Source organism: Curcuma longa, chromosome 3, assembly GCF_044706935.1.
Source record: "Curcuma longa cultivar G26 ecotype Majalengka, Jawa Barat chromosome 3, ITB_CL_G26_1.1, whole genome shotgun sequence".
NCBI lineage: Eukaryota > Viridiplantae > Streptophyta > Magnoliopsida > Zingiberales > Zingiberaceae > Curcuma > Curcuma longa.
This window is the reverse complement of record NC_133863.1, coordinates 4,707,995-4,829,890: the sequence shown is the minus strand read 5'-3', so window position 1 is coordinate 4,829,890 and position 121,896 is coordinate 4,707,995. Positions and strand designations below refer to the sequence as shown.

The following is a 121,896-nucleotide window of genomic DNA, read 5'->3' as shown; positions in this document are numbered from 1 at the left end:
AGCCTAAGTAATGAATTAGTAAGTCATTAATTACTTCATTGCTTGTATAAGAAGAAGAAACACATGATGCAATAATTGGGATATCGTACGATGTTAGATGCGTGAATTTGACATGTGCACATCATCCATGACATCCATTCGTCGTTGCTCCTCGATTATCATGCATGACGATCCACCCGAACTTAACTTGTAGGTGCCCTTTCGATACGTTTGACCGAAAAACTAAGCCAGGTCAGATGACTGTACACGTGATCGAAACATGCATGATTAAAAAGGCGAATTCCCTGAAATGTTCAAATGTGTGACGTGGTCAACAGTGTTCCACGCTGCAGTTACGTACTCATGCAGTCATTCCCTAATTTGCATGTCTGTTCTATTCCTTCACTTCTGGCGCAACGTGTCTAATTTTGACCAATAATTTACCAGGTTTGAACACGTTCGCCGTCTCTATCCAATTCAAATCGGAACCTCCTCACGGATGCCGCGTCCATCGCCGCCGAGGCCACGTGTCGGGCTTGCTGACTGCCAACGCGGCAACCGGAGGTTCCCGTGCCGTCGCCGCCCGCTTCAATCTCCCGGCCCGCTGCACGAGCGGCTGCTCCCGCGCGGGCCAATATCCGCGTCTATCGGAAAATGATTACGTAAGCCGTGACAGCATCGGTGTCCTTTTCGGCGGTGACCTACGTTTCGTGTATTCGACGCCGGGTATCCGCAATGACTCTGTCAACGAGTCCAGTCGGCATGCTCACGCGTGCGGCCTTGGAAGACCGCCTAACTGGCCTCCACGTCGCCTTCAGCTCCTCCTCTGTTTTTATAAACAGAGGAGGGTGGAGGTCGAGGCAGAGAAGACGACAACTACGAGGAAGAAGAAGTGAGAGCGCGAGAAGACAACAGGAAGAGCGATTAACAGAGGAAGAATGAACGGAGCAGATCTGTCGCTTCCTCCAGGATTCCGGTTCCATCCCACTGACGAGGAGCTGGTGACGAACTACCTATGCCGGCGATCCGCCGGGCTGCCCATCTGCGTTCCCATTATCGCGGAGCTGGACCTGTATAAGTACGACCCGTGGCAGCTGCCGGGAAAAGCGTGGTACGGGGAGAAGGAATGGTACTTCTTCTCGCCGCGTGACCGGAAGTATCCCAACGGGTCGCGGCCGAACCGGGCTGCCAGGTCGGGCTACTGGAAGGCGACGGGGGTCGACAAGCCGGTGGGGTCGCCGCGGCTGGTGGCGATCAAGAAGGCGCTGGTGTTCTACTCTGGGAAGGCGCCCAAGGGGGTGAAGACGGATTGGATCATGCACGAGTACCGCCTCGCCCATGTCGACCATTCCGACGCCAAGAAGAAGCATTCCCGTCGGGTTCGTATATCTATGCCAATACAAAATTTTGATTGGATCGGGCTAGAAAATTAGCTGATCGATTTGAGTGTCATTCATTATATTATACAGTTGGACGATTGGGTGCTGTGCCGGATCTACCACAAGAAAAGGGAGGCCATTCCGGAGTGGAGGAGCTCTGCGGCGGTGGTGGAGGCGAACGGGGAGGCTCCGACGGCGTCGACGACAACGGACTTGCTCTATCTGGATGCGGCGAAGCCGATACCGCTGCTGGTGAGGGAGTATTCGAGCGGGTCGGAGCACGCGGCAAAGATGAAGTGCGAGCGCGCGGTGCAGAGCCTGCCACCGTGGAGCGAGGCGGACTGGGAGACAGTCCTCGCCTCTGGAGCTAATTACGAGTATGGAAATCCTCTGCTGCTCCAAGAAGAAGACATTTTCTCGTACACGCAGAATCCCTTCTAATTTATCTGGATCTGCCACGTGTGCTGCCAGCCGGCGAACTACAGTGGCGATGGAATCGGGATTGCATGAAAGATAATTGAATTGACGTTGAGATAGAGAAAGATTAATGGACTTGAATAAATGTTTGGTTGACTTCTGTATAATTAATTTGACTTTCACACAGGTCATAGGTCTTTGGGTTTAGATTTTAAATTAAAATAGGGCATCAATGATTTTTGTGTGTGTGTGTGTGGTCTGTATAATAGATTGTTGTCTGTTTTTCTGGAAAAAAATAACAGAAAAAAAAAACAATATATGACTAGTGTAAATGAGGACTACTCAAACAAGAGCTAATTTAATATCCTAAATGCAATGATACATGTCTTTTTGAACAAACGATTCAACAGTAGTGCTGCCTTATGCTTAATTAACGAACGAAAATTTACCTGTGCACAAGTGAAGAATCCTCGTAGCATCAGAAACCAGAGTAAACAAAAATTACATACGATGTGATCAGGACGTTGCTGATATATCGCAGCAACTATTCCCACCTTCTGGAGCTTTAACTTGTTTAAATAAATGTTTACTCCTTTTCATCATTGATCATGCACGAGCTAATTAAATTGGTTCTTGCATATTTAATTATTGTGACAAAATTATAGAACATGCAGGATTAGGCAAACTCTTGTAACCTCCTTTTCTTTTCTCATAGAGTTCGCATCATAATGGGTTATTTAAGTAGTGCTATATATTATTTCACAAAGTTGATTTGCTTGTGGATTCATAATGCATGCAGCAAATGCATTTCTTCTATAGTTTGTGGAATAGCTAGCTAGCTTTATTTATAGGATCCAAGATTAATTGCACTATTGATAATACTTGACCTTTATAATTATTGTTTCTTACATATTGAACTAATTATACGAACTCAATCATACATATATAAATATGACAAATTAAATGATGGCAGAACTAGATAAGCATGGATGAATGCCTCCAACTTCACCGGCCGGTTTAAGGCTGCAAGGAAAACTGCAGAAAGCCCATGATTATTTATCTGCTGAAGCTTTAGTGCGCACTAGCTGCCATGTGTTGAACCAGTCATGTCATCGAATCAGATTGATTAAAGATCACCACTGTCTTCCTTGTGATGCTATATACGTACGTATATATCTGCAGAATCCATTGCGTGCTAATCATTTATATATGTAGTCTTATCTTCATTTTCAGCTCATTTAACCAGGAAAATTAAGGAATGAATCCCTGCAAAAATACAGGAGGGACGTAGTCTTGTGCTGATTATGGGATCTTGGTTCAGAGACTGAGAGCACCTGTTGCATGCATGCAGTGGCATGTGTGTGTGCAGCATCAACTAGTGGAAGAACTGAAGACGATGATACACCCCATAAATTAAAGCAAAGGGATGCTCATGCACAACTCATTCACTTTTTTCTTTTCTTTCACAGTTTCGATCACAATGACACAGTTTTCTTTTTCTCTTTCGGTTGCATCTTTTTGTGCTGTATTATTTGATGGTCAATAAAGTTTTAATTTGCATCCAAGGTTGAAAATTTGCAGCTAATGCATGGTGTTATCAGTGTCATGAGTTGCATGCTGTCTTAATTTTAGGACTGCAGAAGAACCGTCTAAACTTTGCCGACGATCCCATCAACTGTATCCAATAAATTAAAGGCATGCCACAGCTACTTTACATAAAAGTGACGAATTATTGAATAAAAATCAGTATTACAAAATAATTTAATATTGTATAAAAATTAAAAAGGTTTATTTATTCACCATGCGTGCAATACACAAGCTACCTTCTATTCTGTCGCTAAGCATACCTAGCTATCTTTCCTCAGTGGCCAAAAGCCAAAGCATTTTGGCAAAAAAAGAAAGACATCAATCTAAATATAACGTGTCTTCTTCTCTCCCCTCCCTCTTTCCTACTACCTACAATCCCTAGATATGTAATAGGAGACTTCATTTGAAAATGAGAAGTAACCACTTGATTCATCCCTCTTAAATTTCAACTCTTCATCATATTGCAACTAATTAATACAAATTTAAACAGTATTAATAATTTGCGTCCCTACGTCGTCACTGAGCTCAGCGAGAGATTTAACGCAATTAAGTTAGTGACTTAGTGGGAGAATTAGTGATCGAACAGTGAGTTGGTTCCACCTCAACTATGGCACCATGGATGAACTCCATGGCCTGCAAGCCACACGTGGCCTCTCGTCACAAGTCATGGGGAGGGTCACTTGTATACTCTCGATCGTACGTCACAAGGCATTTTGTAGTTGTTCAAATAGCTCTTAAAGTTAAAGGTGTTGGGAAATTACTATTTAGTTTCCAATACGAGAGGGAGTAGTGAGAGGAATTCGAGACACATGTCCCAGTTTTTTTTTCTTTTCCCAATTTGCCAGGAAAGGACGAAGCAAATTAAACCGTGCTATTTTCCTTCTCCATATCAGACATGCACCTTACAAGAGCTTATCCACACCTAAAGCCAAAAAAGACTAATTAATATCTAAAGGTCTTTCCCGTACGTTCGCGAGTACTAATTAATGTCTTATTATTGACAGTCGATTCACATCGCATCGAGTATTATATTCGAGAGTATTGTGAAAATGTTCATAATTAAGTCTCAATTACAAATTATAGCAAAACTAAAATGTGGGAGCACGTATCCTTTTGTTTGCTCATCAACTCATTTATGAACTGACACTACTGCTCGAAGACTTAATTAGGCAACCATGTACAACGAGCTAGCACGATCAAGATGACAAGTAAGACCCTGGACCTGCTCGATCGATCGTCCAAAGGTTTTTACTTCATAGTGGGGCGGTATACTACGTGTTGCATGCATGAAAATACATTCGACGCACTTGCCATTCATGACCTCTGTACGTGAAGAATATGAAATGATCATTGTCTGTCTGAGATAAAACTTTTATACCTATACTTTCAAAGTGGACGATGGCCATTGCTAGGGCATCATTCATCTTGTCAAGGTGTCAGGAAATAGTACATATATAGATATATATATATACATACTTTCAATCGATCATGCACGTAAGAGGCATCAGATTAAACAAGTATCCAAATGTCAGCAGCTGGATAGACCCATTAGTTTACTACATATCCATCAAACATACTTTTGGCAAAGAAATAGGGAGTACAATAATTCAAAACGAGTGTAGGAGAGGTGGCTTGAGCTAGCTAGCTGCAATATGGCATTTTGTATGTTGTGTCGGTGAAGTAGCTTAGTTGTTTAGTATTTATGATCATTTTGACTACAGCTTTACATTTTTGTAATGTTTTCTCCGATCCTTTTGATTTCGCGTTGATTAATCCACGTCTCCAACGATTAGATGGTGAGAGACAAGGGTACGTAAGTTAAAGGACCTAGATATGTCTATCTCTGTATATATGTTTCTAAATATTAATATTATCTTATGAATATTCTTGGTGGCTAAGTGTCGTATCGATGTTGATGGTGATAGGCAAACCTATAGTATGAACCGAACCTAGGAAATTATATAGAGTTGTTAGTAGCTCGCCATGCATTATTGTTCTATAATGTAGGCAATCATGAGATCGATCAAGGAGAATCTCACACATCCTATTGTAATTAATAGATGAAGGACTTAGATGAAATAATGCACTATGTTTATCAAGGAGCTAGCTATTTATTGGAATTAAGAGAGTAATGATTTTGAAAAACTCATTTATTATCTTCCTCGCTGTTGGTTAATTACTTAAGAACTCACTCATGAAGCATCGATCATTGGAGATGGTCAATCAGAGAGAATATGAAGGTTATACAAATTTGACTTTAATTTGAATGAAATATCAGGCAAGGATTACTTTATCCAACTTTCTCTTCAAAATTAAGGATATTTTAAAAGAAAAAGTCAGGCTGAAATGTAATATGATTCGATTACAAGTGGGAATGAAATACGTGATTAAGTAAAACACTCTTTAATCAGACTGATTGACTTTCAATGCATAAATAAATTCACACGATCGATATCTATCATTCAACGCCATTAGCTTACCATCGTTGACTCTTCCACAATTTACATGCCAAACCACGAATTAATATGCTCCAGCAAATCCATGCTGATCATTACTTCCAGTTAAAAGCAGAACATTGAAATCCATATAACAACAATATACTAAAGAAATTTAATCTACGCGATCAAATTAAGATTGAAAAACAGTTGGAGAATTTAATAGGCTTAGTTATGGAATCTGGTACCTCATCTCTCTTTCAGCATTTTATTTTATTTCCTTTCAGTCACAGATCTACTGATATAAACATGGGACTTCACTGTTCCCTTATTCCTCCTATAATGCTAGCTAGCTTCAGACGATCGAGTTGAGCCAAAAGGATAGGATCAAGGGAAGTGTTGGATATTCTTCGTTAAGCATCGATGCCATTGAAGGCGATCTGACACGCACCTTCGATGCCATGCATGATTCCAATTCCCAAGCCTCCCGCTTGGCCGCCGCTTGGCCGTGGAATTACAGCTACAACGTACTCATTGATCCCATTGTCAATATCAGTGTGTGAGCACCTAACACCCCCTCCTTTTCTATTCAGCTTCTTAGCCTCTGTATGCACCTTTGAATCGAAGCGAAGAGACTCTTTGTTTGGTCATCCGCACTTCCGTAGGGTTCACTGTATCAGGTCTGCATAAGAGGACACAGGACAGGACAACCAAGGGAGGAAGAAGACAAAGTTGCGGGAACTGTTTCATTTCCTTCTTATTTTCTTAAATATAAAAAATCGTCTTTTATTTTTAGTATCGTTAAACAATTGCTCTAGCTTTCAAAAATATTAAAATAATATGTCATTACTCTTATTTTAACGTAATTATAGCACTCTATTTTATTTTTCATTTTAAAATTACCTTATTCTATATTTTAGTAATTTTAGTCAAAAATACTAAAATATAAATAAAATTATTTTTACTTTATCAATACGCATAACAACTTTGGCTAAATATTCAAATCGTTCTATAGAATTTTTGAATAAAATTGCTATATTTATAATAATTTTGAACAAGCTACTACCTAAGTTAACAATAATACTAAAGTAATGAATTTTTTTTTCAAATTTTCTTTTTAATATATCCTTTTAATTTTTACCTTGTTTGGTAATTTATTAAAAAATATAACTCTCACACCGACCATTTTTTACTAGTGAGCTCGAAAGTTTGATCGTACGACCCGAGAAGAGCATATCTGTATATGCCTCTACCTTCATATACACCAAGTGGTATACATATAAATATAACAACTAAATTGTAAAATAATTCCTTTTGCTCTTCTTTATTATCCGTTCTCCATAATTAATACTTTTGATTTCTCATCCTTCTCCAGTCTTCTTCAGTACAAAAATATAATTTACCATCTCAACGATCTTACAGTCGATCTTATTTATGAATAAATAAATCAAAAAATTATAATTAACCACTACAAAAAAATGACATTACAAAAGACTCTTGATTTCTTCATACACATTGTCATTCCTTCAACAAGTGCTCAATATTCTTCCGAGATCAAAAGAATATTGAGGCAATATTAAAGACTTTGATGAACTTGCCGTTGACAAGTTGACTTTTGATGGGTTAACTTGGGCGAAGTCGATCTTCAACGAGGACAGACTTCAATAAAATCGACTTTCAGAGAGGTCAGTTTCTAGTGGGGTCAATCTTCAATAAAATCTATTTCTGACAAAGTTGAGTGAGGTTGGTTTTTAACAAGGTCAACTTCCTTAAGAGGGATTAATAAGAAGTTCGAAGGGAGTCAAAGCGCACTTGTCATGACTATTTTGATGCATAAGTCAATATCGGACGGATAAAGAATTATTAAAAGAAAAATATAAAGTATAAGGTAGAAGAGTGATGGTATAATATCTCTTTTAATCTTTCTCCTATTGTTTATACCATCACCTTATGTAAGGGTGAAGGGATGACTTTGTTGGGTTCTTTTAGGAAGACGATTGACAATCTATTATAACAGCCATATCCATTTAAAAAAATGACAGACAACTTACACATTCTAATTGTCACATTCTTTTAGAAAGATGATCGACAACTTGCTATAATAAACATGCATTTTTAGAAAGGTGATTGATAGTTAGCTTACTATAACGATCACATTTATTTAGGAAGGCGACTCACAACCTACTTATACTTATAGTAGATCCGAGTTCAAGTATTAATCGACTAATTTTATCCAAATCTCATTTCGGATGAGACGGAGACTATGTTGACTTGAAGAAGACTGTATTGTGTTGACCCATCTATGGACCATGCCACGTTTTTTCTACCGCATCAATATTTATCATCTTATTCCTTCTCTTTTATTGATTGGTGACAGCTGTCCCCCCTGAATAACGCACAGCCTTCCACGTACCAGCCCGCTTGTGGCCTCCCTTCCAACTTCGACGTGGCTTCCACCTCCATTTCCTACTTAAATACCGCCCCATTCTCGCCCCTCTCCGCTCCTCTCCTTGTATCACTGCCGCTGCCTTGTTCACTCTCCCTCTCCTCTGTTCTATTCTATTACGGTTGCCGCTGTCGCTCTCTCATCGTCAGACAAATGCCTTCTGATCGAGAACATGAACCAAGTGGAGTCGACGTCACAAGAACGGACTCCGTTCTCTCTCGCTCTTGCTTCCCTCTTACTCTCCAAGTACCATGCACTTCAAGCTCGATTTCTCTGCTTTTAATTTGTTGTTCGTTTGATCGCTGATTAATCTTTCTAATTTCTTGTCGTGATATGTGTCCATGTTGTTGTAGTTTATTGATATATCGTACCGTGTCAAGCTCGATCCTCTGGCGGCCACCGGCGTCAAAGGGCTCAAGTGCATGTTGACTACCGGCGGCAGCGGAGGAAGCTCTGCCTCTGACGAGAAAGTTATACTTAACGGCGTGAGCGGCATGGTGTCTCCCGGCGAGTTGCTTGCTGTTCTTGGTCCCTCCGGGAGCGGAAAGTCCACTCTGTTGAGCTTCCTCGCTGGACGGCGCCTGCAGGGGGATATGCACTCCGGCGTGGTGCTTGTCAACGGTCGTCGGCTTGCGCGGCCGGCCCTGCGGCGGATTGGTTTCGTGGCGCAGGACGACGTGCTGTACCCGCATTTGACGGTGCGGGAGACGCTGCTCTTCTGCGCGATGCTCCGGCTTCCACGGACGCTAGCGAAGGCAGAGAAGGCGGCTGCGGTGGAGGAGGTGTTGGCGGAGCTGGGATTGTGCAAGTGCGCCGACACGGCCGTGGGCGGGACCTTCGTGCGGGGGATCTCCGGCGGGGAGCGAAAGAGAGTCTGCATCGGGCACGAGATGCTGGTAAATCCGAGCCTGCTGGTGCTCGACGAGCCCACCTCGGGACTCGACTCCACGGCGGCCAGCCGGCTGGTGGCCACCCTCGCCGGGCTGGCCAGGAAGGGGAGGACGGTGGTCACGTCGATCCACCAGCCGGCGAGCCGCGTCTACCAGATGTTCGACTCGGTGCTCCTCCTCTCGGAGGGCAATTGCTTGTACTTCGGCAAGGCCAAAGATGCCATGGACTACTTCGCCGCCGTCGGCTTTCCTCCAAATTTCCACGTCAACCCCGCCGATTTCATGCTCGATTTGGCCAACGGTTAGCACATATTTCTACTCGATCAGTCCTCTCTAATAATATTGCACCTTGCAAGTTTTTTAACATGCCAACTTTTTATGAAAATATAAACAATAATTAGGATATGAGATAAAATGTTCGATGTCACAGTCATAGAGGAAAGTGGAAACTAGCCAGTATTAGTGGAGAAAGCAACACCATGAGAGCTGCAAGAAACAGAGAGATGTATCATTGGATTCACAACAATCTGACCGTCCATTCTTTCTCTATTCTATAACGTACCTTATCGTCCTCATTCTCCTCTCAGATTAGGCACTTGCGCAGTCAAAGAGACAATCGATTTCTACAGTGGTCCTAGATTTGGTCTTTAGATCACGTATTGAATGCTTAATTGTCAAAAGGCTGATGTAGAGACTCTCTGCTGCATTACTGGTCCCTGTTGAAAAATAGACATTGTTATCAAGCGAGGAAGCATGGCTCTCTGCTGCTATTCTCCTTCAGTATCGATCGCTTTGAGGGCTCTGTTTGGTCCCTCTTCTTCTCTCGATGCGTTTGGTTATTCATTTCTTTTCGCTTTGTTTTTGTTCGATGGCTTTTGTTCAGTGCCGGTTAGTGGACACGTAGCGAGGGAATAATGGTGCTCTCACTAAATTGTACAGGTGTCCGGTGAACAGGAAAGGGCAGTGTGTTGGGAGTTACTTTTTCATTCTTTTTGGCTTCACTTTTATCAGATTTGACATGCATCGGGTCCCTTAATTTTGACTTTGGAACTGCATGTGAAATACAGCATGAGGTTCTCAATTATTTGGATTTTTTTCTTCCTGCAATTCAAAGTTTAGCACCTTATCTTCTACTCCAGGGTTAAGTCAAACAGAGTGAAACAAAAGTCAACAGTCAAGCAATCTCTAATCTCATCTTACAACCAAGTGTTGGCGCCGAAAGTCAACGGAAGGTTGAGTGGTGTGGCTAGCAAACCAGAGCGGTAAGCGTCTGAAAAACTAAAAAAAATTGTTTAGTTCTTCGAAGATTTGCTGATTGTTTGACTTTTGTTGTCGTGAAACAGGTAGAGAATTGTTCGCCGAGAAGGAGAAGAGAGACAAGAGCAGCGTCAGCTGGTTCAGCCAGTTCTCCGTCCTCTTGAGCCGGAGCCTCAAGGAGCGACGCCACGAGTCGTTTAACTCCCTCCGAGTCTTCCAGGTCATGGTGGCCGCTGTGCTCTCCGGCTCGATGTGGTGGCGCTCGAGCCTCGGGGACGTTCAGGACCGCCTCGGCCTCCTCTTCTTCATCACCATCTTCTGGGGCGTCTTCGCCTCCTTCAACTCGGTCTTCACTTTCCCCCAGGAGCGCGCCGTCTTCCTCAAGGAACGCGCATCGGGAATGTACAGCCTCTCCTCCTACTTCATGGCGCGCACTGCAGGCGATCTGCCCATGGAGCTCGTCCTCCCCACCGTCTTCACCTTGATACTGTACTGGATGGCCGGGCTGAGGACGGAGCCGGGGGCGTTCCTTCTGACTCTCGCCGTCATCCTCGGCTACGTGCTGGTGGCGCAGGGGCTGGGGCTGGCGCTGGGGGCGGCGATCATGGACGCGAAGCAGGCCTCGACGATATCGACGGTCACCATGCTGGCGTTCCTGCTCACCGGCGGCTTCTACGTGCAGCACATACCCAACTGCCTGGAGTGGATCAAGTACGTCTCCTTCACCTTCTACTGCTACAGACTCCTCATCAACATCCAGTACAGCGGCAAAGAAATGGACTACTTCCTCGGATCGTCGTCGCACTACGGGACAAGAATCGATTCCTCTGTCTGCATTGTGGCACTGTTCGTCATGCTCCTCGGGTACCGAGCCTTGGCCTACATAGCTCTCCGGCGCCTCAAGGTCGCTTGACGGAGAAGCAGAGCAGGGATTGATGACTTGATCTAACATTCTCTCTTCGTCAGTGCCTTTAATCTTCTACTTCAATAAATTGAGAAGTGCAAGTGTTTAATTACTTGTCGTTCAACGCTAACAAGCACAGACATAATCTGATCTGCAAGGAAGCACAAACAATAATAATAATAATAATAAAAGATTGTTCATGTTGGAAAATTTGCAATATGAAAGAGCAAAACATGTCAAAGGATATCCTTCCAAGTAGACAACCCTAAGCCCTGTTGGTAGAATCCTTAATTTTTTGTTCTTTGTTCCCCTCTCATGCCATTTGGCTCTTTCCATCATGCACAGTCTCCTTGAACTATCATGGCCCAATCATGGAGAATAAGTTGCTATCAGCAAGATATTTTGTTAGTTTTCTGTGGATTTGGAAAAAGAGTGCAGCCAAAAGAGGCGAGGTTGCAAGGGTTCCTTTTGCACCAGCAACGCAATTATTCTCTTGTTGCTGCGTAATGTACAATGATGTCTATTGCATCATGGAGTTCATCTCCTTTATTCGCGTGACAATTCATTTATTCCCATATTTTATATATTTAATATTTAATGGGAAGAGAGCGACCTGAAGAAAATGACTGCATCTACATGATCAACTGAATTATGGCAATTAAATCTCATCGAAGGCATCTTAATTATCCTAATGGAAAAGTGGCCTGTTCATTGATCACATCAAGATCGATCTCTTTTCCACAAAAAGATATTAAAAGAGGTTCTATATATAATTATGCCAAGATCTTCCCCAAGTTAAGCTGATTTGTTAAACAATATTAGCTCTTTAACTGAGACAAGTATCCAACAAATATCTACTACAATCTCGAGGTTGGTGCTAAAAGTTTGTGAAAGTGTGGATTGGACCGATTTTGGTTGGATCCAACTCAACTTACCACTCTCCTTACAAATTTAACTAAGATATAAAGAATAAGTTTTAGTATATATGATTTTTTTTAAAGTGTAATTAATAATCACTTATGTTGGATTACACCATATTTACACATGACGCAAAGGATAATGTGTCTCTTTCATGATGAGATAGAGGAGAATATATATAATATCGACTTGATCCCTCAAGAAAATTTTGATATCAATGGAGATGAAAAGGAAAGAAGAGTAATGATCTGAAAGTTGAAGTAGAGGTTGAATTTATTAGTCCCTACCATTGAAAAAGAGTGCATTGCTTAAAGCAAACTCCACGGCAATCCGAGAGAAATTTGATTCTCTGTGATGATGTGAAAGTATATTGAAAGGATCAAAGCAATTCATTGCATATTTGCATGTAAATTTATTCACAAAGTTAAATTAATTTTCCTTTTTTTTTTACTTTTAGGTGTTGATATATTCTTAGTTTGAAAAAAAATTCTTTTTCTTATTTTTCAGAAAGATGAAAGCTTTTTTTAAAATGACATTAAATATTTTATTTTGTATTTACTTTGCAATTTTTCCTAAAAGAATCGAAAATAGAAATCCAGGATAAATTCTTGTGAACGAAACACATATCTAGCTAGCGGCTCAACATGATAAATAATCGTTACAAAAAACAAATTAAAATAAGCTACGAGCTCTATCAAGTATCAAGAGAACACAAACACGAGGAACAAAAAACACAAAAAAAAACCACGTAATTAAATACATGTGGAAGGTTTAATTTAGAGTCTTTTGCCGTTTATTTTGACATCAAACTAGACATCATGACATTGTTTACTTCTTCAACGATTTAATTGATCAGAAAGTAGACACGATGAAGAAATAAGCAATGGGAGGAGACGTTGACTTTTTTAGTGGCATTCGCACCGGACGACCACCGCCACTCGAGAGGCGAACATGGGTCGACGGTGGGCGTTGTCGTTGCCGCCGGCGATAGGACGCAGCGGCGTCGAGGGGCCGAGGAGGGTGTGCTTGACGCTGATCCTGGTTTGTTGCTCGCCGGTGCTCGTCCCCCTCGCTTGCCTCTTTTTTCCCTTGCTCTGCATCGCCGGCCTCTGCCTCCGGGTCGGGCGGCGATGTAGGCGTGGGAAAACTCTGGGCTCCAAGGAAGGTAACGTTCAGGAGCCGCTGCCGGTTGCGGAAGGACGACTGCTGCACCGCTACTTGGAGGACCAACTGCGACTGGTTTCAGATGTTCATGTGGTCGACGGCGGCGGCGACACCGCTGGAGATTAAGGCTGTTTAAGGTCGCCAAACTGCCTATCTAGTCCTCTTTGTCCGTTTACGAGGAATCGGATTGGGGCTTTAAACTGTAATCCACATCGATTTTTTGTGTTTTTCTCATCGAATTGTAACTTTTTTCAGAAAGAAAATCGAGGAAAGGGTAAACAGTGTTTGCCCGAATGCATTAAAGAAAATCGCAATGTCTGAACAACACGCATCATGGCAAGAGCAAAAGGTTTGATCGATTTTTTTTCTTGTGCTTCGATGTTCTTCTCTCACATCGACGAAGAGCAAGTGACCAAATTGCATCATGCAGACAAAAAGCTTTCACATCGACGAAGAAGCACTACTATTGAATTGATCAATGGATACTTCAGCACTAGTTTATTCTGTCAACTTAGATGTGACACAAATCAGGATGCACTTGATCAAACCGTATCCTAACATAGTCGAGAAGATAAGAGGTTTTTTTTTACACTTGTTTGCAATCGGAAATAATATGAGAACTTTGTTACAATTTTCATAACTAGAAATAAAATTTTTGCTATTCATCAAAAGGGTCTATAGCTCAGTGGTAGAGCAATTGACTGCAGATCAATAGGTCACCGGTTCGAACCCGGTTGGGCCCTTTTTTAATTACGATTTTAAAAATGAATTAAACAAATGTATAATTTTTATAAATATCTTTCTTCCTTTAATTCTCTAGTCCTCTTTTGAAAGAAATAACATTCTTTTTCTAAAATGCGATTAAAGAGAGACAATGAAAAAATGATTTCAAAAAAATCACGCTACAATAAACTAATTAAGATTTAATAAGAAATTCTACTTAATGGATTCAAGCATCAACATTCGCACACAAATTTTATTAATTAGAATCATCAAACGGATTATCCCTCAATTATGATATCGTATATTATGCAAGCTAAGCTTATAAGAAAATTATTATATTTTTGGTTGCAAAGTAATAATTTTAATAGAGTTTAATAAGTTACTGATAGTACTATATATTAATGTCAAGTAAAAGAAAATTTACATGTAAAATGATCTTTTGCAAACTGACAGTTCGAAGGACAAAAAAATATATATATGGTCCTGAAGAGACAGCAAAAATGCACTCCTATTAATCACCTTCTCGTTCCCACTAATTAACATTGCAATGATTCACTTATGCAATTACTTAAGTAAATTTTACAGTTAATTATCTTCAGACAGATGAACAGTACGTAGTTCTTTCAAATAGTGAAATCTAATTCTTCAAGAGAGCCTTAATGTTGGCTTTTCAACCCTTGGCAGAGAGAATTATAGTGCATGCTTAGTCTGTTCTCTTATCAAGAAGACACACGAAAGAAGTGTAGACAGAAGTGCACCAGAACAATTACACAAACGGCATTTGTAATTGATTCTTATCCAATCGTGAACACGATTCAAATCTATACAGATATTGAAGAAGAATCAATATATGAATTTGTATCAATTGAGATTTAAATTCTGAAAAGAAAAAGGAAATTCAACGAACCCCCATGATCGAGGAAGAAAGAAATGCACTATCCGATTCTGACCCAGACGCCCTTGCTCGGCACACCCTCGTGCACCACGAACCAGAGATAGTATCCCGGCGGCGACACCGCTGGCGAGGGAGGCGTCATCACCTCCGTCTCGTACCCCCCTGAGTGTCCCAGCGTCCGGGACGTCTCCAGCACGACCACCCGCTGGTTCATCCCCACCGAGTGCGTCTGGAACGCCGGCGACACGGCCACCACCTCCACGTCCTCCAGCTCCTGCAGCCACGGTCGGTGGAAGTGTTCCGCCAACAAGAACCTTACCGCCACCCTCTCTCCGTAGCCCACCTCAGCAGGCGCGGCCAACACGCGAGGCCGGTCTTCGGCGGCCGTCAGTAGGTACGGCGGGTAGAAAGCCTCGAGGCTCAGCTCGGTCGGGAACATCACATCGGTGAACTTGTAGCTACTGTGAGGGTTGCTGCCCCCAACGAGCACCCTCCCGTGGGTGTCCAGCACTGCCGTCGAGTGGTACATCCGCGGGATTTGCGACTCGCGCAGGACGGAGAATCGGGTCCCCTCCGGCAGGTCCGGCTGGTAGAGGACCGGATACAACACGGGTTCTCGCGCGAGCTCCCAACCAGCGGTGCCGGCCGCGGCGCCATTGACGATGATGACGTGGCAGGTAGGGAGGAGGACCATGTCGCCCATAACGCGAGCGAGTGGCATGTCCTCCATTGACCAGGACGGCTCGGGGTCCGAAGGCTTGATCCGAGCGCACGAGCTGAGAGCCGGGAGGAAGGTTCCATTGAGCGCGGCCTGGTAGGATCCCAAGGGCGCGCCGCCGCACACAAGAACCTCCGCTGCGGCGCCCGGGCGGAGGGGCAGGAGAACAGAGGAGGCCGTGCTGGGATAACTGCGTGGGCCATCAAGGATGGCCGGCAACCTGCGGATCGCGCGCTTGCTGGCCACGTCGAGGACGATGGCCCGGTCATTGGCGAATACGAAGAGCGTGCCGTCAGGGAGGAGGTGGAGGAACGGGTACAGGTTGCCCTCCGACTCGCGGTCGTATGTCTCAACCAAGAAAGGGAGTTGGAAGACAGGGGAGGCAGAGTACTGGTCTCGGGGGAAGAACTCGCCGGAGAACTGGCGGCGGCCGCCAATGATGATGACTCGGCCGTCGGGGAGGATCTGGTTGGAGGCGTACCAGCGGCGTACGGCCAGGTAGGAGGGCAGCTCCACCCAATCAGAGTGGGGTGAGGGAGAAAAGAAACGGATCACGCGGTCGCCGTCCTTGAAACCCCCTGTCTGGAGGAGGGTGCCGTTGGCGAGGAGAGTGCCGGAGGAGCACCAGGTGTCGGTGAGGACGGTGAGAGGGCGGACGGAGGAGGAGTACAGGTGGAAAAGGACGGAATGGGCAGTGCAATCGGTGGTGCAACGGCTACCGTCGGGGAGCGAGATGTTGGAGCGTCCAGTGTCGGTGCGGTCGAACATAACCACCGTGTCGTCCGGCAGCAGCTGCATGTGCATTGCGGAGATCCCGACGCTTTTGCTGAGGAGCTTCCACCACCCGCCGCCGTCCGCCGTGGAGAACGGCCTCTGCGGCGCGGAAATTCCCGACGCAAGAGCGTGAAGCAAATGAGAAAGGAAGAAGAAGAAGAAGATACCGGTGGTGGCCGCGCTTCTTGTTCTTGATCTTGGAGTCGCGGAGGCCATCGTCACTGCTTCTCTTCTCGTCAGCAATCTGTGGATAGCATGGATCATTGCATGCGATACGAAGCTCGATACTTATAGATCGTTTGTGGCGGCGTCGCCATGTTCGCGGGTCGGGTCAGGCGAGGATGGTTCGGCCCGCCATTAAAGCTCACTCGACTGTAGACGATCTACTGATGCTATCGGATCGCTTTCCTACATTTTTGAATCCTGATCCGCGTCCGATCCGTTTCAAAGCCTGCCCTCTTCCTTCTTCCTTCAACGCCGAGGCAAGCAGAGAGAAATATTTCTCGTCGGATTCTTTCCTTGAAATGCAAAAAACATCAAAGAAGAAATATTTGTCTTTTCCTTTTCTTCTCATTTATTAATGCTCGATCACTCACAGAAGTTAGAGACTGGATGTTCATCTCATTTGAACAATCTTGATAAACTGAAAACGGACATAGTGCGATAAGTACAGATGACCTTCTCTGAAGCTCATCCAAAACGATTCTTGGAGTCTGATAAACTCATTAGAGATTGTGATATAAAGAAACTAGTTCTCAGTCACTAAACCTTGTATAATGGCAATCTCACACTAAACAGTTACACTCTAATTAAGTAGTCTTGAAGACATCGCCCAGATTCAGATTAAAGTTAATGCTGTTTCTCATGGTCCTCCTTCCAAAACCTCCGTTTCCAATTCCTGCATTGCCTTTTCTCATCATCGCTGCGAATTCACTGTAATCTATTTGCCCATCCTACAAAGCAAGCAATAATAAACTGAATTATTATTGTACAGGCCAGCGATGTGCAACAACAGCAAAAGGCAACAATGATCTATAAAAGACTCACATTATCTTGATCAACTTCCTTGATCATCTCATCGAGGTGAACATCGTCGAGACCAAATTCTTTACATGCTTGTGAAAGTTCATCGATTGTTATATAACCACTTCCGTCTTTATCGAAATATGAGAATGCTGATTTCAGGTTTTCTTCTCTCTCCAACTTGTTCATGTGAACTGTTGCTGCGAGAAATTCACCATAGTCTATTGTGCCATTTTTGTCGATATCAGCCTGCAATTTTGAAATTATCAAGGAAATTAAAATCATAAAGCTCTTATGCAGAAAGAGAGCAATACAATGACAATGACAGCCTTAGTTGGCCGATCGATCATACCGCATCCATGAGTGCGTGTATCTCGCTTTCCATAAGTTCGGATCCCACTCTTTTTAAACCCTCTTTCAGTTCATCAAATGTTATGGTTCCACTGTTGTCTGTATCGATCATCTTGAACAACTCTTTTAGACCACCAATCTCTTCTTCAGAGAGGCTTTCAGCAATAACCTGCAAAACGAAGAAACGCATAGTTGAAGAAACAGTATGTTTAGGAAAATAAGCATGAGGCATTAAGACAATTCAGCTTCGTCCATAAAAGCTTGTGTATAAAATTGTCTAAATCAAAGCTTAAAATATAGACAAAAGAGGACAAAATCAAAAACATCGATCTGTGTCAATAGACAATTGGCCTGAAGAAGATAAGAGAAGGAAAACCTCATCTTGTGGAACTAATAATTCCCAAGAAAATGCAGCAAACCTCAGCTTCTAAAAATGATAATACTGCCTTAGTATTCATCATCTTTTAATGCAGAAGTAGAGTTTCAACCATTGCAAGTTAAGGGCACACTAAGGCTGCGTTTGGAAACGGAGACAGATACAGAAATACAGAGACAATTTAGTTTTTTTGTCTCTGTCCCCGTTTGTTTTTAGGAGACAGATACAGAAAAATAGATTTGTGTCTCTGTCTCGGTGGCCAATCCAGTAAAGTTTGTGTCCACGCGAAAAACGGAGACAGCGCGACAATCGCGGAGACAGAAGAAGGAAACCCAAAAAAACCCTCGGCTGCCGCTTCATTCCTCACGCGCCGCACCCTCCGCGAGCTTCACCGCACCCTGCGCCTTCCTCAAGCCTCCGCTTCATTCCTCACGCGGCGCACTTCGCACCCTCCGCGAGCTTCACCGCACCCTCCGCGAGCTTCACCGCACCCTCCGCCTTCCTCAAGCCTCCACCTGACGCGCCGGCGTTCGCAGCCTCCACCTGACGCGCCGGCGTTCGCAGCCTCCACCTGACGCGCCGGCGTTCGCAGCCTCCCTCCACCTGACGCGCCGGATGGACTGGCAAGGGCGACGCCTTGTCGCTTCCCACAGCGGCGACAGCGGTCGGGGGCGATGCTTGAGGTCGCGATCCAACCTAGAAGGCAGTGCGGAGGTCACGATCGAAAGGGGGCCGGGGGCGGTGCGAAGGGGGCGGTGCGAAGGAGGCGATCGAATCAGCGACTGTGTGCGGACGGAAGAAATCTGTGCGAAGGAGGCGATCGAAACAGGTATAGGTTTGTCCGTAAAACATAAGGGTAATTTAGTCTTTTTAATCTGTGATTCTGTTTTTATATTTTGTATTACCAAACAGGAGACAGATACAATTAATATTCTGTCCACTGTCTCTACTGTCTCTGTATTTCTGTATTTCTGTCTCTGTATTTCTGTATTTCTTAAACCAAACGCAGCCTAATATACAGGCATAATTTTGCTTTCACCGATAAAAATGAAAAATGGCTATCATCCATCCCAATACATCTCTCTCTCCACATATAGAAGCATCTACAAGAAAAAAGGTTCTAAGCAGTGAAAAACAAGTGAATTCACAGGTATATATACAACCTTCTACACCTAAGATAATAACATTACTGCTTCCCCATGTTTTTATGGAGACTGGTAGACACTCTGGTAACTATTAACATAACATATGGTGTGCAGCATGCCAACTGAAAATATTTTAATTAGCTGGAAAAAATGCAAAGCTTATCAATATAATTACATAATAGAAGATTACCCGGAGAGCCATCTTCTTGAGCTTGTTCATAGCAGAGAACTGCTTAAGACGTGAAAGCACGGCAGAGTCCAAGGGTCTATCAGGTGCAACTTTGTCATCAACGATCCACGGGTGACCTGGAAGAAGAAACTTCATACCAATAGAGAAACTAAAGACGTTCCTGAAAGTGTACATCCATAGAAAAAAACCAGGATTAAAATACTAACAAAGAACTTGATGTGCTGTAAATCTCTTCCTTGGGTCTCTGTTAAGCATATTTCTTATTAAATCCTTTGCGCTATCAGAAATACCCGGCCATGGTTGAGATTCAAAATCCAAACGACCTTGTAATATTTGTCTGAAAATCCCTGCTTCAGTTTCTGAGAGTGACAAGAAGTGCAAATAAAGCAATTTATTATCGACAATAAGAGAAGTAGACTTTCGGAAGTTAGCTTGATAGAACTAAAAATCAGCATCAATAATTACACACCAGCCCAGAAAGGTGGCACCCCACTCAACAAAATGTACAAGATGACACCTGCACTCCACACATCTGCTTCTGGTCCGTAAAGCTTACTCAATACCTCAGGTGCAACATAATATGGGCTTCCAACAACATCAGAGAAGGTATCACCTGCAGAGTTCCAAAACAATCAGATTATTAAAAACATTTTATTCGAGAGGCCAAATTTGATAATACAACAATTTATGATGATAATAGCTATGGACTTTATGGTCTAATATACCATCCTCAAGTTTAGCAGAGTACTAATTAAATATAAGCTGAATTCCCTTGCTTTGTCTAGCTACCAATTAATCCTTTGTGCTTTCTGTATTTACCATTAAATGGCATTTGTCATATACCAGCAGCGTTCATAAAATCTGCAGTTTGCCTAACCAGTCTGGATTCTATTTCACATTTCAACTAGTTTGGTCCAAAACAGGCTTCAATAAACATACACACAGACACTAGTGTATCAAACAAAATAGAAACAAGATTTTCTAGCTGGCAAGTTAACATCCTATATATGCTTTCTCTAATTAAGGAGACAAAGAAAAGAAAAGGAGAGTTGGAGAAAGAGATACAAAAAGTGAAAGAAGAAAAAAAAGAAGAAAGTGATAAGTAGAGGATTGGAAGAGAGAAAGTAATGGTAAACGACAAAGCAAGAGATGATCATGCCACCCCATTTTTTTGCATGAACTGCTTTTATGTGACTGTGACTTCAATCTCCACCTCCTCAGCTGTTGTCTCTGCACTTCAGCCTCTTCAGTTATCAGTCTCAATTCCCCTTCCTCCTGTGGTTCCTATGAGAACCAGCCCATACCATGTGTCACTCTGGGTAATGATAGTGGTAATCAATTTGAATGATTGTCATCCAATACATGTACTAAACCAGCAATTCAGACAACAGTGTCAGTATGCACCAATATATATTTTTAGTCATTGAAATTTAATATCAATGATTTTTACCTAATCACCTAAGCTGGATTTTGATTTATGAGAAAGAATAATAAGAACTTACATGTTATCTGAAAGTAGACTTGTTCTATGATTTGCCTAGCTCTGTCTCACCATAAAAGAACTACAGAAATTTTGACAAGAGAAATGGCCAAGTTTCTTACTGATGCAAAATTTCCATATCGCTCCATTTGGCTTTTACATGTCAATCAGACAGTATTCTGAGTTATATCAAACTATACCAAAAGGAGATTTGACAAGTATCATAAAAGAGAGTTCCCTAAGACATACTAAGAAGTATGAAGTTTGACGGACACATCAATCTAAAGCAAGCAAAGTAATTATGTTAGTCTGCGTAATGAAGCAAAGCATCTGATAATCCATACTTCTGTATTTAATAAAAACACACTAAGAACTGTTTTGTCCATAGGAAATTAACAATTCAAATTGATAAATTTGCCAAACTGTTGCTATTAAGAAAATGAATTTGCTTGGCGACATTTAATATAATGGAACACGGATTAACAAATCTTCTACATAGATATGAAAATAGTTCTTGTTAAAATCAGCCAACAATCAATTGATCACTCTGCACGTGTATATTATGTACATGTGAAAGGAAAACTAGCAAGAAAGTGGATGATTAACCTTGTATTAAAATTTTGAATTTGGATGTCAGTTTTTCCTAATAAAATTCAGTCCAAAAGAAAATTCAATCTCCACACATATTCACCATTTGTCAGTACACTTCACTACTATATAAAACCATCTCAACGAGATATTCCTACTTCACCATATTTTTATTTTGTAATTTGCACTCATAAAAAAAACATAAAATCCAAAATCTCACATATCTAGTTAGAAGTTTTGCTTGTCTTGTTTTCCCCTCATACATGGATGTATTAGAGCATCAATGCAGTAAATGCTGTGTATTTGTGTTATTTCTTCTATTTTAATCTTGGTATCCTAGCTTATGTGACAAGAAGACGTTCCAGCTGTAATGAGTGAAGCAGGAAGATGTGGATAATAAGAATCTTATAGCGTCCCCTTTGATTGTACATAGGAAGACAATATTCATATGTGAGACTTATGAAGGATAATTCCAGAACTATTAACCAAGAAAAACAGACCATATGATAGCAAAAGATTATCACTAATATGGCAAAAAGAGCAGTCAAATGACCATGGATGGTAATAGTTCAATGACAAATAAGCACGACCATTGGAAATTCATAACCATCTCTTAATGAAAAAATGAAAAATGTGCCTGAAAAGGATCTTACAACCGCCTGTCCATATATGACCATCTGATATCTTATGAGAGTAACAGCAAGCTTCTTCAGAAACATAAACTAGTGCAAATTTCTCATGTTCCAGAGAAAAAGGAAAAAGAAAGAAACAGGTACCAACAGGGTTGAACAACGTGAAACGATAGTTGTGTGCTAGAAAGATGCAATAAAATGCACATCAAACCATTAACAAGAGTAAGGAGCTAAAGAAAGAGAAGTACTATCTCGAAGAAGAACAGACCTGGCTTATAGAACACGGATAAGCCAAAATCCGTCGCTTTAAGTGCCGCATCCTCATCGGTGCTGGCAAACAGGAAGTTCTCCGGTTTGAGATCGCGATGCATTACGCCGAGCGAGTGGCATGCCTCGACGACTCCTACGATGGTCTTCATCAGCAGCGCTGCTTTCCTCTCGCTGTAATGCCCTTTTTGGATGATCCTGTCGAAGAGCTCCCCGCCAGCGCACAGCTCCATCACCAGGTGCACGAAGAGCGCGTCCTCGTAGGTACCCTTGATCCTGACCACATTGGCGTGCTCCGAGAGATGGTGCATGATCTGGATCTCGCGCCACACGTCCTCGAAGTCCTCGCGGCAGAGAAGCTTGCGCTTAGGGATGGACTTGCACGCGTACTGCTTGCCATCATTCTTGTCGACGCACAGGTACGTGGTGCCGAACTGCCCCTGCCCTAGCTTCTTGCCGATGCGGTAATGGTCCCTCAGATTGGCGGTCTTGTACGGGAGGACGGAGGCGGGCTTGGAGGAGCGATGGGGAGGAGGATTGACCGACGGCTGGCTCATCGGTGGTGGTAGCGGTTGCAAAGTCCAAATCTTGGGGCCTGAAGGATGATTCCTACACAGAAAGATTATATTTTTACAGGGTTTGCATCAGCAAAATTCCATCTTAGTCAATTTTCGCCAGGAGCCCTGGCGATTGTGAGCAATTCCTAGAAGAATTTAAACCGTCCTCAGATAAATCAAAGAGAAACAGGAAGGAAAGGGGGAGGTAGGGACGAAGGAAGGGCAGAGTTGAAGGAGAGCGAAAGCCGAGTCAACGAAAGAACAGAGAGACAGGGATCATCCTCGCTGCTCCAATTGGCGACGAGAACATGGAAACCTTCCATTTATTGCTTTTAAATGGCCTCTCTTTTTCCGCTTTCCTTCTTCCTTCAACCTTCAAAACCATAGAATGGAAAGGATCAGCAAAAACTCTTTTTAAAATGAAATAGAAAATAGGCAGAAAAATCCATAATCATATTTTGCCCAGTTGGTTTGTGTTCCATCACATGATTTCTCTCTCTTTGTTTCTTTGGTTTATCGATACACGACGATGACTCACAGCTGACGGTGAACCAAATTCCCAACCTGTGCCTTTGCTGATTCCATTTCCTACGTGGCCTGTGGATGGGAAGAGGGAGAGATATTGGAAAGATTAAGTGATTTTTAAGTATTCATTTTCATTTTTTTATTTCATTTTGACGCCGATGATTTTTATTTTTATTTCTTATTTAGCATTACTTTTCTTCATCTTAAATTTGGAAGGAATTAAACATATCCCAATGTACGCGGTTACAACTTAAAAAGACATTCCTTTTATTATTTTCATCAAAAAAATATTTTTAAAAAATAAAATAAAATAAAATACTACCTCATTATATTTTTCATCCAAACTTATATTAAAATATTCTTTATTAGAGTCTTCACAACCCACCCTCCTTATAACACCTTCCATTTCATTAATAAACATGAGATCCACGACTACATACTCGTTATAACAACATATCTCTTTCATTTATATTCCTTTTTAAAATTTATAATTTTTTAATAAAAGTTAAAATTAATCGTTAATAAAATTTTATTTAATTTTAAAATAGTAATTAAAACTAACTATTTTAATAAATATAATTAAAAATAAAAAATATACGTGAGGTGAGTCAGCCTCCTGACCTAATTCATTCCACTTTTAATTGAACTCGTTCAATTGGAGGGGTGTTAACATCCCTCCACAATGGTGTTTAATATCAATGGGATGTTATAACACCCTATTAGAGCATCCATTGTGGATGCTCCTAATTTAATCAAAATTATTTTAATTTGATTAAAATAACTTTAATAATATTCTAAGTCATAATTGTTATACTATTTTAATTAAATTAAAGTAATTTTAATAAAATTAATAAAAAAATATTTAATAGAATACTATTTTATATATAATAATAATTTTTTATTAAATTGGATAAAAAAGTTAAACTATTTTATTTTAATATATTATAGCAGTAACAATAGTATTAGAATACAAATATTTTCAAGATAAAAATAAAATAGGATGCTATTTTCTTATTATTTAAAAAAATAAAGTATCTTTTCAATGAAAATAAAAAGTTTTTTTTTATTTGTGCCCAATGTGTATCATCTTTTACCAAAAATAAAATAGATTGTAGGTTAAAATCTTATTTTATATGAGAAACACATTAATTAATATTTTAAATTGGAAAGAATTTTAAATATTTAGCGATTGACAAGTTGATTTATTTGCAAGGTTAAATCTTAAATTTATGCAAATTAAAAGGCGAGAAACTCCTAATGGTAAATCCACTAGAATCAACAAACCAAATAAACATTTAAAGCTCGTATTGCAAGTGTGAAATCATCACCAATTAGAGATTCCCATCGATAATAACATTTAAAAAATATTTCTAAATCAAAGAATAACGTAATTCGATAGCGCTATAACGCTCGAGTTTCACTGATTATACGAGCAAAATAAAGAAGTTGAATCAAAATTAAAGTTGGGCCATGTTAAACACATCCTCATGGCATTCTGCAATGTACATGATCTGGCTGTTCATTCCTATCGAGCCTTTGCCCATGTTTACAAAACAAAGTATGGATCGAACTCCAGCCAGCTTCTATTCCACCTAGAATTCAATCTTCAGTAGCAATTATAAATCCAAGAACCATTGCTGAAAAGTTCATCCGAATGATCAAAACCGCTATATGACTGATGCATCAGCACTACATGAAACATTGAAAAAAGAATCCATACTGTAAGAGATGCTATTGTGTTTCCATTTGTCCTCAAAGAAAAAGTAATCAAATTATAAGAACTCCGTTTTTTTAGGTGGATCTGTACTGAACATAAGAGACTTATAATGACAATATGAGATGCCTTAGGCAGCTTGTATGTGATGATGTACTTACAATTTTTGCCTAGTTGGCTGCACCAAGTTTATATCATCAGCATGTGGTTTGCCAGCATAAGGATTACTAACACTCCAGCATGATGGATTGCTCTTATTATAAAAGTTGTCATAGATAGCCGCGATTGAAATATAATTGTCTTTGTATAAATGATGACAGAATACCCATTTATGCTCAGAATGTCACTTATGCAGGGTACCAGTGGTAGACTATCTAGTGCAGGAGAAAGTAAATAATCTTGCACTATCTCTTCCTGTATGATCCCCTCTTTTTCATCTCATTCTTTTCCTTTCACTTCTCCGGGGTCATTAGAACCACTGATTCACAAACCTAATCCAACTTTCCTCCTCTATGCTAATCTAATTTCTCATACAGTATATTATCTTTCAACCAACATTTCTTCCTATTTCGCCATCTGCTATCCTTTTCATGCTCCTTAAAATACTACATCTTCTCTAATCTACAATATAAAATTTACAAATACAGTTCCTTCAAGTGCTATTTGTTCTTCAACATATAAAGTAACCACATAGCAAAATATTCTTAAAATGTTATCAATGATGTTATAATCAGCTTTACATGAATATAATTAGGATAGGATCCATGTCATGACCCAAGTAGCCATCAGCATTGAACAAACTACATCGTACAAGGCGTATTCGACCCAACTATTGCGAGTTAGCCACATTGATTTTACCCAGCATTGAACTCTATGTATTTGGAAAATACATAGAATATGGGAACACAGTCAACAATTTGTAGGGCCTATAGCATTGATTATGGGTTATCAATTTTTATGTCAGTGTGAACTATCTGGTTTGATGGTAGCTCACTAGTTTTTAGTTTGTTAAAGCAGGTATCCCGATCCTAAATATGAACTGCAAATGTATCATCCAAAAAGAGACTAGGGTAACAATAGATAGCAATAACAATCTGGCTAGGTTGATAGGTTCTTAATACTGAAAAAAATCCATGTAATGAGCGCATGTTATCCACTGAAGCCATCAGACAGAAGGCAGTATTAGTTATTTTATTAGGTTTCTGAAATTTTGGAACTAAGCATTTTAGAGCAATGTATATTGATCCAAGATGGTATAAATATGAATATCTAAAGGCTACCAATCATAGAGTAAACTAAGTTAGATGGTATTGAATATGATTTAAATATTTTTATGGGCATCAAGAAAATTTCTATCTATGATCTCAGATTGTGCTCGATTGAGAAAAGGATGGAACACAAGATAGAAAACTATCCATATGAGATTAGTGCAATATGTCTTCAGAACTCTAGATGCATGAAAAGAGAAGAGGATCATTTTAAGTTTGTAGTAGAGTTTTGATCATTAAGGGAAAGAGATGATAAACATGAAGAGATCAACTTGTGTATGGTTTATGGACTTTTCCTTGAGGTTTATTTGGCACAATCCACAAATGGACTTCAGCATCAAGTTTATTACACAGATGGACTTCAGGTTAAGGTTACTCAGGTATCTGTAAAAATAAAAACGCAATATCCAACTTAAGAAAAACAACTAATCAGGCTGAACTCAAGATTTATCAGGGGCAAAATTACGACTACTCCAAATGAGCTACTGCTACCTATACTGACTCAGTAAGTGACAAACCTAAACCACTTGCCTAAATGTTTAAGCCAACTCGATGGCAGTTCCATCGTTTCAGTATTATCAATTCTCTCATTAGCCCTACAATTTCCTAGATGGATCCGATCTAGGTAACACAATCTCCTCCCTTAAGGATTCGGACCTCAATCAAGACCCAAAATAAAACTCATGGTCCAAAACCAATGTTGGCTCCACCAAAACAATAACCCTTTTCATTTGGAATATTCCACCATTCTTGGTACTAGGTCTAGTTGCTACCAATATAACAACTTGCAAAACTATATATCTTATCAGTAGCCTTCAACTTGTTAGGATAAGTCAAAGGTATTTACATCCTATATATCTTATCAGTGACCTTCAACTTTCATGCGCAACAACTTGGCAGAGACTAACAAAAAAGGAAGCAGTTTTTCCTAGCAGAATACTGTGATGATAATAATGATAAAACTCATTAAATATTCTAGTTTCCACAATGAACTTAGATTACAAAATGTTCCATCATATTAGTTCAACCACTTCACAATAGCCTAACAGAACAAATTAGCAGTATAATGGAACAAGAAATAACATTCTAAAACAAGAAAACAATTTTGAAAAAATCGCCATACCTAACTTATCAGATACGAGTACATGAGGGATCAAAGTCATCAGGTGCAACCTGAGCAATCCAATTGCTGAGAGTCTTCTTGACATCTCCGTGGTTGACGTATGCTAGTTCATACATGCTGCAAAGATTCACGACCAATGTTTCATTCAAAGCTGCAGTTGGAACCCTCTCCAAAGCCCCCTCTAGCACCTTGATCGAATCGGACAGGTCTCTCGAGTACATCAAGCATAGAGCTTTATTGTTCAGTGCCACTACATCGGCAGGATCCCGTTCAATGCACTCCTCGTATTCTCTCACAGCTGCAGGATAATCCTTGGCGACGATGAACTCCAGCGCCTTGTTCCTCCCGACAAGGTTTTCCAACTCCACTGTTCGCTCCCCCGACGGATGAAGGTTCTCCAACCTCGCAAACGACGCCTTAGCACCAGTCAGGTCACCGATCTGGAGTTGGACATACCCGAGTCGGGAGAGGAGCAAAGGATTGGATGGATCCCGCTCAAGAAGTAGCCTAACCAGCGCCAGAGCCGCCTCGAACTCCCGGTGGACGAAATGGTTGCAACAGAGGGAAGCTATCACGAATACCTCCCTGCGTCGCCACAGGTCGGCAGATGCGGTGGTGGTCTCCTCCAGGATCTTGGATTGGACGAGGTCGAGGAGCGCGTAGAGGCGATCGACGGTGACGGATCTGGTACCGAGCCGCTGGGGAAGGTCAGCGTGGAGGAACCTGAGGGCGAAGGGGACCATGGAACCGGAACGTCCAGGGTAGGAAGACGGGTAGGATTCGAAGCGGAAGCGAGGGGAATCCAAAGGGGCGTCGAGGGCGTCGATCTCGGCAGCGGCGTCGGAGAACCGACGCAGCTTAGAGAGGGCGAGGGAGGACACAGCGAGACAAACGAGGTGGTGATGCGGAAGGAGGCCATGGCTGCGGCGGGCCACGGCCACGGCGTCGAGGACGGCACGCCACTGCCCGCGGCGGGAGAGGGCGAGGAGGGACGGCACGTCGAAAGGGAGATCGAGGGGCGAGGTCGGAGGCGACAGGAGAGGATCGGCGATGGCCACGCTTGGGGGCTCCCTCCCGGCTTCGGGTTCTTCTCCAGTCATCGCTCCAGAAGGCGAAGCGGTCGGAAATAGATAGGTTGAAAATTGCGGGCGTCGTTATAATCGCATTGAAATTATTTAAATAAAAATAAAAATAAAAATAAAAATAAAAATTTAACAAATAATTTAAAATAATAAAATAGATGATTAATGAGACTTGTGAATTGTATTTGGAATAAACTCAAACTATTAATAAGGATAGAAGCTTTTCACGCAGTCCATGAAGCTGACCTCTTCATCAAGGGCTTCTTCCCCTTCTCCTCTTCAAGGGAGATCATTCCAAGGTGAGAAGGGTCTTCAAGCATCATTTTTGCCACCAAGTAGCCGGCGATAGACCATGTCTGATACTTCCTTGCTTGCTTGCCGATGTATCTTCCGAGCTTTCCGTCGTAGTATTCCGGCCAGCCATCTTTTGACAACCTGCTCTCTGCGAGGTCAATGGCTTTCCTTGCAATCTGTGGCCTTCCGGTCTTGATACAGGCCGCAGTGAGTAGCCATAGAAGCACTGCAATAAACATCACAACATGAAAAACAAATACAAACATCACAGAAAACAGCATGACAGTAGTTGATTCTGTTCCATGTAAGTGCAGAGAGAAAATCAATAAAATCATTTAAGTAAAAGATACAAGATCACTGTTTGTGATAAACCTTGGATTTTTAGTCATCTTATAAAAACTTAAGCAAATTACTCGATAATATCATACTTTTGGTGAACTGATGGATTTTTCTTATATACAGTTTTTATAGCTGCAGCGAAAAAAAAAAAGTTTCTTCAGACTTTTTTCAATAAGGAATCATGCTGTCCGAGAAAATGAGGAAAATGATTTCAATTAACCTGGCCAAGATCCACCATTATGATTACTCCATCTCGTGTTTTTAGGATCACACCCTGTCACAATTCTCCATTCATGACCTTCTAAAGCAGGATAAGATATCTTTAAGGGCATTTCACCAACCAGTTCCTCCCATCTCTCTTCGATGAGATCCATAATAGCAACTGATTGCTCTGGTGTAGCAAGGGATGATAATATGGCAATGCAGTTACCAAGGGCAAACCATCGGAAGTCCATTCTTGCAGGGCTAACATTTCCAACAAAGTAACCGCCGCGGGAAGGCATGAAATCAAATATCCAATCTGGGATTGAATCAGGAATGACATTGAACTTATTGACAGCCGTATGAGAGTATTCTTCAGTCTTGTAGCAGTATATATCATTTAACTGTTGGAAGTCCAGCCAAAAATAACTTCTCATGTGATAACCTAAGGCGTGCAGACGCTGTACTATTCTCTCTATAAATTCCTTGCCTTCTGCATCAGGTTTGAGCATTCCTAGTGCACATCTCAGTGCCATGAAAAAGAGGGATTGGATTTCTATGGGATAACCATATACACCCTAAATTTCCCCAAGAAGGAAAGCAATGTTAAGATGATTCAAAAAGTTATTATCTTTATCAATAGTTGAATATATACATCAATCAATCAGAACAGGAATAATTATATGATTTAGACAAAAAAAAATGCAATTGAAACTTTGCAACATTATAAAAAAAAACTGTACAATCAACTTCAGTAATTAAACTATATGATAGAAACTTGAAGTCTTGAACTTCTACATGAGCACATCTTTAACACAACAATTCTCTTTCCATATACTTGATATCAAACTGATAGTTAACATCATTCTGCATTACCATAAAAAAAACATGCTAATATCACAATCTGATTCTGTGACATATTAGTACAGAAATGGTTTTATTAAGAGTTTATGAACTTCAAGACCAAGCATATCACTGGATGACATTGAATCCGCCTACCAGTATTGGAACAATTGACTATCAAATCCATTTTGGTCCATTTTAGTCAATTGTTAGATGAAAGATGAAACCAGACACCACAGTTCATACTTTTTTACTGCTGCTTAACAGTTGGAATCCGCTTACCAGTATTGGAACAAAGTCTATTGCTCCGTCTAAATGACAAGCAATAGGAAAATATGATCAAATATTAGAAAAGAAACTTGAAGTAGCATAAATTGTTCACTAAAAGTAATGCCATCAGTTTTAACTCATGCAACTAATAAAGTCTGGCCTTGCAACAGATGCGTATTATAGGTTGATTCAGCATGAGTGTGCATATATATAATCTATCAGTTGAACTTTGCACAACGCACAAGTTATTGCTGCATACATAATGAAGATATATTAAGAGTTGTAGTTTCAGTATTTGTTGAACTTACCATCCTTCGATCTATCATTGAGCACCCATCGGCACATAATAAGGTAGGGAATGTGTCAAACCCCTCAGAGAGACATAAAGATAAAATAAGCCTCATCCCTCTCTGGCATTCTGGTGTTTCTGCTAAAGATAAATCTCCAGTAGATTTTGTATAGGCTCGAAGAAGAATAATCCACCAAAATCCAGAATCAACAGGTGCAACCCTACCAATTGTACTCTCACCAAAATCTGCTATTAGAGTCTCACTTTTCCTAGCAGGGTCATGGTTCACCTTGAAGCTTGCTGGTAAGACCCCTTCCCCAAGTTTGAAGCGATCAATTTTCTTTTCCCAACTCTGGAGGAGGAGCGTCTTCAACAGAAAGTTTTTAACTATATCGGGTTCACCATTCATTAGAAAAGCCAAAGCACTTGGCACAAAATCACGCACAAAGACCTAAATACAAGATTAACAGACATGGAACCAAGGATTATTATATGAAGCTTTGATATAAACCGACAAAATATTCATTTAACAAATAAGTGAATAAACAGGGATCAACTGATAGGATCCTCATAGAAAATCAAACGGAATCCTAAAGATTAAGTTCAAGAAGATTCTACCAAGTTGGCATTTTAGGAAGGTAAGGTGAAATCATTTGTTAACTTAGTTCAAGTAACAGACCAAGGTTAACAATTGAACAGTATATTAATTTATTAAGACGTCTGATAAGCAAGGACTCACCAAAGAAGCGAGATGCAGTCGAAATCAATAGAACAAAGTCAAATACGGAATCTTTTCAGGATCTAATTGGATATCTGTTCAACCATGTACCTGGTCATAGTTAAGGACTTCCTCCGAGGCGTGTTCAATGGCAGTTATGGTCCCAACAGGCTGCCGACGGAAGAGGACAATGGACCTTCGGAGAGCATCCCATGCCTCTGCGATCATCGGATCTGGTTCAAACCAATATCGAGCCGATGAGGCTGGTGTGTCCAAGACTGACCTTCCAGCAGCAGGGGAATACATGTCATCAACCAGCCGAAGATTGCCCGAGAGCTCGCTCAACGACCGCTCGTCGAATGACAGCTTGCGCTCTATCTTAATCCTCGGCCGGTCAAGCAACCGGGACAGGTGCTCGAAGTCGTCGACCTCCGCGACGGAGCAGAGTGGCTCCACTGGCCAGAGACCCTCCTCGTGGGTCTCCTCCATTCCCTCGATCATTCTCACAGAAAATCCTTGTCAAATGCATACAAAACTCACTTTTATTCCCTCAAACTTCCATTTAAGCAGAGTAAAACTTTACACAGCAGTTCAAATGAAGGAAACACATAAACACTTTAGCTCCAAAAGATTTGGAAATATAAAACAAAAATTGAATTTTTTTGCGAATAAAAGGACACACATTCTTACAGATTGCATCAAAAACTCGCATTTTTTTCCATTTCCAGAGGATGCCAAAACTTCATTCGAGCAGATTAAAGAGACGTAATAGCATAGATATCCAGAAAAGAAGCAAAATTTGATCGAAAAATCGGTAACAGATCTACTAACAAAAACACAACTAGGATTAAGCACCAAGCATAGAAAAGAAACTGAACCAAGCATCAAAAGTTGGAAAAGAAACGGAAAAATCAGCAAAGGATGAAAAAGAGGAGTCACCTGCGTGGATCTGGTATGTCGAGAAGGTAAATGAGATCGAAGGGAGAAGAATCAGAGGGCTGCGCGGGCGCGGCGCAGCGGAGGCAATGGGGGCGCGGCGGAGGAAAAAAAGAGCTGATGCAGGAGTAGGTTGGTACTTATAGCCGAGGAGGAGCGAAATGGTCGCCATCTTCCTCCTCCGTCTTCGAGGGCGACCGGCTGCAGCCGGTAGGTGCCCTGCCGTGGCGTGCGAGGAAACCGAGTGGTGAGTTGCCGGTGCGCCGTTCGTCTCACACACCGTACCTGTTTAATTATCTCAAGAGAAATTTTAATTTTGCCCCTGATCACTTTTTAAAAAATTCCCAAGACATTTCATATTATAATATTACTCACTAAACTTTATTTTCTGTCCGCACATAAAACGCATTTGACTGAAAGTTGATTTTAAAATCAACTTGGCAAAACCCCAAATCGGTCCCTAAAAATTCAAATATTTCAGAGAGGCCCTATATTAAAAAATTGTTCGCAATTAAATTCCGTCCTATCTCATTAAAATCGAAAGACTGCAATAGAATTAATGACCGGCGCGAAGGGGAAGCCGAAACTGACGTGGCCAGTGGAGGCGGTTCCGGGCGGGTCCACCCGGCGGCAGCCCCACCTACGTCGCCGTCGTCGTTCGCTGCGCGATATTAAATATTCCATTAGATTTGGCGGTGTTGACCAGAGTGGGCTTGATCGAACGGTCAGAGTTTGGCAGCGTCGACGAAGGGCACCTTACGTGAACACAAGGAGCACGTGCGCACGTCGCCCAGCTCCCACGAGCCACGTGGGGCGGACTATTGTCGTCCTCTTGCGGGAGGAAATCTCCACTGGTTGATTCCGTGGAGATTGAAATCATTAATGAAGAAAAAAAAAAAGGATGATAATAGCCGCAGCAAACAGCTACACAACAATAACAACAATTTCTTTTTCTCAATTCCAGAGAAAGAAGACAGCATCGCAGTAGCTTCTTTTCTCTTCGCAGGAGTAAGTTTTCTTCATTATCACAGCCATCAGGGAAGATTGTCTTTCCTTTTACTTCCCTCCTTTATGTCTGGAATTTCGTCTTTAAATTTTGGAAAAGTCTGCAACAGTGCAAATCACTCCATAAATTTAGTTCGGAATACTCTTATCTATAGAATCTTCTACTGTGGGATGATACCTTGACACTAAAGCACATGTCAGGTCAGATTTCAGATACGGTACAGGTAGTGAATGATTTATGTTTGCAAATTGCTAATTATGAAAACACATATAATTTATCTTTTATGTTCCTTCTCTTATTAAAAATTTATTATTTACATGTCCATTTAGTATTGGTAACAATATCTTCTTTAAATTTCATTCTAATCCGTGCCTTTTAAAAAATAAAACAACATGCATTACTCTATTGCAAAGTTAAAAATGATCTCTACTCTTTTTAATGTCCTTCTGTTAAAACTTTTATTAGTGAACGCATAAATAAATCAATTTGGCATGCTGGATTTAATCATCATTCTCTTCGTATTATTCAAAGAATCATAACTCAATTTGGTTTATCTACTTCATATATATTATTACCTAATTTTTTATAAGACATGCTTGAATGCTAAAAGTCATGAGTTATCTTTTTCTCATTTAATCATTGTTCCGGTCAAAAACCGACGACAGTCAACCCTCCAATCAAGGATATGCCACCTCAACCTGTGCGGGCCCGAAGAAGAGAGGGACCTGCAAGATCACTGAAGAACGAACGGATTAGCGGGCGCCGGGAGGTCCCGGCAGGCCACTCCGACGCTCAAGTTAGGTTTCCGGCGGAGGAAAATAGTAGTAGAATGAAGAGAACAGTAGTGAGTATGCCAGAGATTCGATGCCTTGTCCATACCTGCGTGAGAACTGATATACCTGTGAAGGGAACCTTCCATCTGCCAACGATGCAGGCTTTGGTGGTATCCGGGGGGACAGTACCTGAGGCTGCCTGACACCCGTGCCAGAAGGATGGTATCAAGGGAACAGAGGCGACATGTCTGTAACCGTCTTCCAGTGTGGCGGTGTACCTTACTCTTGTCGTTTTGCCAAAATGGGAAAATGGCAGCCACGGAGGGGAGGATCGTGGGGACACGAGTATAACCTTCTCCCTGCATACCAGTTCACACGCTCCTTTGTCAGTGAGGTTAACCGGACTTGAGCTTAACCAGACTTGAGCTAGGATTGCTGTCGAAGTGGGGAGATACCCGGGACTAGCCACGATTGGGTTTACCCGGGACCAGTTGTGGTGCGTGTTGCCCGGGCGAACTATGCACCATGGGTGAGTAGCCGGGCAACTTGCCAAGCCGTACTACGATGAGCAGGCAAACCCAGTCGAGGTTGGTTGAGTGGTGGGAGTCCCGGGAAATGCACTCGAGTGGTAAGTTAAGCTCGGGACTGGTCATGCTTAATATTGGCCGGGCAAGCCATGTGCCGCGGAGGGATGGTCGGGCAAATAAGCAGTATGGATACAGCGAGCAAATTACACGAGGCATATCCCGGGAAGTAAGCCTAGGAGGCGGGAGATGCTTGAGAATGATCATTCTTCATGTTAGCGGGACGACCTGTGTGATATGGGATGATGGCCGGGATATAAGACGGGGGTCTGGCAAGGTATCTCCCGGGAGATGATCCAGCAGTGCAGCTGACACCCGGGAGACACCATAGATGATGACAGCCGGGTGAACCTCATCCCGTATAGGGATGGCCGGGCAACGGAATGCTAGCCGGGTCAGCCTGAACCGGTTGAGCGTGCTCCTGGAAGATGATCTATCCAGTCACCTTGGCTGAGGGTGTCAATAATTCGACCGTGGGCCCCAGAGCTTGCCACGTTAGCTAATCTATTGACTTTTGAGTCATGCGTGACAGGGCAAGACTACCTTGACCGTGGGCCCCGAAGCTGGCCAGGTTGGACGATCTATTGACCGACTGCACCACCTCAGGCCAAACAAGACTTACCACATCAATCATGTTTTTAATTTTTTACTTAAATAATTAATTCTGATATTTGAGATCCTGACCATCTATCTAATCAAAGTTTTTTTTATATATTATGCCACTTTTATTTACCATTTTAGCAAATTCACTCGGTTCTATCTGATGAAATGAAAATCTAATTTACTTGATATATTTTATCATTTTTGAAACCAAATTGAACGTTATTTTGGTTACACAATGCCCATCAGCAGCTACTCGATATCCCAGAACCTCTAGTGGTCTCTTCAAAATGTATTGAATCAACATGCTTTACATAGGCTGTTAAGGATCCAAGTTGGTGGGCTGCTATGGCTACAAAATTTTATGCTCTACTTTGCAATGAGACATGGTGCTTAGTTCCTCACACTATCTCCATAAACGTTGTGAGTTCTAAATGAGTATTCCAACTCAAGTATCATCTGATGGCTCTCTTAGCTTGAACAATATAAAGATCATCTTGTGGCAAAAGGATTCAGTCAACAATCAGATACTGACTTTAATGACACATCCAGTTTGGTTATTAAAATTACAATCTTCAGATTATTACTATTTATAGTTGTTAGCTGCAATTGATCGATACGATAATTAGATGTTTCTAATGCCTTTCTTCATGATCAACTTAAGGAAACAGTGTTTATGGAGCAACTACTTGGTTCATTCATTTACAACTTCCAACACATGTTTACCTGTTGAAGAAATTTATATATGATTTTCGATAAATCTTTTGTACATGATTTTATTGTCTCTCTACTTGGCTACATGCTTAAAGATTTCGTTTTCTTAATCAAAAATTCCCTATTTAAGACCTTGGTACGACTTTTTTTTCTTAGTATTATGCTTTTTTTTTTTTCAAATTGTCACCTCTCACAAAACACATGCATTACTAGGATTGTCTGACGGACTAAAATGGATGATGTATGTCTTCTTTTTACACTGATTGTTATATATAGGTAACTTTTCAGCACCTTCATTATCTTCTGCTATAGTTGATTCTCGAATATATTGGAGCATTATCGGAGCCTTACATTATGTCACTATCATACGACTTAACATCACTTTTGTTGTCAATAGAGTTTGTTAATTTATGCATTCTCTTATTAAAGAATATTGGGAAGGTGTTAAGAGTATCTTTTGCTATCTCAAATGCATGCAGTAATATTCTTCATGGTCTCTTTTTATACCATGGTTACTCACGAGTTAAATGCGTATGGTAATGCATATTGGGTCGACTCTTCTGAAGCTAGACGAACCACTGATGGATTTGTAATAGTTTCTGTTCCGGTTGAGAACTGCTCCTGGACATGTCACCGGACCTTAGCTCGCCGTGGGCTGGAACAGCAGAAAAACTCGTAGATGGCTCTGAACAGTGGCCGATGGTGGAGGCGATGAGAGCTTCACGATCACCGGAGACCTCGCCGGAGTCGATGATGAACGGCAGCAACCTCAAGGATGGCCTGCGATCACAGAGATCGTCAGTAGGAAGGCCAGGGGGTGCCCTGGCGCGACCACTCCGACGCTCAAGTCAGGGACAGCAGAGGAAGAAGATGAACAGTGGAGCTTGAGCGTGTAAAGAGAGTAAGAGAGTTCGGAGAGGAGGAGACTTTTACCTACCGCGGGAGTGGTCTTTTAAGGAGAGATGAGCGTGTACATGTCACGTCACCATTAAGAGGGTGTCCCATCATGATTAATGAGGTGTCAGGAACACTCGAGCATAATAGTCAAGAGTTCCATCTCTGGTAGGTAGCCGTCATGTCATTGCCCACGTGGGTGTTAGAGAAGGCGGCGATAATAAATGAAGGGCGTGGGCCAGTCAGAGAACATGATGGGACATGCCAGGGCTCTGTAAGGCGAGTCTGCTGAGAACTCGGATTCGGCCTAGTGAGGAGTCTGCTGAGGACTCGGATTCGGCCTATGAACATGGCCGATTGGGTATCCGGCTGCGATACGGCCGAACGAGGATTCGACACAAGAGTGTGGCCGAATGAGGATTCGACTTAGGAGCATGGCCAAATGGGTATTCGGCTATGATACGGCCGAATGAGGATTCGGAAAAGGATTAGGGCCGAATGAGGATTCGGCGAGGACCGTGGCCGAATGGGGATTCGGTGAGTGTGGCCGAGTGGGGATTCGGCTAAGGCTACTGCCGCATAGGAGGATTCGGCGTTGATAGGACTCGGCCAAGCTCCTGTCGGATGGAAGGATCCGACTTCAGTATTCTGCCGGATGGAAGGATTCGGCCAGCGAGCGGGGCCTCCTAAGGAAGGGACCAACTCGAGACTCAAGTCTGATCGTGGTTATCCCCTTGATTTATCTCCGGAACAGTTTCTTGGATAAAATCTTATCTCATGACATTCTAAAAAGCAACCTATAGTTTCTCGATTAAGTACTGAATCTGAATACCAAGTTAATTATCAATGTAATATCTGAAATCATTTAGCTCCATTTCCTTTTTCAAAATTGCATCTTTCTACTAGTGTTACACCTAAAATATGATGTCATAACATTAGAGTAACATATTTTATTACAAATTTAATTTTTCATGAAAATATATATGTAGAGATATATTTTCACTTTGTCGAGGAATTGAATGTGCAACTGCTGAACAATTATTAATCTTTTACTTCTTTAGAGAGGATTCATCTTCACCAAATCATTATCCAAACAGTGAATTTAGATTTAATAGAATGACAATCAAACTCAACGTTTTACCCATCCCGTTGAATTTATCAGAGAGTAATGAATACAAAAATAAAAATCCAAGATATATAATAATAATAAATTAATTTCAATCGTGAAAGAGTTAATTAGGTAAAAATGCACTAATATTCTTCATGATCTCTTTTTATATCATCGTTCCTCACATGAGTTAAATGCATATAGTAATGCAGATTTGGTCGACTCTTCTAAAGAGCAACGCACTACTGATGAATTTATAATATTTTCTTGGATAAAATATTATCTCATGACATTCTAAAAAGTAACCTATAGTTTCTCGATCAGCATTGAATCCGAAAACAAAGTTATTATCAATGTAACGTTTGAAATCATTTTGGCTTCATTCCCTTTTTTTCAAAATTGCATCTTTCTACTAGTGTTACACCTAAAATATGGTGTGATAACATTAAAGTAACATATCTTATTACAAATTTAATTTTTCATGCTCTCACAAAATATGTAAAGATATATTTTCACTTTGTAGAGGAACGTGCAACTGCTGAACAATTATTAATCTTTTACTTCTTTGGAGAGGATACATCTTCACCAAATCATTATCCAAAAAGTGAATTTAGATTTAATAGAATGACAATCAAACTCAATGTTTTACCCATCCCGTTGAATTTATCAGAGAGTAATGAATACAAAAATAAAAATCCAAGATATATAATAATAATAAATTAATTTCAATCGTGAAAGAGTTAATTACCTTATTCAACGTTGCAGCCGTACGTACATCATAATTATTATTATTATATTTATCATATTACTTAAATTGTATAAATATAATTGTTAGCGAAGTAATTATTTCCTCTTTACTTTTCAATCTATTCTTTGGCCTTATGTTTCAACAATCACAAAGAACATGAACATCTCAGACGTCTCTCTTCCAGACCACCAGTAATGATCAGCAGCATTTGGCGTGAATGTAAGAGAAAGTGCCCAAATGAAGTTGGTGGATATTACGTGAACAAGGCCGATAAAAGAGTACTCCGTACGTAGATATCAAAGAAGCGGCGAGAAGGCGGGAGGAAGCGACCAAGGAGATCGCCAGCACTGTGCGCGAGAAGGCGACGGAGATGGGCAAGGCGGCGCCGTTTAAGTGCGCGAAAAGAATGCAACGGAGACCGTGGAGGAAGGGCCGGAGCAAGGTAAAGAATGCGCGGCAAACGGGGTAGGAGACGTGGGCGGCGTTTTAATCAACTCCCTTTTCAAGATAATAGAAATTTTTAGTCCATATATAATAATATTTTCATAGCATAGATGTCTGATATGTAAACTGTAACAAGGATGTGGCATATACAGACAATCACACTATTGCGATCCTTTATTCATATTTATCTGATTACGAGCAATAGTGGAAGCCTGATCAGGGCGTCAGAGCATCAACAGCGATCTCTGCCCCAGCGACGGCGGTCAGGGGCGCAGCGGATGGCGGCTGCGGTTGAGCGGGCGTGGTAGGGACGGTATCGGCGTCGCAGTAGCCTCGCAGGATGTCGCTCTCCTGGACGGTGAAGCCGAGGTTGGTGAACATGGAAGTCCAGCAGTGGTGGGTGATGACGCGGATGGCGCGGCAGCAGTCGAGGCTGAGGTACGACTCCCCGTTCAGGAAGAAGAGCACGATCTCGTTGGTGCACGACCGCAGCTCCAGCAGCGAATTCCAGCACTCAACCAGCCCGCCGCCTTCGGCCAGCCCCGCAGCAAGTCGCGCCTCCAGGTCGGCGGCCTGGTGGAGCTCCACCGGCGAGAGCTCGCGGCCGCTGCCCGCCGCGACCAGGAAGGCGAAGGCGAGCGCAAGGACTGCCAGATTCTGAATGGAATCCATGGTGCTGCTTCTGGCTTTGAGAGAGGATCAGATGGAGATGGAAACTGGAAGTTGCATGAGAATTTATAGTGCTTTAAAAGGTCGAACGCACGGTGGAAGCTGAAGAGAGCAGGAGGCGAAGTGTCGATCGACGTCAACGCAGAGGAAGCTACTTAAATAGTTTCTTAGTGACTAATAATTACAAAGAATAATGCAAATCGAAATGTAACGTGCGACGCATAATTTTGACGCGCTTCGGATTGAAGCTGCAGATTCATCCTGGCGATTCCTGTTCTTGTGAGTCGCTGAAGATCGAACCACCACGGAGCGAGCGCGGAGGGAGAATTAAGGAACTTTCAGATTGCATGAAGATTGAAACATTTCCCTTTCAGAATTTAGCTTCGATCATCGATTATATTGTTAATTAACAGCCAAATAAAATCCCAACTGAATCAGATTAATTTGGACTTCATAGAAAATCAGATCACTGCGGGGAACTTACATTGAGAAAGAAGCTTGACCAGAATTAATTGTAATGAATTCTCCCATGCTACGTACGTACGTACGTTCGTCGATGCATTGACAAAGCTGTTGGTCGACTCTACTTTCTCCGACCTCGACTCACGAGGCCTGCCGCGGCCAGATTTAATATTTTGCACGAGAAAAGGCACCTCGAACTCACCGCGTCGCACTTGGAAATCGATTCCAGCTTCGCTCCATGGACCAAACTCCACAGGAACACAAACAAATAGCCTATCACACTTTGTCTCTGCAGTTGCAGTAGAAGGGGAGCTCTCAGAACAAAGAGACTGATTAAAGTAATCATTGCGCAATTAGCTAGTCTTGTCCCTTTTGGCCTTTTGCAGGTCTCTCTCTCTCGTTTGAGATTCTTCATAGAGCAGCTCGGCAATCGAAGCCTCCTCTCTGCTGTCCTGGTTCCCCACTGAAGTCTCACTGTAAAGCCTGATGCTGCTAAAGCGTTGCTCTCGCTTGGAAAGAAGCTTACTCTTTCTCTTTCGCGCAGTCTACGGAATGGAGCTCTTTGCCACCGTCGGCTGCCTTCTCTTCCTCCTCTTTCAAGCCTCTCAAGCCATGGATTCTCCGGAGCTCCCTGCGTTCCCTGCTCCGGCGCCCACTTCCGGAGCCGACTTCGTGGCGTCTCCGATATCAAGAACTCCGCCTGCCTCCGGTCCTGCTCCGGCGCCGCGGGTGGACTCGAGGCCTCTGGAGCCCAAGGAAAAATCGACTCCGGAAAGCTCGATCCCGTTCGTCAGCAGCAGCCCCGCGGTGCCGCTCCCGGTGGGAGAGACCGACACGGCCACCATCCTGCCATTTCCGACGCCGGGGTCGGACAACCGGGTGCGTATGCTTTTCCTACTTTGCTGTTTCTTTTTCGATAAAGTAAAGGAAGATGACGATGACAGAGAAGTGAAATCACTTTGGGCAGGTGGTGGGAATGGCGTCGTCGTGCGACGCGGTGCGCGTGTCGCTGCTGATGCTGCTCATCGTGCTCGCCTCTGCTTTGCTCTCGACTCGTGTAGTTTCTTTTCTTTGATTTCCCTTTTTGTTCTTCTTCTTTTTGTTGCATGCTTTATTCTCACCGCTTCCCGCTTTGGGGGGGATTCAAATCTACTCGTGCTTCAGTAGTTCTTCCTACAGAGTGGGATTAATTAGATGCTTGTTGGGATTTCTCCTCGACGCAGCTTCATGCTCGACGGCGCCGTCACAGAAATTGCTAAAGATGAATGTGACATTTCCCCCTGGATACAAGAAATCTATTTCAGGAAAAAGTAATAAAGCTAAATTTTCTTCCCACTATTTCTAACAACAACCAATTAAAATTTTCTTCCCACTGTTAGTTCATGGGAATGGAATTAATAAAATTTTTATATTTAATAATAAAAATATTTTAAAATCAAATGTTTCTTTATTTGGGCGTCATTTTGGAATAGGAACAACATGACTGGCTTATTGCGATAGTTGCTCTTATTTATTATCCCCATCCATGATCGTCGAAGCTGTCTCGGGTAAACTTACTTGTTTTACATTTATTGCTTTGGAAATCAGACTGATTAATTAGCTAATTAGTTTTTCGATTTTGGCGTTAACCTAAAATGATTCCACCTTTTACAGAGAAATTAAAGACGAAGTAGACGATGGCCAATTGACTACAATAAATTAGATATGCGCAGCAGACGTTCTATTAATAAAACAAAGAGATGGCAGGAAAGGCAATGTTGCCGAAAGCAAAAAATCATATAAATTCCAAACACAATCTGCTCAATCAAATTAATTGACCTCATGTAGCCACGTTGGCTTATTAGATTGATGCTATTACAAATTTGACATTATTTAACTAGCACAAAGCATTTTTTTGAATCCTAATAAAACAAAAGTACATAATTCGCTTAATGCCCCCTCTACTAGTTTCTCAATGAGCTCATACTTTGGTTCATATTATTTTCTTTCTTCAACAAGCCATACCATACAAGAAAAATTCAGTATCAAGAAGCTGCATTGTGTGCCGGTTACTGAAGTTGCAACGGTGCGAGTCCAAGCAAAATGCTCAGCATGGAGCTAATTTGTGAACACTGGATGTTTGATCTTTGTGCAGTGTGTAGATGAACCTTCTTTAACTGTAAAACTTTGAATTTCCAGCTTTCTTCAGACTACTAATATGCTATCGGCCAACAAAATTATATCTTGTATGAAATCGTAATTTTGGCTTAATATCGACCAAGATCTCAGGTTTATTCTTAGAGCAATCCACGAGACCATCAGGAACCTCAGCTTGTTCCACTTCGCAACCATCTTTGATACTTTTTTTCAGACCGCCTTCCTGAGTATCCATAGCTTGCTCCTTGTGGCTGCCTTCTTTGCTACCCTGAGCTTGTGGCTACTCGCCACCTTCGTTGCTACCATACCAGGAATCAAGAATTTGAATAAGAGAGAGCTTTCTTCAAGATTTCCCTACTACATCCTGCAATGGGGGAGTATCGCTCTCAATCAGACAATTCATCAGCTGAAAGAGACTCGTCATAGGTTACTTCTCTATCCTTAATTGGGGCAGCCATAACATCCTCACACGCAACTGTTTCATGCACAGGGCCTACCTCCTCCCATTCCTCCCATGCACAATCTTCAGAAGCACTTTCACGGCCAGTGTTGTTACCAGCATTGCCTTTATCATCTAGTGAAGTGAGATCAAGTGTTCCATTTGTTGGTTGATTAGTAGAACGAGAATTTGAGCAGAAATTTTCAGCAGGGATCACAAAACTGGACTCTATCCTCGCCCCAGACATTATCTCTAACAATGAAGCAAGCTTGGGATAGCCAAGGGTTGACACTCCAAAACATAACCATGCTTCTGTAGAAAAACTAGTTTGAATATGCTCATGTTGAAACCATCACGATATTCTTCAAAAAGATCAACCGAGAGCTTTTGGCAATCAGATAATATCTTTTCTCCGCTAGGACATGATTTTCATTTTTTATTCTCATAACTGTCATCATTTGCACAAACTTCAATCAAGCTTTGTAGATCCGGATAGTCATAGGAGGAAGAAATATATAATCCTTATAAATGGTCTTAAAAGGCAGTTTGTTTAATTATATAAGCTTTCTGAAACCAAATTGAATGCCATCATATTTTCCCCTGAATTAAAAAATAGCACAATAAATTTTTTTTACAGGAAACTAATGCAAAAGATAAAATATGTGTCTTGCTCAGACTGCCTGTGTGTTAGCACTTGAAATCATAGATCAGCACCAGATTTCAAATAAACCATTTGAGAATTAGTACAAATACAATGTGAACATCAGTTGTTTGCTCTAGTGCCTAAGGGAAGTCTGGAAGATCCATTCTTCTATCATTTTACAAGAGATAATGTCAAATTTACCAGCTCAAAAAGTTGGGCTTTTGAAAGATCTTTAAGGACCCAAGGACCTCCCTTCTGTAACCCATGCACCAGTTGTTCCCTAATGCAAACAATAATACCATAGCTCTATAATTCAATATGACAGATATTCATTTACAAAATTTCATCCAGAAGAAATATATAATCCTTATAAATTGGTAAAAAAAGGCAGTTTGTTAGAATTATACCCAAGTTCTGTTCCAAATTGAATGCCATCATATATCTTTCCCTAAATTAAAAAATAGCACAATCATTTTTTTTTTGTGAAACTAATGCACAAGATAAAATATGTGTGTTGGATGGGCGAAGCACTAAAAATCATAGATCAGCACCAGATTTCAAAATAATGGATTTGAGAATAGTACAAATACCAGTAATCATCAGTTGTTTGCTCTAGTGTTAAGCAAGCAAGATCCAGAGGACATTTTACAAGAGATAATGTCTGAAATCCATATTGTAGTATCAAACTTGAAGAATGTCACATCGTTTTCTTGGAGTAGAAATTATCTATAGGTCTAAAAGTCAACAAGTGAAACAACCTACGTATTCTGATGGAGACTTGATAACTGTGAAGTAGCAACATTTGCAAAGAATTGCCTTCAGACATCATAATGGAAAAAAATAAGAAATATCAGATTTGAATACATTAATAGCCCATGAATGTGTTTGTATAAGAGAAAATGTCGTAGACAAAAGACATTTACCTTGTTCTCAATTTCGAGATAAGCTCAACTCCTTAGAAGTGAGCAAAAATGACTCTAGAGCATCCAAAAAGTATCCTTTTGAGAAAACATCAATAGTTACCCTTAGTGCTAACCTCCTTTCCAGGTTCACAAACACCTTCCTGGTCGTTCTCGGATTTCTTGGACCACCAATCTGCAATTCTCTTGAAGAAGCTCTGTTTCTTATCTGGAGGACCTGTAAGCTTATTCTTCCAGTTTATCTTCTTATCTTTGCATTTTAACTTCACAAGAGAAATGCAAACACAAGAACAGGCGGACCAAAGGGATTGCGCCGGTCTGAACCTCTTCCTCTTCGCTGTCACTTCTTTTTCATCGGATCCAGCAATTACCAAAGCTATTGTATGAGAGCCGATGGAAAAAGTGACGACGAAGAGGAAAGGGATTGCCGGTCCAAACCCTAATGAACAGGCGAAGAAAAAGTGACGGCGAAGAGGAAAGGGATTGCGCTGGTGTGAACCTCTTCTTCTTCGATGTCATCTTTCGGATCGGATCCAAAAAATGCCAAAGTTATTGGATCAGAGCCGATCCCAAAAAGACGACATCAAAGAGAAAGGGCTCTAACCCTAATGAACAGGCGAAGAAAAAGTGGCGGCGAAGAGAAAAAGGTTGCTCCAGTCAAAACCCTAATGAACAGCCGAAGAAGCGGAGAGTCAGAAAGGAGCCTACCCTTTTCTAATGCCCTGTCGACTTTCGAGGGCGGATTTAAAATTTAGGAAAGTTTTTTTCCCCCCATTTAGTAAGGATGAGTTATTTATTTTTTCCACTGTTATTTATTATCAAATAAAGGACGGATTGATTTATGAGAATTTTTTTTATGCGTCATTTTTTTTTTTGATTTTTTTGTCCGTCTAAATAGAACGAAAAACCTTTTTCTTTCTTTTCTCTTCACTAGTCAACTTCGGACAAACTCTTTTTCCTTTTCTTATACGGTGAAATTTATCATCCTAGCTATTTCATACACTTCACGACCATCTACAAAAAAATAAATTAAAAAATTATAATTAATCCTGATAGAAAAAAACATTACTCAATTTTATCCAAATTTGAATTCTTACCCTCTTATGTAAATAACTACTGACAAACTCCTATACAGTGACATAATAGAAAGTTTTCCACGCATCACCTGTCTCTTCCTTTCTGTTCCTCTATCACATCTTCCCTCGTCGGCCATAGACAACTGGACTCTATCCTCACCCCAGGCATTATCTCCAACAAAGAACCTTGCCTCTGATATCTTTTTCTCTGCTAGGAGATGATTTTCTTTTTTTATTCTCATAACTGTCATCATTTGCACAAACTTCAATCGAGCTTTGTAGATCCGGATAGCCATAGGAGGAAGGAACAAGTTTTATGCTGAACATGCTCTCAAACATCTTTTCTAAATGTTCAGGTTGTACATCCTCTTTACGTGTATAGGCTTTCTGAAACCAAGATTTGAACTCCAAAAAGTTTTGGGGTTGATTAACAAAATTAGCCACAGTAAATGAACTCCCCAGGAAACCAGACTTTGATCATATGTTTCCTGCTCAGGCTCTGTGTGTGTTAGATTTTGATATTTTGCCAGCAAAAAGTGAACTTAAACCATTGGAATTATAGGAATGTGATGTGACACACTTTTGTTTGGCAAGAGTAAGCCTAAAAGGGAACATCTGGAAAATTGATTCTTGTATCCATTTCTTTTCTACAATCATCAAATTTACCAGCTCAAAAAGTTGGGCTTTTGAAAGATCTTTAAGGATGCAAGGACCTCCCTTCTGTAACCCATGCACCAGTTGTTCCCTGAAGCAAACAATAATACCATAGTTCAATATGACAGATTTTAATTTACAAGATTTCATCCAAAAGAAATATATAACCGTTATAAGATTGGTAAAAAAAGGCAGTTTGTTAGAATTATTCCCAAGTTCTGTTCCAAAATGAATGCCATGATGTATCTTCCCCTAAATTAAAAAATAGCAGAATCATTTTTTTCTGAAACTAATGCAAAAGATAAAATGTGTGTGTTGGGTGGGTGAAGCACTAAAAACATAGATCAGCACCATGTTTCTGGAATTGCAAAATAATGGATTAGAGAATAGTACAGATACAAGAGCAAACTAGATCCAGAGGGCATTTTACAAAAGAATGAGTTTTTTTTTTTTTTTTCAAATTATAACCTTTTTGGGAAGGTTTACATCAAACAACCTTGAAATTATGATGCTTAGGGGAAGACTAAACTATCCAAAAATAAAAAAACATAGTTAATGCACTCAAACACAAACCTCAATTGTGGTGTCAGAAAATGTTGTCAAATAATTACTCATATTAGTGCAAGGTGCAAACTACATCAGTGAAGATTATTTAGTATTTGTTTGAAATAATATTGGAATAAATTTTTGCATTTTATATAGATGATACTCATTTATAGGCAGTAATATGCAAAGTACCCCAAGAGTTACATGATGTCTGAAATCCATATTTGTAGTATCAAACTTGAAGAAAGCCACACTGTTTTCTTGGAGTAGAAATTATTTATAGCTCTAAAAGTCAAGAAGTGAAACAACCTATGTATTCTGAAGGAGATTTGATAACTGTGAAGGAGCAAAATTTGCAAAGAATTACCTTCAGACATCATAATGGAAAAATAAGAAATATCAGATTTGAGTACATTAATAGCCCATGAATGTGTTTTTATGAGAGAAAATGTCGTAGACAAAAGACATTTACCTCGTTCTCGATTTCGAGATAAGCTCAGCTCCTTTAGAAGTGAGCAAAAATGACTCTAAAGCATCCCAAAAGTATGCTTTTGAGAAAACATCAATAGTTTCTGCCTGATGGACAAAATTATCCTCAGTGGTAACCTCCTTTCCGGGTTCACAAACACCTTCCTGGTCCTCGGATTTCTTGGACCACCAACCTGCAATACTCTTGAAGAAGCTCTGTTTTGTATCTGGAGGACCAGTATGCATGTCAGGATGCCTAGTGGTCTTATCAGTTGCAGGTGACTCACCGAATTCTCTAAAACTTTTGCTAGGACTAAACTTATTCTTCCAGTTTGTCTTCTTGTCTTTGCATTTTAACTTCTCAGTTGGCTGGTAGGTTGATTTTGCCTCAACAGAATCCTTATTAGATGTAGAATCCAGACCAGAAATGCTATCAATTCCCCCAACTGGCAGATCAGCACTAGGATGATTCATACCTTCCCAGATCCTTTGTAGAAATCCTCTTTTGACTATAAATTTTTTTCTTTTCTTGGAAGTGGAACCATCATGATTAGACTCCATGTCATTCCCTTTAGTTGTCAAAGGAGACGCCTCCATGAGGTGCTGAAACCTGAAAAAATATCTCTTAAATATCTGAAATGCTCCCCCCTCATTCACATCGTACTGTGTGCTAGTATGAGAGGATGGGTGCTTATCAAGTGTAGTGGGTGTAAGACCCACAACATTATTTGGAGTCACTGAGAGTGGTTTTCCATCCTGTTTCGGTGTACGGCTCATCCCTCCATCACTGGAATCAAAATCCTGAATAGTTTTAGATCTTAATGGAGATGAATCTGCTGTTCTTAAATGCTTCCCAACCACAAGCAGTTGACCGTCAAGACCTGGACTGGTTATGAGCTTCAATATGTTTGGCATTGATGCAAGAAGGTGGGAGAAGTTCTTATACCCGAAGAAATCCTTATCTACACTCATATTGATCCGTTTGAGCTCATTTTGTAAGTCTGACATATTGATCCCTTCAGGATATGAGTGCAGAATTTGTCGGATGGCATTGACTAAAGCTCTGGGAACTAGACGAGGCTTACTTTCAGAACTCAGTTCCACATAATCCTCGCCTTTTACGTTAGCTTGCTTCAAATCAGAGAAAGGATCATCCAAGACAGCTTTATATTGTCCATACCAAGAACCATAAAAACCATCTGGTGGGTGGTTAAAATGCTTGGCAGAGGCATTGTCGCTCTTAACCAAACAAGTCCAGGACCACATAAGTGTGGCAGAACTGCAGAGTATGCCTGGAGTAAATTCCCTACTGGCAAGTAGTATGTTATAGTTGTTCATCCTTAAACGATGAAGGATGTTTGCAAAGTCCTTGTCCCCAGATATCAAAAAGAAATGGACAGGAGGGGGATTTTGTGAAACCCAATAGATAAGATCGGCCATAAAGCAGCTTTGAAAACTCATTTTCCCACCTATAACATAAAAGGTTCCAAGATCTTTAACGACCCAGTTAAGATTTATTTGTTAAATCCGGTAAAGAAGGTTGACCAAAAAAACTATCTGAGGCTCTGAGCTAGATCAACTTCACTAATGCTCTAAAGATATTAGACAAATCCTACAACAAAATTAGATGAAATTCAAAGCTGACAATTTCTGCAGAGAAAAACAAAGAAAGCAAAACAATATAAGCTCTTTTAGAATGCTACTAACTGAATACATTTCATCCTATGTAGTGACCAAGTGATTTTAATTTTTATATTCTAAAATCATAAACTTGGAACGAGAAGGGGAACAAATGTACTTGAAAGAGCCACTTAAGTTTTTAAAATTAGTAAAATGTTCAAGTAATTGAATATAAGTTTAATTGGAATAGCGTTCACATGCTTAACTGTAGTTTCTTGTACCATTTGTGCTCTAAAACATTATATCCTTAAACCAATAACCTGAAAGTAAAGAACTACAATAAGACCTACCAAATGAATCATTCATCCTTCAACAATATTAATAACTCTTTCTATGGAAATCAGAACCAACGCTAAGACAACTTGCAAAGTATTGACAAAGAGAAAGCTCGATTACACAAATGTCAAATTTGCAGAAGACAGTAATGAGAAAAGCATAAACGAGCGAAGAGTATGAACCAACCATGTGGTACATGGTTGAGACAGATTCCGGTGGAGGTGAGAGCCTCCCGAGCAGTCCGCGAGAGCTGCTCTACGTCGCCGAATCCAGTAATAGTGACCGGGCCCTTGATTCCATTGGAACGCAAGGCCGACGTGATCCGTTGGGCCACCAGGAAAACATTGACCCCAGCGGGTATGCCGCAGTTTTCGAAGTCCCACCAAACCGCGACCTTCACGTCCCTGCACTCCTCGTAATGCTTCTTCGAGGAAGACGAACTAGAGGCTCTAGGGATCCGTGGAGCTGGATCCGGCCTCCGCGGTAGCGCTGCATCATCGGCGACCGAGTGGAGGAGGAGGAGGGAGACACGAGGACGGTAGAGGAGTAAGGGCGAGCAGAAATGGAAGGGGGATAAGGATCGGAAAAACCGGAAAGTCATGGTTCCGGTTGTCCGGCTTGTGAGCCGACTGCCAACTGCGGTGGGCCGCCGGCGGCAGCGGCAGAGCTGCGGACAGGCAGTAGACGGAGACGTAGGAGGGTTTTAAGCTAAAAGGGTTAAACCTTCAAAACCCTCGATCGGAACATATGTCACGTGTCACCCATGTGATTTTATTGAGTAAGATATTTATATTGCTAACAACGTCTTTTAATTCCAATAAATAAAGGTTGTTGTCACATCAAATTCCTGTCACAAATTTATCACAATAAATCTGGACAGATCAATTTTAAAATTAAAATTAAATCAAGACGGTAGATTGAATGAGTGATTGTGATGACTTGAATTTAATCTTCTATTTTAAAATCTAACGATTCAGATTTGTTGTGATAAATTTATGACAGAAATTTATTGTGACAAAAATTTATTGTGACAAGAATCCCAACTGTAATTCCAATAAACCTCCTAAATCTATTTAAGCATCTATTAATGATATCCAATAAAATATTTGCATGACTTTTTTTTTACTTTTTAATTTTAAAATATTTATTATTATCATTATTACAAAAAAAAAAACTAAATAGATGGTCAGGTCCGGTTTAAGCCGATCCAAAAATCACGTTGTGTGCTTACGGGCGAGCCCGGCCCGATGCCAACCGGTTTGACCGTTTCTATTGATTAATCGCTGTCAAATTTGCCCTAATATTTGTTAATCGTTTCTGTGCTCGTCGAAGAAAGCATCTTCCCCAGGAAGCAGAATGAATCGCCGTTTCAATCTCGCCGGCGCCGTCGATTTGGGACGGCGGTGCTTCTCGACGGTAGTTGACCTGGCGCACCTCTCTTCGCCGGTGGATTTGGACCACCTCGCCTCCCTCCGGTCGACTTCCGACCTTCTCAAGTCCTACACCGTGACTCCTCCCATCCGCAATTGGCCCTCCCCTCTCACAAGCCGCCGACTCGCCTCCCTCATCCGCTCGACCACCGACCCGGATCTCGCCTTCCGCATCTTCGACTACGCCAACCGCTTCGTCCCGGGTTTCTCCCCCTCCTACCCTCCCTACCACGACATCATCCTCCGCCTCGCCGGCTCCCGCAGATTCCACCTCCTTCCTCCGGTCCTCTCCTCTCTCTTCCGTTCCGGACTGCGCCCCTCCGAGGACGCCTTCATCTTCCTCATCCGTGCTTACTCCCTCGCCGGCCGTCCTGCTGCGTCCCTTCGCTCCTTTCTCTCCATCCCCTCCTTCGGCGGCCTCCAACCCTCCGTCCGCTCCTTCAACGCTCTCCTCAATGCCATGATCCAGAACCACCGTCCGGACCTTGTCGCTCACCTCTTTCGCAACTGCCGCACTAAGTTCCGAATCATCCCCAACGTCTGTACCTGCAACATCCTTCTCAAGGCTCTCTGCAAGCTCGGTGATATCGCTGGCGCCCTCCAGTTGCTCGATGATATGCCCGGTTTGGGGATCGTCCCCAATGTTGTTTCCTATACAACCATCCTCGCTTTCTACTGCGCCAGAGGTGATCTTTCTGCTGCACGGTCGGTCTTCGATCAGATCATTGCCCGCGGTTGGTCTCCGGACGCTACCACTCTCACAATTATGATCGCCGGGTATTGCAACCAAGGGAAACTGAACGATGCCGTCAGAGTAATGGACGAGATGGAGACTTGGGGCGTCACCCCAAACGATGTCACATACTCTGTGGTGATCGAGGCATGTTGCAAGATGAAAAGGTCTGGCGAAGCATTGAACTTGCTTGATGACATGCTTGAAGGGAAGTACGTACCAAGCTCGTCCTTGTGTTGTAAGGTGATCGATGCATTGTGCGAAGATAAGAAGGCGGAGGAGGCTTGCCGGATTTGGAGGAAGCTTTTGAAGAAGAATGTCACTCCAGATAATTCCATCTCAAGCACACTTATATATTGGCTATGCAAGGAGGGAAAGGTCAGGGAAGCAAGGAAACTGTTTGATGAGTTTGAGAGAGGATTCATCCCAAGTATGCTAACATACAACACACTCATCTCTGGAATGTGTGAGAACGGGGAGTTGCAGGAGGCAGGAAGGGTGTGGGATGACATGGTTGAGAGGAGATGTTCGCCTAATGTGTTCACTTACAATGTCCTAATGAAGGGGTTTTGTAAAGCAGGGAAGCCAAAGGAAGTGGTTAAGATCCTTGATGAAATGCTAGAGAAACGTGTCATGCCAGATAAAGCTACATTCAAAATCTTGGCTGATGAGCTTTTCAGTCCTGGAGATGCAGAAGAACTTGATAAGATTCTTGAAAGCCTTGTTTCAAATAGACGAGTTGATCACGAAAATTGGTTTGTGCTTGTGAACAAGATTCTTGGTGATGATGAAAACTCTAGAGATCATATTAATTCAGTATTGGAGACATAATCGCTGGTATTGGTATCTATGCGTTGCAGAGGGCTTAAACAACAATCTGTTTTGAGGTTGAACATTAAATTCGTTGAAGTTGCAAGCTAATTATTGGCTAAAGTTTTCTCAGTCTGCCAGTTGGGAGTTAACATAATCAATGAATCATGGAGGAGCCTGCAGGATCTTAGCCATGGGAATGGAGCATCTCCTATGTGTCAATTGCTCATAGGAGTTTTCTTTAAAAGTGGGCTCTATTATCATAAGATTATTGGGAAATCCATTGAGGATTGGAAAGAAAAGAACAAGATAAATTATCTCCTCATTTTAGTGGAACTTTTGTTTCGGTGACAAGGTGATAGTGGTTTGGAAATTGAGCCACAGAAGTTCTTCGAAGATAAATATTTGAACAGTGATGTAGATTGTGAAGGATTAATTTGCTAGTCCTTACCAGATTTTTCAACAAAATCATTCACAGATATAGATTTTTGCCTTGTCACTCCTTCGATTGCTATCATAAAACCGTGACGTCGACATCTTAAATTGGCAGTCGTAACTCAGAGACAGCCCTTTTTGATGAACTGTAAGCTGGAAAAGTTGACCAATCTTCTGCCATTGTTCGCCAATGCATCAAGTCAGGTGCTTTGTTCTCGTTTTTTGTTTTCGTTGTATCGACTTTGATGTCTATAGTCAATCATGTACTATCAAGATTAGACATTTCTTTGTACCTAAAATATTGCATGCTTTACAGTTTCTAATGCCTCCATATTTTCAATTTGTATAATTTCTTAGACGTTTATGCATCATCATGCCTTCCTCAAACAACTCCTTGAAGAAGTCAGCGTTATGAAATTCAGTAGATGGATGGTATTTGTAATCTTTTTAACAGTAAGAATCATCTGGAATGAGGAAACATGCGAATGCCCGCCCACCTCTTTGTAGTATGTCCTTGAAGGAAAAAAACTGCCAACAATATGAAAGAAAATAAGATAAGGAAAAACTGAAGGAGTGTGATACTTACTACATGATCAAAAATAAGTTGCCAAAATAAAAAATAGAACAATCATCTTATCCATTCTCCTTTCCCCTTCATCGTCCAGCATAACAATTGTTACAACAACAGCTATTGCCCGACAAGAAGTAAAGATAACACAAAGCCAGCTAGCTAGTTAAGCATTATGGGTCATTATTGTATTCCAGATAATGCACAAGTGTTTTTCCCACTACGCCACCTGTGAGAATCGCAGCCAGAGAATTTGGTCTCGTGACTCACTAGCCATTTGTCCCACTCCACTCTCACTGTATATCTTCTTGGACCCTTACCTCACTGACTCCCTGACCTCCAAGGACGTACGTACGCAGCGGATGAGGGAGTGCTCACTCCAATGTCACTGTCAATGTTACAATGGCTCCTCTTCTCCTGGGGCGGAAGTACCATGGCGACTCTCACCAGGGCAGAGGAGAAATCGCTTTCCAGGTCTCTATTCTTCACATGTAAACGCAATGCCCCATGGGGTCTCTGCCAACTTTTCATCGTAGTGATTGGTTGATGTTATAGTTTCTGAAGCGTTCTTTTCCAGAGGGAAAAAAAAAAAAATGCAAAGCTGAAGTTGATATTTCATTGATTTGTTGTCCTTTCTATTGGTTCGTAGCTCGATTTTCTTACTCGTATAACTTGATTGCCAGTACACTACTATTCGATCAAATGGAGGTGTATTAAGGTCTCTAACTTGAGCCCCATCCTTTGCGGAGGGAGGGCGCCAAGCAACCTATTTGTTGCTCCAAACAGCTCTAGAGGATAAGCAGAGAGGGTCGTAAGGCCATATTGATTCACCAAGACTTCCATCTCAATTTATCCAAGTAAACAGCTGGTATAGGTGATTTGTACTCTCCATCCACTGGCTCAACTATCCGCCAAAGTAAATGGACACTAAGCCAAACATACACTAAATAAGGAAAAAGACTGGCGTTTACAGAAGCAAAGTGAAAAGCCTAATAAAAAAATGTGCCAAAGATAATTACTGAATTAATACAATTCCGACAATCTTGGGCAGCAAATAATATGTTGTAAATTGGTCTTACCTTAACAGTATGACAAATTTAGGTCTTCTTAAGTAGTGAATACGATACAATTATCCGTTCACAATCAAAGAAAGTTGCAAGAAAAAACATCTAATGGCTAGCCACAAAATGTCACTGTAAGTGAACTCGAGGAACATGACGCAAAATGTTTTTACCAACGCCAGGACTGGGACAGGAAACAAAGATGACCGACCAGATGATGTTAGCTCGCTTGCCATCAAGAACAAGAATACATTTAACAAGGGGTCCTTGCACTCTTTGGGTGTCTGATTTCAGACCGTCCTAGCCCTTCTATTCACATGCTAATTTAGTATCAAAGCTACTCAAGCAAATGGCAAAAGCCTGGAAGGCTGACAGTGGATATGCATAATCCATAGTAAACATGTCCTTTGCAACTTTTCCAAATTGTAGTATAACTTTGTCATGATCAGGCAGCGCAGGCTGTGATGGAGCTGGAGCTCCAGCAACAGGCTGTGCTGCAGCAATAAGCTGAAAATTTTTCACGGAGGCCACGGTCACACGACCCCGAAAATTGAGACACCAACACTGCAGCTGCTCATGCCACCTAGGAGCCTTGTTTCGAAGAACTAGAGGCCTTTCCTTGGTCTGATCATCTTTATTATCATTTACGACACCTGCTGCAGACATGACATCTGAGAAATGTGAACTACTAAAATCCAGGGACTGGTCCGTGATAGATGATTTGGCAAATGACACGCTTCGAAAAGAATCCTCCAGAGAACGTGGAAGCAAATTCTCTGGTTGACCAGGGACTGTACCACCAATGTCAAGGGCTGAGCAAGGAATTGAGTTCATTACGCAATTCATTCGCCTTGGCCCCCTTGTTCCAAGCACATTCAGCTCATATGTCACTTGGGCTATATTGTAGCTGCCACTTGGCACTTTTGGTGAGATCTTCTTGGAGGAAAGTCTACGGCTAGTTTTGCCTGGTTGGAAGGAAGCTGCTCCATTATATGGTGGCTGAGTGTCATAGATCACAAACTTTGTGCCAAGGAAGTTGGACCTAAAATGTCACATAGGCAGAAATATTAGTGCCTGAGAATTTTATTAGAAACAAAAGATAAAAAAATTAACAAGTTCTAGTACCTCAGTTTTCCAATAAAAGTGTTACTTGATCTTGATATATTGCTAGCATCTGTAGATATTATGTACTCTGTACATGTTGCACGACGAACTCTCTTAGCTGATAAAAGGAATTTACCATTCTCAACCAGCACGGCTGCAGATTGCAAGGTGTTCAGATAAATTTAGAAAAATAAATTTTTAAGGCAAATCAACCATATCAGACACTTTAGGCAGACAAGAACTATCAATGAAGAATTCAGAAAGGATTTCAGTGACACAAATATCTGTAGTTGATGCTCAAACTGTCTAATGTGCAGGTACGAAGGGTCGTATAGAAATATTGATAAGGATATATGAAATTGGAAGCACAAAAGTAATTCATATATGGTTTAGAATGAGACATTTACCTACACAACCTTTTATGAACAACATTAATGCATATATTCTCCCTTTCATTTGAGAAGAAGACATCTTAAATCAAACTGAAGCATAAAAGCAACATAAATTGATTTATTCAGTAGGTTAACTTATATCTCTCTTGAACAAGAAAATCTTAATGATAGGAGGAACAGACTTGTGAAAGTAAATTAACACCAAAACTGACATACAATTAAGTGACAACAAATTTATTGTAGCCAGTATATCATGCTTTCTGTCTGTACAAGTAATAGAGGGAGACACAAGCTTGTACTGCACAATATTTATTAAGGCACAAGCAAAAGTCCAAATTATATTTTTTATACAGAAGGATAAATGATTAGTAGATACAGTGCTGTATGAATGCCCAATATGGCAACGATTTTATCAACCACCTGAGGATGGCGGAGGGTGAAGAGAACTACATTCTTAATTTTCATGATCTGCTAGATGTAAAACTTTTGCCAGATAAGCACAATTATAACTTGACACCATATAAGGAGGCACAGTTCTCGACTTGTAACATGCAAGATCATTGATCTTTTGCATTAAGGAATTTGTCCTTTGATACATACCAATGCAGCAGTATTCTACCAATGTCAGTATACAAACAGTCATGTACCAGCTACAGACCATATTAAAAACTAAATTTTTGCATAACAAATAAGTTTATCTTCTAGGCACCAAAGTATAGTCAAACCAGGCACCTTCAGCTATCAAACATAGTTATACAATCTGACTTAGTTTTCTTCTCCAAGTTAATTAATATGGGCATCAGTAGGCATTTCTGAAGCCTACATCAATGAACCATCAGACTGACATTAGTCTTTCATGAAGATCACTTTTACCTTCAGCCTTATGGACAGTAGCTTAGCATGCTGGACATGGTGGAAGATCAAGTGCCACATGGCTAGCTTCTCAATGAAAGTTCATTCACAGAATTAGACCAATAACACACATCATAGAGAGCGATAGATTCAAGCAAGAAAACTTGTCAACAAAGTTTTAAAAATTAGTAAAAATTTTGATCCTCATCTGAGGCACACCACAAAATCTGAGCCTTATTAATAATTCTATGTATTGAGATCAGGCTTTGTATCTTAACTATTATATATGGACTTCAAAATAAGAATTTCAACAGAGAAAAGAATAGAATATATGGGTTGATGAAATGCACACATAATGAATCTCTAGAAAAGATTTCAAATATGCTAATCTTGTTACAATCTTTTAGTAGGGATCCCTTATCCAGCTAGCAAGAAACTTCATTACAACTACAATTTGATTTCATATAAAACGATTACAAAAAAAGAATACTTGAACAAAATATAGACATATTAGGTGTCAGGAAGAATTTGAGGTGAAAGCTAGCTTACCAGGGCTAAGACAAAGGTAAAGATGGTAGGTTAGAGTAGATTTATCTCTTTTTATGAAGCACTGGATGATACCATCTCGTGGGCCAGCCTGACAAATGCACATATAGCAGTTCCAAATTATAAGAAAATATATAATGTAGCATTAACATTTTAACTTAGAAATTCACTTAGGTTTTGTAGTCTCTAGCAACAATACAACTTTTATATATCTCACAAGAAAAAAAAATACTAATATCTTGTCACACTCAAAAAGAAAACCAGTCATCTCTGAATAGAAAGGGAGTTATTAAAACAATACCTGCTTAAGAGACACGGGAAAGGTAAGCTTTCCTGAAAACTCAGGTCTCCTAACAATTTCTTTACACATTTCCCTCCATGACTTGCAAACAGCTGCACAAGCCACTACATTCTTACGAGAAGGCCATGTACTTTCACTATCTTCCAACCTTTTAACCACATCATGGAGAAGCTCAGGTGGGAGACTGGCCCAACAACTTTCCTGAACTACAAGATGGTGGTCGTGAACCTGATGTACAGCAGCCTGTGATTTCCCTCTGTGATGGCCTGAGAAGCGTGTCTCGAAACTACGTTGAGATAGACTCCCAAAACTCTCTCTTACATCACGAATAATACTGCGAAATGACATTTACACAACACAAGGGCAAATACAGATCCTCCAAAAAGCATAAAGATTATAAGCTGCAGAAGGCATGGAAAATCTGATTATGAACAATTCAATTTTGAAAAGAATTTTGAACTCCTAAAAACCAACATTTCAGGTATTTAACCGAGTTAATTACATTGTCAATGACTGTGAATCTTTAAGGCTTCAATCTAGAAGAGGAATAGGACCAAATCATCTAGGTTGAGAAGTCACTGCAAGAGGGTAAAGAAAACCTATGCATTAAGATAAATAAAATGCAGAACAAAGCAATACATGTGACTATTAAAGCATTTCAATGCGGAAAAAGAATCTGCACATGTTGGGACAGATGCTTCTTTAAATCACCAATTAAAGACCAGTAGATCATTCAATTATAAGCACCAAAACATCTTTTGGGGGAGTAGAAACACCAAGATTTACAGGTATCTCCTTTTTTTTAGCGATCCAACATAAGTCGAAGACGGCATTCTAGTAACAACGCAAAACCGAAGAAGTTAAAAACTTCTTCAGTAAATGAAATGCCTAATCGTACAAAGAGCGAACTTCCGCACTAGATCAACAAAACAAGATGCATATTTACGCAACACAAAAGCATATTGTTCTTGCCGCCTACCTTCTCAAGAGTAGTAAACCTAGCGCAAATCCGAACCCTTCCTAAAACGCACATTCCGAGAAACAAATAGATCTGCCGAGAATTAAGGGCCAAAGACAAATTGTCGGAGGAAAGCCCACAAAACCACGTCCCAAACGTCAGGCAAACGAAGATAAATCGATATAGCTTACGACGGACCTCGACGATCGAAGCGGAAATCCCCCCAAAGCACCTCACAAACAATGGCTTACAACCCTCCCGCGACCCAAACAAATCCGAGGAAAGAAACCCTCGCATCCGATCGCAGTCTCCTTCGCATCTAGATCCAGAAATCTCTGTCGCCGCCTTCGGACTTTTTTAGTTCCCTTCTCTCCTTTTCTTTAAAAACAAAATATAAAAAAAGTTAAATCGCGGAAAACTAATTAAAAATCCAGTGGAGCGAGAGAGGTGGCGGAGTGACAACTCAGCGGAAGAAACAAAATGTCCCCAAGATTATACTAGTGCGTTTATTGGCTAATCCAGGATCGTTAGACGAGCGGTAAGGAATGCAGGTAACCCAATATTGGGGCATGAGGAGAAAATATCTATTTTATAATAATAACAAATGAGATTTGGTTTAATTTGGTGTTTGACGTCGTGTCGAACGACTTGCAACAAACTCCAGCAGTCAAAGAGAAACTTTGACTTTTTTGTCATTTATTTGACTCTAATGAAACAACGGCAGGCCGTTTGGAATCAAAAGCAAAGGTAGATAGATAGATTGACAAAAAGGAGATTGGATTTGAAGATGTTGATTAGATCGAGCCATTATAGATAGATAAATGCCCGTTAACTGAGTATGGTTGTCCTTGTTATGGTCAAGCGAAGTATTCGTATACTTGCTCGCTCAAAATCTTCCTCGTTCGACATTTAGGACTTGCTCAAACAAATAAGGACTTGCTCTCTATCAAAATACTTTTTGTCGATACATTTATTTGTATGTTGGGGCTACTTACTAGCAAACACAATTTTCAACCGACCCAAATAATCAGTGTCGCAAAAGAAAATTTTTCACTATATAGTTGAAGGAAAAAAAAAAAATTATCCCTTTGATGAAATGTGCATCAATTTACACCAAATCAGATTAAATAAATCATGGACTTTAAATGAAAATATAAAAGGAAACTTAAAGTACACTGTATATGGCACAGTAATGCTATGTGCCCTTTTAATAATGTAATAGCCCCTGATTGTTGTTTATATGCTTATTTGCATTGCCCATGTAATCCATCGTTCATTATTACCAACGTTACATCCTGCTTACATTAACATTCATCTGAATTACTCTGGGTGATTACTCTGTAAATCAATGGAGGAAATCTAATCCCAACAGGAAGAGATTGACAATGTTCCACCATTTTACATGAGTAAAAAAAATGATCTGACTGTTTCCAACTCAAAATTACAAACACCCAAAGAATAACCCAAGTATCACCACCCACTACTATACAGAATAACATAACCTACAATTCAACCATATAAGAAAAGAAAAGAAAAGGAAAGGAATGGGGAAAAAATCAAAAATGGGAAGAACTAAGAAAACTTGGCTTCCCTGTCAACTCTTATTTGCGTCTTTGCCGAGAGTAGGCAGGAGACCCTACAGTCTGCTGCTTCCTGTAATTTGGAGAACCAACATGCCCTTGGAGTGAAGAATAAGCAGGTTTTGGAGGGCCCGTGATAGTTGTTGGATGAAGAGAGGACTCCATAAAGCATATTATATTCAAACGAGTCCTTTCGAGTTCCGCCTCAAGTAGCTCCGAACTATACTGCTGTGCCAGTGCCTGAAAGAAACGATATCAAAATCATTAAATGCATAGTTTTCATTAGGTTCGATCAATCAATTTACATGTTAACAGTGATGACGAAGAAATTATCACTTGAAAGTAAATTATACATCTCATTAAAAAGCAACAAAAAAATCCACCGATGAATTAAATATTTGGACGAAGTTTAAGAGAGAATTTGTTGATGTTCTATGAAGCAGAGGACAGATAAATGTGCATCTACTATAGGAATCAATATTGTTAACATTGTCAGGTAAAATACTGGTCAAGGGCTATATGCTAGAATAAAAATGCACATATAATAGTAATAGCTTAAATCTCCATGAAAATGCATAACCTAAACTCAGTAACAACATGGTTAATATGAAGTCTCAGCTTTAATTGTAATGTTTTCTGCCTATAGGAAATCCTATTTTCTAAAGCTAGGTTCATGTTTTTTACAATACAGAAATCAAAGGCACCATAGGAAAGCAAATGACAATCAGATTTTCGAGTTATCTCAATCAAATCCAGCCACAAATTTGTTGTGAACTTCAGTTAATGACACTACACAAATATTAGCAAAAGTAGCAGCAAGTGACAAATAGGCTTCATCATACAATGACTTTCTGCCAAACAAGTAGAGGACCAGATTATGTTGCCTAAACAACCAGTTTTGAACTCTGCACAGTGAAAATGGTGGTCATTATTCAAATTCAGTTGACAAGAGGAAAAAGAGCATACAAGTAAATCATCTGGGGAAATATTGGACTGTCTATCATCAGCTATGGCATCTTCACTCCCACGAGTAGATTTACGCTGGTGCCCAGGATTTTCTGAAGGCTCAGAAACACTCTCACAAGCTTTATCTAAAAGCAATCCTTGCAAATTCTTTAAAGCTTCATTGGCTTGGGGAGAGAAATAAGCACTCAAAACAGTTTCAAAATATTCAAGCTGCAGATTATTTAAGACAACTTTTTAGAAAGAGACCTTCATAATTCAACTATAAATTTTTAATTGAATCTCTCAATAAAAAAGAATTCAGTTATGACCTCAATCATTAGCTGACAGAAACCATTTGTATCCAACACTTTAAAATCTTTACTTTTGTTTTCATTGAAAAGGCTAATATAAGTGTCAATCAAACCTTCCACTAATATGCCTACTATCTTCTCCAACAAAGGTTTAGCACCATTGGAGACCTGCAAACACATAACACTTCCATTTAACTTGTACATGTTTAAAGAAATTAAACCAAGCATTATTCTAGATAACCCAGGATTTGAAGGTATAATTATTCTGACAGTAAACAATATAAACAAGATTGCAGCTAAAAGACAAAGATGAAAAATACTCTTCAAAAATCATTCAGAAATGGAGTTTTGTGGAACCTTTAACATGAATTCTATCAATTGTTAGAAACAAACGTGGACATTGGCAAACACAGTTGAAAAGTTGCTACTTGACTTCTAGAATGTGGTGTCATCAGAAACTAATTGAATAACAAGATGCAAATAATTCAATATTTATTATTGTTATTGTTTAGCTCCAGAAAAAAAAAAGGAAACTCAATTTGGTAAATGCATCTTCAAAACACCAAAAAAAAAAAGGTCATGATCACGATATTCAAATGTTGGCACACACACATGTAGTATATGGAAAAAGTTTAAAAATGACTCTTCAATGTTTTTGAATTATGTGCATTTTGCCTCTTGTTTCTGTCATTTTATTTCTTGAGCTATACCACAAACATTAACCAAAGGATGATGTAATGGATATTCAACAAAATTTCTACCAAGTTTCACTGAGACAGAAACATTAAGCACAAGAGGATTTTATAAACAAGTGTAACAGGAACATTGTTGAACCTCTGCATGTACTCCCACAAGGATGTGAAGTAGATCAATTGTTGCATCTCGGATACCCTGCCACGGAATACAGTCATTAGATATTTTCTTTGAAGGTGAAACTGAGTTACCAGTTGGAATTCCATCAGTTAATGGGTAGTTCAATCAAACTTATTACCTTAACAGTAGGTGCACCTCCCCATTGAATGCCAGAACCAAAAAGATAGATCTGAGCAGCATCCCTGATTAAATCTGACTGCTTGATTGCAACAAAAATTAATTAACTTCCAGCTGCATTTTTATTTGGTCATTTTAAAACTGTAATATTTCCTTGTTAAGCAAATAATGTGTATTATCCTTTCACAGGACATAAAAAAATGAAAGAAAACAGATTTTTGATAAGATCTTATTCTCCTTTAGAAAAATTGGAAAGAAAATTCAGAACCTTAGCACATGTATATTGTCCAAGAACTTTCTCCTCGAGTGCAGAAAATGATGTCACTAGGTCTCGCATGTCAGCATTTTGTTCATCATCATCCCTGGATTTATCAGAGAATGAGAAACTAAGAAATAATATGGCTCTATAAGAGACACATTGATGTCAAGTAGCTTTGCTAATTCTAAGTATTAACAATCTCTTGCATGGATTTTATGACTCATTGACTCCATTGAACTTGATGCAAGTCTATATCATTAACAAAATTCAAAGCTCTAAATCACTTTTAATGGCATTAACTAGAGCTTTCTTTACTTCCTCCTTCCCTTACACCTTCATTTCCAACTGACTTTACTCAAATAAGAACATGATAGTTGTCTTTCAACATACTGATAACAATTTAGTTAATAAATTCTCATTTAATCATCTAATGGAACAACGTCTAATTTCTCCCTATTAGCTCACATGTCACTTTTCAACAACCTTTTCCCCACAGTTCATTTTTCACATTCCAAAAACATCTTGTAGATTATTCTGTCATTTCTCATGTCCAAAATACATCTTGCTGAAATACTTTCCAAACTGGGGTGATCTTTGATCAGGATCAAGAAGCCAGAATACATGGACTTAAGGTGTGTAGCTGGTATTGAGTCGGCTGACTACACACATGGTGTTGGTACAGCAGCCTGATTAATACTGGACAAGTAAAATTTATTATGTGGCATATGCTGACCAAGAAGATAACAAATAGATAAGAGATGGTTAAATGGAGGCAGATTCTTTAGTGAATTAGCTGGATCAATTAAATTTGCAAACTCTGGCTATATTTATCAAAAAAATTTCCAACAACCTATCCATTAACTTGAGATCAGAAAGGTACAAACAAAAAAACAAAAAACCTGCTAAAGTAACTAAAGAACTTCTTCCCATAAAATTGGCAACAAAATAACTTCAAAGCATAAGTAAATCAGTTTTTGAAGATTACTTCATAAGTTGCTAATATACCTATGCTGTAGCCACACATGCTTGTACCTACTGTACAGACCATGGGAAAGCTCGTCTTTACAGTATCCGATGTTACTCAAAACTATAAGTAGCTTCCGGTGGAAATCAAAAAGAGAAGCAGCACAACCACCATCTGAAATAGATAATTCTTTCTCAATATTGTGCAGATACCCATTTTGAAGAGGGTTATTCTCTTTATTTGATCTCTGTTGAGAAAGTTCACTACCAATTCGCTCAAGGTAACCTGAAATGATTGCACAATGATGAACAAGATGCATGATCCTAAACAAAAACAAACTTATCACATTTGTGTTACAATAGTGATGACAAATACCTGCAAATCCCAAGAAAGAGTTCAGAAATGCAAGTCTTACTGATTCTTGAATTTCTTGAATATGTTCTGACACGTGCTGATACTTGACTGTTTCATTCTTCAGACTCTCAATCAAACTAAGAGGAAATAGAAATAAAAATTTTAAGAAAAAATCATGAGAAACAATTTATCGCAAACAATTTATTTCTGCACATGCATATATAGCACTTTTCTTTGACAATGAAAGACACAGAAAATGGGTAGTCTCAGCATATGAGGCTACCACAAATGCAAGGTATATGTAGAGACCGAGGAAATTACAATGTCTCGAACCATGGTCAGGTAAGCGACAAGGTCCCTTATTGCTATTTTTCCATGGTCCCAACAATCATTCCAACTAAAGAATTTACCCTAATCAGTATTTTCAGTCATTTCATATTTTAGTTTCGGTACTAAGCAAGATACATAAATATCATTTTTACCACATTCGTTTTCTTTTCCCAGAACATACATATCTATCAACCACATTCACTTTATTTCTCAAACAATAGATATCTATCAACCACATTCACTTTATTTTTCCCTAAACAGTAGATATCTATCCACTACATTCTCGTTTTTACCGATACAGTAAAAATCTAGCTACTGAAGCTTAGTAGCAACTCGATGAACTATTGAATGTAGGATATGAGTATGATTACATGTATGGTTCCCACTTCACATCATAGAATCTAGACTGACAAAGCTTCAATAGAACAGAATGCAAAACCATAAATTAATCATGTGAAGATGCAACTTAATGAGCTTTTTTGCATCAATACATTAAGTTTGACAAAAAATGCAAACTTAGGAGCATTGTCAAAAATCAATTGCCTAAAAATATAGGTGCATGCATTTTGCACTGACCCCCAAAAACGTGAATATGTATTCCTGTAAATATGACAAACTAAACTTGGTCATGCATATCTAGTTGCTTTCACTTCAAAGCAAAATTCTAGCAAAATAAATCATTAACCATTGCTCTATAAATATCAAAAGTTAGAGCAAGGACAACCTTGATTAGACATGTAATATAGCAAATATACAAATATCACATACAATCAACAATAGTTTAATGTTGTCTTAATGACTAACCATAGAAGACTAGTTGAGATGTTGTAGACGATCAATTATCAAAGAAACATCATTTAGCAAAAGGAAAATGACGAGATCCCCTCTAACTAAACATAAATAACTTACTTATCAATACGATCCATAGCTGATATGATTGTTGATTGAAACACAAGGGGCAAGCAAGAAATTGCATAAGAAGATTTGTTACGCTCTAGAGTAGTTAAAGGACTCCACATTTCATCTGGAGAAATCTCCTTGGTAGTTGCTCTCATCCAGGTACAGAGCCGCAAGATGTAAATCTTTGTGATGTCAAAGTAGAGGCCATGCAATGCTTTAACTGTAAAAGACAAGAAAATGCAACATGACCCATTTTTTAAGCCAACACAATAATTTAAATAGAGAATAATTGAATACCAGCAGCTGTTGGGGCAGACTCTTTTCCTTCTAATGCCTGGCATGTTTTAGCAATTTCCATTGTAGCATCATTCATGAAAGACCGCAGAATGTTCGATTCATCAAAATCCATGAATGTGCTTTGGACCTTCAATATAAATCCCAAAATGAATCATTTCGAGCATCGATCATATATTCAGCAAGGTAAAAGATATCTGGTGTGTGCACCAATAAACATCTTGGAACAAAAGTCAAATATGTGCATCAGCATCATAGACCTTTGGTTCACAAAAGGATTCACCTAATACTCAAGTGCAAGTACAGTCCTATTGCAAAACTCAAGAACATTAACTCCATCACATCCTTAAATATTCGACTGCAATTACTATGGTTGACATAAGAATTCAGCTAAAAGCATCAACATCCCTAGGCTAGTGTATGTGGAACACCACAAAAGTCAAATAGCATCCTGTACAGAAAAGCTGAGTCTAATATTCTCATACATGGAACACGTCCAGCTCAGACATCCTCTCTGTCATATGAGGTCAAGTGGTTCAAGTTCCTAAATCTTCTTTTAGGCTTTTTACCATTAGTTATCTCATTAAGCCAATCAATACTCTTAGACTTCTTTTCTTAGTGATGTATTTTAGTACCTAGGAATAAAGATGATAGGCAAAGTTGAGTTTGGTGGTATCCATTATCTTATTGATCTTCTTTTGTGTATTTAGTGCTCGTGAAGTCACTCTCAGTTTGATTAATTGATTGCATATAATGGCTTGATGCAGCACCAAGACAAACAAAACTCAGAGGAAAAAGTGACTTATCAAAAAATAAGATATCAAAAAGTTTCAAACTTTTGAAGCCCATAAAGCTTAAAACTTTATAACTATCTAATGTTAAAAGTTCCTAATTTTTCTGCATCATGGTACTATTATCTAGTTATCCATCTATATCCAGATTGAAGACTGCCTTTTATTTATCTCTCATGTCAATACTGTGAATCACACAATGCAATCATTACTATGTCCCTTTATGTCTCCATTACAAAGTCACTATTTGTTCAATTTGGTTAATTCTGATATTTAGAATGCAAGTCTTGTGCTTACTCCTTTATGGCTATTTAACTTTGTGACTTCCATTAATCTTATTCTTGCTTGATCTAGTCTACTTAAGAGTTGCTAGAGTCCTTGATCCAACCAAAAAATTTCTACAAAGAAAGAAAGATATGTCTATTGTAGCTGTCAAAATTTTGCATATTGATAATACCTCCAAGTAGGTGCAATATTCCCTTCTACTATTGTCAATGGTATTGTATATCAAATGACACACATCTTAACAGTATAGGATTGCTGATCCAAGAATCAGAACTGTTGAATGCTGCATGGACTAAAAAATTTATAAGAAGATACTACTATTACCTCTTAATTTTTAACTTAATGTCTTGGATGTTAAGGATCTTTTTTCATACACTCATCAATCTACTTTGTTTCTTTACCACCTAGGACTTTTAGTTCACTAGTGCAGTTTTTTTATCTATTTATTTAGTATAAATCATGGCAAACTAGCCACATTCTATGTATGGTGTATTTTGAGTTACTCATTATTCAAAAGGACATGAGGTGCTGTGATTGTCTATAAATATTAATTTCATCGATTCCTAATTCCTCCAATGTTACCTTCCATGACATGAAAATTATTCTGACAAGTTTCTGTATTACTGAACCTCGATTACCTTTTTTGTTCCACTTTTTTGTCTTTTCATTCAATTCCCCTTGAGCACCATCCGATTGACCACTATAGGCTTGCCACTTTATCTCCTCTTATGCAGTTGTAATGTTGATACAAATACTTCATACAACAACCTCGCAGCTAACATTATGCAAATATTTGCTATTTCTGAATACCAACCTCCACCAGCAATCTCACCCATGATCATCCATTAATGCTATTCTTTTTTCTTTTGATCAACTCATCCTGTTTTTCTTCTTAATTTCTTCAATTCTGTCTTGTCAAACTTAATAAGAAGATCTATTGGTCTTCACTGAAACCAGCTTTGATTGATCAAATGTTAACATTAATCACTAGAGACACTTCAGAGTTCTGAATTAGTTCCAGCTGATGAGATTAGTAGTAACCTACTGCTTATTTGCACTAAAATACATTCCTAATGTACATGTCAAACAGTAGAAGCTTGTTTTTCTAGATCAAGGTTTACTCATTCTTGTAGTGCTGCTTAGTCAGTCTTTAACATTAGCATGCAGATCAAATTTCTAACACTAGTTCTGCTGTCCTGTCTGACTAGATATTGCAAATCATGATATAATGCTAAAAAAACAACATTAAGGTGCATATTCCATCCATGAAAAGAGCAGATTTACAGAAAAGGATAATACTCCATCCATATGCCAAGGAGCATAACATGAGTATCACTCAATTGCTGCTTGACCTAGAACTCCAAAAACTTCACATTTAAAAACGTCAACAATAAAGGGAGGGAGAGGCATTAATGAGAAGTTACAGACACAAGGATCTGGGCGTCTTTTATCATACCTTTGCCTCAAATGCAGATATAGTGCCATGAATCATTACTGTAACCTCCTCAAGAGCATGAGTTGAATACTTAATGTCACCATCTTTCTCCTCATTCTTACTAGAGGGGGGTTTGGAACTTGTATCCGTATCAAGCACCCTGCCACCAGGGGTCACCTGGCAAATTTGCTCAGTAAATCAAAGTAACTAATAGCTCTTAGTTATACATGAAGCAAAGTAATTATTTTCCTTAGAAATTATATAATCTTCATGCTGTTTAAAATTCAATAGAAATGTCTTCTCATATATCTTTTTAACATAAAATGCCTCACAATAAACATGAAGGATTAACACATTCATAGAATTATTAAAAGCACATTTGTTAAGTGAAATTATCATCCTCAGCCATGTTTGTCTCTGCCATTTAGGAACAGTTACTTTTGTGAAAGAGACATATTTATTCATTAAAAACCTTTTTTTTTTAAATGAGTACATTAGAATTATCTATCCCACTTTCAATGTCTTGGTTCTCCTCTTTAGTTACAATTTAAGAGTTTATTTTGTACAAACCAAACTTCTAATTCTAAACTATACTACTTGTAAATTGGAATCTCTATAACACAACTCTTAATCTGGAGAAAATCTCCTATCTAAAACTTTCTTTGATTATCAAAACTGTACATTCAGTAATATAATATAACTAAACTAGCGCTTCTATTTTCATCTCAAACTTATATACTTGCAAGAACCTAGATCATCTTGATAATTCTAGTTAATTCCCACTCCTAAGAGGCATAAAAGAAGACCTTTGGAAAGAAATCTCTGGTACTTCCAAAAAAAAAAGGTTTGACAGCAAAGTGTAGGTTAAAAGTAAGCATCTAATGATCTAATTCTACAAACACATTGAAGGAAATATGAGTAACCACAGAAATATCTTAGCTAGCAAGGGAGGAATAACCTTGCATTTCATATTTCAAATGATGTACTAAAATACCTTAGCAAATTTCCCACTGAAAACAGATAAAGATAATCTCCAAAATGGCGGTGTATGATGGATTACAACAGTGTTCAACATATGGATGTATCTTCCTCTCAAAACGTCCATTTCTTCTCTAATTAGATGTGACTCCATTTCAGAAGAGTATTCCAAGGATGACTCTGAGTCTAGCTGCAAAAAATAAACCGTGCCAGTATAAGAAGTCAAAACTTAACTCAAAAACAAAATGAAAAGTAAACAAATTGAGAGTATGCATATTATTATATTAAGTTTGAGATGGTATAAAGATTATGTTCTCACATAAGGGGACAGAATATTAGATTATGACAATCCTATTATCAATCAAAATTGTCAAACAACAATTACAGGGATTATAAGGAGAAAACAACTAAAGATTTAGCAAGTCAATAAACATGGCATTCAAGTTTTTCTTTTTTCTAGCACCCATTCTAAAAGTAGAAAATTATCCTTCTGATTGGAAAATGCCAATCCTATGCTTACCAATTTAGAAGAGTCTTCTTGAAGTTGCCTCCATCTTGCATCAGATTTGGATCTGTCTCGAATCTTAGTATGCAACATTTCCATTTGAGCCTCATAATTTGAAGTGCACTTTTCAAGCAAATTTTTAATCCTCCGATTCTGTCAAAAAGCAAAAATATATATATATATATATATATATATCACAATCACAAGCCTTATCATTATTTAACCAAGAATTAACAAAGCAAGAAAATGGTGCAGAATCAATTGCAGATTAGTCTGTTCTTGCCTAAAAGCCACATACCTGAATGTTAAGATACCGCCAGACAGGATCTGAACTGGGGTCCAGCTCCAAAAGTAGCCTAACAATATTCTCAAGCTAGAAGCAGCACATGAAGTAACCAGAGGTCAGATCTAATGAGAAATGGTTAACAAAAACAACAAAGGTAGTAAATACATGTATGCAGATATTTCATCCTCAAATATTAGAACCACAGTGCACGATGGCAAACAAAATGATATATATTTAACATTAGCAGCCTATTTTTATAATGCTGAAATGGTGTCATATGTCAGCATGCTCTTGCACGAAGATCAACAAAGAAAACATTAAAAATAATAATAATAATAATCATCTATGATAGTTCATAAAGAACAGATAGAAAAAATGTGTTTGCTTCAATTTTTGTCGACTCCACATTTAGGAGTCAAGATGAGATTTCTTCTTTTTTTCAAAAGCCACATCATATTACTTCACATAACCATCATTTTTATACTAAATCTCTACAAGATGTAATACAACAGACAGGAACTGAAATTACTTTTTCCCCCTAAAAATTTGTTTCATCATCCTCTAAAATTAAAAGGGTGGAAGCAGCAAACTTACGTCAGCTAAGTCAAGCTCGGGATCTTCCATTGATTTGTAAAGCATCATCCTAAATTCTTGCATTACTTTTTCTACTTCCTCAAGTACACGCTTCAGTATACCAACCTATAAACGAAACCACAAACCAACTGAGAACTCCAAAAAGTAACAATTTCACTAATCATCTCAGTCATACTGAAAATAAGGAACATTACTAAATATCATGATGCACTATGTTTCTCAAACAATATGGTGAAAGATATAAGATTTCAGATATCCCACAAATTCCAACAAAAGTTACAATTCCAAAGTTTCAACTGTCGAGGACAACATTTATCCTTCGGTAATAAGATGTTAATCTGCCTTTTCAATATATCAATCTGTATAAATAATAAGAAATCATTTTAAAAGATATTGAAATGTTACAATGGGAGGGTTAATATTTCTAAGGCACCTCAAGAAGAAACAATTTAGCATAAGCAAAGCTTTGTGCCTGAGACTATTGCAAATCATGAAGTAGTATACCCTATACAGTTCCGAAACATAAGCAAGGGAATTATTTCTACAGTGGTCTTAGGGTTTTCCATGAAACACCACTACAGATCCATAAAATTAATAGCCCTTGAAAAAGAATGAGATACAAAAGTGAATGTTAAAGCCTTACTATATGAAGGTAGATGCTTTCAAAAATGAAGATAGACTTTGAGTTAGTTGCCAAATCCATAATGATATGTATCAGATACTCATGGCCAACATACCAAATATCTTTTGAAGATGTCTGGTTAATTTAGAAAGCTATTTTCCAGAAAACTAAGCAAGAAAATAACAACATACGTGAGAAGGAAGGACAATTGACTTTGCTTTTCTATACTCTCTAACTGCCAAATCATATTCACCCTTGGCAATGCTCCCACGAATTGCGCTTGGCAGATTAAAAAGAGTCCGGAACCTCTGAAGCATTCCTTGAACTGACCTAATTTTCTCTGCTTGCGCCTATTTATAACCACAGAAGTTACAGGCCATTCTCAAAGCAGAAAAATAGATACAAAACTTTCCATTACTGAAGCTCAATTATTTACCTGCCTCTCAAATAAAGGTTGAAATGCATGGTTCGCAACTTGACTGATATTTTGGGTGGATTCATACAAGCGAGCAGTACCTGCACCTTCTGGATCCTCCTCTATCTGCCTCAGCTTTGACTGGATATCTGCTTGGCACAGTTAACTTCAAAGATAGTACAACTATCCAAGGATAAGAAAGATTTCTCTAATGAAAATTTGATGCATGAGAAACTAACTGCATCAGAATTGTGATGAATGAATGATATTGTAAAATACCATCAATTGTCGTCTTGCAAGAGACAAAGCAATCAAAGTTTTCTTTCACCAATTGCTTCTTTTGTTGAGTTCCGCCTTTGAGATCATTTTTTAATGTAAGGGCCCCAGCTTCCAAATTAGCTGCACTTGTATCTTGGTGAACCCGTGACAAAAAGATCTTGGGGTCAAAATTTGGAGAAGAGTATGTTAATTTCTCTGCAAAAAAAAAACTATTTATGGATCATGTCAAATTATAGTAAACAAGTGTAAAAAAATTAGTGTGCAACTACCACCAAGGTAATTCAATAAAACTTGTATTGTTAGAACTTAGAATCATGATAATTCACGTTCCTATCGTCCATAGGATATGATTTGGATGTAAAATGATGCATATCATATATAAGAACCCCAGATATAAAAAATTGCAACAACTTGGTGAGATTTAAAGCAACTTGATATGAATTGTGTGCGATGTGACTCTAAAGACGAAAAAAGTCCATCGCAAATTAACCCAACCAATTAAAATGAAATCCAATCCATTAAATCAAACAAATCCAACCCACAAAATTCATGAGAGATTAACCCAACCCATTAGAAATCAAAAACTGATCCATTATTAACAGAACAAAAGTAAAAGATGAATCTCGCATTCGAAGACAAGTGAAAATTTAAAGAAGAGTGTTAAAGACAAAAGTGACACAGGAGAAGAAATGTTGCCACATAGAGACTTAGAAATGACAGCAAGGGTGGAGTTAATTATGCCCTACAATAAGTGAAAAACCAAGCGAATATTGTCATGTTGTTTCACATAGTCAATTGTGAGGATGGAGTCCATGGTGCCTTGCCATGTCCCAGTCAGTTTTGGAAGAAGTTGATGGTGAAATATCTAGGCGTTCATTTTATTTAAATTCTAAATGAATTGAAATTGTAAATATTGTTTTCTTATCAACGTAGGACATGAACTTTCATTCTTTCCTGCGAGTAATGATTATCATGCTCCAATAATTGTATTAGGGTATTAAATAGAAAATCGCATTGTTTTGTATTTAGTATTGAAGAATTGCTTATTTCATGGTTTAACTAACCATACAGTTCATAATTCATTAACTCAAAAAATTCACCAACATGATCCTTGATAAGAATTGATTAGATTTTCAATATAGTGAGATATATTAGTCCTAGCTCTTAGTTGCTAACTTCAATTAATCTGTATGTGTGGATTCAAAAAATTTATTAAATGATTGAAGAAATCTCAAAACAGAACCCAAAGATGACAGATGTTGCCTAGTGCAGTAAATTTGATAGATGTTCCTCAAGGATAAGCTATTGGGCGTATATAGAGGGAAGGTCATAAAAAGAAAACGATCAAAGGAAGATACATCATGAATCTTCTTGTCATATCTGCATTGGTGTCATAAAAAGAAGGCAAATAGTATACCGAGCAACGGGATGAAATTAGATAAACCCCAGCTGAACACAGACCCATGACATAAATGGTTAACCAATCTGAGATTTCACACACTTACTCTCTTTATGCCCTTCTGTCAATGATTGAATCAATTTTTTCACATTGACTCGCCAAGGGAAGGTCCTATGAAGCAATGCTATTTAGTTCCAATTTGATTGAATGGCTACTAATTTTCCTGAAAGCTATATTGGTTAGGAAAAAGCTATATATAATATATTTTCTTAAAACAGTGCCTCAGTGCATGTAGAACAAACTGGATTAGCCATGCCCTAGCTACCATTAGGAGTAACTTAACTAGTGAATATCAACATTTATATTCTTGATACTTTAAAAGGTGGAGTAGGCAAGACTATCTAAAGCCCGATACATGGAGTATAATTAATAAATAATATAGCTAAGCATTGCTACTCAGGTTTTCTGCTTTGATACCATCTTGACTTGATTCAGTGATCACTTACTCCAAAATCTCAAGTCATTACTTAAAGCCCAATTTATAAGTTTCAGTTATTAGAAAGATGATAGGAATTGCCATTGTTGTCAAATGGCTGCTTAAAAAGGGATACAAGTCGTGGGAGGAAAACTATATCATACAGCAGGATGTCTTGCAGCCATCTCTAACAGAACCAGTAACTACTGAACCAGGAAACAGAGGTATGGATTTCTCACCATTGCTTCAACTGGTGCTAAGGTGGTTGATATGAACCTTAATGATACTACAGTCACCAAGGGCACACACCAAGTACAGTGGAGAAAGTGAGTAATTAGTATTTTGGTAACATGGAGGATCTTGAGATTGATTTATAAGAAAAAAACTAACAAACCCATGTATAGAAAGCTCATTGCAGGAGAAGAATTTGCAAAAATGGAAAATGCATTAGACTCCACAGAGAAGATGACACAAAATTATTCAGATTTCAGATAAACATTTCATTCACTACTTCCTGAACTTGGCATTTTGCATTGCCCTCCAACTGTAAAAGCATGACCTTTAAAAAATGGGAAATTTTGAAAGGATCACTGCCTTGGTTTGTTTACTATTTAATTATTTGAGATAGAGGGAAACCATGACTGTAAATAGAGTTATATGCAAAGATTCAAGCCAGTTGGTTGAAACTAGCTACATGTACACAAACCTTATTCAACGTTTAGAAAAAAAACTAGAAATCAATGGGTACTATTTAAAAAGTTCTCAATTTATTCAAAAAAGTATTTCCTTCACTGCTACATGAACTCAGTAAATTGCAATGCAACCCTACTGTAGAAGCAAGTCCTTGAGGAGGTGGGAAAAGCTAAGAGAATTATTGCCTTTATAGCAAACTCAAATTTTCTGTATCTTGGTCTACGAAACGTTGCATATTCAGAAAGATATTAGATAATTTCTCAATCAAAAATACCTAAAGTGTGAAGTTATTACATGGAACAATCAAATAGAACCTAAGTAGTGATGACAGATTCTTGAAATATTAATGGTTGAAGAGGCAAATATTTACTCACCGGAAAAATAACAAGAACTACAAAAACACATAAAAGGTCATAAATTATCTCAGGACATTAGATTTAGAAGACATTTAAAAGAAACAAACAACAACTAAGCAGAATTACAGTTATTCAAAAAAGTTAAACATAAAACCATATGTAATTATTCACAGTAAATCATCTCTTTTTATAAGATTAATAAAAAAGCACATACCTCGTATACTAGGATCTAGAGGTTCAGCCTTTTCTCTTGAAACTGGAGAGCTTACTGAAGCATCAGTAATGAGCCTCAATGATTTGTTGTCAATTACCCTGACAGAACAAAATATTAAGATGTTAAGGCAAAGAAGATACAAAAATAACACAAAATCCCAGTGGGCAGTGTATAAAATCAAGAATGAAAGTCAAGTAGTCAGATTATTCTTCTTGCTTTTGTGTGAATTCACTAGAGTGTATATACTGCCCTCACATATAATACAACATTAGAGCCACAAGCCTATGAGATAAAAATCAATTGGTTTCTGAATTTTGAAATGAATTATGGATAAAACAATCTTGGGCATTCCCAGCGTTAAAAAATAATAATGAGTTAAAATTCACAAGATTTGAATAAATGACACTTCGCCAAAAATTGTAAAAGTGAATTAGTAGAAAGAAACACCCAAGATGAAATTATGAACAAAACACTGATTTTAACTATCAGGTATCAAGTGAATAGATGTAAGATTCCAGAAGTATGATTTCTCACTAATATACTTTTGGAATTTTCTAGGACTTGATGTTGTTGTTGCTGTTATTGTTGTTGTTGTTTGACCCATAGGATTGAAACCTTAGTTCTGGCCCATCTAGCTCTTCTGCCTCTCTCTATCTCATATCTGAATGGAAATCATTAATAATTTGAACCTGAACAACTTGTAGCTACTAGGAAAGGTTTGACGATAACAATAAAAATAAAACTACAATAATAAAAATAGGGCACTGAACATAAGAGTTTTGACAAATGCAATAGAACAAAATTGGAATGGTATGATAATGGAATATAAATGTAGCCATGTCAAACGTGTAGTTACCCAAGCCCAAGTGGATCCAAAACTTCCACACCCCGAGGTAAAGATTGCATGTGTGTTAGCCCCTTGTGAGCCATTGTGATTGGTTTTTGCTCTTGTGCACTTGGTGCAGCCCTTGTTTCACGCATCTCTCGAACTCTACGAGCAAGCTAAAGACAAAGAAATTGATAGTTTACTTTATCACAGCTAAACATTTGTTTGTCAGAAAGACAAGAAAATATAGTGAATGTATCCAGAAGCATACTGAATCAACTACCAACACAATAATTTAAACTACATAGCAGAATATAAGCATTAAAGTATGAACATTAAAGATGAAAAAAAAAAGTGATCAGGTTTGGGAGAAAAATAACATTTAGGTAGACATAATTTCAACAATTCAGTATATTTGACAACCTATATGACTATATTCATTCAAGTGGCACTTCATCAACCCAGACAATTGCAGCCTGATTCCACAACTCACATACTTGGAATATTTTTAAATTTTATGGAGGGTTGCAGGATATTCAAGAAATCATGGAATTGGCATACATAACCAACTATTCTGACCACACTAGCCAACCCAAATCATGTCAAGTTAGTCACAATAATATTAAACAAAACCAAACAGACATATACCAGCCCCATACATATCTCAATTCATCTTTCAAAGTTACTGCTATTTTCTCCATTACAATAATACTAGAACTTAAATTCTGAAACTCTCTTTTTCTTAGGATCAGCCTAGTACAGCCAATGCCCTTTTGATGAATTCATCATTTTTCTAAATATATACAAAGTCTGAAGTTAGCCCATTAACAAGGGCTAAACCTTCTCAACACGTGAAATTGATCTTATTTCACAAACATTTGGATTCTTATAATGCCTCAGTGAATTAGCATGCTCAATACTGACAGAAAATCTATATCGCATGCTGTAAGTTTGCATAAAAGGTAGAAAGCTTCCAATCCATTGCATATTTTCAGCTATAGCCTGTTTATTATTTTAGAAAGAAAAAAAAATGAATGCATTATTGAAGGTCTTGATAGTTGAAATATTAGCTTTATTGATTTGGTTTTGAATCCGAGAATGGCATTCATAGGAGACCAAAAGCATGGAACCTTGTTATATTTATGCGAGACTATATTAACATATAATTGACATTATTTATACCTAGAATTGACTTAAAACTGAATATCAGCCAAACACAAATAATGTTTTTTTCATAAAGTTGAAGTTACAGCATACCAAGATTATTTCAATCAGAAGTGCAATCAGGGACCATATAACTAATATATCCTGCAAATCAATGCCGCACAATGACGTGAAGCAGACAAAAATGCTTACTCTAAAAGAAAAGCCTATGGGTAGTAGAACGAACTGTTGGTACACCTTTCGTTTATACATTTCAGCAAAACTAGATTTAAAAGAACTGAATGCTTTATTAAACGAACATTGCTGCAAATTCAAATAGCCGAGTCAAAATGTATTTAAAAAATGAAAAATCTGCAAGAGATGAACCAAAAATTATGTCCCGTTCAGTTTCACGACTTAAGAATTTTGAACAACCCAAAACCAAAAATCAGTTGAGGCTTGAGGGGGCACAAAGGACAATTAGCCCATCAGGAAGAATACCTCAGCCTCATCTACCCTCTTCCAGCTTCTGGGCTCATCGTCGTCCTGCCCAACATCGCCATCATCCCTGGGCGCCCGGCGGTCGCTGCCGCCACGCCCCCTCTGCGGGGGAACGCGGTCTTTAGACGAGTCCTCATCTCCCGAAGAGATGCTCAGCATCTCGACCTCCGATTCGTCGTCGTCATCCCCTCCACGGCTAGGCTTCCGCCTCTGCTGCTGTTGCTGCGCCGGTGGCTGCTTGCCCCGGTGATTGGAATTCGAGTTAACATTCCGATGAGGCTGGCTCTGATCCATGAAATGCGGCGGAGGAGGAGGCCGGACGAGGTTGACAACGGGCTTGGAATTCTTGGCCGACGGCCTCTTATAGTTGACGTCCCTTCCCGCCTGCTCCTGGAGCGCGATCTGGAGGAGCTCGTCCTCGTCGAGATCGCTATCGCTCATTTGTTATCTTCTTCGCCGCGCTTCGATCGTCCTCCGTTCTGCTCCCAGATCTGGTTATGGATTTGGACGGTCGAGGGGAGAAGTAAGGAAGAACGAGGAGGTCGGAGACTCCGCCTTGTGTCGCTCGCACTTTGCTCCTCGGGCAGCAAAAGCGCGTGCAGACGAGTCTAATGGTTGAGCGGTCTTCTTCACCCACCGTGAAATAGAAGCGGTGGGTGCGGTGTCGATTAGCTTAAGTTCACCCAACGTTGGTTCGATCTTTTCTGCAAGTGAACTCCAAATCTCCAACAGTGAACATATTTTGTTTTCAGGCAACTCGTAATGGCCGGATTGATCGACCTTTTCGTTGGATTTGGTATATTAACTGTTTATAAAATTGATAAGCAAACTGTTGTTCTTTCAATATTGTTGAACTTGTTAAAATTAAATAAATTCAAACTTTATTTAGGCTGTGGAAAGTATAACTTTATCCTCGTGGTTAGCAGCTATTAAACTAAAGTTTAGAGAAAAATAACATTTATAACTAGATAAGGTGAAAATAGCATTCAAATGTCGATTGAATTATGTATGCACTTTAAGGTTTCAAATCTAGTTAGCTTATTTCGAGACCTAGGTAGAAAAAAAGAGTATATGAGGATAGGGATGGTAATACAATTATATTTTTTTTTCAAATATGAATTATTTCGATTAAACTATGCATATTTATCAAATTTAAAAAAACTAATGACAAATACTGTACATTCTTCGTCCCTTGTTGGAAATTGAGATTTCATCCTCTTTTCATGAAAACAAAATTAAAATATATAGTTTTTAAGATGCTTAGTTATAGGGGAACAAAGAGAAAGAAATAGAGCAAATTATGTAAAAGTGGAAGATGAAGAGATGACCAGGTGAAATGGAAAAAAAATTGTAAAATTCAAATTGAATAGGTATTAGTGGGTTTTAAATTTTATTTGGGATTTAAAAAAAGAAATCTTATTTTAATATATAAATAAATATATGTATAATATATCTATATGTATAATAATTTAATCGAGTATTCGGATCATATATAAATAGGATTTTATCATATCCATTATTTGATTATTTAATCGAGTTTAAAAAATTATATTCTTATCCTTCTTTTCACATGAGAATTGAATCTTTCATCTTTCATCAAATTAGAATGAAATTATCATCCTTATACATATAAGATGATTGAGAGTCGAATCTTTTATCAAATTCGATTTACCTAAATTCGTTATAAGGAAAGAGAGAGTCAAAAGAGTATATAAAGGAGTAAAAGAGGTATTATTATATGAGATCGACGCGTAGACATTCTTGCCTACCCATATAAATGTTTCTTTAGTGTCTTATTGGAATGGGTATTTATAATTCGGAATTGATAAATAAAAATAAAATTATGATTTATTATTTCATTAATTTGGTTTCTATTTGCGTAGTTTTAGTTTGGAATTGTATAAAGAGTTAAAACAGAAGTTACGATACGCAATCGATTGTGACCTCGACGCCCGCCCAAAGCGCTTGCATGTAACACGAGCACCACTCCATCAGGCAATTAACAGAAGAACGTTCTGACAAAAGATTGGAACGTTCTGACAATTCTAAAACATGAGAGCAATATAAAAATTTACAAAAACAAATGGCATGCTATTCAAATTCTTACCGAGCACAACAGGATCGAGCACATTTACATGGTTTAACCTTGAGGAAGATCTAAACTTTAATTCATCAGAAGAATTAACTATGTTAACAATCAAGCTTGAACTGATATAAAAAAATCAAAATTTATGAAAGACAAACAGTTTTCAAAGTGCAAAAATATCTTGACAAAAAAACAGGAATAACAAAGGAAACGGTGGCGATATCGCCAACGTCATTCTGAGTCATACTAACAAACCAAATATCATGTTGCAACCAGCAACCACAGTAACAAACTAACAATCTTAGGCAGGTTAGGAATGTTTCCTAGAAGACTTATTTGTTTTTTTTTCCTTGCACAAGACACGTCTTCCAAACATGGAGGCCATCAGCTAGCAACAGGAAAGCATGCGCAAGGGCTAGCAATGAAGGACATTATTTCTTATGCATAGAGCACAAACAATTGATCTCCCCTACCTCCGCAGCAATACAAGGAGGTGAGCTTTTGCCTTCTTGATACCAGAGTGATCGTTTCTCAAGTAGTTCGCCCAAGAAATGGTCGAGTTTCTCAATGGTGACATTAGGCATTACCACAGCATGTGCGATATTTCCCTCACAAGCAAGTTGCCACTGCCTAACAAAGTCCTCATCTTTTGGCCTCTCAAACACAACGGTGCTACTAAGCTCATTAAGCATCACGCTAATCCCTGCCTCTTTCAGACGGTCTTTCAGATAATGAGCATTCCTTAAGCATTTCTGCACTTCCTTCCGGAAGCCTCTGTAACCTTTTCTGTTCAGGGTGTACCAGAGGAAGATTGGGGCATGACCATTTCTACTTCCCATAATGGTGGCATCCCTGGAAGCAAGATACTCGACATTACTGGAGAGGGCGTTGATGTGCTCCAACCTTGTAATTTGCACGCCACAAGGCATCGGGCAGCCCACGAACTTGTGACCTGAGACGCTGACACTTCCGATAGGTTTCTTGAATGTCACTTTAGGTGCCTATTCAAAGCCCCATTGGTAACATTAGTCCACAAGGGAAAAACTAACAAGATCAAGAATTATTTGGACAATTTAATTTTTAGTGGTATAATGTCTTTTCAAAGAAGAACATGCATGGTTGTAACTTAATGATTGTGTATAAGAAACTGGAGGCAAAACTCTAAATATAGAACATACACGTTTGACAAATGGCATCATGAGCCCAAAGAGAGCACCATCACAATGGATGTAGAACCGATCTTTAAAGCCATTTTCTTCAAGAGTTTGTATGACTAGATCGAGATCATCAACAGCCCCCTTGACAGTGGTTCCTGTGTAAGATATTTAATAACTAATCTGCTTTGTTAAGTAAAAACAAAAATAGAAGAAATTAAAAGACTTACCAATGTTGACATTGATAATGGCTGGCTTCTCCTTGTTCTGAAGTAATTTAGCTTTAAAATCTGCACAATTAATTTCACCGGATACCAGAGTGGCGACCTTCACACACTCCATTCTATACATCCTTGCAGCTTTGAAAACTGAGTAATGAGATTCCTTTGAGGCATACAAAACACCATTGGGAAAAACTTCCCTCCTGGCAAACAAATACAAAATTACTCTTGCTACAGACAAGCTTTCAGATTTTACACTCAGGTTTTTGAAGAACTTCCATAAGCAGCCAAAGTGTCCATAGTTTGAGATTAAAGCATTTTAAAAAAAAGGTACTGACCCGACAAGAATACCATGCAAATTTCCTTCAGTGCCGCAGTTTGTAATGTAACCCCAGTATTCATTCTTTTCCAATTCCCATAGCCGGGCAAACCAATCCAATACTCCAACTTCAAATTGCCTAGAATGGACACCATAATTACTCTCAATGAATGGGTCGCCTAGGTTGTTGATGGAAAAGTGTTGCAAATGGCTAAGAGCGCCATAATCAAAGTCCAAGTTGTATGGATAACCTATAAAAGAATCATATGCGACAGATAAAAAGTTAAACAATGTAAACAAGTCAATCAAACAGTAGTGCATTGCACAAACTACAAATCTGACAAAATGATAATTAAACAAGAACAAATACGCATTGAAGCTCTGTATCAATATAAATATAGTAAGATTTAAATAAAAATAGAATCAGATAACATCAAGAAAAGGCAAATAGAAAAAACCATCCGAGTCATAGCAAATTTTATAATTGGACAAAATAGATTAGATGAGAATTTTAACAGTTTACAGACTTCAAACAATCAAAGCAACATGGCACAAGCCAACATATAAAACATCACACACTGAGCATAGCATGCTACAACATATAAAATCTCTTTTTACTAGACACACTTCCATGAGAGAAAATATCACCACAAATTTGGAAAAGAACAAAGACACAGTAAAATGTAAATAGTAAGATAGGCTTTCTGTATACAATAGAAATATTGTAGTTTCTAAAAAGTGTAAAGAACATATGTTTCATCATAGGAAGGAAAAGTTTTTATGTAGCCTTTCCTCAAGTTGTTATCAACAACAAATTCATTTGTTGGGTTTGGTTGAATGGGTCAACAGGCTAACAAAACGCTGACAGACTAATTATTATGAGTGGAGTCACCATTTCATTAAAGGGGATGTCCATCATGGGCACTCAGTCATAGAATTGGTATACGCACAGGCGCCACGTTTCCAAAGGATACACATCAAGCAAGGTTCTATTGCATACACCGTTCGAAAGGCTATTTGTTGCTAGGAAAGACTCTTGGATAAATAAACAATGTATGGCATGCAACCTGCCACCATGAACATGACAGGAGATAATTCAGTCTAGTCCTGATATTCTTCCTTGCCTAAACCAGCCCACATATTCATGCTAGGTTGCCCCAAGTTGCGGATCCACCAGCCCACATATTCATGCTAGGTTGCCTCAAGTTGCGGATCCACCATCAAAGATCCATGCTATACCACAGTCACATCTCACAAGGATGATTTTCCTAACCGACCCTATATTATGAACGGTGAAGTTCCGATCTCATCATGGGAGATGTCCAACGCAAACATGGTGGTGTGGGAATATATGCCTTCCTAGCCCCCCAACAGTAGCATGGACGCTTGGTTGCTGAATCTGCATGCTTACACAACCCATGTCGTGTGCAAGTGCACGAGGCCAGCGTGTATGCCTGCGTGAGGCTTAGTATGTGAGCCCAACCAAGGAATCGTAACCTAATCACCCAATGATGATTTCAGATAGATTTATTGATGCAGTTTTTTGAAATCGTGAGACTTCACCTACAATCGTTCTAAAAACTTTAGAAATTGCTTGTAGCAAAAAAAAAAAAAAGATTAAATTTATAGCAGATGCTAATAAAAAAACAGTAATTGTACCTAGATGGTGCTTGGTCCTGTCAATGAGGGATCTTCTGTACCTCGCTAGGACACTGGCCATATAAGCTTCCCTATCTCCAGTGACCTCATCGTCGTCCTCTGGTTCCTTAACCTCGAGGCACATTGTGTGCACGTTCCTCCCCAGCACTATTTCTCTGCTAGTCCTCTTCTCCTCTTCTTCAACTGTGTCGGTGCGCAGCGGCGGCACGGCATCGACCATTTCCTTGGGCTCGAACTCTTTGGGCAACGGCTCCGCCTTCTCCCTCTCCCTCAGATCCATCGATCCATTCCCCATGCTTCCCACCATCTCCGCCTTAATCGATTCGCCCTAATCCTCCGAAGGTGTCTCGAGCTACAGATCTGAACCTGATTTGGCAGACGCAGCTAAAATTAGACATGAAGTCACGGGCATAAATAAAAGGAAAGTTATTCTTCGAAATCGAAAATTGTATACGGTCAGAAAATGACATGACTAGTGAGACGAAATTACCTCGAAATGCACATCTACCTGATAATTTTTTAAAAATATATATTTTAATAAATGATAATATAAAGTCGGTAATAGAATTTTAAAAATGATTATATATATATTTATTTAAATACAAGAAAATAGCCTAAAGTAAGCTCACGGTCCATTCCAAAGAAGAATAGGAAGAAAGATATTTTGACCATTTAATTAAAATTCAATTGCAAATTTATTTACGTAACAAATATAACTTCCATTTTATTTAATTAAAATTTGTGAAATCACGATTATCACATGTTTAATTTATTTGCAATCGTGCTAGACTACTTTACCCCTAGACTTTAATTCCGAACTGGGAAACGGCTGAAGAAAAATATCGAAGGAAATAGAGCGTTTCCCCACAAGAAGCGAAGAAGATCTCACTCATGGTTGAAGGAAGACGAAGAGGCGAGAAGAGAGCTCGTGGCATCCGCCGTCCTTCTATTCTCCCTCGCTTTCTTCCCGGAAACGACGTCGCCGTCGCCTACGAGACATCCTGTTCCTTCCGTCTTCCGAACAAGACTCAGCAAGCTCCAGACCTCTTCTGCTGCCACAGCTGTGGTCGTCGATTCCCCTCCGACGAGGACGGAGGAGACCATATAGTACATCTACGATCCCAGTGGCGAGTCCTCCTCCTTTGCGGTGTCTGCCTCGACCGCGTCAAATCTGCTGCTCTCTGCTCCTACTGCGTCTCCCCCATCGCCGACGTTGAACGCTCACTCTCCTGCCTCCGGTGTTCCTTACAAGTTCATCTCCGATGCGGTGATCTTGAACACCGGTGCATCGGCCCTTGGCGCTTCGATCCGGGATCCTTCACCTGCATCGATTGCTGTGCGATCCAGAATCATTGCGGCAGGAACCTTGTTCAGGAGACTAGGGTGGACGAGGCTGATACAGATTCTAGGTTTAGGGAGGACGGTTTCGAGAAGATAACAGCAGATATAGGCGCTTCCGAGACAGCGAGTTATGCATCTGATGTCCTTCCCGTGAGCAAGCGAGAAACTCTCGAGCGGAATACAGATGCGGATTCGTGTATCGCTGAAGAAATAGCTCTACAGCTTGATTTGGCCATTAATGGTTCGAGGAGGATCTCGAGGAGTTCAGATGGTGCTTCTCTGGATCTGAAAGCGTGTGCGAGTCATGGTGATCGAATTGGCAGAGTTGGCAATTCAGATGGTCGAAAATTTTGTAATACAGTTTACAAATGCTCAACTGAATTGAGTCAGGAATCAAATTTTAAATGCTCCAAGAGTCGATTGATGATAATCTTACAGCTATGATCGAGGAGAAGGATCCTGCTTCCGATTGTGAGAGGAAGAAAGAGTGTGTCTCTGTATTGCATCCATCAACGAATCGGAGAGATGGCAAAGCAAAATCTGAATGACTACAGAAGGATGATATATCAATACCAGACAAGTATATCTCAAAAAGTATTCTAGGAGGAGGTTGAGATTAAAAGGTTTAGCAGATCAAACGATAGCCATCTAGGCCATTGGCAAGTGTCTGAGCTGTTCTAAGGTTGTGCAATCTTAAAGTGATTTTCCTTACCCGACTAACTGGCTGCTTATCTCCTTTTGCAATTTCCTTAGAAATTGTTCATGAAAGCCATTGACAACGGTAAGCTACGTTGAATAATTGCTCAATTCTTGAAGTTTCCATGGATTTGGATCTTATGACTTGTTTCTTTCACCTGGGAGTATTAGAATGATTCAATTATCTTTGTCCAATATTTTCAAATTAACTCTTCTTGCCGGACCTCAAGTCCGTTTCAATGCGATTGAATTGGTAAAGCTACTCAAAAGCCTCTCTGCCCGTCATGTCAGGTAATTAATGATGGTTCGTTTTGGGGGTCTGTGCATCAGCTTTTGAAAAAGCATTCAATTTTTTTTCTTCCAATTTTCACCTCATTCCAAATCTCTGGATTCTTCTGCCATCTTCTATATATAGTGCTCTTTAGTTTTATTTTGCTCGTTTCAAAAACTATTTCAAAAACCACAGATTATCCTTGCATGCAAATACTGAATAAACTTAGATTGGTTTAAAAAGTAGACAAGCAAACACTACTCAGCGCAAACATTAACCAGTCACATTCCTTAGAAATCTAACCTTAATTTCGAACACACATGATTATGACACTTTATTCGCAGCTTACTTGATCGAGCACTACTTGATGAGCAAGTGCACCAGTAAATACCAAGACAAGTTACTTCTAGTACGGCGGTGGGGGTGGAGATTGATGGTAATGGTGCGGCGGGGGACTACCGTGCTCTGGGCTGGTCTTGTACGGCGGCGGCGGAGTTGGTCGGTGACTCGGCGGCCGCAATGGTGGGTATCCATGATGAGCCGGCGGAGGCGGCGGCAGCAGAGTTGGACAAGGACGACGAATCGGCGCAGGTAGAGGGGACTTGTACAACGGTGGCAGAGGAGGGTGTTCGCCGTAAGGGGGATGATGAGCATGGCTCGGCGGCGGCGGCGGCGGAGAGGAGTGATAGTACGGCGGGTGGCGCCCCGTGCCAACCGGCGGCGTCGGCTTAGGCTGGCGCTGATGGTGGTGGTGGTGGTGGTGATGATGAGGAGGAGGCGCACTGGTGGTTGGAGGGGGACGCTGGTAGTACGGAGGTTGCGCTGAATGAGTTGGCGGTGATGGTGTTCTTGGATATGGGTGCCCCGTCTGCGGCGGGAGGTGACGGGAAGGCGGAAGAGACGAAGGCGGCGGCTTGGCGACGGGGGTAGGCGTGTAGTAATTTGTATGGAAGGAGGCTACGCATCGAGCGGAGAACAGCACCATGAGCAAGGCCAGCGAGGCCGTAACCGGATGAGGGAGAACGGGAGCCATGATATCACTACCAATGAAATGGACTAGTAGTTGGGCGGAGGAGACGCTGCACTTGCTCACGTTTATATAGGCAGCTAGCACTGGCGATGGAAGACGCCAATGGGAATCAGGTCAGATGGTCTGAGCTCGAGGCCACTCGAGTTTGCTGTGGCCATTGGCCAGTGCAGTTCGTGTCCGGTGCAGTTCGTCAGGCTTCGTCTGTGCCGAATCGTCAGCATGGAGACTGCCCGAGTCAATCCGCCGGATACTACTTAAAAAAATAATTATAAATTAAATACAAAAGTTCAATTATAAGAACGCAGCTCCGGTTCGGCGGTAGCGTGTCTGTATCCTGTGCACAACTCGGCGTGGCGTGAATCGAGGTTCCTGCTGCACCTGCTCCATTTCCTTCACGTTCTCCGGAGAATACTAAAATCTTCTATATATTAGCGTGAATTGATATTTTACCTCTTTTTTGCCGATTTTTTTTTATTTTGAATAAACTATCCATTGTCCAGTCATGTGACATACATAAACTCCCTAGTGATTTGATTTACTCGTAGGCTTATGCACTGTGCCTCCACCTCGCTACTTGATAAGGCTACTTCGCAGGCGTACGTCCAATTATTATGTTGCGAAAAGAACATAAAGAAAGAATTAGAAAAAGCATGGCCGAATTAAATGTCTATAGCTCTTAACTTTATGTGGAATATCGTGCGCGAATGAGCATGGTTTTTTTTTTTACCTTTCGAACAAAGGCTTAATTATTGTTTTTTCTTTGAACAAAAGGAAAAGTTGATCGGTCAATTCAACAATCAACACTAAAAAGTTTATAAATAAATCGTGAATATTCTTACACTATGGTTAATTCAATTAATTTCAAGTAACTAAAAAATATACGATCGAAAATAATATTTTGATCTACTTAATCGAAAAATACATTAACTAAATGTAGATATGTAATTCAATCTCTGGTCCGATCACGAAATGCCGCTTACCACGCAACTCCATAAATCAATTCTTAATGGAGTACTAATTTCAAAATTATTTTTATTTTTATGACTCAACACAGTTAGGGAAGGAAAAAAAATCAAGTTAAAGCCCTTTTAAAAAAACACTTAAATGAAAGAGTTCTTCATATAAAAGACATTTATGTAGCCATCCAATCTTGACCGTTAAATAAATCATGGGCCTTTTCCCTTGAGCATTAGGCTCAAGGTATCGCTGCTTATGCTCAACATAGCTCATTCTGTCATGTTAGATCAACAACAGCCCAGAGGCACTGAACCGAAGCTTCTTATCACATCGAGGGTCAATATAAGAACAAAATTCCATACCAAATAAATTGAACTTCGGCTTGAACTTAAACACATGCATAATGCTGCATCTACCAACAGCAGCAAGTAGCACAATGACCTCAAAAAGAAAAATAAACTGGCAGCAAATAGCTGTGTTGCACAAGACGTGTACTGCAAAAACATAGTAGTCTAAAAGCCATATCATAAGAAGCTCAGATGAAACAATGTGTTCTAGTCACAAGTTCATCGCCTTATTCCAAAAAATTTTAGAGCAATATCAAACAACATTGACAGTTCGTTTTCAAGTACACTTTGCAATAAAGGAAAGCATGTGGCCAGGCGAGAGCCCAAGAAAGCCACTAATGGGCAGAAATGGTTCGAATCCTCATGACTGCTTCTCACGATCTGAGCTCCACATAAGACCCTGAAAGCCCAGAAGTGCCAAGAAGTGTAACCTGAGGGTAACAGGTGTGAGGTTAGAACTTTTCTCAGCAAATATGTAGGCAGTTGAGCAAATAAACAAGCATGCATTCTGAAATAGTCAAAATATTAACAGCTAGAATGAAAAAAAAAGGGAGACAGAGAAAACCAAACCATGTTTAGATCAATCTAACTGATGGAAACCCTGATTTGTATCAACCAAGAAATACGAGTCAAGTGTAAACAAATCAGATCACTAAGTTCCACTAAGTTCTATCTGATCCCTGGTTTCAATTTACTTTCGCATGTTGACACAAGACATTTGTAATTTGGTCCATCCAACCTTAGAATTCTTATTATAAATACGTAGTTTACCTAGAGATCAAATTCAATCAGTATCAACATTAATAAATTTAATCTTACTATTTGAAGTCAACATATATATCTTATCCCTCTAAAATCTAAAGAAAGCCGCAACCAGTAAAATGTCTAAGATTTATTGAACATAAATAAATAAAATTGAAATAAAACAAAATAGATTGAAAACAGAGCACTATTTTGGAGAAATCTAAATGTTAATAGACTTGATGTAAATGCATACATGAAACAGTTGGATTGACTTGAACAACAATTCACTCAAAAGTCAAAATGAGAAGTGAAGAATATAACTATTTTAAAACATAAACTCAAGAAATTAAGGGAAAAGAATAAAAGGAAACACATGTTACTTGGACCAGGATATGGGTATGAATTGAAATGTTCAACACGTTTTGAGATATTAAGAATATGGGACAGGGATACCAGTACAGACAAAGAGAAGTTGAATATTAGGATGAGATAGAATATTTGAGATAACCTTGCTTGATGATTTATAGATGTCAACCTACATACATATAGTTGCTCAAAACTTGGTGGAACTCTTATAAGCTTGGTCTACAAGGCTCTTTATTTAGATCACTCTCAATAATAATAAATCAGTTTGGAGACAAACTCATTCTAATACCTTGGTCCATGGGAGACTGACCGGTTACTAAAACTAATTACAAAGACTGTTTGAATTAAAATCCCAATTACAATTAAGGTTAAACACAACCATTTGTTCTTCACAGTGTTATTATCTAGTATAGTCAAGTCTAGCCTAGACAGCCAGACCCGTTAGCTGAAAAGATGAGGAGCACAACCAAAATGGTCTTTTAACTTTTATGAGAGCAATTAACTTGTTTTCTCCTACCATAAAAATAAAACAAGATACTCCTGTATATTAATATTGAATAATATTTAGATTATTTCCATAAATATCATAAAGCAGTGGAACCAAGCATATTTTAGTAAGTATAAATCAATCATAAGAATGGAAATAACAAGGGAAACTTTAGTCCATTTTTGCAAAATTACCAAGATAAAAAATTGTCAGTTGCCTCTAGACATTGCAAAACCTATTCAGGTTAGGCCCAAGATTAACTCAGTTCAACTAGCAGTCAACACCGCCAGGTAATTCAAGTTGTAAATGAGCACAAACTTAAATTCTAAAGCTCTTAGTATTATAAGATATGGAAATCAGTTTCGATTCAACTTGCATGCTTGACTTGATCACCACAAGGTTGAAACATGGCACTGATGGTTGGTTGCCTGCCATATGGCATTACCATAGTTGAAAATAATAATAATAAAATTTTCAATTGTTCCTCATACCAATTTGTAGCCACATGAAAATCATGACGCTGTCAAATGGCTATCACAAGTGGTTGAACAGCAGTGAACATAATAGCTATGAAACATGAATGGCCAACTAAAAAAATTCAGGGTAAAAACTGAAAATTTTAACATATGTAACCTTTTGAAAAAATAAATAAATTAGAGAACAAAGGTTTTCACCAGATGATAAATCCACTTATCATTTAATTTCACCCATAATTCACTCTGCCATATCATACATAAGCAAACATGTGAAGATGAGTAATAAAAAGAGACAAATCATGCTGCAATAACTTGTAACACATAGCAGTATAGCACAAAGAATAAAAACATAATATTGGTACCTTTCCCCACTCAGACCCAATTCCGCTGCATCTCATCTTCAGATGTATCATTTTTGTTCCTAATTCAAGCTCAACCTTTTTCCTCAAATATGTCTCATCAGGACCAAATGAATCCAGATAAGCGACATATCGTTTATATGCAGCTCTTATAGCATCTTCCAGATGCTCTGGCAGGTGACCGACATTCTGTAAATAATCATAATTATGTAGGTCCATGTTTGGGCAATTGATTGCAAAATGAAGTTAATGACATCAAACTGCTAATTTTAGATGAAAAGAAATAAATTGAACAGACCTCACCACTAAAGCCACTTAGATCATCAAGTGCCATTCTAAGGGACACCAATACCCCACTAAACTCCACTGATGCCTCAGCTGCACGAAAGACATTTGCCAGTGCCTCTTGGCCAGCTTTATCTTCAGTAGCTTTGGACAGAGCTGTCTTTGTCTCATTTATTACAGTTTCTGGTATTTCATCCCAGTTAATTGCCAATAAATCCTTTGATGCAGCTTCTATGTCAGGGTCAGTGATGAAAGGCAACTGATTTATGTTTGAGCTGAAAGCACGTGTTAAATTCACCATAGGAAAAGAGCTACAACCTGAAATAGCTCCATTGTAAACAATAGAGACATCTTGTCAGGTAGTTAACAATAGAAAGATTGTCAATCCTATATTTGCAAAGTGAAATCTGCAAAATATAAACAATATGGATAAGAAGAAAAATATGGATATCTTGATTGATGACTAACTAGCAGAATTAACATGCACCAGAGTGTTACGGTTGTGACAGTGGGAATGTTGTCACATGAGTGGAATTAATATTAGAATATCTATAAAAAAAAAATCAAATGTAGTAAGTTAAATTTACTAAGATAATCTGAAAGGATATAACAGTGAAGAAACATCTTTACTCACCTGTAACTACGGTTGCAGAATCTTGAAATACTAAACAATAATTATTGGAGTTCAAAGGTAAGTTATGAATAGGTTTGCTCGTCATGGGTGCTGCCCACTATGTGTTGCTACACATTATGAATTACATCAACTAATTGAGACTTAAAGCCCATCATCTCAACTTGCAACAACTTAAAATTATGAGCTACATATGATTTAATCATAGAACATGAAACAGATGACAGACATCACATAAGAGGTTGGTGAACTTATGTTAAGCTATCCAAAAGAAATACACTTTCAAATAAATAACTAAAATATTAAACATCATCACAGTCCAAAGCTAAAACAAGATTAAAGATATTTATCAAAATAAATGAGAGAAGTTGTCTCTCAAAAGGTCAAAGATTATAGATGTTCAAACAACATATTTACACATAAGGGTGCTATATTTCTTAAAGCTATTGGAATATTGTTGTCATGGGAGGTTTAGAGATGTTTTCGAAAAGGTCATCAAACCTCCTCTAAACTACACACTCCAATCATCCAGAATCCTTTAAACCTCCTCTTAAGTAAACTGGAAGTGAAATAGTGTGCTCAGTAGATATATTCCAAGACCTTTGTTCAAAGCACAATTTTTCACCATCAATTTCCAAGACCTTTAAAATATATAGATTATAGACAATGCATTTGCACTTTTGATAACACCACCAATTCCCAATATATCTGACACCTCTACCTTTGGACTCAAACACCTTTCAATCTTGACTAGATTGATTTCTCAAACTAAAAATATACAAGTTTTGGTCACTCAACCTTCACCGTACATAACAAAATAGTCCATTTATTAGTTAGTCCAAGGAACATAACAAAATACCACCATGGCATCATTGAAGCAGTTTGTTAAGACACAATTTGTATAGAGCCTCTTGTATTCACGGCATATTAAAACATAAGACAGCAATAGAATAACAAACATCAATCAAATCTCAAAAAAGAAAATGATTGTGCTTAAACATTGATGTATACTTCTATAAGAGTGATAAATAATGGTGCAAACAAAAACATGAGGAATCTACTAAGAAATACAAAGAATCAACTATAAAATATGTCTCACAAATCCCAAAATAGTGCATTGCCAAATAATTTAGTATAACATAACCATCTAGAATCACTTGTGATAAAATATAAGCATGAAACTGAACAAAAGATTAACAGAAAGATGAGGAAAATACACCTAAATGCTGTGTGTGATGTTAATGGCAGTGGCATCTCTGCAAGTCTATGCATTGAAATAATCAAAATTTTAAAGCGTACTAAAAGTACCTCTAATAACTGCAGGAAATGGTTGTGAGCTGCCATCTAGATATTGGATTCGGACTTGAGAAGATTGGAGTTTCAATGCTGTAACAAAAACAAAGTTGACCTTCCAAATGTAAAGATAATGTTCTGCCTTTTGCAATATAATAAGTGAAGTGGTAATGCTTTCTTACTTCTAATCTGAGATGAAATTGAGCATCCCTCCATTGGCATTAACACACTGGTGACAGAATCAAAAAGTTAGTAGTTTGGTAAAATTTTCAGGTAATAAGAAAGATTCTCCATGCCAATAATCAAAGTAAAGCTACAGAAGGAAAAGGTAAAAATTATAAAATATTTTAGAATCACCTAGAGATGGTACTCATGCAGATTATATCTCCGTAAGTACTGGATAATATAAACTCAATCAAGGATGAAGTAACAAATTTTTTATTTTTAAACCATGATGGTTAAAGGAAAACTATGTCGAAATACAAACAGCTTACAACCATGTCTTCTAGAAAATTCAATCGCTAGATTATCAACAAAGAAAGCATGCAAGAAATCAACAAAGAAAGCCTGCAAAAAAAACCCTAAAGCGGATGACTTTGACTAAATCGACCTTTTTTGCCTTTAAGATCGCTCACTTAATCTTAGTAATGGGCAAACGATTTCCATGATCTTTTTTCTTTCAAAATCGATGCAGGAACATCTGTAGCCTTCCATTTCTACACGAATGCAGTAATATCTGACTAAACAGTATGATTATTCAAACCAACAGTTTGAAAACCATCCAAAAAATTTAGAAGCCTTGAATAACGAGAGATTTTAGAGACTAAACGCTGGCCGAGAAGGCCAGATCTGCAAACAGACGGGTTATCTATGTATTCTTACTCGGATAAAACTGCGGATCGGGCAGCTACAATCGATTTTCTGGAGAATGGAGAGAAAAGCATAAGCCTCTTTCCCTCCCTTCTGAGAGACGCCATCGCCATCGTCTACGATCGGAGGGCACCACGCCGAAACTCAAAAGCGTACTCGATCTTGGTGCTGTGGCAGATCAGTATTTTAAGGGCGAATTTGACGAATATAACAGTGAAGGGCCTTCTAGCCGTTCGATCAGGCAAGTTGTGCGTGATTTAATTCAGACCGTCGGCCATCTAAATTCATTTGTGTGTCCTCTCAATTCCGTTCTCAGTGTGCCATTAGTTTGTCGTTTATTAATTCATTTTTTAAATAAATGAATTAATAAAACTAACGATGCTGTTGGCTACATTTATACGATAGGAATATAAAGGCTAAGAAGTAAAATTAATTATTCTAAAATTTCAAAGTGTTAAATATGTTTTGTTATAATCTAAATATTAACCCGATTATGTTCGTAGGAATATATGTGCAACAATTTAGAATATAGCTTCTACCATCAAAATATTTAAATGCTAAAATACTTAGAAAAAATAAATAACAATACGAAAAATCAAATGTCCCGACCATCTACTGATTCTCACCGTCGCATGCCTTCCAATACTTGCAGCTACTTCCTTACTTGCCTTCCAAACCTTGACTGCTAGTAAAAATTCATTTATACGGTGAAAAAAAATTCCTAATTATTAAAATCATCAAAATGAACACCAATTGCTTTTTTATTACTATAATAAGCTTAAATTATATTTATTTTAGCACGTCGTAATAATATTAGAATAAAAGTTTTTTTAAATAAACATATATTTGATATTATTTTATTTTCTTAAAAAAAAAAGAGTACTTTTGATAATTTTAATAATCAAGGCATCCTTTTTATTTTTGGACCTTATGTGATCAGGGGCAAGAGGTAGGGGCCACTGTCATTCAATTTTTTGATTTTCATTAAATAGAGAAGAAGGGCATGAGATTAGCAGTCTGATCGTGCCACCGCTCGTGGAAACATGCCTCCATCCCTATATGCAATTATATAAAATTAAAGTATTAGATGTGTTTTTTTTCGGAAAATATTATTATCGTGAGAGTCGATTGAATAATCAAAAAATTTAAATTGCCAAGCGAGCTTCGTATTAAAAATTGATTATCCCAAATAATATCACCTTTTTTTGGCCCTTTTAATTTGCAAAGTAAATGAACCGGTCGAGCCTTATTTTTCTCATATAAAATTACAAATCAGTCCCGCAGATCATTTATGAGATCATTAAAAAATGATTAAAGATGACTACTTTAAAATTTATCAAAAGATATATATATTTTTTAAAATATTTTTTATTAAAAATTATATTAAAAATTTTCACCCGGTGGGGTCGTCAACCTCGTCGGATGATCACCTTGCCCGAGCAACCTTAGAACTATCAAAATGGTCAACTCATGACAGAACAAATCAATCCATTAAAAATTTATCATATTATATGATGAAGTGGAAAAGATTAATCTACCAATTTAATAGATTGAGAAATTTTCAACTCAATCTCATTCAAGACGAATTGTAAATTAGACGGACCATTCTATGAGTCTGTCAAAAAATAAAAAAATTTAAAAATATTAAATTTAAATTACAATTTAAATGGATTAAGTTGAAATTATTAAATTTATAATTTAGATAGATTAAGTTCATTAATATATTAAGTTTTTAATTTTAATTTTAAAATTTAAAATAAATAAATAAATTTTTGTAATTTACGGATCAATTTAAATCTGTTGTGGGCTAATTTAAATTTATTATGGGTCATATGGCCGTAAGTCCAAAAGAATTATTTATTTGAATTATTTTAAAATAGATTGATAAAATTTAATTACGTCATTGTTAAATTGACGGTTACAAGCGGCTAGCCGTGTGGCCGTCCGATCGAAGACCTCCAGCTGCACGACCTGGCTGCAGACCTGCGAGGCCAAGGTCCTTTGGCCACGTGGCCAGGTAGCCCGGTCAGGGCGATTGCGCGGCAACAGCAAAAAAAACTTTTTTATATTTTTAATAAAAAAATATTTTAAGAAGAAAATGCGCACTTTAATAAATTTCAGAGTATAAAATATGGGCATGCATATTTAAGCGCATTAATTAAGCCCTTGCCTTTTAATTGTATCCTTAATGGCGGCTTCGATTTAACAGCGGTTGGAGAAACCCTCACGGCCTCACTCCCTTATTTCGGAAAACCGCCGAGGCACGGACCGACGTGCGACGCAGAAGAAGCCTTTCTTCTCTAACATCCTTCTTCTTCGTCCTCTTGTTTTGTATCTTCTTCCGTTTCTCCATCTCCGGCTCCGCCTACTTGATATTTGTTGTCGCTCAAATCTTTTCTGGTTCTAGCGCCAGACATGGTATGCTACTTTTGAATTGATTTATAGGGTTTTACGATTCTGCATTTCGTTTCTTGTTCATTTTGAGTTCTTGATGTTTCGTCTATCCTTCTTACGGTTGAAGGAAGGATGTTAGGATGCCATGGTTCAAACTCCACGAACCTCTTAGCAAAACCGGCTCCCCCAACTTTAGGTTTGTCGCCGCTGGAATCTTTTCTGGTTCTAGCGCCAGGCATTGTATGCTGCTTCAAGTTATAGGGTTTTAGGGGTTTTGCATTTAGTTTTTTGGTCGTCTTGAGTTCTTGATGTTTCGTCTATCCTTCTTACGGTTGAAGGAAGGATGTTAGGGTGCCATGGCTCAAACTTCGCGAACCTCCTAGCAAAAATTTTCGAGACTTAAGGCATGGTAATCGTTATTCATGTATTAGGTTGGTTGCATGGTGGATTTATGGGTTCAAGATTCCTGTATTTGTATGTGCTGCGATGGCAGTTTGACTTCGTATATATTCCACTAGCGTCTGGTCCTCTCATCCACAGCCTGTGTTTCAGGGAAGAAAAGTCAAACGGAAATGAGGGGTAAAAGGACTCTCCAGCCTTTCTCTTCCTCCATTTCCTTTGGCTGAGATAGGTGGAAAGCAAAGGGCTAAAAGGAATCTTACCATTGGGCGTCTAAATCCGCTCTCACTCTATTTAGATACTTACATGCAATAGAGCTCCAATTTCATGTTATAGCAGTGTAGCAATTTTGATCAAGTTGGAGCAAGTTTATTCCATGTTATAGTACTTTTGGGCAAAACTACTACAATAATATTCAAATAAAAGTATTTTTGTGATGAAAAATTGGATCATTTTCGCTTTTGATATTTTTTTTCAATGTGAGATCTTCCATCAATGATAACGAAAATAAGGGGTGTTCTTTTGATTTTTTTTCCTAAATTATTTTTAATGTATTATATATATATATATATATAATATTTTAAATTATCAATATATAAAATTATGAAATTTAGCTTTCCATCTTTTTTTTGAAGGGGAGCCAATCGTAAAGTTGCTATTGTGTGACCTAGAGGTCACGAGTTCGAGTCTCGGAAATAATCTTTTACAAAAAATGGTAAGCCTAGATACAATAGATCCTTCCTTGGGATTCCACATTAGCTGGAGCTTTGTGTACCTGGCTGTTCTTAACTTTCCATTTTTTTCCCTTAAGGAAATGCTCTAAAGGGAAATTTTCCTTCTTTCTTCCCCTCTTAGTTAATAAGAGAAATATTTTTTTTTATTGTTTCCTATCAATGATTTTTGTACCCTTTCTTCACCTAGCTATTTCCTTCCCTCTCAGTAAACTAGTCTATAAGGTAAGGATTGATTCCTTTTCAAGCATTTTAAGTCTATTGATTGATTATTCGTGCTTATGAAGAATTGCACTTTCTTTTTGATGAAGTGACAATCAATTTCTATACACTAGGGGAAAAAGTGGAGTTAACACATGTATATGTGAAGAGAATAGGATTATAAAACACTTTTAAAGACAAGAATAGGAATATACTCTTGATGGGATGTGGATATACTTATTTTGGTCTTGAGATGTGGGAACAACATACCAAGAACATTGAAATATAAAATTATGAAATAGATCCATAGATTTGATCATTGAGTGCATAGGATGAAATGCAATTGATAAGATAACATGCGGTAGGGTTCCTTTGCATGCTATGAAACTGAAAAGATTTAGTTACATAGAGAAAAATTGAAAAGATTCATTAGTTTTTTTGACCTTTTTTCACTAAAGGAAATAGAGGTGAAGTCTAGTGAGTTTTCATCACTTTACTTCTTTATCTTTGGTTTCTTCCCTTGTAAGAATTACACTATAATTGTCAGCGAGGTGATTGTTAGGGATGATGTACTAAGCACAACCTAGAATTGGAGGAATTATATTTGTCAATAGAAACTATACAATTGGAGTGAGAGTGTGGATGATAACTTTTGAGTATTATCTAACCTAGTCATATGCATTGTGTGGAGAGGATGGTCAGTAGGATAGTCATGAAGTAAGATACATCCTTAATGTGCTTAAGTGCCACAATGAGAGCACTTAGACCTTTGTTGTCCACGATGCCTTGTTGTTTGCCTCAACTATCATGTAATCCTGTAGATAATCTCTGAGCTTCTAATGACAAGTTTAACAAATTAAAGGATGGCAGAATTGTAGTAGATGTTCGGCTTATGTGTACCTCAATGAGAGGTGGAATAAAAGATCCTTTTAAAAATTGAGCTTAATATTTCCAACTTAGGCTTTAAAATGCTTGATTTGATGATAAGAATTTATTGGTTTTCTAAGATTGACATGTGCAATGAGCTATCAAATTCGAATTTGGATTAGTGATGAATGGAAAATTATATTTAAGATGTGAATAGGCCATGGACTGTATGTCGAGTTAGTGTTGCCCTTGTTGTACCTCTTTATGTGGGTGACTAAGCAACTCCGGAAACCTTCCATATTAAAAGTCACTACGGTTTTTTTTGATGATATTGATATATATTGTGACATATGATAACCACTTTAACTACATTTGCCTTAGTCTAGAGACCTTTAGGGCAAAAAAGTTGTTTATCAATATGAAAAAGTGCTCCTAAATACACATTTAAGTTCTCTTTCTTAGGTTTATCATTTTTGCATAAGACATTTTTACTAATTGAGCAAAGATTAGGGTGATCAAGTAATGGCTCAATTATGTACTTGCTCAGGAGGTTGAAAATTTTATAGCTTTATAACCTTTTATCGTTGTTTTGTTTAGAGCTTTAGTATCACCATGGGAAAACAGAAAATGGAAAATATTTTCATGGCTCTTGTGACGAACTTCATAAAGATAGAGGAATTTAATGCGCTAAATATGCATCGACAACCTTTAGGGGTACTTTAAAAAAGATGACTAAAATTTTAATTTTGACACCTTAACCTCTCTAAAATGCAATGCGATTGAGGTAGACATAGTGGACACATTGTTAGTGGAGTAGCAATGTCAAGTAGTAGCTAGATGTCTAAGGGGTGTTGGTGACCGGTGATTCTGAGTGAAAGGTTGTGACTATCTTCAAGAGTAGGAGGTGATTGTGCTAGTCATTGGCTGATTATTGCTAGCAAAGATCAAGGTTAGTGTCTTAAGCTATGCTCTCTACCAAGTTTGAGAGATTTTTCTTGTGATTAGAGAAGAAGTGCAACACCAAGCTTGACGGTGAAGTTCGTGGCGGAGTTGTCATGGTGATGTGAAGGATAGTTGTGACAAATATGAAATAACATGAGAGGGGGCTTTTGGTGTTGATCGGTGCATGAGTTTAGTGGCAATGACACTTTTGGTTTGCTCCTTCCCATGAGCCAAGTATTTATATATTAGTATTGGATGCTTAACCATTTACTATTTGGTTAGGAGGTGTTACATCATTGTCGTATTCGATGCACATGTCACTTGACACTTACATTGTTAGTAAGATCATGGAACAGGACGAATAAGGGACTTCAATCTTGTAGGTAATTTTTTCCATTTGTTTTTAATAGTCCTTTATATCTTCTAGTCTAGGTAGTGCCCTTAAACGTGGTGTGAATATAGTTTCATGATCCATGTCTTAACTTAAATTCATGGTTCTCTTCTTATCTTCCCATGTTTTTCATCTTTTTATTCATCTTGTTCATGCTATCTTGAGCCATTTTTGTTGTTGTTGAACTTGACCGTTAATTGGTGGTGGCTAATTGCTGGGAGTAAGTGGTTTGTGCCCCACAACAATCTCTAACAGTCTCATTCACTCTAGTATAAGTTGTAAGAGAATTAGGTAATCTAGTAGCTTAATCTATCTATTCTGTTTAATAATAGCAAATAACAATTTGATATTCTTAATATTTTGTTAATAATTTAATTTAATTTTTTATATTTTGGTGTATCAACATGCATCATTCTTAATATTGTTGATGTCTTTTATAATCTCATATATAAAATAATTTTCTTTGTCTTTGATTTTTAAGTTTTTATATTGATTTCAATTTCACCCATCCTACAAATTTGCTTCAACTAATTCTCTAATTTCTAGACTATTTGACTTAATACTAATTGTAAAATAATATGGAATCTTGCTTTATTATAAGAGATAAGTCCCTATTTATACACGAATATAGGGATCTATTCTAGGAGAATTATTCTATAAAAAAGGAAAATAGAATATTTATCTCTAACAGAATATTTATCCCTAATAGAATATTTATCTCTAAATATTTTAATACTCCCCCTCAAGCTGAAAAATATAAATTATATGTACCCAGCTTGTTACATATGTAATCAATTCGAGGATCTCAGTGATTTGGTGAATATATCTGCTAGTTGATCCTGTGAGTTAACAAAACTAGTAGATATTTCACCAGATATGACTTTTTCTCTAACAAAGTGACAGTCGACTTCAATATGCTTTGTCCTCTCATGAAAAATTGAATTTGAGGCGATATGGATGGCGGCTTGATTGTCACATATAAGTGACATTTGTGTAACCTCTCCAAATTTTAGCTCTTGAAGCAATTGTTTGAGCCATATAAGTGCTTGACTGGCTATGACCATAGCTCGATATTCTGCCTCTGCACTGGATCTTGCCATAACATTCTGTTTTTTGTTTTTCCAAGAAATAAGGTTATCTCCGACAAATATACAAAAATCAGAGGTAGATTTCCTATCAATGGGAGATCCTGCCCAATCTGCATCAGAATAGCCTACGACTTGAGTATGTCTTTTGTCTCCGTACAAAAGACCCTTTCCTGGAGCGCTTCTGATATATCAGATAACGCGTGTCACAACATCCTAATGTTCCTTGCATGGAGAGTTGAGAAACTGACTTACTACACTTACTGCAAATGAAATATCTGGACGAGTAACAGTAAGGTAGCTTAGTCTCCCTACTAATCGCCTGTATCGTTCAGGATCTAGAAGAGGCTCCCCCTGATTTGGCATGAGCTTGACATTAGGATCCATGGGGGCGCCCACTGTCTTTGAGTTTAATATGTATGTTTCTTCTAGAATATCCATTGCATACTTTCTTTGGGATATGATAAACTCATCTTTGGACTGCGCTACTTCTATCCTCAAAAAATATTTGAGTTTGTCGAGATCTTTTGTCTGAAATGTTTGAAAAGATGTTTCACCTGTGAAATCCCGAGATGATCACTACTTGTGATAACAATATCAGCAACATAAACTACTAAGTAGATGCAACCAGTAGATGAGTGACGATAAAGATAGAATGGTCAGTCTCACTCCGAGTCATGCCACACTATTGAATTACAGTACTAAATCTACCGAACCATGTTCTGGGAGACTACTTGAGGTCATATAAAGATTTTCGCAGGCGACATACAAGACCAGAAGACTCCTCCTGAGTAACAAAACACGGAGGTTGCTCCATGTAGATTTCCTTGAGCAGGTCACCATGTAAGAAATTATTTTTTGATGTCCAACTGATAAAGAGACCAATGTCGAATTGCAACAATGGACAGGAATAAGCGCACAGAGGATAGCTTGACAACAGGAGAAAAAATGTCCCCATAATCCAATTCGAAGATTTGAGTATATCCTTAGCAACGAGGCGAGCCTTAAGCCGGTCAATTTTTCCGTCTGGACCAACCTTCACTGTATATACCCATCGACAACCGACAACTGACTTCCCTGGTGGTAGAGGAACGAGGTCCCAAGTCCTACTACTCTGTAAGGCACACATTTCATCGAGCATAGCTTGTTTCCATCTTGGATGGGCAAAGACATCACTTGCAGTCTTCGGAAGAGAAATAGACGACAAGGAGGAAAGACAAGCAAAATAGGTGTTAGATATTGGTGACCCGAATACCGTGTGATCTGATCTATGGTGAAAATCAAATTATGACAGATCTAAGGCCGATATGGATCAAATCAAATTATGACAGATCTACGGCTGATATGGATTGTTCCTTATTATAAAAGCTTATTATTACTAGGGTTTCCAATGAGATTTGTAAAACATAAAGATTGTGTGCCGTCATTGTATTCCACCTTTTGATAGTGAATTTTCTCTCCTCTGCCCGTGGTTTTTTATCCGTAAAGGGTTTTCCACGTAAATCTGTGTGTGCTCTTTATTTTTCTTGTTGTCTATTTTGCCGTAATCTCGTAACAAGTGGTATCAGAGCGAAGTTCGTTTTGATTTTGTGTTTTTCAACCGGGATTAATGGCAACGACAACCATGAAGTATGATATTCCGCTTTTGGATCGCAACACCAGGTTTACGCTGTGGCAGGTTAAGATGCGAGCGGTGCTGGCGCATCTGGACTTGGACGATGCGCTGTTAGGATTTGACAAGATGCCCTCGACATGGACAAAGGAGGAAAAGGAACGTAAGGATCGAAAAGCCCTATCTCAGATTTACCTTCATTTATCAAATGAGATTTTGCAGGATGTTTTGAAGGAGAAATCCGCTGCTACGTTGTGGTTGAAACTGGAGCAGTTGTGCATGACAAAAAGTCTTACGAGCAAACTGGGTCTGAAACAACGTTTGTATTCTCATCGCATGGCAGAAGGTACGTCGTTAAGAGATCACTTGACTGTGTTTAAGGAAATCGTCTCTGATCTAGAGGCTTTGGAGGTAAAATATGACAATGAAGATTTAGCATTAATCTTATTGTGTTCGTTACCCTCGTCATATACAACTTTCAGAGATACAATTTTATATAGTCGTGATACTCTTACTTTGGATGAAGTTTATGATTCATTATTTTCTAAAGAGAAGATGAAACAGCTTGTCGGAGGATCTGAGGCTCAGGGTGAGGGTCTTATTATTCGAAGTAGGACCCAAGAGAGAAGTTCTGGTGGTAATATGAGGAGCAGATCAAAATCCAGAAATAGAGATAAAATTTGTAATTACTGCAAGAAGAAGGGTCACATCAAATCAGAATGTTACAAGCTGCAGAATAAAAATAAAAGAGCTGATGAAAATCTGAAGGGAAAACAACCAGAGAAGTCTGGTGAAGCTGATGTTGCTGAAAATTACAGTGATGGTGAACTCCTTGTTGCATCTGATGTTGATTCGAAGCAAAGTGAAGAGTGGATTCTTGATTCTGGTTGCACGTTTCATATGTGTCCCAATCGGGACTGGTTTTCATCATATGAAACGGTTTCGAGAGGTTCTGTGTTGATGGGCAATAATGCATCTTGCAGAATTGCTGGTATTGGTATGGTTAGAATTAAGATGTTTGATGGCGCTATTCGGACACTTGGTGATGTGAGGCACGTCCCTGACATGAAGAGAAATCTGATCTCTTTGAGTACTCTTGATTCTAAAGGGTACAAGTACACTGGTGAAGGTGGAGTTGTGAAGGTCAGTAAAGGGTCTCTCGTTGTGATGAAGGGGCTGAGGAAAACCGCCAGTTTATATGTTCTGCAGGGATCCACAGTTATTGGTGATGTTGCCGTCGCTAGTTCGTCTATGTCTGATTCTGATGTTACTAAGCTTTGGCATATGCGTTTGGGTCATATGAGTGAGAATGACATGGTCGAATTGAGCAAGAGAGGACTTCTTGATGGTCAAAGTATTATAAAGCTGAAGTTCTGCGAGCACTGTGTTTTTGGTAAGCAGAAAAGAGTTAAGTTCTCAGCTGGCATTCATAACACAAAGGGTACACTAGACTACATTCACTCTGATTTGTGGGGGCCTTCTAGAGTACCATCTAAAGGTGGTGCGCTTTACATGTTGACTATTATTGATGATTTCTCCAGGAAGGTTTGGACATTTTTTTTGAAACAAAAGAGTGATGTTTTTTCTACCTTCAAGGAGTGGAAGGTCATGATTGAGAAGCAGACAGGGAGACAAGTGAAGCATCTCCGAACTGATAATGGTTTGGAGTTTTGTTCTGATGAGTTTAATGTCTTATGCAGATCTGAAGGTATTGTGAGGCATCATACAGTTCGGCATAATCCTCAACAAAATGGTGTAGCAGAAAGGATGAATAGGACTTTGATGGAGAAGGTGCGTTGTATGCTCCTTAATGCTGAGTTACCAAAGTCTTTTTGGGCCGAAGCCGCTGCATATGCATGTTATCTTATCAATCGCTCTCCATCGATTGCTATTGAAAAGAAAACTCCACAAGAAATATGGTCTGGTACTCCTTCTAGTTACTCTGATTTGAGAATTTTTGGATGTCCTGCGTATGCTCATGTTGATAATGGGAAGTTGGAGCCTCGTTCGGTGAAGTGCATATTTATAGGCTTTAGACAAGGAGTGAAGGGATACAAACTTTGGTGTCCAGAGACTGGGAAAGTCGTCATCAGTAGAGATGTTATTTTTGATGAAACTAGTATGCTTCAGGGGTCTCCATCTAAAACTCCTTCTGAGGGAGATAAGCAGAAGACAAGCACACAGGTGGAGATTGAGATTGAGCCGATATCTATAGAGACTACTCCGGAGCCTATTTCAGATTCTGTGGATGGTGCTGGCTCATCACAAGCACCTTTACAATATTCCATTGCAAAAGATAGGCCTCGAAGAGAAATTAGACGCCCTCAGAGATATGCAGAGGCTGATTTGGTCGCTTATGCCTTAAACGTGGCTGAGGAGATTGATTCCGGTGAAGAATCTGAGACATATTCAGAGGCAATTAGCTGCGATAATTCTGGTAAGTGGATGATTGCTATGCAAGAGGAGATGGAGTCACTTGGTAAGAACAACACATGGGACTTGGTGAAATTACCTAAGGGTAAGAAAGTTGTTCGCTGCAAGTGGGTATTTAAAAGAAAAGAAGGAATACCGGGAGTTGAAGAAGCCAGATACAAGGCAAGACTAGTTGCTAAAGGCTTTAGTCAGGTTCCAGGAGTAGACTTCACAGATGTGTTTTCTCCAGTTGTAAAGCATAGTTCGATTCGAGCCTTGCTTGGTATTGTGGCGATGCATGACTTTGAGTTGGAGCAGTTGGATGTGAAGACAGCATTCCTACATGGGGAACTTGAGGAAGATATCTATATGCAACAACCAGAAGGTTTTGCAGTCTCAGGAAAAGAGGACTATGTATGCTTGCTGAAAAAGTCTCTTTATGGTCTGAAGCAGTCACCTAGACAATGGTACAAAAGGTTTGATTCATTTATGACCACTCATGATTTCAGAAGAAGCAGCTATGACAGTTGTGTCTATATTAAGAAGACTGATGATGGGTCATTGGTTTATCTGCTTTTATATGTTGATGATATGTTGATTGCGGCCAATAATAAGGAAGAGATAAGAAAGGTTAAAGCTCAACTAAGTAAAGATTTCGAGATGAAAGATTTGGGAGCTGCAAAGAAAATACTTGGGATGGAGATTCTGAGAGACAGAAAGGCAGGTAAATTATATCTAAGTCAAAAAGGGTATATTGAGAAAGTGCTTAATCGGTTTAACATGCATACTGCCAAGCCTGTTAGTACTCCATTAGCTGCTCATTTTAAACTTTCAGTTGATTTATGTCCGCAGTCAGATGATGAGGTTGATTATATGTCACGAGTTCCATATTCTAGTGCAGTGGGATCTCTCATGTATGCTATGGTTTGCTCACGTCCAGATTTATCACATGCAGTGAGTGCAGTTAGTAGATACATGGCAAATCCTGGTAAAGAGCATTGGAAGGCAGTTCAGTGGATTTTCAGATATTTACGAGGGACTTCTGATGTTTGTTTACATTTTGGGAGAAATAGAGATGGAGTTATTGGATATGTTGATTCTGACTTTGCAGGTGACCTTGATAAAAGAAGATCACTTACGGGGTACGTGTTCACTGTTGGTGGTTGTGCTATTAGTTGGAAAGCTACTTTACAGAATACAGTTGCGTTGTCCACTACAGAGGCTGAATATATCGCTATTACAGAAGCTTGTAAGGAAGCTATTTGGTTAAAAGGACTGTTCAGTGAGCTTAGTGAAGATTTACAGATTACTACAATTTTTTGTGATAGTCAGAGTGCTATTTTTCTCACGAAGGATCAGATGTTTCATGAAAGGACAAAGCACATCGATGTGAGGTATCACTTTGTACGTGATGTTATTGCTCGTGGTGATATTATTGTGAGCAAAATTAGTACTCATGATAATCCTGCCGATATGATGACTAAGTCACTCCCTTTAGCCAAGTTTAAGCATTGCTTGGACTTGGTTGGTGTTCGTTGCTGAGCTTTGCCCGTGAGGGCTTTTGTGGAAGAGGTGGAGAATATTCTTTTGAAGACATGTTGTGTTGAGTTGCTCTTTGCTTTTGGAATTCGCGTCAAGGTGGAGATTGTTAGATATTGGTGACCCGAATACCGTGTGATCTGATCTATGGTGAAAATCAAATTATGACAGATCTAAGGCCGATATGGATCAAATCAAATTATGACAGATCTACGGCTGATATGGATTGTTCCTTATTATAAAAGCTTATTATTACTAGGGTTTCCAATGAGATTTGTAAAACATAAAGATTGTGTGCCGTCATTGTATTCCACCTTTTGATAGTGAATTTTCTCTCCTCTGCCCGTGGTTTTTTACCCGTAAAGGGTTTTCCACGTAAATCTGTGTGTGCTCTTTATTTTTCTTGTTGTCTATTTTGCCGTAATCTCGTAACAATAGGAAGGAGAAATACGATGATAATTCAAAGAAACATAATGAGGAGAAGGATTACGAGTGGAATGCACATCTTTCTGAAGTGCAATGGGAATATCAAACCCAGGAGATGGGACCGGAGGACGAGGTGAAAGACTTGGCTCTAAAGATGTGTCCATGGAAGTGTCAGTGGTGGTCGGCGGCAAAGCAGGACGAGGACGACATTGATAAATATGTAATGGAGGAGATGTCTCCGGAGGCGACAGAGACTCCTCAGATAGCCATTGGTGTAGGTGCAAAAGGAGAAAACTCGGACGGTGATCCCTTAGGTCCAAAAAATAAAACCGAATCAAAGAACGTGACATCAGCAGAGATGAAGTATCGACGGAGAGTAGGGGAATAACACTTGTACCCTTTCGAAGACCGTGGGTACCCAAGGAAGACACACTTATGAGATCGGGGAGAGAGTTTGTCAATGCCAAGATCGAGAGCATGAACAAAACATATAGAATCAAAAACCCTAAGTGGTAAAGGATGAAGAGACTGATGAGGATAAAGAACATGATGAGGTATTTAACCTTGTAGAGTGGAGGAAGGCATGCGATTGATGAGATAACACGCAGTAAGTACAGCGTCACCCTAAAACTAAAGAGGAACATGAGAATGGAGAAGAAGAGTCCGGGTGGTCTTAAGAAGATGGCGATTCTTACGTTCAGCAACTCTATTCTGTTGAGGGGTATGAGGACAAGACGTCCGATGCAACACACCATGAGACGCTAAGAAGGTTTGAAATGTAGTAGATAGATACTCACGTGCATTATCACTCTGTAAGGTTTGAAGAGAAATACCAAATTGAGTTTTAATTTCATAGAAAAAAGATTGAAAAAGAGAAAACAACTTTGAACGATCCTTCATCAGATATAACCAAGTGCAACGGGAAAAATCGTCTATAAAGGTAACAAAGTATCGTGATCCCAATGTAGAAGAAACACGACTTGGACCCCAAACATCGGAATGAACCAAAGCAAAAGGCGGCGTAGCCTGACTCACAGTGCGAGGAGAAAAAGAACTACCAATATGCTTTCCTAATTGACATGATTCACAAGATAAAGAATCTAAGTGAGAAAGACCAGAATGTAATTGTTTTAATTTATCAAGACCTAGATGTCCCAACTGAGCATGAATAAGAAGGGGAGATGCCGCCGCCGAACCAACAAGAGAGAACTGTTAAAGTCGATATAGGCTATGAAACTCATATCCGAAGTCAATCATTCTCTCCGTACTCCGATTCTGTAAGGAAACAGAAAATTTAGTAAACGAGATGACACAATCAAGAGACCGAGTAAGCTGACTAATTGATAATAAATTAAAGGGAGCACCGGGAATATAAAGAACATTATGAATAGAAAGAGATGAGGAAGGATGAACAATACCGACACCTTGGGATTGAATTTGAGAACCATTTGCCAGGGTGATAAAGAGTAAATAACCAGAAGTAGATAGAAAAGAAAAATGTGATCTATTACCAGTGATATGATCGGTGGTCCCGGAATCAAGAACTCGAAGAGCGAGATATGCCAGCAAAGGAATTACCAGTGAGTGTAACGACAACAGGGGAATTAGAGACCTTTCGATCCTCATACCATTTCAGAAAGTCGTTATAGGAAGGCGGTGGGGTCGGATTTGGTGGCAACTGTGAAGTGGAAGCTGAAGGAGCGACAGAACTCTGGACGATCTGCGTAGCACGGGAAGATCGACCATGTAGACTCCAACATTTATCAATCATCTGTCCTAGTCGGTGGCATTGATCACACCAAGGACATCTTTTGCCATCCTTACGAGGTGGAAGTCTGTTGTTTCGAGAGACCAAAGTTGATGAGTAGGGAAGCGTACCGAAGGCCTGTTTCGTCAACCAAAGCATTCACGTGCTGCTCGCTTTCTTTTGTATTTGCTCCTGGCGGCACTGTGGTTGCTGAGCGTCTTGCGGCCCAATGTCGACGTGGCCACCGTCGAGAGACGCCATGCGAACGCAGGGATGCGGTGCAAGAATACCGCCGATGAAGTAGCAGAACCGCAGGAAAGATCGGGACTGGTCCTCTGTCGATGGCGAGACAGAGGCGTGATTTGGTCGACGTCGCAATCCGAAGGAAGGAGAGGAAGGCTCCTTCGCGTGGCGTCGTGCTCCAAACGTTGAAATCAGAGGCGCTTGGTCGACGGCGAGACAAAAGCGCGGGACGAGGAAGGAGACGCCGCGATTCAGAGGAAGGAGAGGAAAACTCTTTCGCACATGGCGGCAGGAAAAAAAAATTAAACCTAATCCCGCTCTGATACCATATAAAATAATATGGAATCTTGTTTTATTACAAGACATAAGGCCCTATTTATACACGAATATAGGGATCTATTCTAGGAGAATTATTTTATAAAAAAGAAAAATAGAATATTTATCCTTAAATATTCTAACACTAATAATGATTTTGATGAGAAAGGAAAATAAGCGATCTTACTCAAATAATATGCATTAAAGATGAATTTAATAGAGTACTAGTGAATTATGAGGAAATAAAAAAGCGATGGGGAAGGTATCTTCTTTAACTTTTCAATCAAGGTTTAAGAAGGTTTAGGTGAACAATTTAGTATAAGAAACTTGAGTAGGTTAGAGGAGTATAAAATTTTAAATTTTTATTAAAATTTAAACTTTAGAAGTAGAACAAGTCTTAAATAGAATGCCGAATGGGAAAATGATTGGACCAGATGATATTTCAATATAGATATAGAAGTGCCTAGGGAAACAGGGAATTAATTAACTTGTATAGTTATATAATCTGATATTGAAAATAATTTTTTTATTAATGTAGAGTAAGTACTCTAATTCTCTTGTATAAAAAAAAGAAGATTTACAAAATTGTGCGAATTATAAGTGTATTAAACTAATGAGTCATACTATAAAATTTTAAAAAAAAGTGATAGAAAAAAGATTTAGGAAGGAGATAAAGGTAATTGAAAATTAATTTGAATTCATGGCTAAAAGGTCAACAATGAAAGGTACATATCTTCTTAGATTCTGATTGAAAAGTATCGAGAAAAGTAGTAACATTCGTATGGTATTTATCAATCTAAAAAAAATTTATGACAAAGTCCCAAAGAAAATTGTGTGGAGAATCCTAGAAAAGAAAGGTGTTAGTGTAGTATATATTTAAACAATTAAAGATATGTATGACAATGATAAAAGTGAAGATTCTAGATGGATTAATCGAATTGTTTCCTATGAAGATTGGGAAGGAACAATTTTAAATGCGTACCTTTTTACACTAGTAATGGATGAATTCACTAAACAAATCCAAGACATATTACTATATTATATGTTATTTGCAGATGATATTGTTTTTGTCGATGGGACATGTGAAGAAATAAATGTAAAGTTCGAATCTTAGCACAAAAAATTGCAAGTAAAAGGTTTTAGGTTTGGTAGAGTATAGATATAATATATGAAATTTAAGTTTAGTAATGTTGCTGTTGCGGAAGTGGTTTGAACCCATAGAGGAGAGGGGTGAATAACGAAAACCTGTAATTCAACATTTTCTCTTGCTAATGACTTAGCAAGGGCACACATTAATTAAACAAATAAAACATAAGAGACAAGGAGACATAGAGTTTTACTTAGTTTGCAATCCACGAGTTGCTAGTCCAAGAACTAGACAAGTATGTCCACTGTCTTCTCCTATTCAAAAACGTGTCGGAAGCCTTTTACAATGATGAAGTATAATAGTAAATGGTAAAAAAATAGAAGAATCAGTAAGTATTTAAGTGTGTTATTTTTGTTCTTCGAGCTTCAGTCCTATTCATAGACTTTATCTCGATTAGACCGTTATGCTAACGTGGCACTTTCCGATTGCTTGAAAGACTTTTGGTCGCCCAGACCACAGTGATATGACTTCAAGCTTTATCCTCTTTGACAATGACTTGACAATGGTTTTGAATGACTCAGCAACCTCCGGTCGCCTGGAAGCTTTGTCTGGTGGCTTGGAGACTGTTGACGTGGCCGTTCTGATTCGTTTCGACAATGAGTTTGGATGATTCATTGATGACTTTCAACCGCTTGGAAAATGATCAACCTTTATACTTTACCATTCGTTGATCTCGCCTTCTCCGATTGCTTAGATGATTCTCTGATTGCCTAGACATTAGGTCGCCCGAACCTAGTTTCGATCGCCTTGAGCAGACTTCTTTTTGGCTTCTCATTCTTTGGATGCACCGAGCCCTTCTGGCTCACTTCCTGTGAGTCTTTCTCACTCGACTGAAGTAACCTTTTGTAGCTCCTTGTATCTCGAATGTATCAAGTCCGTCGGCTCTTTTCCCGTGCCATCCTTGTCTCTCGCTGACGTCTTTTGTCAAAGGTTTGCCATCTCTGATGCTCCTAAGCCATCGGATACCTGTGTGTTCTTCTAAGTCCTTACACACTTAGACACATATATAAACTACACAACAAATCCTAACTTAAATTTGTTTGACAACACATCAAAACACCACTTGAGGTTCTAACAAGTAGTAGTAGATATAGAAAAGTAATTATTAAGTTATGAGATGATGAATTACCTATAACTAAGTTTTAAGTATCTAGGATTATTTTTGTAAAATGATGAAGAGGTTAATAGAGATATTTTATATAAGATATAAACATGATAATTAAAATGGAGAAGGATCTCAGATGTTTTTTCTGATCGTAAAATACCTATAAAACATAAAGAAAAGTTTTACAAAATGACAGTTAGACATGTTATGTTTTATAGAATTGAATATTGAGTTATGAAGCGAGCTTACGAGCAAAAGAGGAGAGTCGCAGAGATGAGAATGTTAAAGTAGATGTGCGGATATAAAAGAATAGGTAGATAAGAATCGAGAACATTTGAAAGAAAATCGGGATTGCGTCTATTGAAGGAAACTCCAAGAGACTAGTTTAAAATAATATGAGCATGTACTTTGGCATCCAACAAATGCCCCAGTTAGGCAATATTAGACGATGATAAATATGCTTATTAATAGAGGAAGAGATAGGCCAAACAAAACTTGGTTAGTAACGATAAAATAGGAAAAACTTCATTTAAATATAGATGAAGGTAGCTAAACATTCAGCACAAGGGTTATGATGCGACCCAGAAAATTGCTGATAAGAGTGCATTACTTCAAAGCGTTTTGAGTCACATTCGTAGTTTACTTTTGTTGAACTTGAGTGTGCAACAAAGGATGTTTGTTGTCTTTATAAGTGCTTTAGTTCAAAGCCTTTTTTGAGTCACAAGAGCAGAGCAGTAATAGGTTTTAAAGAGGGTTGTCAAACAAACTTCAGAGCTACGACATTTACAGTGTTGGGCAAGGAAACTTACTGCAATTTGAACCACAATATACTCTGAAGAATCTGACGATGGAAGGCTGTCATAGATGGCAAGATTGCCTGACTGGGATTTATAATAGTGCAGGGTGGGCTGTGGCTCCAAAAATGTGAAGTGGGGAGATCAATATCCATGCAATCTGGCCTCAAATCATGTCATAGCTGAAATTTTTATGGCATTTCAGGGGATGCAACTTGCTTGCCATGTGACATTGAGGTAGGGTGTTTTACACTAGGGACGAGGAGAATAGGGATGAGAGCATTTAGTCAAATAGGTTCTGGATTAATGGGTCAGTGCCTTATTCCTGAATAGCCAGCCATAGAGTGGAAGCTAAGCTCCAATCCTTGTTGCCTCATGACCCCCTTGTGCCTTGGGGTGCATCCGCCTCAATCAAACCTTGTTCTTCCTCAGCCAGGTTGCTAGCGAGGCTCTGGATCTCACTACTGCAGAATGCTTTTTGATCAGTAGGCCCACAGTATCATGACAACAAGTCTTAGAAAAGATAGATCTTTATGGTCTCCTACGGTATTCCTGGACTTCCTGTTGACTGATTTGTTCCAGTTAAGCAGATTGGTCCCTGTGGAGCTATCTGAACAACTTTAGTCAGGCTGATGCCTTCTTCCTGGCCGTGAGTTTTGCGGATCTACAGGTTTAAAGAAAAACAAGATGTAACAAACACAATTTGACGATGATGACAACAGATTGGACTTTTTATGAGGACCTTTCTTATCCATGAAAATATTTATAGTCCACTGTTTTTGTCCCAAAGGAGACGTGATTTAATGCATGTTTTTGCTGCCTCGCGTATGCCCATTTGTTATTCGATAAAAAAAATATTACGCACTTGGTTTTGCAGGTGACCGTTTGCCAGATTTGTGGTGTATCAGGCTATGCTGAACTTCTTGTGTTTTGCAACAACTGTCAGACTTCTGCTCAGCACAGGTATCTTATTGTGGCTTAATCAAGCCACTTCTTTTGATTTCTTAGGTTATTATATGTTGTGTTGTCTTCCATATAAATTCATATGGTTATTGCAGATATTGTTTGGATGAGTTGCCTAGTCAGCATGAAGTGATAAGTTGGTCTTGTGAACAATGCAAGGCTAGGCCATCCATGGTCGAGCCAAACCAACATGGAACGATGGGGCACTTGAAGTGTCAGTTTAGGCAAACTAAAAGGAGTGCTAGCATGCAGAATATAGGGGAAAGACATGAGAGTAACGCAGGCTTTTCTCGGTCATCTCTAATGCGATTTGAGAAACACTCAAAGAATAAGAGGAGAAAATTGATATTGCTGGTGGATAAATCTGCTGAAGCAACTAAAGAGAAACTTTTAGAAGTAAAAATGCCAAGGAATTTGAGTAGACTGAGGGGAAGATTAATTTCAGGCGGGGGACATTTGAATGAAGAGATTCATGCAAATTCTACTTGTCAAGATTCTCCTGTTAAAAATTCTTGTCAACTGCTAGCACTCTCGCAAGTAGAAATAAAAAAAACTAGACAAAACACTTTTCTCCCCTTTGACTTATCTGTGCAACTCCTTGGTTGTCCTGTTTGGAGGTCAGTGTTATTGATTTGGCATTCCATTTTTATTAAATTTTAGATATAATCCGTAGTTGTCCTAACTTTTATCTTATGGCATGCAGGGGATGCTTTGATGTTTGCAATGAGGAATTTGGTCCATTAAAAGCTTGTATGTCGATTAAAGCATGTGAGAAGGTTTGTAACATAGTGACTAAGTTACCACCAGTGCTGCAAATGACAAAGCTCTCAAGAAATGAATGGCCTACAAGTTTCAATAATTCACCGCCGAATGATGACTGCATTGCTCTCTGTTTCTTTTCAGAAAATTCCAAGTACTTACTATTGATGTTGCTTCCCTAGATCTATGATCTTAAAGAGGAAAAGAAACTTACATGCTATTGCATTTCAGTGCAGGGACAGCACTCAATAATCTATTGGATCACATCACTACGAAGGTTCTTGCCTTGAGGGTGGTGCTTGATGAAGCTGAGATGCTTGTATTTTCCTCCATTATACTGCCAGAATATTGTCAGAGTAAGTTATCCTAGTATGATTGGTGTATTAAGTCATTGCAAATTTATACTTTCCTCGTGAACTGGTTCTCCCTTTTTTAATAAGGATATGAAGATTATCTAGCTTAAAGACTTGGCTAATTGCATTGCGTATATGCAGTATAAAGGTACATATTCAGGTGTTTATATGGATTCATACTGAAATGTTATTTAAAATAATTATGTTGACTTGATGAAAACATGAATTTACTTCTATCATAATTTGTGTAAAAAAAAACAACATAAACAATTCATATACAAATGCTTTACACAATGGATGACCTGCAATAATCCGAAAATGATTTATACAGTTGATTTCCTTGCCATATATAACTTCTCCCAATTCAACCAGACACAATGAGTCAGGCTCTGAATAGGTCCTTTGTGATCAGGCTTACCCATTTGGGCCAGTGGTCAAGTGTAGTGAATCAATTAGTGTAGTGAATCTCTTTTTTCATTTGTGGGTGACCATGAAAAAGCCCTAGTCTTGAATGCATTTCTGGGAAAGACGCGCTTTCAAACTCTACTTCTGCACGTGAATATAATAGAGGGAAACTCATAGTAAATTGAATTTTCATGAATCACGGTTGAATTTTTCATCCAATGGTGTTCATATTTTCACTATCTAATGTTGATTCTCCCTTTGCATGTCTTCATTAGATGTTATCGCTTAGTTGTCTATACTAATCATCACCATAATCTGAGTTCTTTCATCTGAAACCTTGGTTTCTATTTATTGCAAATCCTTGTTTAAGTTTAATTATGCTATGAAAATTATATCATTACCTATAGTTGTTTTCTTGATGTATTATGAAAATGGAATCTACAGTATATTTATCACTCAGAATGGTTTGTTACTAGAAAACAACCTAGCTATTTGTTTAGGTTTGTGGCTTCAGGATTAGATTCCGCCCAGTTTGTAATTACAAGCAATCAGTTTATGGTCTATTCATCAAATCACTTAATTGGACTTGGCCAGCTTGTTAGATTTGTTGAACTCTGAAAATTATCTGATTCAACGACAACCCATTTTTAGGCCTTCTTTGATACTAACTTTTTTGATTTGGTTTTCTTGTAGGATTTGAAGCAAGATACTATCTGTGGGGTGCCTTCAGGAGTCGGCAAGATAACTCTGGGTCGTGTGTTCCAACCAATAATTGTCTAGATTCCAATAAAGAACTAACAATAAGAGATTTTCCACCTGGATTTAGGCATGCAACAGAACAGTCTGATAATGCTGAAAATAGTAATATCGTGGAGCAATTGGTTGACAAATCTAAGAATTCAAAAAGCCGAGGCTGCAGTGAAAGTGCATGCTCCAAGAATCAAGTTAACATAGATATAAACTTGCACCACCAGCCAGTGCAAATTTGTTCTAAACCTACTGCAGATGAAAACATGTCTCAGAACATTAACAAGGACCATGTATCTGATTCCAAAAGGAGAGCGTACCATGGAAGTGCATGCTCCAAGAATCAAGTTAACATCCATTCAAAAATGCAAGAGAACTCTGGGTCTTGTGCTCCAACCAATAAATGTCTAGATTCCAATAAAGAGCTAACAATAAGACATTTTCCGCCTGGATTTAGGCATGCAACGGAACAGTGTGATAATGCTGAAAAGATAAAAACAAGAGATTTTCCACCTGGATTTAGGCATGCAACAGAACAGTCTGATAATGCTGAAAATAGAAATATCATGAAGCAATTGGTTGACAAATCTAAGAATTCAAAAAGCCGAGACTGCAGTGAAAGTGCATGCTTCAAGAATCAAGTTAACACAGATATAAACTTGCACCACCAGCCAGTGCAAATTTGTTCTAAATCTACTGCAGATGAAAAAATGTCTCAGAACAGTAACGTGGAACATGTATCTGATTCCGAAAGGAGAGAGTACCATGGAAGTGCATGCTCCAAGAGTCAAGTTAACATCCATTCGAACATGCAAGATAACTCTGGGTCTTGTGCTCCAACCAATAAATGTCTAGATTCCAATAAAGAGCTAACAATAAGACATTTTCCACCTGGATTTAGGCATGCAACAGAACAGTGTGATAATGCTGAAAAGATAAAAACAAGAGATTTTCCACCTGGATTTAGGCATGCAACAGAACAGTCTGATAATGCTGAAAATAGTAATATCGTGGAGCAATTAGTTGACAAATCTAAGAATTCAAAAAGCCGAGGCTGCAGTGAAAGTGCATGCTCCAAGAATCAAGTTAACATAGATATAAACTTGAACCACCAGCCAGTGCAAATTTGTTCTAAACCTACTGCAGATGAAAACATGTCTCCGAACATGAACAAGGAACATGTATCTGATTCCAAAAGGAGAGAGTACCATGGAAGTGCATGCTCCAAGAATCAAGTTAACATCCATTCAAAAATGCAAGATAACTCTGGGTCTTGTGCTCCAACCAATAAATGTCTAGATTCCAATAAAGAGCTAACAATAAGACATTTTCCGCCTGGATTTAGGCATGCAACAAAGCAGTGTGATAATGCTGCTGAAAAGAAAAAAACAAGAGATTTTCCACCTGGATTTGGGCATGCAACAGAACAGTCTGATAATGCTGAAAATAGTAATATCGTGGGGCAATTGGTTGACAAATCTAAGAATTCAAAAAGCCGAGACTGCAGTGAAAGTGCATGCTCCAAGAATCAAGTTAACACAGATATAAACTTGAACCACCAGCCAGTGCAAATTTGTTCTAAATCTGCTGCAGATGAAAAAATGTCTCAGAACAGTAACGTGGAACATGTATCTGATTCCGAAAGGAGAGAGTACCATGGAAGTGCATTCTCCAAGAGTCAGGTTAACATCCATTCGAACATGCAAGATAACTCTGGGTCTTGTGCTCCAACCAATAAATGTCTAGATTCCAATAAAGAGCTAACAATAAGACATTTTCCGTCTGGATTTAGGTATGCAACGGAACAGTGTGATAATGCTGAAAAGATAAAAACAAGAGATTTTCCACTTGGATTTAGGCATGCAACAGAACAGTCTGATAATGCTGAAAATAGTAATATCGTGGAGCAATTGGTTGACAAATCTAAGAATTCAAAAAGCCGAGACTGCAGTGAAAGTGCATGCTCTGAGAATAAAGTTAACATAGATATAAACTTGCACCACCAGCTAGTGCAAATTTGTTCTAAACCTACTGCAGATGAAAAAATGTCTCAGAACAGTAACGAGGAACATGTATCTGATTCCGAAAGGAGAGAGTACCATGGAAGTGCTTGCTCCAAGAGTCAAGTTAACATCCATTCAAACATGCATCACAGTGATGTGCCAATTTGTTCTCATCCTATTGCTGAAGGAATATCTTGGAACAGGAACCTTGAGCATGCTTCTGATTCCAAAAAGCTGGAGTACAATGGAAGTGCATGTTCCAAGAGGCGAGTTAACATCAATTCAAACACGCATCACCTCCCAGAGCAAATTTATCCTAATCCTTATGCCGAAGGAAGAATATCTGGGAACAGGATTATTGTTCATGCATCTGATTCCAAAAGGCAAGACTCTGAGAATCAAATTAATATCAATTCAAACACGCATCACCTTCCTGTGCAAATTTGTCCTGATCCTCCCACAGAGGAAAGAACATCTGGGAACAGGAACTTTGAGCATGCATCTGATTCCAAAAGGCAAAACTACGATGAAAGTGCATGCTCCAAGAGTCAAGTTAACATTTGTCCAAACATTCATCACCAGATATCACCAATTTATACTAATCCTACTGCAGAAGAAAGAATGTCTCAGAGCAGGAACTTTGAGCATGCATCAAATTCCAAAAAACTAGAGTACAATGGAAGGCAAGTTAACATCAATTCGAACATGCATCCTCATCCAGTGCAAGTTTGTCCTAATCCTTCTGCAGAAAAATGTACACCTCAGAATAGGAATTTTGCACATGCATCTTATTCCAAAAGGCGAGACTGCAGCAGAAGCTTATGTCCTGAGAGTCAAGTTAACATCAACACAAACATGCATCACCACCAAGTGCAAATTTGTCCTAATCCTACCACAAGAGAAAGAATGTCTCAGAACAGAAATATTGTCTGTGCATCTGAGAATTGTTATGATCGTATCACAGATGATTGTAGGACTGTCAAGCAGCAATTAGCAAACAACTCTAATAGTCTGGAAGAAAGAGTAGTACAATGTCTTGATGGAAATCCATTTTGTGAAATCAGTGATGACAGCTCTAATGAAATTACAAAAGACAGGAAACTGCCCATGTTGGATTCTTTGGAATATCAGGGAAAGCATGAGCCACCTAATAATGCCATGCACAAGCATCCTTCCACTGGAAAAATGCCACAACAGGGAAAAGAGTAATAATCCCTCTCTTTGCCTTGCACATCTTGCATCTATTTTGTTGATAATCATTACTACCTATCGTATTTTGTCTTCTTAAAACTGCTAGCTTTAAATTTAGAGCCTTGAACGAAACCTAATCATGCCTTTTCAGTTGTAAATTTTTTGGTAGTTCCTTATACACTAGAGAACAATATATCTGTTTTGAAGTCTTATTTAGATCGTAATTTGACACTTGATAAAGCTGGTCCAAACTTCTTGTTTTTTTTAAAATAAGCAAATGCAGACTTTGATTGTGCAGCTAGTTTACTGTTCGAACCTCCCAAAGTTTTCAGCATATTGATCTGCACATCATCCTAAATAAATCATCCAAATCAAATTTGCATCGGACATCTAGGTACAATTTATGTTAGATGGAGTAGTTTTATGTTTTTTTAGTCTTAGTTAAACTATGTGCCAAATTGAACATGACTATACTAGTTGAGCAAGGCTATCAAATAGGAGCAATTTAGAATATTCGGTTAAGAGATATTTGGAGTAGTTTTTAGTCTGTCGATTGAGAAGGCCACTTCAAATGAGTTAATCAAGAAGTGACATCATGGACAAGTGCTTGGGTTTTAGACTCTTTGTTGGAAATTAATTAATCAAGTTTATAATATATAGTTATATACATGCACTTCAGGTTGGATTCCTTTTTTAGTTTGATTTAAAAAATTAGTCAACTTGAAACTCAAACACCAAATATCATATACCTGAAATTGAAAAATGTGAAATTTAAGTATCCATTTCAATATCAAGATCAGGTCTAATATGTCAATTTAGTCGTCCATTAGTGTCTATGTGCAACGTATAGAAGTGTAACCGTAATTAATTAATTAATCAAATGAATAATGTATAGTTTATATACATGAGATTCATGCTGGATTCTTTTTTGAGTTTTGTTTAAAAAACTAACCAACTTGAAACCCAAATATCATATACCTGAAATTCAAAAATGTTTATTTAAGTATACATTTCAAGATCAGGTCAAATATGTCAATTTAGTCCTCCATAACCTCCATAGGTGTGCATGTGCAAGTGTATAATGTATAGTTATATACATGTGGTTCATGTTAGATTCTTTTTCAAGTTTTGTTTAAAAAACTAACAAACTTGAAACCTAAACACCAAATATCATATGCTTGAAATTCAAAAAATGTGAAATTTAAGTATTCATTTTCAGATGATTAAGTTAAATATGTGATGATTTGTCTAAGCCAATAGTCATCCATAAGTATGTATGTCTAGTGTATAAAAATTTATTTGTAATTAATTAATTAATCAAGTGTATAATATTAAGTTATATACATGCCGGTCGGGTTGGATTCTTTTTTGAGTTGTCTTTAAAAAATTAACCAACTTGAAACCTAAACACCAAATATCATATACCTGAAATTCAAAACATGTTAAATTTAAGTATCCATTTCGATATGTTGTTTGAAATAATGCGAGGTACATTTTCATTAAAAATGCTTTATCTTGAATGTGTGTTTTTTTAAACATTTGTTTATTTTGTATTGCAGATTGTTGAATCCTAGAATGAAAAAGAATCCGGTTGCATGCATACTCGATGCTCACAAGCTTTTGGGTTTCAATTATCTTGACTGGCTAAGAAATTTGAAAATTGTTCTTGATTTCGAGAAATTAACCTATGTACTTGAACACAGCCCCCCTGCTGGTGTGAATGATGACGCCACTGAGGAAGAAAAGATCACTTTACAAAAGTGGCGAGATGATGATTTGAAGGCTAAATATTATATGATTACATCAATGTCTGATGAGCTTCAAAAGCAATATAAAAACATATCACACGCATATGAGATTCATGCTCGCTTAGACAAGTTGTATGGTGCAAAATCTCGTATTAGTAGATATCGGATCTTGAGGGACCTCTTTCAGACTCGCATGACAGAGGGATCTTCAGTACATGATCATGTTCTAAAGATGATCAATATGGTGGAGAAATTAGAGGATCTCGGAATTGGTATGGACAACAACGTGTACATTGATTTAATCTTGCAGTCTCTCCCAGAGTCATTCAGTCAGTTCATAACCAACTTCCTGAAAAATAGAATTGAGACATCTTTGCGTGAGCTTCTAAATATGCTGAGTAATGCTGAGCGGACTATCAAAAGAGAAGCATCTGACATGCTAAAAGGTTCGTCCAAGCCCAAAGATGTAGAGGAAAGTTTCCAAAAGAAGAAATCTCCTAAGACTAAAACTGAGATCAGGATGGCCAAGTCACAGGTGCTGTCTGAGGTAAAATGTTTTCATTGTGGTCAACTAGGACATCTGAAGAGAAATTGCATACAATTCCTTAAGCTAAACAAGCGAAGAAGCGATGATAAGTAGGAGGAAGCTCTCAATAAGTAGTCCCTTCACATAGCGAAGAAGCAAAGCTTATTTCAAAACAAGCAGGCGGTTATACAGTTAAGTGCTTTCTTTTGTTCTGTAACTTTGTTGGTGTGTACATAAAGTAACTGGGATATTTTATCTACTCCCAAATCATCTAATTTTTGTCCTGGCCAAAGTTCCTACTGCAAACTATTCCACATTGTTTCACATTAGAACTGTTCTAGAAATCCAAGGCACTATTTGCAAAGATTAACAGCTGCAATCTAGTGGCGTACGTTAATGATGCCTCAATTATTGAGTAGCAGAAGCATCACCCATAACTCCCCATTTATCTCTGATTAAAGAAGTTGGAGGTTCAAAACCAATAGAGACTCACAAACTGTGTTTCGAATTTATAGGATAGTTAAAGATCACTTTTTATCTAATCGTCATCTCTTTTATTGAATTTCTTTCATTTTAACATCTAAATATAACAATTTATAAAGTTTAATATTACTCATAGAATTTTGATGAATATTTTTTATAACATTTCTAAGGCATTATAATAACAAGAAAGCTGTTTATCACAATAGACTTTATTGTCATAAATTTAATGACATTAAAAATTGTCCGTTCGATTTTAAAATTAAGATTAAATCACTTAGACTTACGTAGATTGAATATTTGATTGTGATGGTCTGGAATTTAATTTTCTATTTTAAAATTCCTGATTTATCCTTCACAATAAATTTTATAACGGGTTTTATATGACATTTATTGAATTTTTAAAATTTAATGACATTAAAAATTGTTGAACTTATTATAAAAGGAAATAGTTTTTAAATTATTAAAATATCAATTTTATTTTCAGTTGTTTAAATTGTTGACTAATTAAAAAAGGGGGGAAAAGTTAAAGTTATTAATATACAAACTATTGATATTTGAAAGAATTTTAAAAAACGAACTAATATTTGAATATATTCATGTATTAATTAAAATGCAAAGGTTGATTTTGTAGTTATTAATCTATCTAACTATAAAAAAAATCATTTAACATTTAGGTATTTTGAATCATTAATTAATTAGATAATTTCTCTCATTTTAATTATTTTTTATAAACCACAATAACTTTTTTTACTTTTCTTTAATCTTTAATCTATCTTTTTTATATAATATAAAACAAATTTAGATGATAATGAATGCAATTGGTTCTTGCATTTGTAATCTATTTTTCTTTGAATCACTTATTGAATTTGTAACTGACTTTAAAAAATAAAATATTTTTTGTTTATTTATTTATTTTTACTTTAATGAGTTTATCTCTATGTATTTTGGTTTCATTTATGATACTAATTTATTTATTAAATTAAACTAAGTTATTTGACATCTAATTTATAATTTTAGAAAAATCTGTAAAAGAAAAATAGAGTTGATACAGAAGTGGTATTCAAATTGGTGAATACAACTTTTTAATGACCTATTAATTTCACCGAATTAAAATAATCTTAAATTTAAAATATAGCTCGATTTATTTATTTATTTCATTTGAACCAATTTGTGAAAGGAATTAAAAGCACTTTAAACATGTAAATTTAAATATATTATGTTTTATATGAATATTAAATTTCAAATTTTATTTTGTTAATTGGATTGCCAAAACTGGTAGATACAATTTTGGAATGCATATGAAAACGTTTTCAAAATGCCTAATA

At 38.6% G+C, this 121,896-nt stretch overlaps 13 protein-coding genes, 1 non-coding gene and 2 pseudogenes across 15 annotated transcripts; 7 read left to right on the top strand and 9 right to left on the bottom strand.

Annotated features, from left to right (window-relative positions):
* The first annotated feature begins 877 nt into the window (after positions 1–877).
* Positions 878–2,120, top strand: LOC141823236 (NAC domain-containing protein 48-like). Its single transcript, XM_074710499.1, has 2 exons — positions 878–1,358; positions 1,449–2,120. Exons 1-2 carry the CDS (start codon positions 918–920, stop codon positions 1,797–1,799), a joined length of 792 nt encoding a protein of 263 aa, XP_074566600.1. The 5' UTR covers positions 878–917; the 3' UTR covers positions 1,800–2,120.
* Positions 2,121–8,321: 6,201 nt separating this feature from the next.
* Positions 8,322–11,406, top strand: LOC141823188 (ABC transporter G family member 25-like). Its single transcript, XM_074710453.1, is given in 6 exon segments — positions 8,322–8,489; positions 8,597–9,434; positions 10,273–10,287; positions 10,290–10,380; positions 10,382–10,395; positions 10,477–11,406. Coding segments are annotated over 6 exon segments (1,878 nt in total). The 5' UTR covers positions 8,322–8,396; the 3' UTR covers positions 11,304–11,406.
* Positions 11,407–14,047: 2,641 nt separating this feature from the next.
* On the top strand, positions 14,048–14,119 carry TRNAC-GCA (transfer RNA cysteine (anticodon GCA)). The gene has a single exon. It is a non-coding gene; the product is annotated as a tRNA-Cys (tRNA).
* A 915-nt stretch (positions 14,120–15,034) lies between these two features.
* Positions 15,035–16,516, bottom strand: LOC141823108 (aldehyde oxidase GLOX-like). Its single transcript, XM_074710378.1, has one exon. The coding sequence runs from the start codon at positions 16,514–16,516 to the stop codon at positions 15,035–15,037; it is 1,482 nt and encodes a 493-aa protein (XP_074566479.1).
* A 585-nt stretch (positions 16,517–17,101) lies between these two features.
* LOC141823190 (calcium-dependent protein kinase 28-like) lies at positions 17,102–23,542 on the bottom strand. Its single transcript, XM_074710455.1, has 7 exons — positions 22,540–23,542; positions 20,041–20,184; positions 19,778–19,930; positions 19,572–19,687; positions 17,862–18,029; positions 17,534–17,758; positions 17,102–17,439 (listed from the first exon to the last, which is right to left on the bottom strand). Exons 1-7 carry the CDS (start codon positions 23,093–23,095, stop codon positions 17,296–17,298), a joined length of 1,506 nt encoding a protein of 501 aa, XP_074566556.1. The 5' UTR covers positions 23,096–23,542; the 3' UTR covers positions 17,102–17,295.
* Positions 23,543–24,944: 1,402 nt separating this feature from the next.
* LOC141823191 (uncharacterized) lies at positions 24,945–28,853 on the bottom strand. Of its 2 annotated transcripts, none has more exons than XM_074710456.1 (2): positions 27,726–28,853; positions 24,945–25,309 (listed from the first exon to the last, which is right to left on the bottom strand). In XM_074710456.1, the coding sequence occupies exon 1, from the start codon at positions 28,823–28,825 to the stop codon at positions 27,734–27,736; it is 1,092 nt and encodes a 363-aa protein (XP_074566557.1). In that variant the 5' UTR covers positions 28,826–28,853; the 3' UTR covers positions 24,945–25,309; positions 27,726–27,733. The 2 variants fall into 2 exon arrangements, with proteins under 2 accessions (XP_074566557.1, XP_074566558.1); XM_074710457.1 differs by having other exon boundaries at positions 24,945–25,212.
* Positions 28,854–29,031: 178 nt separating this feature from the next.
* LOC141823189 (putative alkaline/neutral invertase D) lies at positions 29,032–32,784 on the bottom strand. Its single transcript, XM_074710454.1, has 5 exons — positions 32,701–32,784; positions 31,873–32,276; positions 31,063–31,494; positions 29,661–30,219; positions 29,032–29,327 (listed from the first exon to the last, which is right to left on the bottom strand). Exons 2-5 carry the CDS (start codon positions 32,260–32,262, stop codon positions 29,032–29,034), a joined length of 1,677 nt encoding a protein of 558 aa, XP_074566555.1. The 5' UTR covers positions 32,263–32,276; positions 32,701–32,784.
* An 8,443-nt stretch (positions 32,785–41,227) lies between these two features.
* On the top strand, positions 41,228–41,774 carry LOC141822880 (uncharacterized). Its single transcript, XM_074710185.1, has 2 exons — positions 41,228–41,578; positions 41,667–41,774. The coding sequence occupies exons 1-2, from the start codon at positions 41,252–41,254 to the stop codon at positions 41,772–41,774; spliced, it is 435 nt and encodes a 144-aa protein (XP_074566286.1). The 5' UTR covers positions 41,228–41,251.
* A 1,407-nt stretch (positions 41,775–43,181) lies between these two features.
* On the bottom strand, positions 43,182–50,158 carry LOC141824957 (uncharacterized; annotated as a pseudogene).
* Positions 50,159–50,893: 735 nt separating this feature from the next.
* On the top strand, positions 50,894–53,269 carry LOC141824956 (uncharacterized). The gene has a single exon (XM_074712303.1). It carries the CDS (start codon positions 50,894–50,896, stop codon positions 52,529–52,531), a length of 1,638 nt encoding a protein of 545 aa, XP_074568404.1. The 3' UTR covers positions 52,532–53,269.
* Positions 53,270–54,602: 1,333 nt separating this feature from the next.
* LOC141823395 (tubby-like F-box protein 8) lies at positions 54,603–59,100 on the bottom strand. Its single transcript, XM_074710674.1, has 6 exons — positions 58,926–59,100; positions 58,272–58,347; positions 57,770–58,170; positions 57,472–57,559; positions 55,700–55,832; positions 54,603–55,616 (listed from the first exon to the last, which is right to left on the bottom strand). Exons 3-6 carry the CDS (start codon positions 58,115–58,117, stop codon positions 54,884–54,886), a joined length of 1,302 nt encoding a protein of 433 aa, XP_074566775.1. The 5' UTR covers positions 58,118–58,170; positions 58,272–58,347; positions 58,926–59,100; the 3' UTR covers positions 54,603–54,883.
* Positions 59,101–59,955: 855 nt separating this feature from the next.
* LOC141824696 (exocyst complex component SEC5A-like) lies at positions 59,956–78,036 on the bottom strand. Its single transcript, XM_074712026.1, has 21 exons — positions 77,452–78,036; positions 75,838–75,983; positions 74,982–75,079; positions 71,845–72,039; positions 71,587–71,714; positions 71,342–71,500; positions 70,529–70,633; positions 69,947–70,021; positions 69,664–69,801; positions 69,160–69,333; positions 68,187–68,342; positions 65,658–65,784; positions 65,370–65,580; positions 64,152–64,267; positions 63,818–64,061; positions 62,822–62,915; positions 62,555–62,632; positions 62,398–62,454; positions 61,582–61,731; positions 61,274–61,483; positions 59,956–60,547 (listed from the first exon to the last, which is right to left on the bottom strand). Exons 1-21 carry the CDS (start codon positions 77,890–77,892, stop codon positions 60,329–60,331), a joined length of 3,321 nt encoding a protein of 1,106 aa, XP_074568127.1. The 5' UTR covers positions 77,893–78,036; the 3' UTR covers positions 59,956–60,328.
* A 1,700-nt stretch (positions 78,037–79,736) lies between these two features.
* LOC141825708 (serine decarboxylase 1-like) lies at positions 79,737–83,278 on the bottom strand. Its single transcript, XM_074713093.1, has 5 exons — positions 82,891–83,278; positions 81,251–81,482; positions 80,922–81,115; positions 80,716–80,849; positions 79,737–80,538 (listed from the first exon to the last, which is right to left on the bottom strand). The coding sequence occupies exons 1-5, from the start codon at positions 83,195–83,197 to the stop codon at positions 79,969–79,971; spliced, it is 1,437 nt and encodes a 478-aa protein (XP_074569194.1). The 5' UTR covers positions 83,198–83,278; the 3' UTR covers positions 79,737–79,968.
* Positions 83,279–83,730: 452 nt separating this feature from the next.
* LOC141823107 (uncharacterized) lies at positions 83,731–85,124 on the top strand (annotated as a pseudogene).
* Positions 85,125–87,690: 2,566 nt separating this feature from the next.
* Positions 87,691–93,203, bottom strand: LOC141824397 (succinate dehydrogenase subunit 5, mitochondrial-like). The gene is made up of 6 exons (XM_074711682.1): positions 93,056–93,203; positions 92,356–92,402; positions 92,189–92,266; positions 90,263–90,567; positions 89,968–90,153; positions 87,691–87,963 (listed from the first exon to the last, which is right to left on the bottom strand). The coding sequence occupies exons 1-6, from the start codon at positions 93,154–93,156 to the stop codon at positions 87,907–87,909; spliced, it is 774 nt and encodes a 257-aa protein (XP_074567783.1). The 5' UTR covers positions 93,157–93,203; the 3' UTR covers positions 87,691–87,906.
* A 12,954-nt stretch (positions 93,204–106,157) lies between these two features.
* On the top strand, positions 106,158–120,397 carry LOC141823105 (uncharacterized). Its single transcript, XM_074710377.1, has 9 exons — positions 106,158–106,344; positions 111,984–112,063; positions 112,271–112,356; positions 112,452–112,973; positions 113,060–113,269; positions 113,347–113,471; positions 114,567–114,699; positions 116,413–117,828; positions 119,374–120,397. The coding sequence occupies exons 1-9, from the start codon at positions 106,158–106,160 to the stop codon at positions 120,200–120,202; spliced, it is 3,588 nt and encodes a 1,195-aa protein (XP_074566478.1). The 3' UTR covers positions 120,203–120,397.
* The last annotated feature ends 1,499 nt before the right edge of the window (positions 120,398–121,896 follow it).

Bases quoted from the DNA above. Each gene is read 5' to 3' on its own strand.
- LOC141823105 (XM_074710377.1), top strand. From the start codon at position 106,158: ATGGGACCGGAGGACGAGGTGAAAGACTTGGCTCTAAAGATGTGTCCA. The intron at 112,357-112,451 runs GTATCTTATTGT...TGGTTATTGCAG, and splicing joins CAGACTTCTGCTCAGCACAG to ATATTGTTTGGATGAGTTGC. The intron at 117,829-119,373 runs GTAATAATCCCT...TTTGTATTGCAG, and splicing joins ATGCCACAACAGGGAAAAGA to ATTGTTGAATCCTAGAATGA.
- LOC141822880 (XM_074710185.1), top strand. From the start codon at position 41,252: ATGGAGCTCTTTGCCACCGTCGGCTGCCTTCTCTTCCTCCTCTTTCAA. The intron at 41,579-41,666 runs GTGCGTATGCTT...CACTTTGGGCAG, and splicing joins CGCCGGGGTCGGACAACCGG to GTGGTGGGAATGGCGTCGTC.
- LOC141823189 (XM_074710454.1), bottom strand. From the start codon at position 32,262: ATGATCGAGGGAATGGAGGAGACCCACGAGGAGGGTCTCTGGCCAGTG. The intron at 30,220-31,062 runs GTAAGTTCAACA...GGGGAAATTTAG, and splicing joins CAATGATAGATCGAAGGATG to GGTGTATATGGTTATCCCAT. The intron at 29,328-29,660 runs GTTAATTGAAAT...TGTTTATTGCAG, and splicing joins TAATGGTGGATCTTGGCCAG to TGCTTCTATGGCTACTCACT.
- LOC141823191 (XM_074710456.1), bottom strand. From the start codon at position 28,825: ATGACTGGAGAAGAACCCGAAGCCGGGAGGGAGCCCCCAAGCGTGGCC.
- LOC141824696 (XM_074712026.1), bottom strand. From the start codon at position 77,892: ATGAGCGATAGCGATCTCGACGAGGACGAGCTCCTCCAGATCGCGCTC. The intron at 71,715-71,844 runs GTATTTTACAAT...TGTGCCAAGCAG, and splicing joins TTGCAAGACGACAATTGATG to ATATCCAGTCAAAGCTGAGG. The intron at 64,268-65,369 runs GTAAGTTATTTA...ATTTCCTCTTAG, and splicing joins GCTATGGATCGTATTGATAA to TTTGATTGAGAGTCTGAAGA.
- LOC141823236 (XM_074710499.1), top strand. From the start codon at position 918: ATGAACGGAGCAGATCTGTCGCTTCCTCCAGGATTCCGGTTCCATCCC. The intron at 1,359-1,448 runs GTTCGTATATCT...TATATTATACAG, and splicing joins AGAAGAAGCATTCCCGTCGG to TTGGACGATTGGGTGCTGTG.
- LOC141823190 (XM_074710455.1), bottom strand. From the start codon at position 23,095: ATGAGCCAGCCGTCGGTCAATCCTCCTCCCCATCGCTCCTCCAAGCCC. The intron at 20,185-22,539 runs GTCTGTTCTTCT...GGAACTCTGCAG, and splicing joins ATCCGTGTTCTATAAGCCAG to GTGATACCTTCTCTGATGTT. The intron at 18,030-19,571 runs GTAATCTTCTAT...TTCGTTTTGCAG, and splicing joins TCAAGAAGATGGCTCTCCGG to GTTATTGCTGAAAGCCTCTC.
- LOC141824397 (XM_074711682.1), bottom strand. From the start codon at position 93,156: ATGGCGATGGCGTCTCTCAGAAGGGAGGGAAAGAGGCTTATGCTTTTC. The intron at 90,568-92,188 runs GTACTTTTAGTA...GAGCTATTTCAG, and splicing joins ATTTCCTGCAGTTATTAGAG to GTTGTAGCTCTTTTCCTATG. The intron at 87,964-89,967 runs GTACCAATATTA...TGTTACCCTCAG, and splicing joins TTGGGTCTGAGTGGGGAAAG to GTTACACTTCTTGGCACTTC.
- LOC141823108 (XM_074710378.1), bottom strand. From the start codon at position 16,516: ATGCACATGCAGCTGCTGCCGGACGACACGGTGGTTATGTTCGACCGC.
- LOC141825708 (XM_074713093.1), bottom strand. From the start codon at position 83,197: ATGGTGGGAAGCATGGGGAATGGATCGATGGATCTGAGGGAGAGGGAG. The intron at 81,116-81,250 runs GTCAGTACCTTT...TTTGTTTGCCAG, and splicing joins TTGCATGGTATTCTTGTCGG to GAGGGAAGTTTTTCCCAATG. The intron at 80,850-80,921 runs GTAAGTCTTTTA...TATCTTACACAG, and splicing joins CATTATCAATGTCAACATTG to GAACCACTGTCAAGGGGGCT.
- LOC141824956 (XM_074712303.1), top strand. From the start codon at position 50,894: ATGAATCGCCGTTTCAATCTCGCCGGCGCCGTCGATTTGGGACGGCGG.
- LOC141823395 (XM_074710674.1), bottom strand. From the start codon at position 58,117: ATGTCATTTCGCAGTATTATTCGTGATGTAAGAGAGAGTTTTGGGAGT. The intron at 57,560-57,769 runs GTATTGTTTTAA...TGCATTTGTCAG, and splicing joins TTCCCGTGTCTCTTAAGCAG to GCTGGCCCACGAGATGGTAT. The intron at 55,833-57,471 runs GTAAGCTAGCTT...TGCAATCTGCAG, and splicing joins TTACCTTTGTCTTAGCCCTG to CCGTGCTGGTTGAGAATGGT.